This window comes from Pinus tabuliformis, chromosome 9 (assembly GCF_031772625.1).
Source record: "Pinus tabuliformis cultivar Carrire ecotype Pingquan chromosome 9, CPIR1, whole genome shotgun sequence".
Taxonomy (NCBI): domain Eukaryota; kingdom Viridiplantae; phylum Streptophyta; class Pinopsida; order Pinales; family Pinaceae; genus Pinus; species Pinus tabuliformis.
Window position 1 is genome coordinate 1,257,826,342 of NC_142307.1, and position 144,179 is coordinate 1,257,970,520.

Below are 144,179 nucleotides of genomic sequence, written 5' to 3' on the forward strand. Positions count from 1 at the left end.
CTGGAAGCATAAAGATACTTTCTTGCAATCTCAAACCTCACATCAATAGTATCTCCTTACAAATTCTCAAAGTCCAACCCGTGATCACTTAGATAAGTGCTCAATTTATAGGAAAATGGAGGAGGTTTGGTCATAAATGAGGGTATTGAATGGCCTTCCAAAGTTAGAGTTAGTTTCCATGGAGGAAGGGATGAGAGGATAGGAGGTTACTAAACTCATTCCCTATCCAATTTTGAGCTCATAGGAGATGATAAGTGTGGGAATCTTCTAGACGCCTCCAGAAGATAAGAATATTCCTAGAACCCTATGAGGATTTCGCTCAATCGCGCCCAACACAAGTCAAAGTGGGCCTAAGCACTCTGAAATGCACCCTGTCATGGGCCTACCTACAATGAAGTGCACTTACCCCTGACCAAGGCTACGCTGGTCACTCAAGGAGGCATTTCTAAACCAATTCAGGCCAGGAAACTTTCAGGGAACGAGGCATCCAAAGTGATGACTTGTCTAGGGCAAGTATCAAGTGAATTAGGGTTTGATGAGCCCTAATAGTATTGATTTGAATGTTGGGAGTGATGTTCCCAAATGGATCTTTACAGCTACCCCCTAAAGCATGAAGTTGAGAATGTTAATGTTGAGTGATATGCTTTACAATGTGATGAGGAGGTTCCGAAGCAGATGGTGACCTGCATCATTTACAATACATAATATCATGATATTTTGAATTTTTTCATGAATCGCTTAGGGAAGTTATACCCATGCTCAGCATATAAACTTTCATTACAAGTACATAGATAGTCATCTACAGATATAGACCCATGATGAGATGACCATCAGTGTAAAGCCAATGTACAGATGATTTGGTACTTTCCTGAAATCGTAGCCTGGATGGATGAAACTAGATCCAGGGTCTTCTATCTCAATCAATTGTCCACTCAAGTACAAGTCTAACCATGTGAATATGTGATCTGAAGTTGAACATGGGAATAAACCGTCTGATTACGAGCCAATGATGTAAGTTGTTAATAGACGCGAGAGAAACCACTAATAATGATAATGATCCTCAAGCTACTGCAGTACATTTTTTGTGGTGTGAATGGATGTTTTGATGTCAAACACCATACAAAGTCTTTCAGTTGAAGGCCAATGATGTCAACCTATTGCCAGAAGTGAGAAACTTGCCATTGATGCATGCAAGCCCCAAGGTACTGAAAGGGTGTTTCTAAGTCAACTTCTTGGCTAACATGTTGATGTCAACAAGAAGTGACTCATCACAGGAGGGCCTTGATGTATCCCACATCAATGACATAAAACGAGTGTAATGATTTTGGAGACGGAATGTGACTGAAGATACAAGGTTTAGGAATGGCAGTCATGAAAATGAAGGTTTATGAGTATTGCAAAGGACGAATTTAACTGAGTGACTTCTCTTGAACATGTCGGTGACACTGAATGAATTGGTAGCATTGACCCAAAACCAAAGTAATCGATGGTATGATAGACCAAGTTATGATGACCATCAAGCAGATAACCCAACCCAAATAGTCACAGTGTTGAAGTGAAAGTGTCATGTTCAAGAGCAACATGTTGCCATAAAGTGGTTTACCCCTTTTCCCATTTTCCCCAGTCATTGTTGCCCAGTACCTCTTTATTTTTTATCAAGCTTGAGGGGGATAACATATGCTTGTTGTATAATTTCACCCTTTGGGTGAATCCATCGCTATGTGATGTTTTAACGAATCAAAGGAAGGTGAAACTCAGTCTTGTCATGATGCACAAGTTTGTCACTATTTGGTGTTTTAACGAGTTTACTGACAATGATAACTTCGTTCATTTCATGTTTAGAGAGTTTTAAAATGGACAAAAAGCAAACTCCACAAGTTATTTTTCGTAAGTTTGTCTCTCAAGTCCAAAAAAGTATAAATAATACGAGAGAGAACCTATTGATCATGTTCGATCAACGTATTCCTTTTTTGTAAATAATCTATCTCAGTTCGGACAAGGGTTAAACTTATACTGAGTAGATGTCATTTCCAATTCATTAACAAGCTGAAAAGGACAAGTGCTCAGCAATATTTTCATATTTCAAGAATCTAAAAGGAGATTAAAGACGACTCCAAGGGGGTTCCTTTTTCAATGTTTAACAGAGCTCTAAAAAGAGATAAAAATATGCTTCATGGTCAAAGTACAATTCACAATCGTGCAAGTCAAATTATGTAAATCAGCTGCAAATCTATCCAAAGCAACACCAAATGGATCAAACATCCTTATTTCATTGGTAAAAATAGGTAAATACTAAAGTTTTCTCATTTAATAATCATGAAATAAACATAAAACAAGAATTTACGATGTCATTTTCACCATTTGATATTTACCATTCAGTTTGTGCTCTGACCTGTTTTTTACCTCGACCTTCAACAACTGATTGCGAGAGATTATATGGATCATTTCTTGTGCTGTCCAGACCAAGTAGGATATCTACCCCTCCTCTTTATTTTCATGTCATTCTTTTACAGTTTCATGCAAGTTTTTAGGGTTTTTAGCGTCCCTGGGGTTAGAATATTTTTCCCTAGGATCACCGCAGCCTTCCATGTCGAAAATTGCACTACAGAGCACCCAAACATAACGGTAGCTTCTTTGCAGCACACTGTCTCCTTGCCTGGGTTGTGCTAGGCGAGTCTCACAAACATGTTTCACCTATTTGGCCCAAAATTTCTCCAGATTTTTTCATGAAAAGGATCCTAACTAAGCTTATGGTTTGATTTCAAGCCTTCATCGGATCAGAATATCTATTACTTGGCAAGAAAGAGAGAATGAAGAACAAGACATGGTTTCCCTAAATGATCTGGGTACTGTTGAGGCCCTCAAAAACTGTGGGTTGCTCAAATACTTCAGGTTGTTCGGGATGAGGCAACAATAAAAAATATTGTAGTTCCTAGTTCATGCATGGGATCTAATGGATCAGGCTTTTCACATAAGGGAAAAAGTGGTCCCTATTATGATCGATGATTTTTACTTTCTTACAGGGTTGTCTAGACGTGGTGCCCGCATTTCTCTTTCAAGTTCTTCTCGTGGGGGTGAATCAGTGAGGGACTATGTTTAACAATTTTTTCAGCCAGGTACATAGCCTAGCAAAAACGAAAAGATAATCATCAAAGATATTCGTGATTTTCCTTTGGGAAAAATCCTATTCACTATCGCAAAGTTGGTAGGCAATGTGACACTTCATTTGGTGAACAGATCATACATGCAATATGCACTTGAGTGTCTTGATCCAACTAAATTCAACTGGTGTAAGGCTATACTTTCTTCACTGAAAGAGCAGCTGAAAAAGGTAAAGAGTGGTAAGACAAAGAATTTTATCTATGGATCACTCTTAATCACTTTTACCTTATAGAGAATTCCATTGATGCAACCTCAGCATGTAACACTGGGTGTATCTAGTCCTAGAGATCCACGGATGCAGAGGTGGGTCGAATTGATGGCTAGACATGCTGGTCAATCATCAATCACATTTTCTATTGCATTCTTCAATTGTCTTGATTGACAACACATTGTCATTAAGGAGCATCCATATGCAGGGATGGATTTTTATGGAGATCCAGAGTTGAGTTTACTAGTGGGCGCTAGATGGGGTGCTATAGTTACATTGTTTTTGACCAAATGTTTTTTATTTTTAAGTTTCTACATGTTTTTTGTGTTTTTGATGTTTCCAAGACTAAACTAAAATCATTCTCATGCATATAGATGTTGGTACTATTCGGCCTATGAGACATCAACAAGAGGGAGGTGGACCAGCGCGGAGAAATGTTTGGAGGGCAGTTCTCCAGGATTTGGATTTGACCGAGACACTCGCAGAGTTGTAGGACCATGTAGAGGGGTGAACCCTCAGTATTCCAGATATTCAGATTGAGGAGTTACCTATGAGGCTGCAACGCCATACTATTGGTGTTCCTGTCCGTTGGATGCATCTATTTCGCATGATGGCTCAAGGTGTGACCCGTTATCATGAGCATCACTAGGTCTACTTAGCATAATTTTTGTATGCATTTTGAGTTTTTAGGTCAGATGACCAAACATGTCTTGGACACAAATTTTGTAAAAAAATTTAAAACATCTATCTATTTTTACTTTCAGAGTTTTTATATATGGTTATGTGCAATCCTATTCAACTAATAGTGTGAATTGAAAATTTACTTTTACACGTGTCACAAATGTCTGTTTGACACATAGTTCGCTAATGAATTAGTTAATGTGTTAAAGTTTCTGGAAATATGTTGATATTGAATGTACTCAAAATGTATTTCCAAAAGACGCTCTAAGGAACATATGAAGAGTTTTTGGGTTTCGGATGGTATAAATGTTTCTTAGTTTCAGTATGACAAGTTGTGAGTCCAACCTAACGATGATTCAGTGAATGCCAAGTGAAATGGCATCAGAGCGAAGTTCGATCAATGCGCTATACTCAGCGATATTTTTGTAGAACAACCAATACAAATCCCTTGAAAACTCACTAACTCGCCACTTGGAGAGAAAATGGCCCATGCTACAAAAGATAGGTTCTGTGTACTACGACTAGCACCATCGGCGTAACCAACAAATGGTTCCAAAGATTCCGACATCTGCAACAAATGCAAAGCAGAGTACTTAACCACATAAAAAATTCTAAAAGACACACTGACACACACATGCAATTAAAGCATATATACAGTGATTTTATTATGCTCAATTAAGCATAGTAACATTTGAGGTACATCCCATTTCGAGGCTGCAACAATGGAATTCCATCATAATCCACCAACTCGTAGGCACCTTTTGCCAAAACACACTTGACAATGTAAAGGCCCATCCATAGTGGTTCAAATTTCCCTGCTCCTATTTTATCAGCTTATTGTGCTATACAACAACCCCCCCCCCCCCCCTCCCCCATTTCAAATATATCTTAATCTTATTCTAAGGTGATAAATAGGAAATATGGTCCCTTTAGTTTGTTAAAAGCAATAAAACCTTTACATAGAAATCAATTTCTTTGTTTCTTGATTTTTAAATAAAAAGTACTTCAAAAAACCCTCTAAAAAATCAATCATCGCAAATTGTATTTTCTTAAGGCTAAGGTACATTCAATCCGAATAATCATGTTGCAATGCGATAGTCTTAGTCGTAGAGTTTCTTATAACAATCCATTGATAAACATGTGATGCGATAAAACTATCGCATATCGCATATCACGAATTCCAAAGAATATGTTTTAACAGTCCATTGAAACTTTGTGATGTGATATGATTCTCGCATTTTGCATACCCTGAAAACCAAAGGAATCTAGCCCCGAAAACTTGCGATGTGATATACATTGATCGCGTATTTCGATCCCAGCGGAAACAAGTGATACTTACCTCGGGGACATGCAATTTGATGTTAAAATAAAATAAAGTGGTTCAATAATAATAAAGGGAAAACACGATTCGGGTGAGTTAAATGAGGAATTATCCAACTCTATACGCCAATTCATCACTTATCACAATCGTAGAAATTCAAAATACTCTTGGAACATGGAACCTATAACTCCTGACTTGCGATATGTGATCACTCTTTACATATCAAAATAATATATTGAAATCTCTCATCGCAAAACCGGAAAGTTTATGGCACACATTCTAATAAGACCTTTGGAAATTTGCAATGCGATCTATTCATTGAGCATTAAAGTTTCACGTCGTTGGTTACGGAAAAACATTAAAAAACAGTTATGACTGCGGTCCTTCAAGATTTCATCCTTCGTGTTAATATCAAGTTATAATACGAAATCTTTCGCATCAAACGCTCCTGCTCTAATTTTCGTCTGTACTTCTTTCAACACTATCTTTACAAGCATTAGCTTCTCTGAAAGTTTTAGCCTATTACTGTCCTCTGTTTCATTTTTGCAGTTTGAATCTGGAAGTATGCAACCAGCTAAAATGTCAAATAAAGCTCGAAAGATGAAAGTTCCCCCTGCAGTGCCGGAAGGACCGAAAAAAATTGTGTTAATCTCGAATATGACATGTCAAGATTGTGGGAAAATTTCAAGGGAAGGAATATATGATATGTTAGAAATGGAAAAGCCAAAGGTAACTGAAGGACATGTAACAGCTGATGGACCTGCAGAGTAAGAAAACACCCTTGGTGATTTAGCCAACTCTTTTCTTCATCGAATAGCGGCCTGCCCAAAGATTTTTCCATATAATGACATGGTAAAATGGGTAATTGATAGCATCAATATAACGGACATGATGCTCTTCATAGCTGACGGAAGAATGTTTGGATCCTTCAAGCCTAAAGACTTGAAGAAAATGCATCATTTGCTAGTGCCTCAGAAGTACTATAGTAAGGCATTCCTTGAATCTTTCTCGAAGGAGAATCAAATAGAGTCTGACCCCATCAAGAAATGGAGGCACTTCCCTAACAAACACAAGCACGAATCATCCAGCATATATTATGTGGACTCCCTAGCGTCTTCATATTATTATGTTGCCGCAATGATGTGTAGACTATTTGGAAGCTCCAATTCTGCTAAGTTTTCCATTGAGATGGTTCCATTAATAGAAGTAGCATTGAACTCTTTTATAATGTTTTAGGCTAATATCCTATCAGACAAAATGACCATTCAAATACTTGATTATAGGAAAAATAGGTTTGTTACCACCTAAGTTGTTCCCCCATTCTATATGAGTGCCTACATAGTCAATACCATTTGTTTCAATTCTGATTTTCCCATAATGGGATGGAAGTGGACTATCCAGGACCCAACCCCTATCCATGTTTACCATAAATACCTATGGAAGACCCAATATAAGAAGCATTTCTACAAAATTTGTCATGGCTTCATCCTACCCATTCATCAGGCCATTTTTAATAGACCAGCTCCTTGGCTGTCCGAGGAGGCTAGTATTGATTTAACTTCAATTGGTAGTTGGTTTGGGGAAGAATTGTTCACATACATTAGGGTTTTTGGTGGCATCACTACTCACATGTCCTTCCTCTATATGTCCCAGATAAACTATTGGCTAGGGAAATACCCTGTCAGACAGTTGAAAAAGGGCTTACGAAAAATCTCAAAGAAGCCAAGAAACAGTTATGGCCTGCCTTTCCTGTTCGCTACGGCATCTATTCATTGCATGACTATAAACACGCCCAAATTGAAGCCGAGAAAATAAGGGGTTTGAACCTAACTATTATTCCCGAAAGGCAGTATGACCTGAATAAAGTTGCTTATAATTTTATTACTCATGTAAAGGTTAAACAATTCGTCCATGAGAAAGATGAATTCGATGACTTATTTACATCAACAGAGACATTCTCACAAGTGAGACACCTGTCAAAAATCAAGCTGGAACCAGAAAAAATGGACCAATTCATCCAATATAGGATGCAAAGGCTTCAGACAGTACAACTGGACCTATTGATTATTGCACCAGTCATTCAGTAAATAGAGCAAAGCACAGAGTAGGATATAGAGAAAGCTTATGGTGCAGTTGAGACAGGCGACAAGGCAAGTGAATAGTTGGACACAGATGCTCACATTGATCCGATATTGATCAAAGAATCAGAGCAGTTTGATCAACAGATCAAAGGTCAAAGTGATACCCAAAATGTTATCACACCGGGATCCCCATTAAGACAATGAACCATGATTCATGATCCTATGATTGAAAAACCATCCAGCAAGGACTCAGCTCTAAAAGAAATCGAGATAATCCCTAAGTATCCTTCATCAGAGATTGCACTGAGCATTGAATAAATTCCACCTTTGGATGTGTTTTATAGCCCTAAGCACATAGTTGTAGTCAAGAGGCAAAGGAAAAAGAGAAAGATAGACCAAGCATCAGCAACAGTTCCTCAAAATTAATCCATGAATGTCATCTGGAGAGACTCAAAAGTTAATCCCTCTAAGGACTTGACCAAATTATCTCAATTTGCAGGAGCATATACAGCTGCCACGATTGATAAAGCAACTGAAGTTAATAAATTGATTAAGCAAAAAGATCAAAATATTAAACAGCTTGAAGAATAGTTAAGGGTAGAAAAACAAAGGATTGATTAGCAGGCTATCGAAAAAAGTTATCTCAGGAGTTCGAACAGCTAAAACTGGCACATCATGAAGAAATCAAATCTAAGTACGAGAAAATAAAGCAGCTGATGAGCCCCAAATTTGGTAACATTTTGGGCTCATTTGGCCTAACTACCCTTGCTCAATCCTTCATTTTTCATAACTTATGCATCATTTTTTAGTATGTTTATGTCATTTGTACGAATAAGGGTAGTCATTATTCCTAGCTGGCTAACACGTGCTCATTTCAGGTTTTTTGACACATGATGGAGCAAAACCGAGCAGACAAGGGCTAGGAGATAGCCAAGATGGGGTTGAGGATTCGTAGGGGGGTTGTCCACGGCATTAAATAGCCTTCCTCGGGATCTTCACCCCCAACTCCGAGCTCCAAAAGCCACCAAAACCGGATCTAGAAGGTAGCCAAACAGATTTTGTGGAAGCAGCTGTTCACTCCCAGTTTGGTCAGCCAAGTCCCATAGATTTAGGAGGCCAAATTGGGGCCTTGTGATGTATAAATGATAAGGCTTCAGCCTTCAAAAATGACTTTTTGAAAAACTGTTCCACGTTTTGCACTACGAGCTGCCAGCTCTGTTTTTGCTCTTTGTATCCATCATTGGCATACCTTTTGACTTATGATTATTATTTTTTAATGAGAAGTAGTCAGATTTAATCTCAGCTCTGAGTTTCTAGAGGAGCCATAGCTCTCGGGGTTGGGCCCAACCTGAGAGCCTAGGGCCTCCTTCTTTGTATTGATATCTTTCCTTTCAGCATTATGATTTTCTTTACATGCATTTGAAACATAGTTTGTTGAGTTAGATTTCGTTGCATGGTTAAGTAGGTCATTGTTGAAAGATAGAGTTGCTTCAGATGTCTAGAATAGAGTAGTGAGATAAGAATTGATAAGAGTTCCAGAAAAGGGTTGCCTGCACTCTCATTTTCACCTCTTTCTAGGGGCTGGAATTGCAGACAGTGCTACCCAACAAAAACACTAGTTTGCTTACTCATGCAATATTTGGTGCAATGTTTTCATTTGTAAGAGTTATTCATGCGTTCAGACCTCTTGGAATGTTTCTTTGCTTCAGTATTGTACATGGTTCTCTTTAGAAATAACGTTGTTGCTCATTGGTTTCATTAACAGTTAGGATAGATTAGTTAATATTTTGATTATGTGCAGGACGTGGATGATTTGGTTAAGTTTACACTATGCGATGCATCTTCATCACTCTCTCGTCCATCTAAGCTTTGTCCAGGCCAACTGCTCATCCCCAAATTAGATCCCTCATCTCACAACTACTCTTTTGGCCACGTCACCCTACCTTCTTGGCCTTCCATTTCCTCTGCCCTCTTTAAGACAAGCTAGCTTTCCACACCCTCTCATCACCTCATCTCTCTGTCACTAAGTCATTACGAACCCCTATCCTACCTCCCTATCCATCCATGCATCCTCTTCCACTCACCCATCATCCAAAATCCAATCGTAGAACATCCTGTAGGAATTGCTGAACATCCTGTAGAAATTCTGAAACATCCTGTAGAACCCCTGCAAAATTCTTGTAGAAGCTCACAAATGAGGTTTCTTGATATCCAAACTTTTTGAAACTCTCTGGAAGGGTGTCAGGGACTCTTTAGACCCCCTCTGAACCTTCCCAACCTTTTCCAAGCCTTTTTCCTCCTTGATCCACCTCTGCACAGACAAAAATAGTTAAAAGCACATGCATGATAATCCCAACAACTTAATCAAAAATACAAAAAGACATTTTCTTCAGATAGAGGTAGCCTAGACATATGTATCTTACCTTCATAGAAGTAATGACATCTCTTTCTATAGTTTGCATGCTCTCCTTTGCGTCAAGTAGGACTAGCTGGTAGAATTAGGGTTTGCTAGGGTTTGCGTTTCCTTTTGACTTTCAGTTTCCTTTTTGCAATTAGATTAGCTTCCTTCGAGTTAGCTTTCATCCATCAATTAAAAAGCTTCTTCTAGAGCTCATAGAAGTTGGCTTAAGCTCCTAGCGGACTTGTGCCAGCTGACCAAGTGACAGCTGCGGCAAGAGCTAGTACTTGTGCATACAGCACCGTCGCTTCCAAGTTTGTTACGAACTACCGGGTTGATAAGATTAAAGAAGGGAGTCCCAGGAGTTGTAGCATTATTGCTACAATACTGGAGCCCACCAGCAGCTACAACTCTCAATGGAGCAATTCAAAGACAATCCCAAAGTTGAAGAGTTTATAAAGGAAGCCTTAGAAATAAATAATTTCTTATCTCAATAGCTAACCCAACTCTGCCAAAAGATATCTCTCATTCATCCACTATGTATCAAAACCAATGCACTGATAGATCAAGCGGTCAATTCCAGGTTGGAATTCGAAGATGCAGATGACAAAATTACAGGTTACATCTCTTGGCAAAACACAGAAAAGGGAAGGGCTACTAAATTGCCGGTAATTGAAGAATCACATAAGGAGATATTATTTTTAGAATGGGAGACACAGCTGATCAAAGTAGAAAGAGAAACTTCAAGGGTTAGGGAAGTGAGGAATAATATCATTGAGTTGATTAAAGATAACTTACACAACACTAATTTAAATTTTGGTTGTTCCCCAGAAAACCTTCCAAAAGAAAAAGTGTTGGAAAAACAATGGAAGCAAGCTTTGAATACCAGAGAGGAGCAACTCAAAAAATTAAAAAGCCTCAATTGGGATACACATTGGTTCTATTTAGTCAAACCGCATAGCCAACAAATGATAATCAATGTCTTGCTGATGCTGCTGATCACATGATGCCAGAACTCTTGGATGTAGTATATATAGGTCAGTTGCATGCTAGGATGATTCATCCACCAGAGATCCAAAGTATGCTCGAGATTTGTCAGTTAAAGCCGCAGGAGGAATGATAGATGTGATGAACCTTTTCAAGAGCTATCGCAATTCTATTTTTAACATGAAATCCCATATTTTGGGAAAGGTTGTTCCAACCACTTTGGGCACTTTTTACGAATAGTTTGTTTTTATTTTTTCTATAAAGACCCTTTCATGTCATTTTAGGAAGGGTCCCAAAATTGTATTAAATTATATTTAAGAAGATAGCATTTCTGCACTTCTTAATTTACTTTTGTAGAAGACAAGGATCAAGGTTCAAACTTGTTGTAAAGGGGATTTGAAGAGGACTTGCATTTCTGTATCTTTTTAAATTTTTCAGAATAAGGAGAGCGAACCAGACTGTTACTTTTGTAAGAGGATTCAAATACATATGGTACTTTTATCAATGTCTTTTTGTTTCATGTTATGCAATTAAACAATCTTTTGATTTGATATTGTTGTTATATGTGATTTTTCATACAATTCTACATTATATCACTTTCGAGTAAGTTGGAATTGATATTCTTAAACACATATGCTGACAATTGATGTTATTATAATATGCGATATGTTTTATATCACTTTGTTTAAAGTGATCATCATTCATGCTTAACTTTTTGTAGCCAAGTGATTGATCTTCATTAGCATTTGATTACCAGAAATCATTATAAATCTCATTGATATTGGACTACCCGAGTTAGATATATATAGATCTATTTGTATACTTTCATAAGCTTATTTTCCAAACCATCTATCATTTCGTTATATATATTAAACACCAATACATCAAAACACATTTTATTGGGAAACTGGTCCCATACTATCCAGTCAGAGCCACCATAAAAAATGGAAAGGGAACTGCATTAAGGGTCGGACTGGGTGGTTATCCCCAATGTTGGTGCAACGATTTTTGAGGCATCAACATTTTTGGCGCTAGAAGGAGGGCATGACTATGAATGGCAAGTAAATATAAATCTACAGGCCATTCTAAGAGTAAAACTCCCTCACCATCACCTACAACTTCTCATTCGCATTCCAAATCTCCTATGCCCAAGCGAGAAATTGAAAAGAAAAATCCAGAACCCACTGCTGAAATCCTAAACAAACCAGAAAATTATTCTTCTGAACCCCCTGAAGTACAACCTTTGATCCACAAATTTCAGGGGATTTCAATATCTCAAGAAGATTCTGAGTTATCCCAAGGCAGTTTCACTTCTCAATATATCCCTTCGTAACTACTAACTAGAGCAAAGAGTGAAAAACTTGGAACTCCACCAGTTGAATTCCCTCTACCAATTTGTAAAAGGGATAAGAAGACACCATCAGAATCTAACAGTGAGGTTCTTTCATCATCATCATCCATCCCATCCATATCATTGCAAGGTCACACACCCACTTCCCAACTCTAGATCATGATTCACACAAGTATAGGAGCTACACCATCCTCTACCCAATCACCATCGACCACTGATTCACTCTCTTCTACTAATATCCCAACAATGGCACAGAATCAACCTCAGCCAAGGCCATGGACCAACCCAAGGGCTGTTAGAATGGCTGGACCTTTGTCCCAATTGCCAGCACATCCAGAAAAATGGTTACCTAAATTTAACCCTGATAATGGCCTATTAGTTAAAGAACATATAAATAATTTCATGTTGTACATTAATTTGAATGGAGTAATGGAGGAAGACGCAATTGTAAGATTATTCCCATATACTCTACAAGGAGCAGCTGGATCATGGTACTTTTCGTTACCATCAGGCTCAATTAATAGTTGGGATGCTTTTCAAGAGCAATTTTTAACTAAATTTGCAGATGATATGTCTACAACAACTTTGATAAATGACCTCTCCAATTTGAAAGCTAAACCAAAAGAACCCATTAAGGACTTCAACTCACGTTTCAATAAGTTATTGAGTAAAATACCTGCGGCATCCAAGCCTAGCGAGGAGGTCTGAAATGAACGGTACATTTCTTCTCTACCTTCAAACATAGCCATATTCGTTGATAGAGCTGCTAAACCGATGTTAGCAAAAAATATGAAAGAAGCAATAGCTGTTGAAAAACGTATCTTGGCCTTAGAAAAGAAAAATGCATTAGAGGAAAGAAAATCCAAGAAAGTAATCTCTAGAGATGAATCAAAGAATAAAGTAACCAAAGATCCATATGACATGGAAGGCTTGAAGAAGGTTCTCAAAACTATGTCCAATGAAATGATAGAGAATAAAAAGCAGGTAGCTGAAACTTCATCAAAAAACCATTTAGGAATTTTAAAAGAAAACAGCCAACCGATCCTAAACCTCCAAATTCTATATCAAATGTAGAATCTGATTTAGATGATGATGAAGAAGAAGATACAGATTTATCAAATGAAGAAATAGAGGAAGAAGAAACAATTGAATGTCATGGAATGTGGGACTTTATTCTACCCAACTCTGATAATGAAAGTGAACAAAAATCCCTACCAGTAAACACCAGAAGTAAAAGTATCATAGATCTTAATCAGTCAAATCAAAAGAAGAAAAACTCAAATCTTGTTACTAAAGAGAAAATTCCCGTGAAGAAGACTCCAATTTCATCTCCCCAATGAAAACCATCTTCATCCAATCCTCCATCATCATCAAAATCTCTAGTAGTTTCAGATTCCATGGATTATAACATTGTTGAAGATATGAAGAAGACTCGAGAAAACTTTTCTCTACATGAACTTAGGAAGCTCAAACATCAACAAAAGTTGTTGCTTAAGGAATTAAATGCAATACCTTCTTCTCCTCTTCCAACTAGTGTATTATCCAAGGCTGCCAGAGGATCGGGTAGGCCACCAGCTGATAAGGTGCATTCTATCGATGTTGTTTTAATTAGAGATAGATCAAATTCTCATACCCCTCATTTTCTTTTGACTTATGAGATCTACAATAGAAACTTGCATAACTGCTTGATTGATTCAAGGGCTTCATCAAATATAATGACAGCATGAGTTTGCTCCAAATTAAATATTGAACCTCAAAAGTCTGCAGTTCATATTGTCCAATTAGATCAAACTAAGGTTCAAGTTTTAGGAGAAATAAATTCAGTTACTATTAGACTATTTGCTAAGCCAAGGGTTGTTCAAATAATTGATATATTCATTGCTAACATCCCTGAGTTTTATGGTTTAATTTTTACCAAAGACTAATCAGAAAAACTTCATGTATTTCAACTGACTAGTCTCACATGTTGCTTCCTTATAATGGAAAGCCAAATCAAATTAGAACCGACCGCGAAAAATACCTGACTCACACAGTAACTGAATTTGAAGAAGAAAATGAACCAATAGCCTTCAATAATAATATTCTTGTAAACTATTCAGTTGAATCATTTTTCGGGAACTTCAATGCTCAGCAATCACCTTTTTCAGTTAGTAATGTCACATCACAAGTTGAGAATTTTTCACAGACCGATACTTCTAAGTGTGTTAATGTTGTAGATAAGCCTTTATTTTTGTCCTTGTATTTTGATGGATCTAAATTTAATGACGGTGCAGGAGTAGGATGTATTTTAGTCAGTCCTGAAGGAGAAAAGACAATGTTATCATGTAGATTAGAATTTGAGTGTACCAATAATACTGCATAATATGAAGCATTGATTCAAGGTCTATATAAAGCAATAGGCCTGAATGTCAAATATCTGAAAGTATTTGGTGATTCCGAAATTGTCGTTAAACAAGTGAGAATTACTATTCACTATCTTTCAAGACATCTGAAACATTATGAATCACTTCTTCAAGATCTTATATCTCATTTTCTGGCATTTGATATCTCTCCTATTCCCAAATCATAGAATGCAGCAGTAGATCTCATGGCTAATGTAGCTTCTAAGCTCCTTCCATCTGAGGATTATAGTCCAAATAGATTTTCTATTGAATTAATTTTTAGACCATTCATCCCAGATAATGTCACCAATTGGCATGTGTTCAATCATGATAAGGATATCTTAAATTTCTTGACATCTGAAGGATCTTATGACGACCAAATCATCGATGAAAGTGATCATGATATTCAATTAAAGCAGAAGCTCAATGAAAATCCTATTCCTAAATCTGTGGTTAAACTGGAAGATATTTATGATAGTAAGGATAGATTCAAAAAGGTCACTAATTCAAAGCTTCAAAGTTCAACTTTAAGGTTTAAATTAGTAAATCTTGGTATCGATGCCAAACCACAAAATGTCAATCTAAGACTTGGACTTTCACCTGATGAAAGATTTTCTTTCATCTGATTCTTAAGAAAATATAAAAAAGTTTTTCTTAGAATTATGAGGATCTGAAGACTTATGATACCTCTATTATTCAACATACAATTACAATGATTTCTTATGAGAAACCTGTACAGCAGAAATTAATGAAGATTCACCCTAATCTTGAGAGTCAAATCAAAGTAGAGTTGAATAAACTCCTTAAATCCAAAATAATTTTTCCTGTCAGACATTCGAAATGGGTCTCAAATTTGGTACCTGTCAGGAAAAAGAATGGTGATATTAGGATTTGCATAGATTTTAGAAATCTCAACAAAGCATGTCAAAAACATAATTTCCCATTACCAACAATGGAGCAGATACTACTTCAATTAGTAGCTGGCTTAGAATTAATGGCTTTTCTTGATGGTTTTTCAGGATATAATCAGATCCTGGTACATCCAGATGATAGATTAAAAACTACATTTAGAACCAAATGGGGAACATACACTTATCAGAAAATGCCTTTTGGTTTGATAAATGCTGGAGCTACTTTTCAACGAGCCATGGACATAGCTTTCAAAGGTTTGATCGATAAAATGGTCGTTGCTTATTTGGATGACATAACTATCTATTCTAAGAAAAAGAGCAACCATTTGCATGATTTAAAGCAAATCTTTGAATGTTGCAAAAAGTATGGGATCTCCCTAAATCCTAAAAAATCATTCTTTTCTCTTAATGAAGGTAAACTCTTAGGGTTTCTTGTATCCAAAAATGGCATATACATTGATCCTGATAGGATAAAGGATATTTCTGATATCCCTTTGCTACATAATAAGAAATCTATGCAATCATTCTTGGGAAAAATAAATTTTGTAAAAATATTCGTTCCTGATTTTTCTCATATTGTTCTACCCTTGCAATCCATGATTAAGAAAAATTCAGTCTTCAAATGGGGACATAACAAAAAAGAAGCTTTTGACTCAATCAAACAAGCAATCATTAATGCTCCTGCATTGAATACTCCGAATTTTTCTAGTCATTTTATTTTGTATACTTTGGCCACTCAATCATCTTATGTTGTTGTTTTAACACAAATCAATGATCAGCAGGTGGAAGCACCCATATCTTTCTTTAGTTCCAATTTGCAGGGTGCTGAGCTTAATTATTCAGAAGTCGAGAAACAAGCCTTCGCTGTATTTAAGTCTATTAAACATTTTAGACCTTTCCTCCTGAAAACACATACAAAAGTGATAGTCCCATTCTCTGCAATGAGGCAATTTCTAATTCAAAGAGAAGTAGGAGAGAAAAGAGCTAACTGGGTAACAACTTTACAAGAATATGACATTGATATTAAACCAGTGAAAATTGTTAGAGGACAAGGTTTTTACAGGTTGCTAGCAGGAGCTTCCAATATACTAGATCATGAAGATTTAGGTAGTACTGCACAAGTAAATGAGATAAGTATAATTGATTCTGAATCCCAATATGCTGATCTAATTTTTTACTTGAAAAATGGATATGCCCCCCCTGAATTTAGCTACAAAAACAAACGTGACCTAAGGTTAAAATCCGAACGCTATGAAATCATTGATGATGTGTTATTCAGAAGAAACTATGATTCTGTTATGTTAAGATGCCTTGAAAAATCTGAAGTGAAAACGGTTTTACAGGAGCTCCATGATGGCCCAGTTGGTGGAAACTTTGGAGGAGACACTACAACACACAAAATACTACATGTTGGGTATTATTGGCCAACTTTGTTTAAAGATACCGATGACTATGTGAGGAAATGTAAGATATGCCAAACTGCTAGTGGGAGACAAAGGAAACTAGCCTTTCCTTTACAACCAGTTAATATTGAGCAACGATTTGAGCAGTGGGGGCTTGATATTAGGAGAGATTGTTCCTCATTCTTCCAAGTAGCACAAATACATCCTTACAACCACAGACTACTTCACTAAGTGGGTAGAAGCAATTCCACTAAAGATAGCAAATTTTGATGCGATTATTGAATTTATTGATCGTTTCATCATCACCAAGTTTGGTTTACCTAATGTGCTTATCTTTGAAAATGCATCTTATTTTTCTAGAAATAGTATAGTCGAATTTTCTCTTAAGAGAGGTTTTAAGTTAAAATACTCTGCAAATTACTATCCCCAAGGAAATGGCTTAGCAGAGTCAACTAACAAAAATCTCATAAGGATTATTAAAAGAACTGTTGATCAAAGCCAAAAGAATTGGCATAAATCTTTAATATTCGCACTATGGGCAGATTGTATAACTCAGAAGGCCTCAATAGGTACTTCTCCTTTTAACTTAGTGTATGGGAAAGAAGTTGTTATTCCACCAAATTTAGCCCTCCCATCACTAGCCCTAGTACAACTCACTGAAGAAACTCCTTCTTCCTCTATTCAATTAAGGTTTGATCAAATTCTTAAATTAGCTGAGGAAAGAGAAAAAGTGAATATTACTCATGCTAAACATTAGCAAGTCATTAAATCCTCATTAGATGCAAGTTCAGCTGCCCCAAAAACATTACAGATTGGTGATCTCATTTTGAAATGGGACAAAGCACATGAAGAAAAAGGTAAGCATACCAAATTTTAGAAGATGTGGCTTGGACCATTCCAAATTGTCGAAAAGATAGGCTCATCAACATTTCCACTGCAAGACTTAATAGGAAAGAGAGATTCTCTTCCTGTGAATGGGCTTATCTTAAAGAAATTCTTTCCCTAAGGAGGTAACCCCTTCTTATCTGTACATATTTTTTATGCAAATTTTGATTTCTTTCAGAAATAATATTGTAAATACTATACTATTGGTTTTTTACTATTGAAATCTCTTGGAAAATATATTGTGAATATTCGCTTTTAAAAATTATAAACTTTCAAGGAAATGATTATAGTTTTGGAAATTAGATAAACATCATAAAACTTTGAGATGTTCTTTGAAATTGTGAAATCTTTCAAACCTGGAAAACATAGTAAATCATTTTGAGTTTTATCAGTTGAGAAAGGTTGTTTTTAGAAAACTAAAGACTTTCTACAACTAAGCATCTACATCTCTATAATTTTCATCCAATAACTCTTAAGGAGTCAAAAATTCACCCCATCCACTAGGTTTATGATTTTTTAGAGTCTAATTCTAAAATATATCTTATTTAAAAGATAAGAGGTCTCATTACGAGCCTACTTACCATTATCATAGGGAACTAATTAAACTGACATTACCATACTGCATACCAAAATAAGGTAATGGCCTATAATCATAAGACAATGGGTCTCATTACGAGCCATCTTGTTCAGTTCAATTACAACCAGTGAATGGCATTGTCATCTTTTGGCTCCCAAACCAGGGCAATGGCTTTTATCTGTAATAGAAAAAATAAAAAATAAAAATTGAAAATATATATAGATATATCTTTCTGAAATTATCTTTAAAATATTATACTCTTAGATGGATGGGATAATGAATAATTGATGGTTAAAAGGAAACCCTGTCGAGACTATAGACGTTTGCTAACAACAGTGGCACTACTTGTGACAAAAGAGTAAGTTCAAAAGCTAAGTTGGAGGAGCCCCCTACTTTATCTTTAACAAACCAATCAAGGCTTGAAGAAACCATAAATATTTTCATTTATAATAAGGGCTTGTAAAAGAAATTGCAAAATTTATCAATTTTTCTTATTCAGAGTAATTTTGTACATCTAACTAATTTCAAGATAGTTTCTTTTTCCTCAATTGTTTGTATTTGAGAAAGTGTCAAAAATTTCATCATTTTATTCAGATATAATTGGTTCTTTCAGTGAATCGCCAATTGTTGTGCTATACAACAACCCCCCCCCCATTTCAAACATATCTTAATCTTATTCTAAGATGCTAAATAGGAAATAGGGTCCCTTTAGTTTATGAAAAGCAATAAAACCTTTACATAGAAATAAATTTCTTTGTTTCTTACTTTTTAAATAAAAAGTGCTTCAAAAAACCCTTTAAAAAATCGAGCATCGTAAATTGCATTCGCTTAAGGATAAGGTACATTCAGTCCGAATAATCATGCTGTGATGCGATAGTCTCAGTCATAGAGTTTCTTATAACAATCCATTGATAAACATGTGATGCAATAAAACTATGGCATATCGCATATCGCATATCACAGATTCCAAAGAATATGTTTTAACGATCCATTGAAACTTTGCAATGTGATATGATTCTCACATTTCGCATACCCTGAAAACCAAAGGAAGCTAGCCCCGAAAACTTGTGATGCGATATACATTGATCGCATATCGCGATCCCAGCGGAAACAAGTGATACTTACCTCGGGGATGCGCGATGCGATGTTAAAATATAATAAAGTGGTTCAATAATAATAAAGGGAAAACACATGCATCAAAAGTCTCATTATCCAAGGGAGCTTCTCAGACCATAAGCCTGTAGCACTCAAATTGGATAAAGGAGAAAATCTGGGTCCGCTACCATTCAGATACAACAAAGCGTGGGAGGATCAGGAAGATTTCCGAACTCTGATTAAAGAACATTGGTCAACAGAGATCAGAGGGTCCCCGCACTATGTCTGGGAATCCAAAATAAAGATTCTGCGTTGGGCCATCAAACAGTGGGTCAAAACCAAGGTAATAGAAGAAAATCGAAACAAATCTGCACTCCAAGCCAAACTCATGCAGTGGGATCAAGGGAAAGACAGCAGACAAGACACGGAAGAGGAGCAGATCCAAGAGATGGAACTCCAAAAGGAACTGTACAAGCTTAACAGAAAAGAGGAAGAGGAACAAAGACAAAAGTCAAGATGTCTATGGCTCAAGTCGGGAGATAGGAACACCTCCTTTTTCCACAACAACTTGAAAATCAGGAGAGCAGGTAATAATATAGATAAAATTTCTGTTGACGGAGTAGAAATAAAAGAGCAAAAGGAAATCATGGAGGCTGCGTCTGCTCATTTCCAAGATCTCCTCACCGCGGGCCAGCAAAGCAGTGATGGCATGGAAATTCTTGACACGATGGAATGTAAAACCTCTGAAGATCAAAATTCTGAGCTGGACAAGGAAATTACTGAGGAAGAGATCGAGCAAACAATGCGCAATATGGCCTCAGACAAGGCCCCGGGACCCGACGGTTTCACTGTGGACTTCTACAAGACACACTGGGACACCATCAAAAAGGATTACATCAGAGTTGTTAGAAATTTCTTCCAAAGATGCAAGATGGGCAGTGGAATAAAATCCTCCTTCCTTGCCTTAATTCCTAAAGATCCCAACCCTCTCTCCTTTAATCGTTTCCGTCCTATCTCCCTCTGCAACGTCTCCTACAAAATAGTAACTAAGATCCTTGCTAACAGGCTCAAATCCATCCTTCCTACCCTTATCTCTGAGAACCAAGGGGGCTTTGTCCCGAAGAGACAAATTGCTGACAATGTAATTCTCATCCAGGAGGCAATTCAAAGTAGCATCACTAGGAATGAAAAGGGTATGATAATGAAGTTGGACATGGCCAATGCTTTTGACCGAGTAAATCACTCTTTCCTCCAGGCAGTCCTTAAAAAGATGGGAATATCAGAGCTCTTTATAAGCAGGGTCCGGGAGTGCATTTCGGGCAATTGGACCGCCCCCCTCATAAATGGAAGGCCCAGCAAAGATTTTAAAAGCTCTAGGGGCCTGAGGCAAGGGTGCCCGCTCTCTCCTTTCCTCTACATTCTTATGGCGGAAGCTCTTAGTTCGAAGCTGGAAAATCTGAGGAAGAAAAGAGAAATAACAGGGATTGAAATTGTCAGAGGATCGAAAGGTATCAATCATTCTCTGTTTGCGGATGACACCCTTCTCATAGGAGGTGCATCTAGCATAATGGCGAGGAGATTTAAAAAAGTCTTGGATCTCTTTCTTCTTGCCTCAGGAGGCAAACTCAACAATAACAAATGCATGTTGTATGCCTGGAACATCCCTAACCATATCTTACAGCGCATATCCCTCATCATGGAAATTCCAGCGCAGCTGAATTGGAACCATTTCATGTATCTGGGGCTCCCACTGGCTAAAGAGAAAATCAATTCAGGGATTTGGGTCAAGATTATTGAAAAGCTCAGAGGCAAATTGCAAAGTTGGGGAGTGCACTGGTTGAATTTAGCAGGCAGATCGATTTTGATCAAGTCAGTCCTCGCCTCTCTTCCCATATATCAGTTCGCTATCGCTCTTGCCCCGGCAAGCATTCACAATCATATGGAGTTGATAATTCGGAGTTTTCTATGGCAAGGTGGTAAGCAGAATACCAAGAAGTTCAGTTTGGTAAAGTGGGATAAGGTGATCCTTCCGGTGGAAAAGGGTGGGCTAGGAATAAGGGTTCCTAGGTTAGCAAATCTAGCATTGGGCTTCAAGTTGATCTGGAGGATTTTAAATGAAAAAGGGGCTTGGTGGACTTCCATAATGAAGAAAAAATACCTAAATGGCCCAAACAGCAATATCCTAACAGAAAACATCATAGAAAGGCAAGGCACTCCAACTTGGAACCTTATCAAGAAAACGATCCCCCTTTGCAAGCCGTTCATCTCTAGAGCTCCGGGGAATGGCAAAGAAATAAGCATCTGGAAAGATAGAATAATGGGGTCTCAGGCCAGAGAAATCCTCCATCACATGGTCCCCCTTCAAAGATGGATGGCTGATTCGAATTTCAACTCTCTCTCTGATATCTCTCTATGGGATCATGATAGCTGGGCTGGCTGGTTCCTCCCCAATCTCCCTCTAAATTTAGTCAAGCTCTGGGATGAGCTCAAAAGCTCCCTCAGTGGTTCAGCACCCACCAGCAGAAGGGATGAAGACAAGTTCGTTTGGGACCCAAATGGGGGCAATTACTCAGTTAAAGAAGGATACAAAGCTCTCCAAGACATCTCTGTGGTAAACAATTGGCCCCTGTACAAAGCTGCATGGCACCCTGAATGCCCCCCAAAGGTCAAATTATTCAATTGGACCCTTCTCCACGGCAAAATTCTAACTGCTGAGAACCTCAGGAAGCGAGGTATCCAGGGGCCATCTATGTGTTGTCTTTGCAGGTCAGCAGAAGAATCCATAACTCATCTCTTTGTTGAGTGCCCGACATCTAAAGCTTGTTGGTACCTTCTCTCTGGCGCTATCTCTTCAGAAGCCCTCCCTCCTCAGATCTCGACCCTCCACAAAAACTGGGACAAAAGACTCTATCAACCCAAAAAAGGTAACCACATAGTGCATAGGATCTGGAACAGCATCCCTGCAAATCTGAGTTGGCAAATATGGATTGCACGTAACAAATGCATCTTCAACAACCAAAAGCCTTCCATTACAGGTATCGTGGCTAAATCCATTGCCCTCATTGCTGAGTCTTTCGAAGCACCAGGGGTTTCTGAGAAAGACCTGGAGGTCGAGGATGAAAGGCTCAAGGACTGGCTGGGAAAATTCAACCTTACTCCAAGACCTTTTGTAGGCAACAGAGAGAGGAATGGCAATCAGAATTGGAAGCTCCGCGGCACCGAAGAAGAAATTAGTACCTGGATCAGGAAACAAAAAAGGCCTACCCTGTATTTTGATGGAGCCTCAAAAAAGAACCCAGGCCAAGCTGGGGCTGGTGGGATCATTAAGGATGAGCAGGGGAACACTATGGTCTCCTTTGAATGGGGCTTAGGCCAAATGTCTAACAACAAAGCCGAGGCCTATAGCCTCCTTCTGGGCTCTCTCATTGCAAAGAGCAAAGGCCTTCAGAATCTGCTCATCTTAGGAGATTCAGCTATTATAATAGCTGCCATGAATTCAGGTAGAGACTTCAAACAATTGGCCCTTAACAACATTAAGAATCGAATCATGGAGAACGTCAGAGTGTTAGGAGAAGTCAATTTTAAACATATCCTCAGGAATTTCAACAAGGAGGCTGACCAGCAAGCTAACCAAGCGGTCAGAAGGAGGATCGGCCAGGTCAGAGAAAACAATTCATTCTATGCCAAGGAAATCCCGTGAGCACAAGCCAGCCGTCGTTCCATACCAAGGGAGTAGTCAACTCAGACATCAGAGCCACCTTGTCGCATCCCTCTGCATTTTCCGGCGCAATGATGGAGCATCTCAACCTCGGGCATCTAAACCCCTCAGCGTCCGAACTGCCCGCGTGACTCCTTGTCCTTCCAAGGCCGGCTCTCTGGGCGTATACAGCAAAGTCCATACCTCTTGCAATCAGTATGTCAAAATGGTAATCATGGAAACTGATCGTTTTCACTCTATTTTTGAGCACTCTCAGATCCGATCCATCAGCGCGCAGAACCTTCCGTCACCTATAAACAGTGGGCAGCTCCATAACATTTCCTCTGTCAGCGATCGATCTTCTACAGCAAGTTCGTGGTGCACTTGGGTAGCACACTTCTCCTCAAGGATCCTCACCGGTCCTGAGCCTGTGGTAAGAAACTTTCAGTTATATGTGAATTCGTTTTTTTCTAACAGTCGCTCTTGCTCCCCAAGCAGAGATTGCCAGAAGACCGAAAGGCCCCTTCGCCTCCTCTCAAATTCGCAGCTCCTCTGCGGTCCCGCGCTCTTCAAGGCGGACTCTGATTCCCTCTTCAAAAGCACGCTCTCCCTTCTCTTCCCTCAGGTTACTCCAATGGCGGGTCAGCAAGGCCAGACCTCCAACCAGGCCCAGACCAAAGACCCAATGAGGAACATCTTCAACAACAAAGAATGTAATATGTGTAAGGCACATACTGTGATGATTAACAACCTTATAGCTCAGGTTAAAGAACTAACAGAAGACTATCATGCTGATAGAAACTCCAAAAGAAAGAAATTGGAAAAAAGAAAAAGGGAAATTGAAGATCTTAAAGACCGCTGCATCCACATGGAGGCAGTTATTGATCATCTGCGCACTCTCACTGAGAGCCAACATGCAGAAAACTCGACTAGAGCCAGCGTTCGAAAGGAAGACTCGGTCACTGCTCATTATCCTTGATCTTATGCATTACAAATTTGCCTGGTTAGGTGGTTCTTATGTAAGGCAGTATTGCCGTTTGTCTACCGTTTTGTGTTCAATCAAAAGAAACTTTGAGGACTATGGGTCTGCGTACCCGGTTTTGTACCTCAGTTCTTACTCTTTTCCTCGCCATGTACTAGATCTTTCTTCAGAAAGTTTTTCTAATATATGAGTAGCTGACATTGTAAAAAAAAAAAATAAAGGGAAAACACGATTCGGGCGAGTTAAATGAGGAATTATCCAACTCTATATTCCAAGTCATCACTTATCGCAATCGTAGAAATTCGAAAGACTCTTGGAACATGGTACCTATAACTCCCAACTTGCGATATGTGGTCGCTCTTTACATATTAAAATAATATATTGAAATCTCTCATCGCAAAACTGGAAACTTTATGGCACACATTCTAATAAGACCTTTGGAAATCTACGATGCGATATATTCATTGATCATTAAAGTTTCACGTCATTGGTTATGGCAAAACATTAAGAAACAGTTATGATTGCCTCCTTCAAGATTTCATCCTTTGTGTTAATATCAAGTTATAATACAAAATCTTTCGCATCAAACACTCCAGCTCTGATTTTCATATGTACTTCTTTCAACACTATCTTTACAAGCATTAGTTGCTCTGAAAGTTTTAGCCTATTACTATCCTCTGTTTCATTTTTACAGTTTGAACCTAAAAGTATGCAGCCAGCTAATATGTCAAAGAAATCTCGAAAGACGAAAGTTCCCCCTACAGTGGCAGAACGACCAGAAAAAATTGTGTTAATCTTGGATACGACATGTCAAGATTGTGAGAAAATTTCATGGGAAGGCATATATGATATGTTAGAAATGGAAAAGCCAAAGGTAACTGAAGGACATGCAAAAGCTGATGGACCTGCAAAGTTAGAAAACACCCTTGGTGATTTATCCAACTCTTTTCTTCATCGAATAGCGGCCCGCCCAAAGATTTTGCCATATAATGACATGGTAAAATGGGTAATTGAAAGCATCAATATAATGGACAAGATGCTCTCCACAACTAATGGAAGAATGTTTGGATCTTTCAAGCCTGAAGACTTGAAGAAAATGTATCATTTGCCAGAGCCTCCGAATTACTATAATAAGGCATTCCTTGAAGATTTCTTGAAGGAGAATCAAATAGAGTCTGACCCCATCAGGAAATGGAGGAACTTCCCTTACAAACACAAGCACGAATCATCCGGTATGTATTCTGTGGACTCCCTAGCGTCTCCATATCATAGAAAATTTTAGGGGCGAATGTTCGCCCTTTGGCGAAATTAAGGGGTTTTAAATTTTTAGTGGGCGAATATTTTGTATCATAGTACATTTTTACAAATCACCTCAAATAGCCCACCTTATTTTAAGGGAGAGGGTAAAAAAGGTAAATTTAGCCCTTGAAATTAGGAGTTACAACCTTCCATTCACCCATTTTCAAGAATAGATTTTATTTAAGTGAATCCATTCCCCCATTTTCAAGAATAGGTTTTATTTAAGTGAATCCTATGGGCCAAATACCATATTTATAAAAGAGATGTGGTAAATTAATAAAAATATAAATAAATGAGAGGTATGGTAAATAAATAAAACATTTTTTATATTTACTCCATAAGTCACGTTATATACATGCAAGGGTGTAAACAAATAAAAATATAAGTAAAGTGGAGGTATGGTAAATAAATAAAACGTTACTCAAAAGGTATGGTAAATAAATAAAAATATAAATAAACTAGACGCTCAAGAAAGAGGTTTTATTTAAGTGAATCCTATGGGCCAAATACCATATTTGTAAAAGAGGTATGGTAAATTAATAAAAATATAAATAAACGAGAGGTATGGTAAACAAATAAAACATTTAATTATATTTACTCCATAAGTCACCTTATGTTTAGGAACACCAAAAAATGCGTTATATTTAGGTGAAACCTATGGGCAAAATACTATGGGACAAATACCATGGACTAGATTGTCATTAATACCATGCAAAAAAACATTATTAACCCTAATATTAGTATTAATAAAAATAAAAATGGCACATGGTATTGACCCATGGTATTCACCAAAATGGCACATGGTATTGTCCCATGGTATTCACCAAAATGGCACATGGTATTGACCCATGGTATTCACCTGGAATGTAGCCTATTTAAATGGGGGAATTAAACCAGCAGAGATCCATCTTTACTCTGGATCTACTAACCCCAGAGAGGTATGAAATATCGTGATATGCAAACTAGCATAGAGTGAAAAAATATTTGATCCCTCTCGGGGGTGGATCAAGAGTAAAAATGGATGTTGTAATTTAATGTATGTTAAACATTTTAGATTGGTTAAAATGAAAAATAAAATAAAAAACAACTTTTAATTTTATTAATTTTTATAAATTACTAATAATAATTTTTAAGCTCCAGATTTATGATAACCCATGGTATTGACCCATGGTAATACCAAGATCTTACAAGATTTTATAATTGAGTAAAACATTCACCATGCCTCGTGAGAGATTCGCCAAAAAATTATATATACATATTATATTATTGATAAAATCGCCTTCCATTTTCCTATATATCATGGAGATTCGCCCATTTATTATACATATAAATTTAGGGGGGGTTCTTAAAATTTTCCCTGCTCCATATTTTTATGCTACCGCAATGATGTGTAGACTATTTGGAAGCTCCAATTCTACTAATTTTTCCATTGAAATGGTTCCATTAATAGAAGCAGCATTGAACTCTTTTAGAATGGATTGGGCTAATATCCTATCAGACAAAATGGCCATTCAAATACTTGATTATAGGAAAAATAGGTTTGTTACCACCCGAGTTGTTCCCCAATTCTATATGAGTGCCTACATAGTCAATACCATTTGTTTCTATTCTGATTTTCCCATAATGGGATGGAAGTGGACTATCTAGGACCCAACCCCTATCCATGTTTACCATAAATACCTATGGAAGACCCAATATAAGCATCATTTCAACAAAATTTGTCATGGCTTCATCCTACCCATTCATTAGGCCATTTTTAATAGACCAGCTCCTAGGCTATCCAAGGAAGCTAGTATTGATTTAACTTCAATTGGAAGTTGGTTTGGGGAAGAACTATTCACATACATTAAGGTTTTTGGTAGCATCACCAACCCACATGTCCTTCCTCTATATGTCCCAGATAAACTATTGGCTAGGGAAATAACCTGTCAGACAGTTAAAAAAGAGCTTACGAGAAATCTCAAAGAAGCCAAGAAATAGTTATGGCCTGCCTTTCCTGTTCACTGCGGCATCTATTCATTGCATGACTATAAACACACCCAAATTGAAGCCGAGAAAATAAGGGGTTTAAACCTAGCTATTATTCGCAAAAGGCAGTATAACCGGAATAAAGTTGCTTATACTTTTACTACTCAGGTAAAGGTAAAACAATTTGTCCATGAGAAAGATGAATTCGATGACTTATTTAGATTAGCAGAGACATTCTGACAAGTGAGACACCTAGCAAAAATCATGCTAGAACCATAAAAATGGACCAATTCATCCAATACAGGATGCAAAAGCTTCAAACAATACCACTAGACCTATTGAATATTGCATCGGTCATCCAAAAAACAGAGCAAAGCATAGAGCAGGATATAGAGAAAACTTCTGGTGCAGCCGAGACAAGCAACAAGGCAAGTGAACAGTTGGACACAGATGTTCACATTGATCTGATATTGATCAAAGAATGGGAACAGTTTGATCAACAGATCAAATGTCAAATTGATACCCAAAATGTTATCACACTAAGATCCCCCTTAAGACAATAGCTCATGATTCATGATCTTGTGATTGAAAAACCATCCAGCAAGGAATCAACTGTAAAAGAAATCGAGATAATCCCTAAGTATCCTTCATCAGATATTACACTAAGCATTGAGGAAATTCCACCTTTGGATGTTTTTATAACCCTAAACATAGATTTGTAGTCAAAAGGCAAAGGAAAAAGAGAAAGATAGACCAAGCATCAGCAACAGTTCCTCAAAATGAATCCATGAATGTCATCTAGAAAGACTCAAAAGTTAATCCCTCTGAGGACTTTACCAAATTATCTTAGTTTGCAGGAGCATATACAACTTCCACGATTGATAAAGAAACCAAAGTTAATCAATTGATTAAGGAAAAAGATCAAAAGATTAAACAACTTGAAGAACAGTTAAGGGTAGAAAAACAAAGGATTGATCAGCAGGCTATTGAAAGACAACAAAAGCTATCTTAGGAGTTCAAACAGCTAAAACTGGCACATCATGAAGAAATCAAATCTAAGGACGAGAAAATAAAATAGCTACAACTCTCAATGGAGCAATTCAAAGACAATCCCAAAGTTGAAGAGTTTATAAAGGAAGCCTTAGAAATAAATAATTTCTTATCTCAACAGCTAACCCAACTCTGCCAAAAGATATCTCTCATTCATCCACTATGTATCAAAACCAACACACTGATAGATCAAGTGGTCAATTCTAGGTTGGAATTCGAAGATGCAGATGACAAAATTATAGGTTACATCTCTTGGAAAAACACAGAAAAGGGAAGGGCTGCTAAATTACCGGTAATTGAAGAATCTCATAAGGAGATATTATTTTCAGAATGGGAGACATAGCTGATCAAAGCAGAAAGAGCAACTTCAAGGGCCAGGGCAGTGAGGAATAATATCATTGAGCTGATAAATGATAACTTACACAGTGCCAATTTAATTTTTGAGTGTTCCCTAGAAAACCTTCCAAAAGAAAAAGTGTTGGAAAAACAATGGAAGCAAGATTTGAATACCAGAGAGGAGCAACTCAAAAAATTAAAAAGCCTCAATTGGGATACACATTGGTTCTATTTAGTCAAACAGCATAGCCAACAAATGACAATCAAATGTCTTGTTGATACAATAGATCGAATGATACCAAAACTCTCGGATGTAGTATATACAAGTCAGTTGCATGCTAGTATGAGTCATCTGCCAGAGATCCAAACTATGCTCCAGATTTGTTAGTTAAAGCCACATGAGGAATGATAGATGTGATGCATATTTTCAAGAGCTATCACAATTCTATTTCTAACATGAAATCCCATATTTTGGGAAAGGTTGTTCCAACCACATTAGGCACTTTTTACAAACAGTTTGTTTTTATTTTTGCTATAAAGACCCTTTCATGTCATTTTAGAAAGGGTCCTGAAATTGTATTAAATTAGATTTAAGAAGATAACATTTCTACACTTCTTAATTTACTTGTGTAGAAGACAAAGATCAAGGTTCAAACTTGTTGTAAAGGGGATTTCAAGAGGACTTGCAATTCTGTATCTTTTTGAAGTTTTAAGAATAAAGAGAGTGAACCATACTGTTACTTCGTAAGAGGATTCAAATACATATGGTACTTTTATCAATGTATTTTTGTTTCATGTTATGCAATTAAAGAGTCTTTTGATTTGATATTGTTGTTATATGTGAATTTTCATACAATTCTGCATTATATCACTTTTGAGTAAGTTGGAATTGATATTCTTAAACACATATGCTGAAAATTGATGTTATTATAGTATGTGATATGTTTTATATCACTTTTTTTAAAGTGATCATCATTCATGCTTAACTTTCTGTATCCAAGTGATTGATCTTCATTAGCATTTGATTACCATAAATCATTATAAATCACATTGATATTGCATTACCCGGGTTAGATATATAGATCTATTTGTATACTTTCATAAGCTTATTGTCCAAACCATCTATCATTTTGTTATATATATTAAACATCAATCCATCAAAACACATTTTTTGACGTAGGTGTTGCCGCGGTGTTTGGAGAACCTGTCAGATGTGGTGGAGGTGCTCTTCCCAACTTTGGATGAAGATCAAGATGTCATCCAAGTATACCACTAAAAATGAGTTGGTGAATGGTCACAAGATGTCATCCATTAGCCTCATGAAGGTTGTAGAAGCATTTGTCAACCCGAAAGGCATAACCAACCATTCGAAAATGCCCTCTTTAGCATTATAGGCAATCTTCCACACACCGAAGGGTTCGATTGGTACTTGGTTATTTCCTGATTTCAAGTCGATCTTGCTAAAATATTTTTCCCCGTTCAGCTGGTCCAAAAGGTCATCAATCTGTGGGATCGGGTACCTATTCTAAACAGTGATCTTGTTTAGCGCCTGATAGTCAATATAGAGTTTCCAAGTCCCATCCTTCTTCTGTACCAACACGATCGAGCTCCCATAGGGCGATGAACTCGGACGGACGTGACCTTTTTGCAGCAACTCCTAAATCTACCTCTTGATTTCGTCGTTCTCTAGAACAGAGCACTAATATATTGGTTCATTGGGTGGTGGTGCACCTGGCCTAATAGTGTAGAGGCACCCCTGCGGGGGAGGTGAAGATGTCCTTGTACTCCTCCATGACCTTGTCCATCTATTGTTGTCATCGGCAGGGCCCCTGTCTGGAGGTCGTGGCCACCATATTCTTCATTCCCTAAGGGCGTATCATCAAGAAAACAAATTTCCCAATTTTGGAAATGAGCTTACTGCATTGTTTTGCAGTAACCAAAGAGATGGTGGTAGGCGGTGCTACTTTTGGTATCCTGTACAATGTATTTCCCAAAATAACAATAATAGCATGAGGCCTTGACTCATACACAACATGTCACTTCCATAAGTATGTTTGGCCTAATAATAAATCACAAACATCAAGGGGAGCAACGTCACATAATACCTCATCCGTGAAGGGCTTGATGTTATATGGAAGGTGGCACTGCTGGCTCACACGAAGATCTCATAGTTGGTGAAGCCACCCAATGGTGTAGGTTTGTGGATGTGTTGTGGTCAGTAAACCTAGCTACTTAATAAACTATGCTGAAATGAGGTTCTTTTGGCTCCCACTATCGACAATAAACTGTAGCGGGGACCCCTTTACCCACGTTTGGGAGTGGAAGAGGCGCTCCTCCTCCTATGGATCTTCAAGTTCCTCCTTCTATATCTTCGTGGCGGCAATGGTGGCATTGGGCTCTGCATCAATAATCTGCTTCCCTTTGTCATTCCCCTTGTCGAGTTCTGACTGAGAGTCAGAACATGCATTTGATTCCAAAGCTTTTAGATTGGCCACTAGTGACTGCTTGGCCCGACACTCACTTTTGTTGTGAGTGTAGCTCTTATGGAACTCACACCACTTTCTGTGTCCTTCTTTAGCTTCACGACGTTGTTCTTTGCTTGCATCTTTGGCGAGTTGTCCTAGGCTGCCCCGCCTTGGCTTTGTCCTTTGTTCAGCAGTTTGGGGGCACCTTTCCCTTGCTTCAGATTCGTAGATCCAAAGTCTCACTTCTTCTGTTTAAACTTTTGCTCAATCTTGACAGAGTATCGATATGTCGTGCCAAGCGAGGAGATGTCCAAGAATTCCATCTCATCCTGGATGTACTTGCATAGGTAGTCGTGGTACTTGAGAACCAAATGCTTCTCAGAATCCTTGATACCCAACTTCGTTTCGAAGGGTATGAAAAACATTGGTAAACTCTTGTTGGAAATAATACTGAGAGGGGGGTGAATCAGTATTATCATATCAATGATTTAATTTCCCAAATAGATTTATATACGCTACTTCAACTAAGTGAACTAACGTGTACACATGACTGTACTTAAAGCAACCAGCATATATGCAAAGAACTTTTGATTTAGACAGTTTATCATGTATTGAACTTTAACAGTATATCAAAGATTTATTAGACAATGCAGTAAAAAAAAATAAAGCATCACACATAAGCAACACACATGAACACAAAGATATAAGGTGGAAACCCAATGTGGGTAAAAACCACCTTCTGTTGTCGTCTCTGTCTTCTTTTAATAATAAGAAAATCTGTTTACAATCTTGTACTAGTGCAGACTCATACCAATACGTAGGCACCCACCTACAGAAGGCTACAACCTTCTCTCATCTCCAGCTACTACTGGAAAGGAGCCACAACCCCCTAGTTCTTGTACTAGCCAATATGTTTACTAGTATGTAGGTTCCGGCCTATAGAAAACTCCACTCTTCTACGAGGGACCACGTTTCATGAATTTTCAGACTAGATACTCCTGGAACATAACATCACAATCTAAAGGCTACATTTCATTCAATTTTCATACTGGACTCATCAACAACATCATAACTACAATACAATCATCAAGTACATCTGCATCAACCAATCACTAAAACGCAATCACCATAACCTGAATCTGATCATTCAGAACACTGTCACCAGAATACAATCACCAGAACCTAAAATAGAACCCAGAACTCTGCAACAGCAAATAGAAACTACTGAAACATACTTCATAAGGTATACACTACTTCCATGTGTCAAACCAGCGTGTATACGCGCTTTTATCAAAGCCAACCAACGGACACATCTGTAATTATTAATTCGTAATTTTGCAGCTATTCCAGACTTCAGTTATACCCAGATCATAACATTTACAGAATAACACATGCGCTAGTATTCAAATCTAGACTATACATGATCAAACCACATAATGATAATTAATTTCCAAGTCTTAAGATCCCGATCCATCATTAGATCTTATCCCTCATCAACTGCTAAGGTTCATCCTTGGTTCAGATCAAGCAAAGCACCATAAGCCAATAACTTGCATAATAGATCTCACACTTCATCAAATATTCGATACTTGCACACCTTGGCCTAATGATCTTCTCCTCCTTATATAGTTTTAGGCCTTTCTCAATACCATGGATCAAAACCACTTAGGACCAATACCTTGGACCAAATACCTAGGGTCAATACCTCAGACCAAATACCTAGGGTCAATACCTCAGACCAAATACCTTGGACCAATACCATGGATCAAAATACCTTGGACCAAATACCTTAGACCAAAAACTTAGTTTCCCAACATATACACGCTTTTCCTTCTGTGAAAGTGCGTGTGTACATATACGCTACTTGTGTTCAGTGAACCTGCATGTATACGCAGTTTGGTCAAGGTGAACCTACATATACCTCTCTTTCTTTATTCTTTATAGTCTTATTTGTAATTGTTTGTTGTTGACATGCTGCAGCGTGATCTTTCATCTGAGTGAGTTTCCATCAAGGAAAACACCTGTATCAGAATGCCAACAATCTTCCCCTGTGGACATGATGGCAACAACAACACCAAGTCCCTCTCCCCCTTTGACATCAAGGGCAAAGGGTGGAACAAGATAAGTTCTCCCTTTGACATACATTATGCTGGTCATGCTCCCCCTGAGTACATGCTGAAATCTCTGATTGAGCTTCCGTTTGTGTACATGCTGAGATGTACTGAAACCATCCATGCTCTTCCTGAGTACAAGCAGAGTCTACAAAAAAATATTTTATAAAAGAATAACATCACTCTATAACTCAACTATGTGAGGATGACCTTCCTATCACCAATGGCTCATACATTCATCCATCTCCCAACCGAGTGGGGATATACAAAATTTGACTCATCCACCCAACCAAGTGCGGATATACCAATTGTTTATACATGACATAAACAAGGAATATTACATCATCCATCCCATGTAAAGTGGGGATACAAATTAGATCATTTGTCCAAGAGGACTCATATCACTTCCTAGAATTTTACATGACTTGAGTAACAAATGGTATAAATATCTGAAGCCATAGCTGGACTCAGCAACCATAATGCCAACAATGTTGAATGTACGTGAAGGCTAATGCTCCCCCTGAACATGTGCTACATGTGCATTGTTAACAGGTCAATGATCAAGGCATCTTTGTCAGTCACATAAAATTAATGAACAGAGCTGTTGGCTTATTGGGCCCTGACCCAGGTTCAGAAGAGTTTTAGCCAAACAAATCCCATACTACCGGCCCTTTTGGCAACAATCCATGGAGCGTGGACTGAAGTCTCACCCGAGGTAGTATGGGAGGGTGTTGGAACTAGGTTTCCGCAACCTAGGGATGTCTTGATGAGGTCTATATGGCTTGCAACCCAATCTACGCACTTCTGATATTCCGCGCAGTAGTCTGGCCTTCGCAAAGATTTACGAAGGGGTGTTTCTTAGATCCTTAGTCTTATTGCAGTTATTATAGATACGATTTATTCTTTACGGTCTTTAATTGAGCATTTAACAGTGAAACCTAGTGCACACAATCATATACTTCATAAAACCATAAAATAAGCATAAACATTCAGATCTGCAATCAGATACACAGTAGTTCAGGAACACTTATCTTTATTAATCTTCCACTTAGTACAATACAATTCCACCCTACGCACATAGCTACAGATCTCCTTGCACTCAGTTGTAGACTCTACCAGGCCTCTGCGCACACAGTTGCAGAGCCTACTCTACCCTCTACTACCCACAACTTAGACTTAGAGACTCAGATTACTCTTGCTTTCACAAACCCATACATCAAAGCTATTATCCAAAAAATGCCTTCTAAGCCTAGAGCCTTGCTCTATTTATACATTCCCATGGTCCACGGACCATGGGTAAGCCGACACCTTCTAGATTAACCTATAAAATTTTAGGGCAGACTACCCTTGGACTTAACCCATTACATTTCGCACTCTGTGCACTTCGCGGAACCTTTACCATACTTTTACCCAAAATTGCGGGCTTTGAGCCCCAAAACTGTTACGCGAGGGGTTCACTACCCAACAGGCCCCCAACACAATCATCATGACTTGTCCTGAGTCACTCAGCTGGTATGGTGATCTTTGCGTGGAGGTTATTCACTAGCTTCTGCGCTTCGCTTACTCCCACAACACATTTTTCTGCCATCTTCTGTACTCGTTGCACATGAGCCTCTGACACATCATTAGCAGCTTCACTTGGTTCTCGGAGTTCATATACTGCCTGCATGTGAGCTAACTTTCCCTCGATGTTGGCAGTGACCGCAAATGCCTCATCAAGCCATGGTTGGATGCGTTCTTTAAGGACTGCCTCTTTCTGGCGAGTGACATCAACTTGTGCCTTCAAAGCCTGGGCCTCCCTCATCTTGGCCAATCACTGAGTAAGGGCAATCATCTGCGCGATCCCCTGGACATTATCGTAGGCATGCTGTAGGTCTCGTGCTTCAGTCTCTAACCGTTGTAATGTTGGATCTTCCTGGAGTGAAGTGACTGTGCTAAATGACTGATCTAGCAAACCAGTGCACTCCTGTATGGAACGTGCTATTGCTTCCTACCCGGATTGGATGGCGCATTGCCGCTGCTCTCTGACTTTTGGTGGTGTAGAAGGCTGCACCTTGAGTCTCATTTTGGCGATCTGCAAGCTAAGGTCCAACTGTACTTTTGTTGCTTCTTCCTTTGCTTTTCGAAACCCACTGGCCAACTTGTGGATGTGTATGCCTATAGGTAAATCTATCGTAATCTCGAGCTCAGGGGCACAACAACATGCTTCCTGCACAATTTGCTCCAACTGCTGATTCTGTGCTACTGCTTCATCTTGTTGGAGGCTCAACTACTCGATGTTAATTCGTTGCTCACTGAGTAGTTGTACCACGCATCCTTCCCTAGTGCGGAGCTACATCGTTGTGCCATCCTGTTTTCGGTATAAAACTTCTCGTGGAAGGGCAGCCAAGTTTAATCCAAGTCCTGACAGTTGGCCTGCCACGGCTCTGTCCTCCGCGTTGTCTACTATTAATGCTTCGACCAAAAGTGCAATGGTATTAGCCATTTTGGCTTGCAGCAGCTGCTCAATTGTTGTTGTACCCATAGCTCCATGGGCAGCGATCACGCCCAGCTATGGGGGTCATGCTTGAAGTTCCTGCAGTTGCATCTTGAGTGCCTCCAACACAATCTATTGCTCTATCATGGCCTCGTTGAGCACCTCCCTAGTAGCTTCACGCACTGTATCCCCGATGTCACATAGGTCACCCTCAGTTAATGTGATAGGTTCCGCATCCAGCTTGGATGCCTTGGTCTTCTTCCTTGACCTTGACCACTCTGTCGTGCACGGTCGTTTTAAGGGTGAACAGGTGGTGCTTGGCTCTGCACCTTCCGTCATAGTATCCATTTCCAGCTCTGTAGTTACATTTGGGCCTCTTTCGTCTTTTTTTGTAGTAGCCCCTCCTGTTGTCGCCTTGTTTGTGGCAGCTTGCGCTGCCTCCCAGAACACCCGTACTTCCTCAACAAGCTGTTCATTTTTCTTCTACTATGCTAGGGATTTGGCGGCAGCCTTCTGCTTTTGGATTATAGCCTCATCACGCCCTACCGCATCTGGTCCACACCACTCTGGTGGCCAAGTATCAAGTACCGCAAAAACAACATCATCAATGGCGATGAAGGGAAGCATGGTCCATGTCTGCTCTGGATCCTTGCGCACCCTGATATACACATGGTGCATATCCACCTTAAAGTCAGCAACGCTTTTCACATTGTCATATACTTCGGTAGTTAAGCGGGGTTGCTGGTTGATCCACTGTCATATGCTTGCGTCCATTAGTATCCAGAAAATCTTGACTTCACAGATTCTTGCGACATCCTTCGTTGCCCATAGTGATGCATATCTGGCTGCTTCTGGCCAATCTTGGTCTAGGGGAGGAAACTGACTATCCTCAGGCAATTCACTTGTAACCAATAGGATGGATAAGAGTAACCATGCATAGTGGAAGGTCTTACCCTCCTCCTGGGCTTCCCTGCAGTTTGTTAGGAATTCATTGCAGAGGAACTGTGCCCAATTAAACCGTACCCCTTCTACACATTGCTCAGCTAACGTGATGACCGTTGCTGGTACCTCACTGCCTCGGCATTTTCTCATTACCTTCCCTGCCAGCAATTGGGTAGCAATGCAGACCCCTTTGTCCTGAATGCTAGTGATAACATACCCTCTCTGCTTTTTCTCCAAGTTGTATTTCTTTTTCATGGTTTCCGCAATCATCAAGTCACCACCTGTGCCCACTATTTCCGTGGGATCCCTTCCCTCGCAGAGAAACTGAGAGATCCTATGAATGAGTTCCACCATGATGGGGATGGGTTTTCCTAGCCATAAGTACCCATCGTGCAGTAGGCAGAGCAGTTTCCTGATGACCAATATTGTGATTGGAGCCTCATGAAAATGTGGAATTGACAAGAGGTGGAGTAACCTAGCCTCCTCCACCCTTTGCAGCCATTCCTTCAGCTGTAGTGTTGTAACGGCCCCCTTCGTGCTTTGTTCCATCAGTTCGCTAGTTTCCAAATGAGGAAACTTCTCAGTATCCGCGAGGTCCCAGTCTTCAAATTTCATAGTAGGAATGCGGCCAAACTTCGTTCCTTCGAGCAGAACCCCTTTGGGGAGGGACGGGGTTATAAGCTTGCTCTGAACAACATCCAAATCTTTAGGTACCTTGACCCTCCCTTTCCGTGGAGGGACATACTTGGGTCATTTTGCAGGAACCCGCACTAGTTGGATATCCTCTTCTATCTCTTCCTTTGGTTCCATCTCTTCGACATATGTCAGAGGATCCTCTTCCTCATCATCGCTCTCAATAGTAACAGTTTTTCCCTTTTCTTCCATCGACAGCTTGCTGAATCGCAGATTCCATGGAGACATCCATACTGGTCCTGCTACCTGGGGGTCCTTCTTGGTCTACGGTGTCCTGGGTGATTTAGGGATTTCGGCTGTCCCTCCCACCTGCAGCGCAGAGTTCTGCGTAACGTTCTTGGTTGTGGATATCGACCTTAGTAGGGACTCTTGCAGTTCCTTCGACAATTCTTGAAACCATGTGCTTTCTTTCACGATCGCCTCATTCATCTTGCTCCTGTCATCTTGAACCCAGAATGACCTAATATGCAAAGGGCCAAATGTTGTTCAGTGACAAGCTACCTGTGCTTTATATACCTTTTAAAACTCAAATTCAGTCATGCCCCCGTTCGTGGCTCATTAATTCAATTTTGGCGATAGATCCATTCAACCTTGTGTCTTAATTTCCCGCCGTCCGCTCCTCAGTGTCTTAAATGGGACATCTTGTCATGAACGGTGTCTGCAATGGTCACCTTCCATCCTTCCCACATGGCAACGCAGTCCTTCGTACGCGGACACGTTCTATACTTCATATTGATCCTGCGTGCTACGTCCGAGCTGCGTAACCTCCCTACAAACTTCTTTATAGTCCTGCGCCCTCTTCCAACTACGTGGAGCACTGAGACTAGGCCTCCTATGGATAGTCAGGTGGTCGCACCCCCCATGCAAGGCTTCCACTTCCCTGCTAGCTTGAGCTGCAGGAACCCTTCACGTACCTTTGTACCTAGTAGCGCTTCACGTTCTGTGCTCACCTATTCAGTAGGGTGCAGTTGCACCATGATAGCACAGTCGCAACTCATTCTAGTATCATAGGAGGGCCAGCCAGGTCTGGTCTCCTTATTCTCATATTCTTGTGGCCCGTTTATGTGATTCCAATTTTTATTTTTCTAATTTCCTCATCCAACCTCGCACTTTTCCTTCTTAGCCTTGCCCATTCTTCATCAAGTTCGCGAAGTCTCAAGCTACCGCGCCGAATGGCTTCCTGCAACCACCGAATTCCTTTGCCTAGGTCCTGGTGTCTAGTACGAACTGCAGGGGTGGTGGTCATGGAGCTTCCCTCTTCCTTCCTAGTTTCATCCTATCTGAACATGGATAAGGCCATCTTCACACACCCTGTTTTTTTTGTGGTCCTATAGGTCCATCGAACCCTTGGTACGCGTAGATTTAGTTTATACGGCTGCATCCCTCGTCATAGGTGGTTGTTCAATTCACTTCGTCCAGGCTGTCTAGGCCACTTTCGATGCTGAGAGCCTCCGATTTATACATGCAGCTGCCTTCTACGCTCATGCCTATTCCACCTAATCTCCCTAGGTGTACTCCACCCTTGTGTATTTGTTTCACGTAGCACCTCTTCTTGCGCACCGGGCCGCTTCTACTCCATAACTGTAGTTTCCCAGTGGTTTATGAATTCCTCCCCATTTGTTGTGTCATCACTTGCCGGTAGTGTCCTTACTTCGATTATCATGCGCCGCAGTGATCTGATCATCATATTACAATTTAGTGTCGTTACCTCATGCAATCGGTTTTGCCAGTGCTCTACCTCTTCATCTGAATCCGACATGCAGGAACTATCGCGTTCCCACGAGAGTCTTCCGTCCATTGTTGGATTCACCCGATACTAGTCTTGGGTTGTTAATTGGTAAATGGAATCTAGTTCTTCGTCACTGTCCTCCTCGCGCACAGGTTCAGTGTAACGCGCTCCTTCGGCCGGATCCAGTGGAACTATTACACGGAGCGACTTTTTCTCGAATATCATCTTCCATCTTTTTAAGTTAATAACCCCATTCATGTCTGTGGCCCAGTCTATTCCTAGCAACGCGGGGTATGGATTACTATCATCAACAATTTCTATTACCTCAAAGTCTGTCTGCATACTTACACCTTCAATGTCCACTATCACCCCTTGCAACCTTCCCATTGGTAAGATCTTCTGTTGGTTGGCCATCCGCAGTTGGATGGGAGACCACTGTAGCACAGGCCTTCCCATGCATTCCCACGTTTGCTTAGGCAACACATTCACATCCAACCCTAAATCCAAAATGACCTAATCCATCTCATACTCACCTATTTGCACCGTCAATCACATTTCTCGTCCAGTGCACAAAGCATGCTTCCCAAGCTTTTGGATCATACGTGGCTCTCCTAATCCTGTGCATCTAGTGATCAGTTCTTGTAATCCTTTAACTGCCTTATTGTCATGTAGCAGCTTCATACATGTTTCTAAGAAGGTAGTAAGCATAGAAGGATCCACTCCTGGCTCAGGTTGATCCTTACTATCTGAATTGGAGTCTTCCATGATGCCCTTCTTGGCTTGCTTGAATGTTTCGTTCGCACGTTCAGACACAAGTTCCCTTGTAGGAGCCTCGTGAACCTTCGAGTCTTCTTCAGGCAGTTTCCTCTTATCTTCCCTCATAGTTGCACTACTTCTGAGTACCATATTTATGTTGGGGTCCTCTTCGCGTGGTTCGGACCTCATCATTTGGATATTTTGAGTTGGGGTAGGCTGTAGTACCCCATTCTTTGGGCATTTGGGTGATCAGAGTCAGGCAATCTACCATTTCATGATCAAACTGTGCACAATACAGACAAGATATTCTCATTGGGTTGGTACAATTGCAATCGTAGTGCCTCGGCCTACCACAGTTATAACAGATCAGTTATCCGCACCCTCGTCCAGGTCCCATTCCTTCTCTCCCTCATCCACATCCTTGGAATCCTCTGCGTGCCCCTACGACTGGATCAAAACCTTACATTTCAGTTTGCATTCAATACGTCGGGGTTCTATCCATCATTAGTTCATAACTTCGACATGTTCGCTCATTTTGGCTCACTGATCTACAGAAGTTACAGTACAATTGTTGCGGAGCCTAGGTATACTTTTGCAATAGGTGGCAGTTGTTTGTTGCGTGCTTTCCTCCTACTTGACAAATCACGCACCAAAGTGCAGGGGCCACACTTGGCCCTGCTTGTACCTCTAGCCTCACTGGCATTGGTCCCCCTCCTGCCAAATAGTTTGCAAATACAGGACAGTGATCCTTATCGTGACCCTGGCCCTTACATTTTATACACCACACTTCTTCGCACGCCTCTGACTGGGGCACCCTATCCTTCTTCAAACTCTGCATCTCTAGGCATAGGTTTTGTAATTGTGTGTGGATTTGTTGGACTCCCAACCCAGTATCTCGTATTAGCATTTCATGCAACCTCATCGCTATCTCTAAAGCTTCAACCTGGGTCGAGATCTTTTGTTGTGACAATGTTGTTCTTAGGTGCAGTGTCAGGGATGCCACAAACCAAGCATGGTGTTGCGCATCTGACAGCGTCATATTAGCTTCACGGATCATACTTTTCAGGTGTTGATCCAGATCCCATGGTGTCTCACCTGGAAGCATCGCAATTTCCTTAAATCCGATGATTGACTGAGTTTCTAATTTTGGTCGAATAAACTCTCTGTTCAATGCATCCTAGATCTCTGTTATTCCAGCATTCGAATGATCACTAGAGTGCTTAATATACCACGTCAACGCGCGATCCTGCAGTGCACTCACCAAGGTATCCTTTTTAATGTTATCGTCTGTAACACCTTGGGCTTCCCATACTACCTTTACCACAAACCAGAATTGATTTGGTTCATCATTTCCTATGCCTCTAAAAACAAGCAACTTGATCGCACTCACGATTCCAACCCTTGCAGGTGGTGTGTGTGGGATAGGTGGAGATGGGGTGGATGGAGGTGAAGAAGGCGATGGTGTGGATGGGGGTGATAGTTGTGGAATAAGCTGGTTTATCAACCGAACTGCACTTCTTGGAGAAAACCCAGCAAGCTCCTCCTCCCTTTCCAGTGAAAGTGAAATCAAGGGATTGTTCTCTAATCCTTTGATCCCTTGGTAGCCTCTTCCACTCCGCGTTACCCCAGACATCAATGGATTTGCATAGCCCATTTTTCACATAACAACATTTTAATCCAGGTATTCTATGATTTCATGTACTTACCTCATGGTCCTTTGAGAAAACACCTTTCAGCTTCGTTGTAGTTGACAATTGTGTCTATCGCGAATTCAATGATAAACCCTCCTATTATTCGATCCAACCAATGATCTACAGCCTGTGCGATCTTATCTTCAAATGCCTCTAGCCTACGTACTAACTCCGGAGTCCACACTATCGACTGATCAAGCTTACACCTTCATGTGTTGTCTGCTAGCCTCACGATCCACTCATATAGTTCTAACACGAAGGACGCGAAGAAGATCTCATGGATTTCTATGTATATGTAGCGATCCAGCCACCTCTTCTCAGATATCTGTGGGGTTTTGTTCTCCTACACCACGAACTCGTGAAGCTTCTAATCCAACCACTCTTCAATCTCTTTTTTCATAGGGTTCCAGTGTTCCTACATCAGACATCCCTTTAGGCAGATCCCGATCCCAGCAACAGAACCATTTGTTGGCTTATTGGGCCCTGACCTAGGTTTGGAAGAGTTTTAGCCAAACAAATCCTGTACTACCGACCCTTTTGGCAACAATCCGCGGAGTGCGGACTGAATTCTCACCCGAGGTAGTATGGGAGGGTGCTGGAACTAGGTTTCTACACCCTAGGGATGTCTTGATGAGGTCTGGATGTCTCGCAACCTGATCTACGCACTTCTACTATTCCATGCAGCAGTCTAGCCTTCGCGAAGATCCACGAAGGGGTGTTTCTTAGATCCTTAGTCTTATTGCAGTTATTATAGATCTAATTTATTCTTTATGGTCTTTAATTGAGCATTTAATAGTTAAACCCATTGTGCGCAATCATATACTTCATAAAACCATAAAATAAGCATAAACATTCAGATTTGCAATCAGATACACAGTAGTTCAAGAACACTTATCTTTATTAATCTTCTGCTTAGTACAATACAATTCCACCCTGCGCACACAGCTGCAAAGGTCCGCGCACTCAGCTGCAGACTCTACCAGGCCTCTGGGCACACAGCTGCAGAGCCTACTCTACCCTCTACTACCCATGACTTGGACTTACAGACTCAGATTACTCTTGCTTTCGTAAACCCATACATCAAAGTTATTATCCAAAAACTGCCTTCTAAGCCTAGAGCCTTGCTCTATTTATACATTCCCATGGTCTGCAGACCATGGCTAAGCCGATGACTTCTAGATTAACCTACAACATTTTAGGGCGGACTACCCTTGGACTTAACCCATTACATTTCATGCTCCGCGCACTTTGTGGAACCTTTACCATACTTTTACCCAAAATTGTGGGCTTTGAGCCCCAAAATCGTTATGCGGGGGGTCCGCTACCCAACAAGGGCATATAGACATTAATCATGAATATCAGTCAGAGCACCCATATCAGATATTGCCCCACTAATTTCTTGTCTAAAACACATATACGCTTCTTTACCCATAGAAATCCAGGTGTGTACGCGATTATACTTCATTAAACACATGTATAATAGCCTCTCTTTTTTAAGTTGGATTTAACAGCAGGATGTTGCAGCAACTACTCCCAACTTTTGTCTGAGATATTCAAATGTCTCTCTGGGCAGTGGTTTAGTGAATATATCAGCAACCTGTTCTTTGGAGGGAACATACTCCAATTTGACCTTTTGTTTAAGCACTTGTTCATGTAGAAAATGGTATTTGATGGGTATGTGCTTGGTCTTGGAATGCATGACTGGATTCTTTGAAATACTGATGGCACTTGTATTATCACATAGAATGGATATGGGTGGAGTGCATGTGATCTGAATGTATTGCAAGGTTTTCATCATCCAAAGAAGTTGTGTGCAGCAAGATGCAACGACCACATATTCTGCTTCAGCTATAGATAGCACAATTGAACTTTGTTTCTCGCTGAACCAAGACACTAACCTGGAACCCATATAGAATGCACCACCACTAGTGCTTTTCCTGTCATCAACACTTCCTACCTAATCTGCATCTATATATACTTGAAGATTGAGATTTGTATCTCTAGGATACCATAAACCAAAGTTCTATGTTCCTTGAAGATATTTGAAAATTATTTTGACTGCCTGAAGGTGTGATTCCTTTGGATTTGCTTGGAATCTTCCAATTATTCCTACTGCATGCATGATGTCAGGTCAGGTACCTGTTAGATAAAGCAGATTGCCAATCATGGATCTATAAGTTGGTTGATGTACTACTGTTGATTCATCATTTGAGCTGAGACTGCATCCTGTTACCATTGGGGTACATACAGGTTTAGAATCTTCCATGCTGCACCTTTTCAATATCTATTTGAGATATTTCTTTTGTGAAAGAAAAATACCATCTTTATTTTGTTGAACTTGTAGACCAAGAAAATAGATAAGTTCACCAAACAAGGACATTTCAAATTCTTACTGCATTACTAAAGTAAAATTCTAACTCATGGATTCTTCATTGCTACCAAAAATGATATCATCAACATAAACAACAATAATTATTAATTTATCAATGTCAATCTTTGTGTATAGATTGCTATCTGCTGAACCTTTTGAAAAACCTTGTTGGTGTAGATATTTGTCAAGATGGTAATACCAGGCCCTTGGAGCCTGTTTCAGACCATAGAGAGCCTTTTTGAGTCTGCATACAAGTTTTGCATCATTTCCAAGAATGAATCCTTTTGGTTGTTCAATATAAACTTCTTCTTCTAAATATCCATTAAGGAAGGCGGATTTTACATCCATTTGGTATACTTTGAATTTCTAAAAGCTAGAAAGAGAAATAAACATCCTTATGGCTTCAAGTCTAGCAACAGGTGCAAAAGTTTCTTCAAAATCTATACCTTCTTGTTGAGCATACCCTTTACAAACAAGTATGGCCTTGTTTCTAATGACTTCTCCATTTTCATTCAACTTGTTTTTGAATATCCATTTAGTTCCTATAATATTTTTATCATGAGGTCTAGGAACTAATTCCCAAGTATTCTTCTTTTCAATTTGCTTAAGTTCTTCATTCATGGCCTTGACCCAACATTCATCTTTGCATGCTTCATTTACCTTTTGAGGTTCGATGGAGGATAGTAATGCTAGATAGCTTGAGGTTTCGGTAATAGTTCTTCTTGTCTATGCACCTACCACTTTTTTCCCCTAAAATTTGAGTTTCTAGATGATTTTTCTGAACATACTTGGATGGAGTCTTTTCTTCTACCATTATCTCTTCTTCTGGTGCTTCATTGGTTTCTTCTTCAATATCATCTTTATTTGATGTGGGAAAATACTCCCCATCTTATTCATTGTCATAATCTTCTGTTTTTGTTTGTTTTGGATTTTTGCATGCTTCATCAACTACAACATCAATACTTTCAACAATTTTCCCAAGTCTTTTATTATAACATTTATATCCTTTACTTCGGGAAGAGTAACCAAGAAGAATACCTTTATCCACTCTGGGCTGAAACTTACCAAGTTTTTCATCAGTCCTTTTGATATAACATTTTCTTCCAAAAAATTTAAAGTATGTTACAGTAGGAGACTTACCATACCAAAGTTCATGTGGAGTTTGAGTGCTATTTACCCGAACATTTGCTTGGTTGAGAATAGTTATAGCGGTGAATGCAGCTTCACCCTAGAAGGTTGCAGGAGTTCTAGATTCATCTAACATAGATCGAGCCATTTGTTGAACAGTTCTGTTCATTCTTTCTACCACTCCATTTTGCTTGGGAGTCCTTGCGGTGGAGAATTGCCCTTTTATTCCATGTTTTTTACAAAAGTCAAAGAATTCATCCGAGGTAAATTCCCCTCCTCAATCAGATCTAAGGCATTTGATTTTTAAATCTGATTCATTTTCAACCAAAGTTTTGAAGGCTTGGAACTTTTCAAATGCTTCATCTTTATGCTATAGCAGACCTATCCAACACATTCTAGAAAAATCATCAATGAACAAAATAAATTATTCTTCTCTGCGACGTGACTTTTTCCTTGATGGTCCACATAAATCAGTATGAACAAGTTCAAGAGGCTTATTAGCTGACCCTTCTTTTTCTATGAAGTGAGCTCTGGTTTGCTTACCGAATTGACATGGTTTGCATATTGTGTTTTCAGGGATGCTGATATCTGGAAGATCACGAACAGCCTTGAATCTGCATGCTTTTCTTATTTGAGAAAAGCTTAGATGTCCCAATCTTCTATGCCACAGCCAATTTTCATCATTTTTTCTTAGATAACACTGTTGTTGTCCTCCCTTGAGTATTTATAAGTTGTTAGGAGTTCTTGTACCTTCAACCACGGTCTCCTCTATATCAAGTTCACGAAAAACACATCTGTTTGATCGAAACACCACTTCATTTCCTTGATCACACATTTGACTGACACTCAACAGGTTATGCTATAAACCATCTATATACATAACATTTCTAGCATTAACCTTTTCTTTCAAGAAAACAAATCCTTTACCTTTTATGACAGCAGGAGTGTCATTTCCAAATGAGACATTCTTTTCCTTTTCTAAGGCATTATATGAGTGAAGATTTTCTTTGTCACCTGTCATGTGCTTTGAGCATCTTCTGTTTGAGATTCTTTCCTTCTCCATATCTTGGGATTTAATGGAGTTTGCGCCTTTTGAGATGATTGCCAAAATTTGCTCCTGCATTTAGATTCTTCATGACCAAAGTTGTTATAGATTGAGCATTCTATTTCATTTTCAAGAAGAGAAAAGTTATTATAGGAACTTTTCTTGACCCCTGTTACATTCCTTTGCTTTCGTGCTTCTCTAGTCATGATGGTTTTGTAAGCAACACATTGAGCAGCTTTGTGTCCAAAATTATGACAGGAAAAACATTGCCCATTAAAGAAGTTCATGCGACTATCAAATCTATTGACCTGGTGATTGTAGTTTCTATTGATATTCATCTTTGGAGCAAATTGAGTATGTTTTACTTGAGATTGGTTGTGGCTTCTATTCATCCTTGGAATAAATTGAGTTTGATTTACCTAGTGATCTACTTTATGCCTTTGCTGACGATTGTCATATTGTTCATTGGTCTTTGCTACATCAAGATAGATTTTAGTGGAAGTTGACGGCTTTTGTGATTGAGATGCTTCTTCAGTATATCTAAGACCTGTCTTTATCAGAGGAGAATGTTGTACTTTGATAATTTCATCTAAGCTTTCTGATCCTTTAGAAAATCTAAGATTGAGAGATTTCATTTTCTCAAGATCCTTTCTTATACCCACAATTTCACATTCTAGTTTTCATTGTGTTTTTCTTTTTCAGCAAGTTGGTATGTTAAGGTATCTATAATCATATTCTTTTCTTCTAAATAGATTTTGAGTTTAGAAATTTCTTCATGAAGGTCATCTTCTTCTAAAGCATCCCAAAAATTATCAGCGTCATAAGTCATTAGAAGTCTATAGTCATTACTATTTTCATCTTCATCACTATTTGATAAACCATCGCTATCTTCATGAGTACAGTAATTTCTTTTATTTACAACTTGTTTTCTATTTCATTTTGCATGTTCCTTCCCTTTTCCATGTTTATATTTATGAGTACATTTGGCAGCATAACGACCGACCCTACCACAGGCAAAGCATTTGAAGGGTAGCTTACCTCTAAATCGTTCGAAACCCCGTTGAAGATTCTTGACAAATTTTACCTCATCTTCTTCTTAAATATGTCCTGATTCATTGTGTTCTTCCTTTCCTTTTGTTGAAGCTTTAAATGCGACTTCTCTCATATCTGATGGACCTCCTTTTCTCATCTCAAAGGCAGTTAAGATTCCGTGAAGTTGTGTCATACTGATAGTCTGTAGATCCTATTTTTCTTCTATGGCAGACACTTTTGATTCAAATTTAGCAGATAAGGATCTCAAAAATTTCTCAACTAAGGTAACTTCCTTTATCTCTTCACCCAGATTCTTCATACAATTAACAACCTCATATATACGTAAGAAGTAACTAGCTATACTTTCATCACTATGCATCTTAAGAGTTTCATACTAAATTCTGAGAGTTTGAAGTTTAGCACATTTTACCTGAGAGTCTCCTTCATATCTCTGAATGATTTTGTCCCATATTTCTTTGGCTGATTTGAGCTGCATGACTTTGACAAACTCTAATTGTGACAAACTTCCCAATAAGGTATTGACAGCTCTGGCATTGGTTTCATATTGCTTTTTACTTGCCATATCTGTAGGAATTGTTTTTGGAAATGTATATCCTCCTTCCACAATTTCCCAGAAATCCATTCCAAGTGGTTATAGATATGTAGTGGTTCTTATTTTCCAATAAACGAAGTTGCTCCCATCAAATATTGGTGGTCTGATGGATCCCACACTTTCTTGATTACTCATGATGATGGATCTCCCTTCAATAGATCAAGCTTCTTCTGAAGGACTTTCTCTGATACCAATTGTTGGAAATAATACTGAGAGGGGGGTGAATCAGTATTATCATATCAATAATTTAATATCCCAAACAGATTTATATACGCTACTTCAACTAAGTGAACTAGCGTGTACATGTGACTGTACTTTATGCAACCAGCATATATGCAGAGAAATTTTGATTTAGACAGTTTATCATGTATTGAACTTTAACCGATATATCAGAGATTTATTAGACAGTGCAGTAAAAGAAGAATAAAGCATCACACATAAGCAACACACATGAAAACCAAGATATAAGGTGGAAACCCATTGTGGGTAAAAACCACCTGTTGTTGTCGTCTCTGCCTTCTTTTAATAATAAGAAAATTTGTTTACAATATTGTACTAGTGTAGACTCATACTAGTACGCAGGCACCCACCTATAGAAGGCTACAACCTTCTCTCATTCTCCAGCTACTACTGGAAGGGAGATACAACCCCCTAGCTCTTGTACCAGCCAATATGTTTACTAGTACGTAGGTGCCAGCCTACAGAAAACTCCACTCTTCTACCAGGGACCACGTTTCATGAATTTTTAGACTGGATACTCCTGGAACACAACACCATAATCTCAAGGCCACGTTTCATTCAATTTTCATATTGGACCCATCAAAAACATCATAACTGCAATAAAATCATCAAGTACATTTGCATCAACCAATCATTGAAACTCAATCACCATAACCTGAATCTGATCATTCAGAACAATGTCACCAGAATACAATCACCAGAACCTAAAACAGAACCCAGAACTTTGCAATAGCAAACAGAAACAATTGAAGCATACTTCATAAGGTATATGCTACTTCGATGTGTTGAACTAGCGTGTATACGCACTTTTATCAAAGCCAACCGGCATACACATCTGTAAATATTAATTCATAATTTTGCAGCTATTTACAGAATAACACATGCGTCAATATTCAGATCTAGACTATACATGATCAAACCACATAATGATAATTCATTTCAAGTCTTAAGAGCCTGATCCATCATTAGATATTATCCCTCATCAACTGCTAACGTTCATCCTTGGTTCAGATCAAGCAAAGCACCATAAGCCAATAACCTCCATACTAGATCTCACACTTCATCAGATATTCGATACTTGCACACCTTGGCCTAATGATCTTCCCCTCCTTATATAGTTTTAGGCCTTTATCAATACCATGGATCAAAACCACTTAGGACCAATACCTTGGACCAAATACCTAGGGTCAATACCTCAGACCAAATACCTTGGACCAATACCATGGATCAAAATATCTTGGACCAAATAACTCGGACCAAAAACTTATTTTTCCAACATATACGTGCTTTTCCTTCTGTGAAAGTGCGTGTGTACGTATACGCTACTTGTGTTCAGTGAGCCTGCATGTATACGCAGCTTGGTCAAGGTGAACCTGCATATACCTCTCTTTCTTAATTCTCTATAGTCTGATATGTAATTCTTTGATGTTAACATGCTGCATCGTGCTCTTTCATCTAAGTGAGTTGCCATCCAGCACAACACTTGTATCAGAATTCCAACAACTCTGACACATCTTGGTCCCTTCCCTATCACAACGTTGTCCACTTTATGTATTTATCCTCATAACTCCCAACATGGTAGTACTTCTCCTTGATGGCATCCCGAAATGAGTTCCAAGTGGGTGCGGCTAAAACAGTGAGTTCGTACTTTCATCCTTCTACTCACAGTAGGTTTCCCACCAGTCTTTGATGTGGGGTGCCGCTTTGAGAAGTGCAAAAGTGATCTTTTTCTAGTTGGAAAAATCATGAACGGAAAAATATCCTTCTAGAAAATTTAACCATTTATCTACAGCGTCTGCATCTATCTGACCCTCTAATATGGGAATGTCAAAGTTAACTTGTGCCTTAAAGCGTGTGGAACTTCCACAGTAGCTACCAGATGTAGATGCATTGCCCTTGAGTGGTCGCTGAAGGATCTAGGAAAAGTTGTCCATCATCGCGTTCCTTTGTTGCTCAAGGGCTTCTTCAAGCAGGATTTTGATAGGATCTCCTTCTCCCTCATCTTTCTTTTCATCTTCCATGAGAGGCCATCAAGATTTGTGGGGCTGGTCTTGCAAAGTTTCGACCAGTTCAAGCCCTAACTCCTTATATCCCGACCTCGTTGGGGACATGCAAAGAAAAACAGAGAAAGAGAAGACCGATCTGATACCACTGTTCTGGATTTAAGCAGGAATGCAACAAATTACAAATATAACCATAAATATAAAGATGCAGTATAAATAACACTTCATGTCATTAATATCAAATACTGAAATATGCTTACAAACAAAATGGAAATAATACTAGCTCGGGCGATGGTAGCTTATCTCTGAGAAGAGATGTGGCGGCTACATGCCTCTAAATTGCATTACAATGAGGTTGAAGGGCCTTTTTATTATTGAACAATAATATCAAACCCTAAACAACCAAAATCCTAACCCGAGGAGATGTAACACCAAGAGTTTATGGGCCCCGTTGGAGTTAGTTAGACAGCCAACTTCCCGGGGTCGTGACTTGGTCATATTATCTTCGTTTGATGTGCATGATACCCCTTTGGAAAGATCACTCTGAGGACTAAAATGAAAAATATGATTTTAGATACAAAATTATCGGTACAAGGTTGCCAAGAAAATATCGTTTAGGGCCTCAAAATGGCTCTGGAAGTTTAGGACCCGAAAAACTGCTAAAAATAGTAAATTGTGCTACAATTAAGGAAACAGAAAAACTAAAAGAAATAATGGCTGGGATCCAAATGGAATTGGTGGGTGGCCACAACTATCCACCTAGATCATAGCTTGTACTATGCATTGCGTAGTTCCAGAGGCCAAGCTCGTGGCTTGAGCCTTAGGATTGTGCAGTGCCCAGCTGGGAAAGGAAATATCTGGCCAAAGCAAGTGTAGATTTGCCTAATGGATGCGTGAAAAATGAGAAGAAGTGAGTGATGATGTGAATTTGAGTGAAAAACTGACTAATTATGAGTAAATTCATGTAGATCAATTGAAAGAAGTAATCAAACAGAAGGAAAATAAAGTTTGTGAGGAGACTCACCAGAACGACGACCATCAGTGCAAAGACAGGAAAACTAATCTGACACTTTTGAAAGGCAAATGAAAACTTAAAAAAAAAAGCTTCTACAAGTTAAAACAAGTTGAAATTCCAGCAAATATGAAGAGAAATAAGTAACACAACACTCACACAAACAAAACAACAAAAAGCGACAAAAAAGCAGCAAAATACGACAAAAGCATAACTCACCGGAAAAGTGATGACAATTGCACCGAAGATTCCTTCATCTCCTCGGGAATGCTAGAGATCCAAGATAAAATGTGAAAATGAGCTTTAGAGGCATCGATTAAATAGATATAGTGAATTAGGGTTTATGACGTGCATGCCTAAAATCAAGGAAAAAGAAACACTTGGCAAAAGCTTCCAAAAATAACAAAACTTCCTCCTTCGAGATATGGAAAATAGATCCCAATTTTTGAAGGATGCTTTTTTTCTTTTTTAGCCTTTGGTTTTTTTTTTCTTTTTTCTAGGGAAACTTATTATGCACACTGCCAGGAAAGACTGCACAATTCCTAGGAGCTGGGTAACTTTCTAGCTTAGTGCACTTCGCAGTTTCTGAGCTTAGTGAGGGATTGATAGTTTCTAGACTCAGTGCTAGGATGCCTTCCATGAATATGTAGTTCTGAGCTCAAGGATGACTTCCAATCAGAACTACATAACTCCCATCATCAAGGCTACTTACCTCAAGTATTTTTCAGTTTCTGGAGGCAAGCCCATAACTGTTGTGAGACCAAGTTGGGAGATCATATTTTGAGTTAGTGTTGACTTGTAGGGGCATGACCCAGGTTCAAAGTTGATTATGCCAACCAAAAACCCCTAACTGCTGGCCCTTTTGGCAAAAACCAACATAGCATAAGCTACAGTCTCACCTGAAGCAGTATTGGGGGATGACAGAACTAGGTTTCTACATCTAGAGGCCTGTGTGATAGGTTCCTGAGGCTCCTAGGGCTTAGTTCTGTCTTCGCCAGCCCTAAACCTTCTGAAACAGATAATTAGCATAATTCACTTAAACAGGATCTAGATCTACGAAGGTTTCTAATTATTCATGACATGTATAAATTGTACTAATATACCACTTGCGTGCACAAGATAGGCATGTATTCATATCAATTGCAATACAGAGTGAAAAAATAGAAAACTGTAGAAGTAAGAATAGTTACACAGATGTACAAATATTGGATCAAAACAGTCTTTATTAGATGTAATCATTCAAGTACAAATTCATTTTCCCTGCGCACTCAGCTACAGGAGTGCACACACTCAGCCTGCAAACTTACCAAGGTCTCCACGCACGCAGCTGTAGGAGCCTTCCCCTTTTCCTAAGTACAGGAAATGGACCCTTCCTGCCTTAGCTTACTTGCTCTTACAAATATTTATATCATCCCATTTTCTTCTAGACTCACTATGACTCTTCTATTTATAGCCCTTTCTTTTACAATACCATGGTCCGCGGAACATGGGTGGGTCTCAAAACCTTTCTATCACCTACCCACCTAAGGGGCTAAAGCCCCTTTGAATATTATTATATTCGCGCTCCACTTCCACAAATCGTAGAGACTTTACATCTTTAAAAAAAGGACTTACAAAATTTAACAAAATTTAGCCCAAGGAACCCCATCCCAATAGGCGCCCAACACAATTTGGTGACAAGTCCTCGAGTCACTCAGCTAGCGCTTCAATATTGGCTTGGAGTTCGCAGAATTCCAACTTTAAAACCTATAGATCAATTGTTCCCTACATAGTTACCTGCTACAGTTCCTCGACTAATTTCTTTGTAATGGGGACTTCCACCGTGAGGCCCGTTGTCTTGTGCGTCTGTTGTATGCCCTTTAACTTTTTTTTCACTGAAAAAGTGAGTTGGCTAGCTTCCTCTATCCAAGGCTGGGTTCTGGCCCTAAGAATGGCCTCTTTCTGGTGCAACTCTTCAATTTTAGACTATAGCTTCTTTCCTTCCTATAACCGCGCAAACTGTTGTACTGGCGCCAAACTGCACATAGTCAACCTTATCTCATCAAATTGTTGTTGTTTTTCTCTAAGGTGAGCATCGATATTTTGCAGAGTGTGGTCACCCTACAGAGATGTCCATATCTCCATGGCATGTTCAAATAATTATGTGTAGTCCTTGACTGTTGCATCTAGTGTCGACATTCCCTCCTTGATAGCTACTATGCACTACTCCTGAACATCTCGCAGATTTGTCAGTTGTAGCTTAAATTGCAGCTCCGAAATCTATAGTTGTAGCTCAAATTAGACTCGTTCAATTTCATCCTTAGACTCTTTGACCTCCGTAACCAGCTGTATATTTTCTGTTGATTCTGCATCTGTTGCAATGTTGATTTTAGGCAACGCATTACACGCCTGTGTAATCACTGCTTATAAGATCTGGCTGCGTGTGGAAAATTATTCCTTCTCTTTTAGCGCCTGCACCTTTTCTTGAAATATCTGTTGGTTATTGGTCTTAACTTCATTAATGAATAGCAGTGTTCATTGCTCCCTAACCCTTTGTTCAACTGAAATGATCTGGATTTAAATAGGAATGCAACAAATTACAGAGATAACCATAAACATAGAGATGCAGCAGAAATAATACTTCATTTCATTAATGTAAAATACTGACATATGCTCACAAACATAAATGGAAATAAACTAGCTAGGGCGATGGTAGCTTATCTCTGAGAAGAGATGTGGCGGCTACATGCCTCTAAACTCTGTTACAATGAGGCTCGAAGGCCTATTTATTGTTGAGAAACAATGGAAAACCCTTAACATCCAAAAACCTAACCCTAGAAGATGAAACGCCAAACTGTGGGCCCCATTTGGGTAAATTGGTACATCAACTTCCTGGGGTCGTAACTTTGGCATACGATCTCCGTTTGACACGTACAATAGCTCGTTAGAAAGATCTATCTGAGCACTACAAATTTGGGAAGAGAAACATTGCTCCATGGACCCATGTTGCTCTCGGATTTCCCAAAAAAGTCATTTAGGGCCTCAAAACGGCTCCGAAAGTTCAGGACCAGAAAAACTGCTAAAAATAATAAATTGTGCTACAATTACGGAAACTGAAAAACTGAAAGAGATAGTTGCGGGGGTCCAAATGGGATAGGTGGGTGGCCACCAACATCTGCCTGGATCATTCCTCCCCCTTAGGAAGCAATGGTCCCCATTGTGTTGAGTTCCTCCATCTACTGAACTTGGTCCCTGGTGAGTTGTTCTACAATCTCAGATGTGTCCAGTAATGGTGGGAAGCATGGTCGAGGGTGGTACACATTGAACACTTGGTGCAGGTGAAGGAATGGAGGAATTTTGTGCTCCAAAGCATTATTTCCCACAGCCTTGGTAATGGTGTAAGGACCATGTCGGCGTGGTCGGAGCTTCTGATGGGCTCTTGTAAGGCATTCTTTCTGCAGATGCAACCAGAGTTTGTTGCCCACCTAAAGCTTGTGTGGTACCCCTATGGGTGAGGAGAAGTTGTTCCTGTGTTCTTTCATGACCGTATCCCTCTATTGTTGCTGCTGTATGGAGAAACCCTTCGCAGGGGTCATGGATGTGGTGATGATCTCCCCCTTACTTTGGGAGTGAACCAGACAGAAAATGAATTTCCTAGTCTGGGAGATGAGCTTGCTGCCTTTCTTAGCCGTGATCAAAGAGGTGGCAGTAGGTGGGGCTACCTCCAATATCCTGTATAATGAATTACACAAATAAATAATGACAACACGAGGCCTTGACTCATACACATCATGTCACCTCCACAAGTATGGTTGGCCTAACAGTACATCACAAACATCCAAAGGTGTAACATCACACAATACCTCGTATGTGAAGGGTTTGATGCTATAGGGAAGACGGCACTATTGGCGAACTCAAAGATCTCGTCCTTGGTGAAGCCACCCGATGTTGTACGGCTATGGGTGTGATGTAGTCAATAGGCCCAACTACTTCATGACCTTTGCTGAAATGAGGTTCTTTTGGCTCCCACTGTCAACAATTAATTGCAGCGGCGAACCCTTCACCCACATCTGTGAGTGGAAAAGACGCTCCCCCTCCTCTAGATCTTCGAGCTCATTCTTCTGGATCTTGGCGGTGGCTACAGTGGTGCTAGGATCTGCGTCAATTCTGCTTCCCTTTACCATTCGCCTTGTCAGGTTCTGACTCACGGTTGGAACATGCATCTGATTCTGAAGCTTTCAACTCGGCCACCAGCGACTGCTTGGTCCGACACTCACTTGAGTTATGAGTGGGGCTCTTGTGGAACTCACACCACTTTCCTGTGTCCTTCTTTGACTTCGTGGTGTTGTTCTTTTCTTGCAGCTTCGGCGGGTTGCCTTGGGTCACCCCGCCTTGGCTTTGTCCTTTGGTCTTCAGATTCACAGATCCAAAGTCTTGCTTCTTCTGTTTGAACTTTTGCTCAATTTTGACAGCGTATCGGTACGTTGTGCCGAGCAAGGAGATGTTCAGGAACTCCATCTCTTCCTGGATGTATCTGTGTAGACAACCATGGTATTTGAGTACCAGATGTAGCTCAGAATTTTTGATACCCAATTGTGTGCAAAGGGTATGAAAAATGTTTGTGAACTCCGACACATATTGGTCTTGTCCCTGCCGCAGCGTGGTCCACTTTATGTATTTGTCCTCATAGATTTTGATAGGGTAGTACTGCTCCTTGATGGCATCCCGAAAGGAATTCCAAGTGGGTGCGGCTAAGAACAGTGAGTCCATACTTTCATCCTTCTGCTTGCAGTAGGTTTCCCACTAGTCCTTGATGTGGGGAGCTGCTTTGAGAAGAGCGAAAACAATATTTTCCCAACTCGAAAATACATGAACAGAAAAATAACCCTCTAGCATATTTAACCATTTATCTATGGAATCTACATCTATCTGACCCTTGAATATGGGGATTTCAAAATTAACTTGTACCTTAAAGTGCGTGTTTCCAGAGTAGCTGCTGGAAGTCGATGCGTTGCCTCTGGGTAGCCGCTAAAGGATCTGGGCAAAGTTGTCCATCATCGCGTTCCTTTGTCACTCGAGGGATTCTTTGAGCAAGATTTTGATAGGATCTCCTACCCCCTCGTCTTTCTTTTCATCCGCCATGGGAGGCCGTTGGGATTTGCGAGGCTGGTCTTGCAAAGGTTTGACTAGTTCAAGCCCTAACTCCTTATATCCCGACCTCGTTGGGGGCATGCAAAGAAAAACAGAGAAAAAACATATCACTCTCATACCACTAATCTAGATTTAAATAGGAATGCAACAAATTACATAGATAACCATAAACACATAGATGCAGTGGAAATAATACTTCATTTCATTAATGTAAAATACTGAAATATGCTTACAAACAGAAATGGAAATAAACTAGCTAGGGCGATGGTAGCTTATCTATGAGAAGAGACGTGGCGGCTACATGCCTCTGAACTCTGTTACAATGAGGCTCAAAGGCCTATTTATTGTTGAGAAACTATGGAAAACCCTTAACATCCAAAAACCTAACCCTAGAAGATGAAATGCCAAACTGTGGGCCCCGTTTGGGTAAATTGGTACATCAACTTCTCGGGGTCGTAACTTTGGAATACGATTTCTGTTTGTTGTGTACAATAGCTCGTTAGAAAGATCTATTTGAGCACTACAACATTGGGAAGAGCAACATCAGTCCGTGGAGCCATGTTACTCCCAAATTTCCCAAAAAACGTTGTTTAGGGCCTCAAAACAGCTCCGGAAGTTCAGGATTGGAAAAACTGCTAAAAATACTAAATTGTGCTACAATTACGGAAACTAAAAGAGATAGTTGTGGGGGTCCAAATGGGATAGGTGGGTGGCCACCAACATCCACCTAGATCATGAAATTCCTTGGTGTAGCTCATGTAGAGTCTGGATAGGGAGTGCCATGAGGTTGATGTTTATATCCTTGATCTATTAAAGTTGGGTGTTGGCTCCTTCTGATTTGGCGCGTAGGGCCCCATTTGGCAACTGAATCACGTGGAGGTACAAAGCCTGATCCAAAGTAATTCTCGCTTGCTACAGGGTCACCTGAATCCCACCTGCTTGTCCAATGCTTGCTTGAAGTCGCCCTATCTGGATCTGTAGAGCGTGCAGATCCTTCTGCACATTTCCTAGCGCCATGTGGTGGCGCTTGGTCATGGGAGACCAAAAGGACCAAGGGCACAGAGCGAGGTTAGCACCTAAGTGTTATGAATAATTTCAAATCTTGGAGTTTCGTAACTCTTGTGCAAATGCTTTATGAAAAAGTTTCGATGAAAGGGGATCTAATGTATGTTTTTGTCTATACATAGAAACCCAAAAGAACCAAGGGCGAGAACAATCAACAAAGGAAGATAGGCCCCCAATAGGATTTGAAAACATTATCACCTTAGCACCTTAGCACCAAGCCGGTAGTCGTAATGCCCAGTCCCATGCAGGAAATATAGGAAGAGGTAAAGTGAAAGGAGCTCAAAACCCTGCGACCTCGTAACATCACTTTAATAAAAGTTACAAGATATGAGAGCTATGATATTGTTGTACATAGGTCTATGAAGTTTTATGAGGATGATTGGGTCAACAGATAAGTAAATTCATGCAGAAGATTGGTGTCGTGGGAGTAATGGCAGCTACAGAAATCGTTGGGTCAAGACAAAGAGGACCATGATTTGCAAAAGTAGTATTTGACTCCAGAATGGCCATACTTGACCTTCCTTACATGTTAATGAATAATTAAATGTAAAATATGACTAAATGCAGAAATGTTGATCACAATACAAGAGAACCATGCAGAAGTACACCCTAATCTCACTAAGTAGTTAAGAAGGAAGGAGATCCATGTTATGCATGCAAAAATAATTCATGATTGGTCTCATTGGAGTGTGCAAATGGACTAAAGATTTAATTCTCAAGTATGGATAATTCTCAAGAGCCCATTCTCAAGATTTAATGCAGTCGCCTAGTCAGACGCAACAACAAGATGGAGAGCCATGGAAATCTACACTCGAGGTAGAAACAGGCAGTAGAGGCAACATCAAGTTTAGTGCAGCAAAGGAACAAAATTTAGGATTTCCATTGAGAAACTGAGGGGGGAGCAACATTATGTAGATTTAAGCCATGTGGTGAGCTTTGTTTTGAGAATAAGTTGGTGTGTGTAAGGCTAAGTGATTATGTTCTATTGTGAAATGTTGAGAGTGCCTAAGCAGAAGATAGAGACCTCGAGAGAGATCTGCTGTTGTAGTGCAAAAGGTTGAAGGTGCATGTGCAGAGGAAGAAGGCCGAGAAGAGTTTGATTTTGCTTGCAGTGGATAGAACGCCGACAGTAGTATGATTTTGTGATGGTGATAGTAGGCTATTGTAGAGTAAGCAGAGACAAAATGTTTCTTGGGCTAAGGGTTGAAGAGAATAAAGTTGATATCAGGTAGAGTGGATGCTAATGACAATGAACATTGAGTTCCTATTTGAGTGTGGGTTGGAGCTTTCATACTGGAAGTTGGTGCTTCCATCTCTAGTGGGTGCTTGAGAAGGCCTAGGGGTTGGTGCCTCCTGCAGGTTGGTTCTTTCATAAATCCAAGGAGTTGCAAGTTGGTGCTTTCAACAAATCCATGAAGTTGGTGCTTCACATGGTTCTTCTAGTAATTTTGATTAGTGTCTAAAAAAAGAGGGAGTTGGTGCTTCTTGGTAATGGGTGCTAGAACACAATAAAAGGGAGTTGGTGCTCCCTGTGAGAGGTGGCTCACAAAACAGATTGATCTAATAGAGTAGGTGCTCTTATTTTACATCATTAACAACAATAAGATTTGGTGGTTTTTTACCAAAAGGATTTCTACATAAAACCTTTGTGTTCATGTGTTTTATTCTCATGACATGTATGCTTGTGTGATGATATGGCTATTGTTGTGGTTGTTAATTGTTAATGGCTTCTTTTATATAATCGCTGCCAAGTTTGAATGAGGAAAAATAAATTGGCTTAAAAGTAAAAATTAGCCTTAATACTGATTCACCCCCCCCCCCTCTTAGAATTAACTTTATTTCCAACAATTGGTATCATAGCCAAGTTCCTTCAGGAATAACTTAACCGCTAGAAGATAGATCAAACGAAAATAATGGCTAATCAAACTTGGCTTACATCAGAAGGAGTTTCATTCTTAAATAGACCAAAGTATGCATTCTGGAAGATTAGAATGGAAGCATATTTCATGGCCTTGGATGTTGATGTATGGCGCTTTGTTTTGAATGGAGAAAATATTGAGGAGAATGAAGAAGCCAAGGTGGTCACCATGAAGGGGATGTATAAGCTAGATGCCAAGAAAGTAAGGAATTGCAAGATAACAAGGGAAAATTTGGACAGACTGCAATGTTTGTATGAAGGATATAGCCATATGGCTCAAGAAGAGGCCAAGGAACATTGTTGCTCAAGTAGTGAAACAAAACATGTAGTTTTTGGTGATAAAAAGAGAAGGAAGAAAAAGTAGAAGGCATATAAAAGGAAATATACTCAAAATATTGAAGATATTTATTCCTATGAGCATATTTATTTATCTTCACTCCAACGATGGTGAAGAAGGAGACCTGGATGAGAGGCCAGCAACTCCAAAGGTACACTATTGCTATGTGATAATCGTAAAGAGATAGGTAATTTAGCTACTAGATGTGCATATTCTTCTTTTGAAGATAAATATAGTCATACATCTAGTTGTTGTGAAGAGAGACCTACATTTGTAGTAGTATCAAATGAGAGTACTGCAGAGGAAGAAGAGAGATATTGGGTGTTCTCATCCATAGGAGAAAATATGACTACTCCTATCAATGATGAAAAAGGGATACCCCTTAGACCTTTGGAAGACTCCATGGACACAAAGATGGGTTTAGATATCTGTGGTGACTCAGCTAGAACCTCTGATAGTGAAGAGAAGGATCTGAATGAAAGGCTACTTTAGAAAGAAGTTTATCTCTGCTCTAAAGGAGATCAAGGACCTATCAAAGGAAAATCTCAAGAAAGAGGAGAAACTGAAAATTTATGAGCTTGAGAATGAAAAGTTGAGAAAAATAATAGTAAATCTCAATGCTCAACATGAAGAGGCTAGCAGGATGAGTGTCATGTTGACCAATCAGCTGAGTGAGAAGGAAGCTTACTGTAAAAGACTACAAGTTGAAGTAGTCTCATTGATACATGACTTAGAAAATTCAAATAAAGTGTTGTCTCAATATCAGAAGCTTGAGGAGAGAAAGAAAGTCTTGGATGAGTTGCTTAGCAAGAAAATATCTTGTCTCAGCAAGATTGTTTTGGGTTTCAAAGGAAAAAGCTCCAAGATTATGAAGGCTGGAGGGTCAACTTCCCAGGTAAAGGTAACTCAAGGTTCTAACAACAACATAGGAAAAGAAGTTGTTGAACTCCAACCGCAAGGAATGTAGTAGTAGCAAAAGAGGAAAAGGCAGCTGAAAGAAAGAGTGTGAGGTAGCAATGCAAACTATCATGAAAGGCACATGAAGAACTAGTAGAGGTCCTTTCATCCTCAAGGTCAAATCCCTCAAAGAAAAGGTATCTTCAGTCCTCAAAAGCCTTTTCATGGTTATTGTTTTTCTTGCAACAACTTTGGACATAAAGCCATAGACTGTAGATGGCATGCAAGAAAACAAGATGCATTGGGTAGAAGCAACCCCATAATGCGTAAAGAGGTTAAGATATGGCATGTTGGGAACAATAGAATTCATGACAAGATTGCTGACCGATATGGTAATTCCTCTGCCCCATTTTTAAGCCATATTGAATGCCACAGTTGTGGCAATCTTGGGCACAATAGAGAAATTTGCATATATGAGAAGAAATGGCATGCTTCTCATCATACACATGTTAGCACCTAAATCTGCCTTAGGCTGAAGAAGGAAAAAATTAGGGTAACCACAAACCACGCTCAGTCTGGTAGCTAGCCCTACCAGAGCAGGAGAGGGCTCTCTCCGAGTCACGCTCAACGAATGGATAGGAAAAATGGTCTGAGATGACTTGCAATGCGATATTTACCTTAGGCTAGTAAGTGAAAAATGATTTTGGAAAAGATTTTCGAAGTGACTGAACTTCTGAGATGTATATGGGACTGGCACTTAGCAAAGAACAGAGAATTGAGGATGAAGGCACAGATTATTCCGTGAGGCAAGGTAGGCAGGAAGCACAGCAATTTTAACTTAAGGTGACACAGAATGGAAAGATTGCCGAAGATAGTGAAAAGGGCATGGTCGCATGAATCCTTTTCAACAGAAGAATAACACTGCACATGAAATTTTCCCACAGGCAGAGCAATATAAATTGAATTCTACCTAATCTCACTTAGAAAATTTCACTGAAATGAAACATGAAATGAATTATGAAACATAAAAATATACATATGGAACATAAGAACACATTTTCTACACTCACTACCACATGAATCTCATGAAACAGAGCCGCTGCCTTTCATTAACTCTCTGTCAAAAATACACAGTGCAGAAATAGAGTTTCTTTCCCACAGTCTCTCAGAAGTTACAAGCCAGCCAACCCTTTCAAAATAAAATGTATACAATATATACAATGTGTGGAGAAGAGATGGAATGCCCAGGGGTTGGGAAGTTACTCAAATCATTTCGAAATGGAGATGGAGAGCCAACCATCAGCTACAAGTGCAGCGCTCTCAAGCATGACATTTGGCTGTGGTGGACCCTTGCATTATTTGCCACTTAGATAGATGCCCACCTAGAGAGAAAACTCTTTAAAAGCCGCCTTTGGTGCCAAAAAACAAAATAGTGGATGACCGGGCCCACTTGGAGAAGTCACGACCCGAAATTTCGTGAAACGGGAGCAAACTGGGCAAAATTTCCTCTGTGCGCCGCACGCTTTTCTTTGTGTGTCGCGCTACTTTGGGGCCTGTTTTAGGGCACTTGTAGGTGTCCAAAATGTGCCCAAGTGGGCTTGTTGGAAATCTTGGCCTGTCTACTTTCTAACCCCACTAGAATTTCTGAATTTGGTGCTCATTTGCCCCTCCAAATCTTCATTCTCCCAAGACTGCTTTCTGTGTGTCCAAAAAGTGGCAGAGAGGGCATGTTTGGGTGTTTTTTGACCTTTAGGAGACCCAAAACTTATCAAAATTTCTTGCCCGAACACCAATAGACTTATTTTTCAATTCTAAATCCAAATATGCAAGCCATTCCTCATTTGGAGCTATATAATTTTAGCGTCGCGCGAGGTGCGCAACGCACAGGGAGAAAAACCTTATTCTTTGACCAAAAAATTTCCAAAAACACAAAATTGCCCCAAATTTTTTGAAATTTGGGCTGGGGGCTCTCTATGGAGTGCCACACTGAGCCAAGGAAGCCTTAGCTAAGATTCTAAGCCTGTCTTGCTCTTTTTCCCATTTTTACCTTCTTGTGGCTTTCCTCAATTTTGCTTTCAAACTCCTTATTCGAGCTCTCAAACTCAAGTTCTATGCCCTGTAATGACGAGCCATGTGTCTCAGCAATGTGTTGTCTTCATCGGCCTTGTTCAAAATGTTTTCCAGGTGCATGTTAACTCTCTCGAGAACAGACTCACGATCATCAATAACCTGTTGCTGCAATGAAGTGAATTCAATCTTCCTCTGCTGGGCAGTTAGGCGATCCTCACGGATGTTCTGCAGCTCCATGATGACATGTTGGTCTTCCAGTAGTTTGTTCCTCTACTCCAAATACCTGATGTTCCATTTGGCCATCTCCAACTTGACTGAAAAGGAATGAATCTCTGTCTCTTGCTCCTAGAAGATCTCTTTCAGTTGTGCACTTTGCGGACGTGTATCTGTATCATCATCATCATGAAGGAGAATGAATTCGGTCTCTCGTTCACCTGGTGGCACACCTGAAGGCCCCTCCTCATGCTTGGGCTTCTTTCCCTTGTCCTGTACCTGTATTTCTGATGTAGGAAGCGAGGCCCCTTCCACCTCGGGTGGAGATAACACTCGCTTTGCTGCTGCAAACAAAGGCCTGGTGCCTTTCAGATAGCCTCTCTGATATGTGATGGAAAATGGCACCACAGTGGTCTCATGGTGCTCATGCTGATGAGAAGGACCACCTATCTCATGCTTTGCCTCTGATACTACCTGTGGAGCGTTGAAGAAGTCATGGGAGATGAAGTCCTCCCAAGCAATTCCCTGCAATCCCAACTAATGATCCACCAAAATCTGGATAAGAGCGAAGTGATATACACTGTTGAGCTGCTGCCGAGGGGTCTTGTGCTACATGAACTTTTTCATTTTCTCTATGTTCCCGTAGATGAAAAATGGGAGTTTCATCATATGCACCCTGGTAAAGTGCATGAGCAACCTAATGTGATAGGCATAAAGGCGAGAAAACCTCCCCTCAAAACTGAAGTATTTCATGATCAATTTCATGAGCGGAGCATACTCATCTCTCAAAAATCTGAATGGGAAAACTCTAGTGAGCTGACTCAAACAACTGGCCTTAATGTAAGGCTCATAATGTTCCCTCTCCACCTTCATCTTCTTGTGCCACTATTCTCCAACATTTGGTATGCCTGTTGCCACTGATATGGTTTCGGGTGTCAATGTGAAAGTGACCCCTGCCAAGATAGACTAACCTCCATGTAGGTGAAGTGCAAAAAGACGAGCCAACTCATGATGAATTCTGACATTTCCCACCCTCTAACAAAATTCAAAACATGCTAAGTGCTGGAAACAAGACATAGTGAGAGGGCATGCCTGCAACTCAGTGAGGGTGTTTGGTTCATCCCTGACATGTCTACCACTCCTAGGTCTCCGGGGAGCATGTTCTCCTGAAGCTGTGTCACTATGTGTATCCCCCTCATAATTTGATGAATTTTTTGATGCCATCACTGCTGCTTGTACCCTGAGTTTAGTGCTGCGCTTTGAATTCAATGACACTGATGAATGCTCTGAAAATTTGTTACCAAGGGGACAATAAAACAGGGGAGTGTTAGGAGGGGAATGATAAAAAGGGGAATAGGGGTTTAAAGGGGAAATTTATCAAGGATTTGGGAGTGTTTGGGGTGTGTTTTTGATGGGGTAGGGTTAAGGAACTCTTGAGCTATATGAGTAAAGGGGACAAAGGGCTATGATTGCAATGTAGCTAGGGTAACTATTAGGGGAAAATGCTCCAAGGGAATTTAGCAGATAGAGGTAGGGTAGGAGCATATTTAACCATCAAGTTACTGTAGCAAAACCCCAGCTTTTTTACCCTTTTTATGTCATTTTTGTGTTTGCTTAATAAAAGTTTGCTTTTAATTTCATGGCCACCAACATCATATTTTTCTTTGAGCTTAGGATCAGTGGTGAAGGTATCTAGGGCCACCTTTGCAATTTTAAGAGCCAATTCCAAAATTTTTTGGGCGATTCGGTGCTTTCTTAGGCTCACAGGCCTATGAGCCGCGCGCTTTGCCTAGTGCACCGCACGCCGGGTATGCGCCATGCCAATGCAATGTTAACACTGTGTCCGGGCTCCCAGTGCGCTGTGCGCCCTAAGTGTGCCGCGCCACCATGTGTGTGCGCCGCACATAGCAAAGGTCGCCCAAATTCGCTTGAAAAACAAGGGAGAGGGTTTGAGGGTGGTTTCTTTAGGAGACAAGGTGGAATGGGGGTGGAAATGATTAGGAGTGAGGGGACAAGGGGAAGGGAGCAAAACCTTGGTGGCATCATCGCAAACTTACAACCCCATCCATTGTTTTTCATGGTGAATTTTTCATGGTTGGCCATTGTTCTTTGGATATCATTCAACCTCTTCACAAATACCATATTCTTGAAAAAACTTGATGAGCAGGTGATGTTACAAGGCTTACCTTTCAATTTGATCGCTTTTTCCAAGTTTTGAAGTGTTTTGGCACCGTTTTGGACTGTTGGACTGTGTGCGCCGCATGCCTTGTATGCATCGCTCCCGTGTAATCTTTCAACGGCGGGTGGCTGCATGTGCGTCGCGCCCGGTGAGTGCGCCGCACTCCTGCCTGTGTGCGTCGTGCTTCCCAAATCGCCTCCCAACTCACTCAAACGCTCACCATATCAACTTCACACCTTTGCAAATGTCTTCTCCAAGTCATTTAGCAGCACAATACCTCTGCTTTGGGTAAAAACATGTATATATAGGCTTGAGAGAAACTGGTTTTATTTTTTCTTCCTTGAAAACCCCCTTTCTAATGTTTTTGTTTTGCAATTTTTTTTTTTTATTGACCTTTTAAAAACTCTGGCTTTTCATTTTTCTTTGAAATTTGGGCTCAAATAATGAAATTTTCGGCACTTCTTTGTAGGGACTATATGACAGGCCTCTGGCTTTGAAATCCATGACTGCATCTGAAAATGTCAACTGTCGATTTTTGGAAAATTTTGTCATAGTTGACCTTGTTTGACTTTTATTCAAAACAGAGTTTTGAAGAAGAGTCGATGTCTTTTCAGGTGACGATGAAGCTTTCTGAACCGTAGCTGTATAAGGTCTCCCTCTGGCCTGCATGGCTTGTTCTGGACATGTTTTCAGAGACCAAACTAATGAATTTCTAGATCCAAACCATAAAAAATGACTCTATCCTGTAATAGGACCAAACCTTGACTATCATGAATTTGATTGATTTTGGGCCAAGACCTGAACCAGCAGAGGCCAAACATGAGGGAAAATGAGTAGCATGACTTTCTCCATCAGATCATGACATGTCCCTAGTGAAATGCAGCTGAGTGGATGAAGCGGGACACATAAAATTGAAATGCACAAAGAGCTTTGATCTCTGACGGAGGGCTGACTAGACCGACTCTAACATTGGCTCCAATGGGGGATGGTAGCTCCTTGGAGGTGCCAAGAACAGCAGATCTCTGGAGGAGCTAGACAGTGCCTCTTTTTCCATTGGGCTATGGAGTCATCATTTTGATAAACAGCACAAGACTCTGACTTATTTACAAAACTGAAGTAACCATGAAATTGACTCAAACTTGACAATTGGAATAACTCAAAAACTGATTGTACATACTGAAACCAAATTGAAGTAAAAATGGTATTTACAATGATAGTGGAAGCAGTGTTAATAGATCAACAATGATACCACTTGAGCAGCCGACCATTGATCGGCCCTCCAAGACAGTCTTCCCCATTCATTTCTTTAAGAAGAAAGGCATTTTGACCCCTGTATGCTGCGATCTTGAAAGGACCTTTCCACAGATTTTCAAACTTTTCGTGCTTGCCTTTCTCCTCATTTCTTGCATCCCATTTCAGCACCACATCATCCAACTGAAATTTGTCCGCTTTTGCTTTTTTGTCATAGATTTTCTTTATCTTCTCCTGCAACTTGGATGTGTTTTTGAAAACTTCTTCTCTTGTTTGCTGCAAGTGGATCATTTGATTCAGTCTTCTCTGCATGGGATCTTCCTCACTGCCGGCCTCCTGAAGAAGTTTTACCACCAGGGCAGCAAGAGAAGCGGGAAATACTGTGTCCACTCCATAAACCAGCTCAAACGGTGACATACCAATAGACTTTTTCTGACTGATTCGATCTGCCCAAAGTGCATGAACCAGCCTCTTGTTCCAGCTCTTCTTATTAATTTCCAGCAGCTTCTTGATGATGTTGACCAAAGATTTATTCGAAGATTCCACCAATCCATTGCCTTGTGGATGATAGGCAGTTGAATGACCCAAAATTATGTGATATTTGTGACAAAATTCTACCATCCTTTTCGATTTAAAGGCTGTTGCATTATCAGTGATTATTTTGTTTGGACAACCAAAGTGAGAAAAGATGTTATTTTCGAGAAATGAGATGATTACCATGTCCGTCGCTTGTCTAGTGGGTGCTGCCTCAATCCATTTTGTGTAGTCCGTCGTTGTAAGGATCCACCTATGCCGTCCTGAAGAGGCGAGATGAATTTCCCTAATGAAATCCAACCCCCACTGCTGGAATGGAGCGCTCACTTCGATAGGCTTGAGTGGCAAAGGGTGTAGTTTATGTTTTCCTTCGAAAATTTAACACTTATGATAGTGCTTTACCATCTTATGCACATCAGCAAACAAAGTAGGCCAGTAGTAACCTGCTCTCAAAATTTTGTTAGCTGTTGATTTCCAAAAAAGATGACCACCACACTCTCCTCCGTGGAAATCTTCCATGGCTTTCTTTGCCTCCTGTTCCACCAGAAAATTTAACAAAATGCCACCAGGATCTTTCCAATACAGTGTAGAATTCAAAATACAAAACTTGGCAGCCTTCAATTTGAGTGTTCTCGCTTTGTTTCCAGTCATGCCAGGCGGTGGTGATAGATTTTTCAGCGCATATATTATATCAGAATACCATGGGGACAAAGCAAACATTTCGGATACCTGAACTGAAGTTCCTTCATCATTCTCATCGGACATGGCAGCGATCAGATTTATGTCCAATGCATGCAAATTTGACTCAGCCATTAGCTTCGCCAATCCCTATCCTTTGATCAGCTTTGTAGGCTTTATCTCCACATCGTACTCTAGCAAGGCTGTGATCAGTTTGCCTCTTCTCCCTTCCGGATTGGTCTGCACTAAAACATCTTTCACAGCAGTATTAGGAACATAGGCCAGAATCTGAGAATGTAAGATATACACCCGGAAATCCTTCAGTGCCTTCACCAATACCAGGGCTTGCTTCTCAATGATGTTGTACTTCAAAGTTGCATCCCTTATAGCCCTGCTGAAGAATGCAATGGGTCTTTCATGATCATCCCTTTTCTGCAACAATACCGCTGCCATAGTGTGCTCAGAAGCAAATGAAAACAATATGAAATCTTGAGTGTAATCCGGGTTGACTAGAACTGGAGCTGAAGAGAGGGCCAATTTGACCAAGTTGAATAATTTTATAGCCTCATCCATCCATTTCACCTGGCTGTCCTTCTTAAGCATGTTGGTCATTTCTTTCAAGTGTTCCACAAGATTAGGCACAAAGCGACGCAGAAAATTCATCTTACCATTAAATGACTGTATCTCCTTTTTGTTCCTAGGCAGATCGATTTGCTGAATTTCTTGGACACGTGCTGGGTCCATGTGGATGCCATCTTTTGAAATGATATTCCCAAGTAATTTTCCTTCCTCCATGGCGAACAAGCTCTTCTTAGGATTCAGCGATAAACCATATTTCCTGCATTTTTGAAAGACAATTTTTAGATATGCATGTGTTCTTCATCAAATTTTGAAAACACCGTCAAGTCATCCAAGTACACCACCAAAAACACATCCTTCTCATTTGCAAACACCAAGTCCATTGCATGCTGAAATGTGGCACCTGCATTCTTCAAACCTAATGGCATTTTGGCATAGTGAAATGTTCCCCATGGAGTTGTGAATGCTATCTTATCTCTATCATCTTCGTGGACAGAAATTTGGTTATATCCGGAATAACCATCAAGCAGCGACATACGAGTTGCCCCCACTACTCTCTGAAGTATATGGTCCATCTTGGGCAGCGGATAGTTGTCCTTCAGTGAGACCTTGTTTAGATTTCTAAAATCAATGCGTAGGCGGATCTCACTGGTCTTCTTTCGTACAAGCACTAAGTTAGATATCCAATCTGAAAATCTGATAGGCACAATGATACCTAACTTGTACAACCTATTTACCTCTTTCTCGATGGATGGCAGCAACTTTGGATTGATCCTTCTTAGCTTTTGTCTAAATGGTTTCTGATTGGGCTTGATAGGTATGGTGTGCTGAATGATGTTCGTATCATAGGTCTTTAAATCTGAATAATCCCAAGCAAATACATCTGAAAATGAAGCCATCAAACTGATATATTTGTCCTTGATCTTTGGCGGTAGTGTCTTGGACAATTTTACCAATTTTGGATTTGTTGTTGTAACGATGTTGACTTCTTCTACACCTTTCTCCGTGGGCTGCAAAGTTGGCTTGCGGGCTACATCATCATGATCGAAAAGTTCTTCTAGGGGTATCAAGCCTTTAGGAATGATGTTGTTATTTGGCTGCAATACGTCCATTTGATTGATTTGAACTTCTTCTGTACCATTCCCTTTGTTCTCATCGTTTTCCACATCGATTAAGGTTTCTTTGAACTTGCCTTTGTTGAGCAGAAAATCCTTAATCTCCTCATCATCTTGGAACACTTTCCAATGTCGCTGATTGTCTGGAATGGTTGGACGGTGCTTTACATGGATTTCAAATTTATTGTTGGATTTCATGGGGATCTTCAAGCTGCTCGCTGCCTTGGCAAGAGCATCAGAAATATTGTTTTGTATTCGTGGCACACATGTCAAGGTGTATTCGGAAAATAGCTTCAAGATGTCCAAAACTGCATTACGATAGGCCCGCATCCTAGGATGTTTTGCTTGATATTCACCTCTGACCTGTTTTATTACCAACTCGGAGTCGCCATATATTGAAATCCTCTTTGCATTCAGCTTTCTAAGAATCTTCAGGCCAGCAATCAGAGCTTCATATTCAGCTTCATTATTTGAACATTCAAAGGTCAGCTTGTAAGAGCAAACTCTCACACTGCTAGGTACTTTGTTTGGGGCGGAGAAAGGACTACGTACCCAAATACCAATACCAGCTCCATCATTCCCTACTGCTCCATCAAAATCCATGGTCCATAAGCCTTCTTCTTCTTCTTGCAAGTGCTAAAAATCTTTTTGTTGTCCATTGTTAGTTTGTTGTCCATCATTTGTTTGTTGTCCATCATTTCCAACTGATTGCCCAATCTTTTGTTGCTTTTCTTGTCTTTATTTCTTCAAAATCTCTCTAAAAATTTTTGTAATCTCTGGAATGTTGTCTACTTCTACCATCTGACTATCTATTTCATTTAAACTATCTGAAAATAAAACAAAAAACTCTAAATCTGTATGCACATAGTTTATAGGATGATTTATCGGTTTCTCCTTGCTTGTGATCATATACTTCATCTTTTGTTCCCAATATAATTTCCTCATCTGTCCAAACACCAGGTTTTTCGCATAGGAGAAATCCAGTTGTAGTGTCCCCTTCAATTTTTCCACCTAAGACCTAGAAAGAAGCATAGAAAACCTTGGAGAAATGTCTGCTACCACTACGTCCATCAGAACATTTTTCATAGGAAGCTGATCCAAACTCACGACTAAGTCTTTGATAAGCCCTATGCACCTTATTCTGCTGGAGTCGAATGAATAGATATCATGATATTGGCGGGTGATGTCCAGACTAAGCTTATCCATGATAGCCTTGGGCATGAGATTGTGAGAGGCTCCGGAATCGAACATGGCATTGTGTAGCACAAAGTCATGCAAGCGTAAACTGATATAAAAGGAAGGCACCTCGCTCTCAGGAGACTCACCATTCGTCGCTGGCCCAAAAATCATTTCAGGCTGATCATCTTCCACATTTACCATGTCGGACATTGGGTCCAAATTCAACATTTTAGAAATCTGTCCTCTATAGTTGTTGTTCTTCATGATTTTAGTCAAAGGGATGGATACCTTTAGCTTAGAAATCTCATTCTCTAGGCTGAAGGTGGGAGTTCTTTCTACCTCTTTGACTGGGATCTCCTTCCTTTCCTTGTCTTTTGAGGTGGCCGGTTGCTGTGATTGTTCTGCTAATTTTGATTTGCTGCTTTCCGGAACAACCGCCTCCTTTCCCTTTCTTTGTGTAGCTGATAGATCTTTCTTTGTTGTTTCATCCTCCTTCTTTTTCTGAATTTGTTTAGCCAGTACAACTCTGTTTCGAAGGGAATATCGTTGTTGTTGTGTGGACAAAGCATTCATATACCCCCTCTGATATTCTTCTGACTCTTCTTCCAACACGGTTTTGTTCGCTAGGATAAAATCGGTGTCTTGGTGTGTAGCTGAATTCACTGCACATTCTTCTTCTTCGGTGATGTAAGTAGGCAGCTCATCTAGAGTAAAAAGATGGTTTTCTTCACCTATTACATTCCCTTCCTCATCTAATTCTGGTCCATGTACAAAATTCTGCTGCAAAGGTGTTTGTATCGACTGTTGTGTTGTCTGCTCTTGAGTCCACTGATCTCTTTGTCTTATCCTATATTGTGGCTTTTGTTGGCCACGAAAGTTAGGATTCCTAACTTGTGGCTCTCGCTTGTCAAGTTTTACCCTTTCGAGCATCTGTTCTACCTTCTTGAGCAGTTGATCCATTGAAGAAGATTCTTCTTTCACTGTGGTTTTCTTCTCTGCTTTCGCTCTTGCTCTTTTGGACAGCAGGTTAGCCTCAACGCTAACTGCAATTTTCTGCATATCTTCCATTGTAGCCGGTTCTCTCTCTCTCAATTGGTACACCATGTCAGCATCAAAACCATCTGAAAACTTCATCATTGCTAGTCCCACAGGTGCCTTTAGATGATCTGGGATATCATTGTAGACTGCATTAAATCTAACACAATAATCTTGGACCGACTCACCGGCATTTCGCTTGATTTGTTCATACTCGGCCAGAATTTGAAGGGGATTCTTTTTTACTTCCCACCTATTCAAAAATTGTCTTTGTAGCTCCGCCAAGGTGGTGATACTTGCAGCCGTCAAACCTCTGAACCATTTCCTCACATCACCTGCAAATGTTTGTACAAAGAGCCTCATTGCCACGTTCTCCGCATCGATCTCATGAAGTTCATAGAAATCTGCCATTTTATCCACATGTTGTTGAGCTGTAATGTTGTTAGGAGTGCCATCAAAAAATGGGATTTTACTTTGATAGTCATTTGGCATGTCATCTAGGACTTGGGGCAGAACAAGAGGAGCAAAACGGGCAGCCATCATTCTCGGTGGATTTGGCCTTGGAGGTGTTGGAGGAGTGTGCACAGTTTGCAAGGGGCTTGCACTTGGAGTTTGGGGTTGTGTGGCAATGTAGTTATTGATTAATCTATTAGCTCTTTCCGTCTCAAGGTCTACAAGAAATTGCGGATCGGGGACAGTGTAATCAACAGCCTTTTCGGATTTAGATTCAAACAGTGATACCTCAAATCATTCATCAAACTCAAGCTCCTCAAGATACTCAAAAATGTCGGGACATGAAGGGGATTTGAACACGGGGGTTATGGTGCTTTCTTGACGAAGGAGTCTTGGGATCAAATTTGGATTTTCGTAAATGTGAGGAGGGTCCAGGTCCAGATTCGCTCTGGTGTATCGTCTTGAAGCCAGCGTGCTATTGAGAGGAATTACGGGACACAACCAACTTACTCAGCCTTTCCAATCCTAAGCTCATCATCCGGGAGCCTAGAATTCTTATGAAACAAGGGGATTTGATTTTCAACTTGAGTCCCCAGTGGAGTCGCCACTATGTTAGCACCTAAATCTACCTTAGGCTAAAGAAGGAAAAAAATTAGGGTAACCACAAACCACGCTCAGTCTGGTAGCTAGCCCTACCAGAGCAGGAGAGGGCTCTCTCCGAGTCACGCTCATCGAATGGATAGGAAAAATGGTCTAAGATGACTTGCAATGCGATATTTGCCTTAGGCTAGTAAGTGAAAAATGATTTTGGAAAAGATTTTCGAAGTGACTGAACTTCTGAGATGTATATGGGACTGGCGCTTAGCAAATAACAGAGAATTGAGGATGAAGGCATAGATTATTCCGTGAGGCAAGGTAGGCGGGAAGCACAACAACTTTAACTTAAGGTGACGCGGAATGGAAAGATTGTCGAAGATAGTGAAAAGTGCATGGTCGCATGAATCCTTTTCAACAGAAGAATAACACTGCACATGAAATTTTCCCATGGGCAGAGCAATATAAATTGAATTCTACCTAATATCACTTAGAAAATTTCACTGAAATGAAACATGAAATGAATTATGAAACATAAAAAGATACATATGGAACATAAGAACACATTTTCTACACTCACTACCATAAGAATCTCATGAAACAGAGCCGCTTCCTTTCATTAACTCTCTGTCAAAAATACACAGTGCAGAAACAAAGTTTCTTTCCCACAGTCTCTCAGAAGTTACAAGCCAGCCAACCCTTTGCAAATAGAATGTATACAATATATAGAATGTGTGGAGAAGAGATGGAATGCCCAGGGGTTGGGAAGTTACTCAAATCATTTCAAAATGGAGATGGAGAGCCAACCATCAGCTACAGGTGCAGCGCTCTCAAGCATGACATTTGGCTGTGGTGACCCTTTACATTCTTTGCCACTTGGATAAATGCCCACCTGGAGAGAAAACTCTTTAAAAGCCATATTTGGTGCCAAAAAACCGAAGAGTGGATGACTGGGCCCACTTGGAGAAGTTGCGACCCGAAATTTCGTGAAACGGGAGCAAACTGGACAAAATTTCCTCTGTGCACCGCGCGCTTTTCTCTGTGCGTCGCGCTACTTTGGGGCCTGTTTTGGGGTACTTGTAGGTGTCAAAAATGTGCCCAAGTGGGCTTGTTGGAAACCTTGGCCTGTTTACTTTCTAATCCCACTGGAATTTCTAAATTTGGTGCTCAGTTTACCCTCTAAATATTCATTCTCCCAAGACTGCTTTCTGTGTGTCCAAAAAGTGGCAGAGAGGCCATTTTTGGGTGTTTTTTGACCTTTAGGAGACCCAAAACTTATCAAAATTTCTTGCCCGGACACCAATCGACATATTTTTCAATTCTGAATCCAAATATGCAAACCATTCCTCATTTGGAGCTCTAGAATTTTAGCGCCGCGCGGGGTGTGCGACGCACAGGGAGAAAAACCCTGTTTTTTGACCAAAAAATTTCCAAAAACACAAAATTGCCCCAAATTTTTTGAAATTTGGGCTGGGGGCTCTCTATGGAGTGCCATGCTGAGCTAAGGAAGCCTCAGCCAAGATTCTGAGCCTGTCTTGCTCTTTTTCCCGTTTTGCCCTTCTTGTGGATTTCCTCAATTTTGCTTTCAAACTCCTTATTCGGGCTCTCAAACTCAAGTTCCGTGCCCTGTAATGACGAACCATGTGTCTCAGCAGTGTGTTTTCTTCGTCGGCCTTGTTCAACATGTTGTCCAGGTGTTATAGACATTTTTGGGCACTGCAATCCCAAGCATGAAATGTCCATAAACCAAGGGCTCCTAGGTCCCTAAAAGTGTTGTTCTAACCCCTAAAGGGACAAGGTCAACTGATTACATCTTCTCCCAGAAGTTCTCCTTGAAAAACTGCTCATAATTGGTCAAAACAAGATCATTTCAGCTGCTCCACTGGCCAAGTGCATTGCATCTCACCTAAATACACTGTGTGGGTGTGTTGCATTTCAAAATGCCCTTCTGTGGGGTGCGATGGGCGAGAAATGACAAATGGCAGTGTCATTCCGCGAGGTGGAGAGGCAATGGAAGCTTCCAGAAACTTCTCCTGTGACACTTGCCTCTCTGAATTCGACCAAGGATGAGTAAGAGATCATCAATCTCCAAGTGGAAGTAATAACTATCAGAGGGAAGACACTAATCAAATCACAAGCTGACTCATTCCCCTTACAGATATATATATATATATATGGATCCCTCATCCTAGAGATCCGGAGGCTGGAATTTTGCATATTGTAAGGAATTGTTGTTGGTTTCTTGAGACAAACATCATATTGTTGGTGATCTAAGCTTTGTATGAGGTGAAGAGGGGCTTCCTTGCTAAGAGGTTGATGCTGGGTCAGAACAACTGGTTGTAACTCCTCTTGGCTCTTTCTTGTTTATCAATAAAAGCTATTCAAGTTTTCCTCCATACTCTTGTGTCATTGATGTTTGCTGCATTTGTATGGTCAATTTACATCTGATCCTAGATTTTTTATGATTATAGATCCATGTCTTTGTATAGTGCTATGCTACTGTGATCTTACAAGTACTTTGTGAAGTTGGGCGTGCAAGGGAGCAAGAAGCGAAAGACTATCAAGGAAGAGAGGAATCAAATCAGGAGATTAGCGCAAGACAGAGGTTGGTCTTTTTGTTCCTCTCTATCTATAATTCATAAAGGAAAAACGAAAGTAGATTTACTCTGTTTGTTTCTAAGGAAGCTGTCACACCTTAGTGGGATAAGCAGTTCTGAGTAGACACTTTTCCCTGTAACAAAATGGTGACTCCGCTGGGGACGAATTAGTTTGTTTGTTTATCTTCCTTGTTATCTATTTCATAAACTTATAGACGGAGTCTGAAGTTGTGCCAGGTAGCATTCGAACTACATTTGCTATGAAAATGCAAAGTAGATAAATGCCACTTCAGTCCATCTCTGGGATATGTTTATGATTTAAACAACTGATTCACAAACTCTCTGATTTCCCTTGTGATAGCTCTTAGATCCTCCTTAGATCTACCCCTGATTGTTGCATTACTAATTACCTTTTGCTCGGCCAAAACCCATGAACTGAACTGCAAACTGTGACCCGGAACCCAAGCAAAGTCTCGTTTCTGGCCCAGCGTAGGTACTGTTCTGAGAATCTGAACTTCAGCGCACTTCCCGAGTGGAGAAGGTGTGCTGCATTTCAAATTCCCTGTGTTACAGGTGCGCTGATCAGACTAGGCTTTGAGCAGTGTTGGTTTCTGTGATTCATTATTTCCAGTTCTATTCCTGAATTTTGCTGCCTGTGATCAGTATATGTCTGTTTGAAACCCCTTTTCCTTGTTGTTATTCCGCCTCCTTTGTACAAAAGAACTGTAAATGTTTTTGTGTGTTTGTTGAGTCATTTTCAGTTCTCCTTTGCAAAAAGTAGCGTAATCGTACCGTCATCCTTTGATTTGAAACTGTCGCAAGTGTCGATTTCAATCATAGGAAAGAGTTTGATTGTTGTTGATGGTTGATTATCTTGTTATTATTTTTTTTGGTCTGAATTTGTAATTTTTCTAGTGTCAAAAACAAGTATTCATTTCAAAATCGTAAGCTGTTGTGATCGTCTCCATTTTTTATTTCGAAAAGAAACTTGTTGATATTTGTCACTTGAAAAGAAATTCAGATTTGTGCATCAACTTTCTTTTTGTCATTCATATACTAAGAAAGTCGAAAACAAATACATGCATGTGCATTTGCATTTAGACAGTCTGATTGGTTTGATTTAGGAAAGTGCATTTAGAGTGTGCTCTTTGCTCTTTGTGAAAGGATTATGTCTTTCTTTCCTTAGTAGCTAGGATTTTCATTGCACAAAGAAGATAAAAAGATTGTTTATCATCTTAGATTGCATTTTAGGAATTACATCTACATCTCGCGGTGAACCTGAAAGGAAAACTTCATAAACAAGATCAACTATAAAATAAATTCAATGAATCTAACAATGCTTTGGAACCTAATGCACAACATTTAGAAGTCTAGGCTAGAGACGTATTCCGGCGTCGTAAAGCCTGGTAACTGTTGTTCTCACTGATGGTTGGGTGATTTCTCCACTTTGAGACGATAAGTGACAGTACGGACTTGTGCTCCCACGTACCGTCGAGTATATTTTGGGAGACCACAATAGGCTTAATCCTTTATCCATAGGAAGCCGTGTCTGCCGCCCTATCAATCGCAATGCACTGAACACAACATTCGGGAAGATTGACTGCCGTACCATAAAAAGTATTATGCAGTTTTGCGATTGGTTTGGTAATCCCTCTACCTAGATTTCCAGAGCAGTCCCTTTCATTCCTTTTCAGACTCTTTAACAGAAAAGGTCCATCTGAGCACTTGTCACTTCAGGCTCATTAAAAATCGAAGGCGATTAGAGTCATCTTTTGTTTTTTCTCGACTCTTAAAAACTGAAAAAACAAGTTGTGTCAAAGCGTCTAAAATTCATTTAATTCAGAAACATACTTCCCCTTTATTTTTAGTTGATCGAGTAATCCGCAATCGTGGAAGAAAGTCAATTGAAACCTCGTCGTTCGTGGAGGCTTACGAGTCAACCGTCTTTGTCTTCGGAATCGAAGCTAGTACGGACAAAGCGAACTCGTTTAACCAGTTCCAAATCTCTTGTTAAAGTTAGAACAAGTGTTCCAACAACATCAGAGACTCCGGTTACTCCAAACATTTCTGGTATCCCTGCCTCTACAAAAGAATTTCAGCAGCCATAGAAGGACAGTAGTACTGATCCTAGTCTGAGGATAAACACTTGTGTTACCGAACCAGTTCCATTTACAACCGGTTCGGAGAGTCTTGCTCCTCAAACATCTGTCGCTGTCGATTCCATACATTCTTCAGCACCAGAAATATTTTACGGACCTGACGGTCTACCCCTTCCACCTGGTCTGATTGCCATAGAAGAGATTGTGGAAGATCCTCCATCTAGTACTCCATCGCAATTTCGAGTCAGGATCACTCTATATCCTTCTTCATCAGAAGTTAGTCTACCACCAACGGAAGCTCCTGTAGAATCGCTAGGTAATCTTTTGGATAGACTAGAAATGTCTGAACAACCGCCAACATCTAGGACTGTGTCGTCTGACACAGCAACGGTAGAACTCCCTGCTATCACTCCAACAATGTTCACCAGTATACCATCTGTCCCAACTAGCTCTCAATCGCTAGAAGGATCCCACTCAGGCGCCATTTCGACGGTATGGTCTATTCCTGTTTGTTCATCCGGAATAATATCCAGGAACTCTTATGTTGAGTCTCAACAAATTGATCCATTTGGAGGCCAATTTGGGCAGTCTAGCCCTCAAGGGCAAGCCATTCCCTTGAGTTCTGGATTACCACCGTATGGGGGGCAGTATGCCCTTTCATTATCCCCTCCGAGAGGACAACCATACGGGAGTTCACAACAAAATTCGGGTTATGCTATGTCAAATATACCAACTACGCCAGCTATTGTGACAGTGTCGCAAGTTCAAGCACTGCCTGTTGTATGCCAACCTCAGGTTTCTCAAGTTGTAATGCAACAGCCCCTTGACCCTGCAACTCAACCACAATCGCCAACTGGTGGAATGACACAGGTTCAGACGGGTACAATTACCCCTCATCTTGGTCAAACAGTTAGTATTGTGCAACAACACATGGCTTCACAACCATGGCTAGTACAATACCAACAACCGCAATTCCAACAAGTATACCAAGGTTCTGAGCAACAAATCTTTGCAAATAGTGGGCAGCCATATATTCAAAACAGTCAAAATCAACCATTTTACAATGGTCATGCCCACCAACCCTACCAAAGTTACCAGCATCAAATGCATTATGCCGGTATGCAAAGACCAACTGCTCAGGCAATCCCATCTTATCCTGGGTATGCTTCACCTAACCTAAATCAACAGTTACCCTTCGTGGCAACTTTAGAGTTACCTGATTTAAATCGGTTAACAAACAATCCAATCGCTTACGCCCCTTGGTGGCCAGTGATTCCGCATAAACTTCCATCAGATATTCCTAAATTTAATGGAAATCCGGGTGAAGATCCATCGAATCATGTGATGACCTTTCATCTGTGGTGTTCATCAAACACCCTAAATGATGATTCCATTAGGCTTCGCCTTTTTCAAAGGACGTTAACTGGTCCGGCAGAAAAATGGTATATCGAATTGCCTAGAGCTTCATTCGATAACTTTAGTACCCTAGCCACAACCTTTTTAACCCATTTTCAATTACCGATAAGGTACGAAACGGGAACGGAACTCCTTACCAACTTCAAACAAATGACGGCCACTCACATATCCGATCATATACATGAGTGGCGACGTCATCGTAGAATGGTAAAAACGTATGTTCCCGATCAACTTTTAGCTGAATGGTTTATCAAGTCATTACTACCTTCCATCATGAAAGATGTGGCAAAAGGGGGAGTCGTCACGGAAGAGAAAGTTATCGCTCGTGTGCAATATTTGGACTTGATTTACACTCAGTGCGGCATGCTCTATGATAAAATACCTGACGCCCCTAGATCGGAATTCTCAGTTCCTCCTCCTCCTAAATCAAACAATGACTCTCATGCCGGCGATGGCATGATTGGTGCAACAGACACGAAATCGACAAAGGCTACATCCAAAAAGGCCCGTAAGATTTCAGGTCAAAATGCAAAAGATGAACTTCTTGCCTCGGAAGTAAATGCCGTATCGACAGATAAAGGCAAAGAAACCAAGCAACCAGGGGGCAAGAAGAAAGGCAAAGGGAAGAAGAAGAAACAGGAAGAATCATCTCCTGAAAAATCTTCTGCAAACCCTCCTAGAAATAGGAAACAAAAATTTCCATGCATGATATGCGATGAGGATCATCGGACACTAGATTGTCCACACAGAGCTGAGCTTAAAAAATTCTTCAAGAATTCAAAAACCTCTGCAATGTTAACTGATCCGTTTCTAAATCCAGGAACAAATCTGGTTGACAGTGGAAATGCTTCCCCGTCTCAAGTGCTAATGTTGTCGGTTTCAAAACAGCAAAATGATGCTTTGATATCGACAAGGAACAAAGATTATGGGAATCCACAGCTGTCGAACAACAAGGATAAATATCAACCTAGTAGTTCGACAACAACTTCGACAGAAGTTGCGCCGCCGATCATTCCTGAATTGACAATAAAACCGCCAAAGGGAGTAGTACACAAGTCGACGTTTAATCCCCGTGCTAGAGCAGCACAGCATTATAATATAGTGGAAGATTTGGCCCAATCGCCATCCGCTATGTTGACTCTTGAAGTACTACAAAATTTTCCATCCCAAAAGCAGGCTTTATTATCAGCCATTGGTGGGATAGACCCAAAGGATTCCAATCTTGTATCCTTCGATCATAAAGGATACGATCCTCAATTACCAGCTCAACTAGCTTTGCTTGTTCAAGTGAAAGCCCTCAACAAAATTGTTCATCAAACAATTATTGATGAGGGGGCATCTACATGTATTATGTCGATGAGTTGCTGGAAAACTTTAGGATCTCCAACCTTGTCGCGATCTTCGACGACATTAAAAGCATTTGATGGACGAATATATACCCCATATGGTATTCTAATTAACTTGAAGGTTGAACTAGGAGGAAAAACAGTAGAAATAGATGTTGAGGTAATCGACGGAAATCTCGATTACAAAATCCTACTGGGAAGACCATGGATATATGCCATGGTTGCTGTTGTGTCGACCTATTTTAGGAAGATTGCATTTCCCTTTCAAGGAGGGATTACAATCGTCGATCAACAAAACTTCCTCCCCAATGGTTCTCAACTTACGGGAAGCATTCCTATGATCCATGGAAGCCCCCATTCGCTTCAAAATATTGGAGTAGGCCTACTAAAAGACCCTGTATTAATGGGAACTTTTTCCCTTCCACCTCCAATCAATTTGGCGGAAGTAGCATCAGTAGGAACCTGCAACATGATATCTTCTAAAAAGATCTCAGAAAATGATATCAACATGGATCATGCGATGGTTTTGCCTCCAAGCCCAACAGAAATATTGTAGCAATCAATGTTCCTGGCCTGGGAGGCAAACCCAAATCAACACTCATCGAGTGTTTGGATAGATAGGTCTAAGGAATATGGCACCCCTTCAGATCCTTGGTCGAGAGTGCATGACACCGACGAAGGAATTGTTCAATCAATGATAATTGAAGGGGCACCATGGGATGATTACCACCATCGTTCCCTTCTTCTGGATTGTGGAGAAGATACTCCTGATGACCTTTATCATCCTTCAGTTTTTTATTTTCTATCAAATACTGTAAACACGGTGGATTCCGAGCGAAACTTGTCCAACATTGAAGAGACTATCGCCATAAATATCTCGACCAAAAAAGATGTTGTAGAGAATATTTATGTTGGCAAATGTTGTTCTCCTTCAGAACTGGAAATATATAACGCTCTTTTTTGCGAATTCAGAGATGTCTTTGCTTGGTCATATAATGAAATGCCAGGCATTGACTCGAGTATCATTGAACACGAAATTAAGATGTATCCAGATGTCAAACCACTACGACAACGGCTATGGCAGGTGCACCCCAAGAACGCCGCTGCCATTAAAGCAGAAGTTGAGAAACTTCTCCATGCTAGTTTCATTTACCCGGTTCCTCTGACCGATTGGGTATCGAATATTGTCCCTGTTATGAAAAAACAAGGAACAATTAGAGTGTGCATCGATTATAGGGATGTAAATCAAGCTTGTCCAAAAGACAACTACCCTACACCCTTCATCGACCAGATAATTGATGAATGCGCCGGATGCGAAATATTTTCATTTATGGATGGATTCTCTGGGTATAATCAAATAAATATCCGCCCACAGAACCAGTCAAAGACTGCATTTATTTGTTCGTGGGGCACATTCGCATATCGAAAATTACCCTTTGGTTTAAAGAACACAGGGGCAAAATTTCAGAGGGCAATGAATTATGCCTTCCATGACATCAAAAACATCATTCAACCATACCTCGACGACCTTCCGGCTCATTCGCGAAAGCGGACTGATCATCCACAGCATTTAAGAGCGATATTTCTACGTTGCCGACACTAGAAGATACGACTCAATCCACACAAATGTGTATTTTGCGTCAGTTCCGGTCGTTTACTTGGCTTTGTAGTCTCAAAGGATGGGATTCGTCTTGACCCATGTAAGGTTCAGGCAATCATAAATTTGCCTCCACCTTCAAATTTGCTTCAGATTCAGAAACTCCAAGGGAAAGCAAACTTTCTGAGGAGGTTCATTCCAAATTACACCAAACTTGCTAAAGGTTATACGCGTCTTTTGAAAAAGGAAGTACCTTTTGTCTGGGACCAGGTTGCGCAAGCTTCCTTTGATGCTTTAAAAGAATCCCTAATGAAAGTATCATTAATGTACGCCCCTGATTATCAAAAATATTTTAACTTGTATCTGGCTACAGCAGATACGACCATCGCAATGGTTTTAGTTCAAGAAGACGACGGAAAAGAACATCCTATATATTATTTAAGCAAGAACTTAAATGATACAGAAAGAAAATATTCTTATGTTGAAAAGCTAGCGCTCGCAGCTGTTCAAGCGATACAGAGATTTCGACACTATGTCCTCTTTCGAAAAACTACCATTCTGTCAGATTGCAACCCCATGACTTATATATTGTCGCGACAGTTGCTGGGGGGCAAATATTCAAAATGGATAGCAATCCTACAAGAGTTTGATCTGGAATTTGTAAAATCCAAGTCAAAGAAAGCTCTGGTTTTCGCAGAATTATTATGCGATCTCCCATTGTCGTCCAACAATGAAACATCCGAAGAAACGATCATGGATGAAAGTTTGTTTCTGATATCTTCAAGCAATCAGTGGTATGGGGATATAATCATTTATCTCCAAACCCAAAATTATAGGCCAAATACCTCTCGGTCCGAACAAAAACGTATTCTATACCAAGCAAAAGACTACATGATCATCGGTGATACACTTTACCATCGCGGTATCGATACAGTTCTGAGAAGGTGCCTCACGCATGAGGAGATCGAAAAAGTCCTGAATGATTTCCATTCAGGCGCGTGTGGGGGGCATCAATCCGGTTATGCTACAACGCAAAAAATCTTACGAGCAGGATACTTCTGGCCAACAATGTTTAAAGATTGCATAAACGCAGTCAGAAGTTGCCATGCTTGTCAAATTTTCGATAGCAAAACCAGAAGACCACTCGCACCTCTACAGCCAATAGTTGTTGTCGGGCCATTCGCCAAATGGGGCATCAATTTCATGACATGTAACCCCACCTCGACTGGGGGCCATGGGTATATCATAGTCGTAGTTGACTATTTTACCAAATGGGCCGAGGCGATGCCTACATTAGATAATACTGGTGAAACAGTTGCCCTCTTCTTTTTCAATCATGTAGTCGCCAGATTTGGCATCCCACAAGCTATAGTCATAGATCATGGATCGCATTTTCGCAATCACATGATGGTCGAATTAGCTGCTAAACTAGGGTTGTCTCACGACAGCTCTACTCCATATTACCCGCAAGCCAACGGACAAGTTGAAGCAATAAATAAGGTCCTGAAGCGCATGCTGCAAAGGATGATTGGAGTTCACAAAAGAAGGTGGCACCTAATCCTGTACTCAGCCTTGTGGGCTTAACGAACATCGGTAAGGAATGCAACCGGGTTTACACCTTTTCAACTGGTGTATGGCTTGGAAGCAGTCTTACCAATCCAGTGTGAAATCTCGTCCCTCAAACTCGCAATTGATCTCCTCCCCGGAACTTCAGAAGAAGAAGCTCGTTTCTTGGAGCTAATCCAATTGGATGAAACCCGTTGTGACGTCGCTTTGGCTAACGAAGCCCATAAGAAATGAGTCAAAGCGCAGTTCGACAAAAATTTCAAACCCCGTGTCAGAAGGTGACTTGGTCTTGCTTTACGACCAAGAATCCGATAAATTGGGAGCAGGTAAATTTAAGTCCTTATGGATGGGCCCCTATATTGTTAAGCGAGTGTTAGCAAAAGGAGCCTACGAGTTAATGGATTATGACGGAATTCCACTGGCGCAACCTCGTAATGGGTTGTACCTCAAGCATTACTATGCATAATTCAGTATGGTAACCTGTATGCTTTTGTTATGTTTTTGTTTTCGCTAAAGTGTTTATTTTGGTCAAGTAATCCACTTTTTACATTTATTGCAGATGTCAAACCTATTGGAGTCATGTGTTGGATATGCCAACGGAGAGAGTCATAGTTTGCGGAACCTATCTTCCGCGGCCTGGGCCATTTTTGATCCAAGCAGCGAGTTAGTAAGTTTCAGAGGGGTATGTATTGGTCGATCAACGAATAACATCACTGAATATAGCGCGTTGATAGAACTTCTCTCTGATGCCATCACACATGGTATACACCAACTGATTGTCAGGCTAGACTCACAACTCGTCATACTACAACTCACTGGTATCTACTCTCTCCGAAATCCAGCTATTTATCGCATGTTCCTAAGGGTTAAGATTTTGGAAAGACAATTTGATTTTATTCAATATCAACATATTTCCAGAAACTTAAACACATTAACTGACTCATTGGAAAATTATGTGTTAGATAGACATTTGCAACATTTATAAAAAGAAGCATGCCATCAATGTTTGCATTTGGATCATGTAACTTAACCAAAATAAAACTCAGAAAATCAAAAATATATATAACTATTTATGGTTTACACATAATGTTCTGTAACCAAGACAAAATTGGTCAAATGACCAAAAAAAATCAAAATGCTAGGGGGCACCCTAGTCTAATGATGCTCGTGATAGCAAGCCACAGCCTGTGCGATCATGCGTAGGAGCCGAGTCCATCGTCTTGGCACACCAGTAATATGCCGCTGCAACCTCAAGGGCAGCTCATCAGTCCTCACATCTGGAATGCCAAGGGTGAGGCCCTCAACCCGTTCCTGTAATGCCGCAAGAGTCTCGGCCACATCGAGGTCGTGAAGGATAGCCCTTCCAACAGCCTCTCCTGCTGGGGCAGCGGCTGGCACTCTCAGGCATACTACTGGCCGAATGGGACCAACATCTACATAAACACATGAGTTTGATTAAGTCTTGACAGAATAAAGCACAAGGACATTATAAATGAAAAACGATAAACAAGAATATGGTCAAAGAATTTACCAATGGCACCCCACTATTCTCCATCTGGAAGTACTAAATCTGGATCACCCCAGAAGTCCATGCTAGCATATGGATACTCAGAATAAACCATCTCCTAATGATCAAACCACCTGAAGAAGGTATCAGAAAATGAAATCTGAGACTGACCAGCATGCCTAGACATATGGTCAACCCATCTCTGCATACGCGGTTCAGTAGGTGAAGGTAAATCGAGTGCAATATACTGCGGCTGCATCAGTGGTATCTTTTCCAAGGCAAAAGTGGTCAAAATAGAACCATACCCAAAGTTCTTCAACCTCCCGCTCTTTACTTGGTCAAATGTTCTTTCATCACAAGAAGTACTACGTCGCACCAGTTGAACACCTTCGGTTGGAGGCATTCCAAGGCATACTGCATATAAGATCGATTGGCTACATGAAGAGCCGCACCACCAGCCATCCTACCAAAAGTAAACAGAATAGTCCTGAGGGACCTGTCAGTGACATCACGGATGATGATCTTTCTGTCTTTACTCGACTGAGATCCCTCTCTACAATACCGACAAATATAATCTCTCACAGATTCACCTCCTCGGTCCGAACCTGATAAAGAGATGGGGGCACCCCGCCTCGACAAGCCAGTCAAGAAATAGATGTCCACTACAGTCAAGGGGATGGATTTGCCCCTGATCTGGAACACCTGGTTGGTAGGATCCCAAGCATCGAGCAAATACTGCAGTAAGTTGATCTGTTGTCTCATGCTAGAAATGCGGAAAAACTTCAGCAAGCCACAGTTCCGCAGTGCGTTTACTGTAACCGGATCATGTAGGGCAAGCATGTCCTCTTCTTCATGCTCACGTTCTCGCCATGTAATAGTCATCTTACTCCAAAGATCTCTAAAAAACAAACAAGAGAAGAGTTAGATCCTGATTTTGGTAAGAAACAGGCAAAATTTCCATCAAAAACTGTGCATAAAATTCCTTCTTTGCGCCCATCGCACCTACAGTAGTGCTCTGGGTGCGTTGCATGTCAGATGGCCAGTAGACAGGCCAACATCCAACGCACCTTTCGATACACAGAGGGTGCGCTGAAGGCAGAACAAGTTTTTCAAACCCCAGAGGCTCAGAAAAACCAGGAATCAAGCTCAGAATGCAAAATGGAAAGCATGAAATGAAAGAGCTCAAGTTTAGCTCCTACCTGGTCCAGACAGCGCTGAGAATCGTCCACAGAATCTCCCGAAATCAACTAATGAAAATCAAAGGGGAAAGCACCTCCAAAGCTCCAACAAGCTAAAGTTCAAATGAAATAGTAAAATGAGAGGTAAAAGCACTTTTTCATTACGTTTTACGCAGTTCAAAGTAAAATATTAGTGTTCTCACTCATTTTTCAAGCATATATTGTTCATTTCTAACTAGTTTGATGAAGCAATTGAAAATACAGTACAATCTTTGAAAGAGCAAAGCCATTTATGGTAAAATCAAAACGAGACCATTTAATCAAGCAGTTTTAGCGTGGAATTCATGCTCATTAAAAAATAAACATAAGCAATGAGCACATGTTCCTCCAGAGTTTAAGCTCATTAAAAAATGAACCAATTTCCGGTAAATAACCATCGTGAATGTAATACTTCAGCCTTTAAAGCCTTGGTCGTGTTTGCACCGTCACCTCCATTTTTGCATTGGCCAATCATTCACCTCCATTTGATTGTTTACCCATTTTGAGGAACAGCTGCAAAGAGTGATCTCACTAGCCATCCTTGTAACACTGCCGTGGTTGGAAAATTCCAAGCCTTACCTGGAATTAGTAGCTACCCATTTTATCACTCGTTCCTCAAAAGACGAGTCTCCTTTAAGCTCTTTTCAATTGACTCGTAAAATATGAAAATATTGCCGAGCCATTGGCCTCTCCAGCTCGTTAAAGAGACCAGAAGTGCTATCCCTCCTCTAAATTTTAATCTTTTTGGACCTGAGGGATTATTACACAAAAATATCGAGCGCTTGTTTTGTTCGGCTCGTTAAAAGTATCAAAAATTCATCCCTTCTGTATTGTTTTATACTTTTTCGGACTTAAGGGATTAGATGACGAAAAAGGAATTTTGGAGTTTCCTTTATGTTCATTTTCAGACTCTCTAAAATTGAACAGGACCGAGTTATCTTTGTCATTAAACTCGTTAAAATTTTAATAGCGACAAACTTGTCTATAGACGAGAACAAGTTTCACTATCGCTAGGCTCGTTAAAACATAGCGATGGGTTTGCCCGAAGGGAAAATTATAGAACAAGCATATGTTATCCTCCTCAAGCTTGACAAAAATAAAGAGGTACTGGTCAGCAATGACTGGGGAAAGATTGGGAATAAAACTTGAAAAAACTTTGTTGGTAGCAAGTCGCTCTTGAACATGACACTTTCACTCTACATACAAGTCGGGTTGGGTTGTTTCATTCACCGGTCACATCACCATGGTCCCATCATACCATCCACATTTGGGGTTAATTCTACCAATCCATCACGTCAGTGTCGCGGATATGTTCAAGAGAATTCATTTAGAGAATTCACCTGTGTCTCACCCACTACAATACATTTATACTCCATTCCTTCATGACCGCCACCCTGAACCTTATATCACCAAATCGTTTTCACCTCCATTAAAATCATTTGCTCTGTTCCGTGTCATTGATGTGGGATTCATTAAGGCCCTCTTGTGACAGATCACTTCTTGTCGACATCAGCCCATTATCCGAGAAGTTGGTCTAGGAACACCCCATTCAGTACTTTGAAGCTTGCATGCCTCAATGGCAAGTTTCTCACTTCCGGTGACAGGTTTACATCAATGGCCTTCGACCGAAAGATTTTGCGTGGTGTTCGATGCCAAGTCCTTTATTCACACCATTTGAATTGTACTACAGTACCTTGAGGGTCATTATCATTATCGGTGATTCCTCTCGCGCCTGTTAACAGCTTACATCATTGGCTAGTAATCAGGCGATGTCTCTCCATGTTCGACTCCAGAACATCTCTCACATGGATAGACTTGTACTTTTGAGTGAAGATCGAACGAGATTGAAGACCCCGGATCTAGTTTCATCCATCCGGGCTGTGATATATATTTGGGAAAATAAAGACATCAAATGTACATCATTGTTGCACAGATAATCATCCAATCAAAGGGATGATGGCTCTATCAGAATCATCAGTCTACATTCAGACGATTGTTTGTCCTATGTAAATGAAAATGAATTTATAAAGTTGAGCATGGGAATGCCCGCCTCAGCTAGATCATGAAAATATTATGAAGATAATGTATTGTATTGTATCTTATTACAGGTCTCCTCCCAGCTTGAAAGAACTTTGGATCCTCATAATAAAGCATTTCACCGACATCAAAGGATTAATGACCTCATGCTTTAGGGGGCAACTGTTATAGGCATTTTTGGGCACTGCAATCCCAAGCATGAAATGTCCATAAACCAAGGGCTCCTAAGTCCCTAAAAGTGTTGTTCTGACCCCTAAAGGAACAAGGTCAACTGATTACAGCTTCTCCCAGAAGTTCTCCATGAAAAACTGCTCAGAATTGGTCAAAACAGGATCATTTCAGCTGCTCCACTGGCCAAGTGCGTTGCATCTCACCTAAATACACTATGTGGGTGTGTTGCATTTCAAAAATCCCTTCTGTAGGGTGCGATGGGCGAGAAATGACAAATGGCAGTGTCATTCTGCGAGGTGGAGAGGCTATGGAAGCTTCCAGAAACTTCTCCTGTGACACTTGCCTCTCTGAATTCGACCAAGGATGAGTAAGAGATAATCAATCTCCAAGTGGAAGCAAGAACTATCAGAGGGAAGACACTAATCAAATCACAAGCTGACTCATTCCCCTTACAGATATCTATATATGGATCCCTCATCCCAGAGATCCGGAGGCTGGAATTTTGCATAATGTAAGGAATTGTTGTTGATTTCTTGAGACAAACATCAGATTGTTGGGTGATCTAAGTTTTGTATGAGGTGAAGAGGGGCTTCCTTGCTGAGAGGTTGATGCTGGGTCAAAACAACTAGTTGTAACTCCTCTTGGCTCTTTCTTGTTTATCAATAAAAGCTATTCAAGTTTTCCTCCATACTCTTGTGTCATTGATGTTTGCTGCATTTGTATGGTCAATTTACATCTGATCCTAGATTGTTTATGATTATAGATCCATGTCTTTGTATAGTGCTATGCTACTGTGATCTTACAGGTACTTTGTGAAGCTGGGCATGCAAGGGAGCAAGTAGCGAAAGACTATCAAGGAAGAGACGAATCAAATCAGGAGATTAGCGCAAGACAGAGGTTGGTCCTTTTGTTCCTCTCTATCTATAATTCATAAAGGAAAAATGAAAGTAGCTTTACTCTGTTTGTTTCTAAGGCAGCTGTCACACATTAGTGGGATAAGCAGTTCTGAGTAGACACTTTTCCTTGTAACACTAGGTGCATGTTAACTCTCTCAAGAACAGACTCACGATCATCAATAACCTGTTGCTCCAATGAAGTGAATTCAATCCTCCTCTGCTGGGTAGTTAGGCGATCCTCATGGATGTTCTGCAGCTCCATGATGACATGCTAGTCTTCCAGCTATTTTTTCCTCTACTCCAAATACTTGATGTTCCATTTGGCCATCTCCAACTTGACTAACAAGGAGTGAATCTCTGTCTCTTGCTCCTGGAAGATCTCTTTCAGTTGTGAACTTTGCGGACGTGTATCTGTATCATCATCATCATGAAGGAGAATGAATTCGGTCTCTCATTCACCTGGTGGCACACTTGAAGGCCCCTCCTCATGCTTGGGCTTCTTGCCCTTGTCCTGTACCTGTATTTCCGATGTAGGAAGCGAGGCCCCTTCCACCCCGGGTGGAGATAACACTCGCTTTGTTGCTGCAAACAAAGGCCTGGTGCCTTTCCGATAGCCTCTCTGATATGTGATGGAAAATGGCACCACAGTGGTCTCATGGCGCTCATTCTGATGAGAAGGACCACCTATCTCATGCTTTGCCTCTGATACTACCTGTGGAGCGCTGAAGAAGTCATGGGAGATGAAGTCCTCCCAAGCAATGCCCTGCAATCCCAACTGATGATCCACCAAAATCTAGATAAGAGTGAAGTGATATACACTGTTGAGCTGCTGCCGAGGGGTCTTGTGCTGCATGAACTTTTTCATTTTCTCTATGTTCCTGCAGATGAAAAATGGGAGGTTCATCATACACACCCTGGTAAAGTGCATGAGCAACCTGATGTGATAGGAATAAAGGTGAGAAAACCTCCCCTCACAACTGAAGTATTTCATGAGCGGAGCATACTCATCTCTCAGAAATCTGAATGGGAACACTCTAGTGAGCTGACTCAAACAACTGGCCTTAATGTAAGGCTCATAAAGTTCCCTCTCCACCTTCATCTTCTTGTGCCACTGTTCTCCAACATTTGGTATGCATGTTGCCACTGATATGGTTTCGGGTGTCAATGTGAAAGTGACCCCTGCCAAGACAGATTGACCTCCATGTAGGTGAATTGTAAAAAGACGGGCCAACTCATGATGAATTCTGACATTTGCCACCCTCTGACAAAATTCGAAACATGCTAAGTGCTGGAAACAAAACATAGCGAGAGGGCACGCCTGCAACTCAGTGAGGGTGTTTGGTTCATCCCTGACATGTCTGCCACTCCTAGGTCTCCAGGGAGCTTGTTCTCCTGAAGCTGTGTCACTGTGTGTATCCCCCTCATAATTTGATGAATTTTCTGATGCCATCACTTCTGCTTGTACCCTGAGTTTAGTGCTGCCCTTTGAATTCAATGACACTGATGAATGCTCTGAAAATCTGTTACCAAGGGGACAATAAAACATGGGAGTGTTAGGAGGGGAATGATGAAAAGGGGAATAGGGGTTTAAAGGGAAAATGTATCAGGGATTTGGGAGTGTTTGGGGTGTGTTTTTGATGGGGTAGGGTTAAGGAACTCTTGAGCTATATGAGTAAAGGGGACAAAGGGATATGATTGCAATGTAGCTAGGGTAACTATTATTGGAAAATTCTCCAGGGGAATTTAGCAGATAGAGGTAGGGTAGGAGCATATTTAACCATCAAGTTACTGTAGCAAAACCCTAGCTTTTTTACCCTTTTTGTGTCATTTTTGTGTTTGCTTAATAAAAGTTTTCTTTTGATTTCATGGTCACTAACATCATATTTTTCTTTGAGCTTAGGATCAGTGGTGAAGGTATCTAGGGCCACCTTTGCAATTTTAAGAGCCAATTCCAAAAAAATTTAGGCGATTCGGTGCTTTCTTAGGCTCACAGGCCTGTGCGCCGCACGCTTTGCCTAGTGCGCCGTGCGTCGGGTATGCGCCGTGCCAATGTAATGTTAACACTGTGGCCGGGATCCCAGTGCGTCACGTGCCCTGAGTGCGCTGCACCACCATGTGTGTGCGCCGCGCACTGTAAAGGTCGCCCAAATTCGCTTGAAAAACAGGGGAGAGGGTTTGAGGGCGGTTTCTTTAGGAGACAAGGTGGAATGGGGGTGGAAATGATGAGGAGTGAGGGGACAAGGGGAAGGGAGCAAAACCTTGGTGGCATCATCGCAAACTTGCAACCCCATCCATTGTTTTTCATGGTGAATTTTTCATGGTTGGCCATTGTGCTTTGGATATCATTCAACCTCTTCACAAATACCATATTCTTGACAAAACTTGATGAGCAGGTGATGTTACAAGGCTTACCTTTCAATTTGATCGCTTTTTCCAAGTTTTGAAGTGGTTTGGCACCGTTTTGGGCTGCTAGACTGTGTGTGCTGCGCGCAATTCCCAGTGCGCCACGTGCCTTGTATGCGTCGTGCCCGTGTAATCTTTCAACGGCGGGCTGGCTACGTGTGCGTCGCACCCGGTGAGTGCACCGCGCTCCTGCCTGTGTGCGTCGCGCTTCCCAAATCGCCTCCCAACTCACTCAAACGCTCACCATATCAACTTCACACCTTTGCAAATGTCTTCTCCAAGTCATTTAGCAGCACAATACCTCTGCTTTGGGTCAAAACATGTATATATAGGCTTGAGAGAAACTGGTTTGATTTTTTCTTCCTTGAAAACCCCCTTTCTAATGTTTTTGTTTTGCACTTTTTTTTTTATTGACCTTTTAAAAACTCTGGCTTTTCATTTTTCTTCGAAATTTGGGCTCAAATAATGAAATTTTCGGCACTTCTTTGCAAGGACTGTATGACGGGCCTCTGGCTTTGAAATCCATGACTGCATCTAAAAATGTCAACTGTCAATTTTTGGAAAATTTTGTCATAGTTGACCTTGTTTGACTTTTATTCAAAACAGAGTTTTGAAGAAGAGTCGATGTCTATTCAGGTGACGATGAAGCTTTCTGAACCGTAGCTGTATAAGGTCTCCCTCTGGCCTGCATGGCTTGTTCTGGACATGTTTTTAGAGACCAAACTGATGAATTTCTAGATCCAAACCATAAAAAATGACTCTGTCCTGTAATAGGACCAGACCTTGAATATCATGAATTTGATTAATTTTTGGCCAAGACCTGAACTAGTAGAGGCCAAACATGAGGGAAAATGAGTAGCATGACTTTCTCCATCAGATCATGACATGTCCCTAGCGAAATGCAGTTGAGTGGATGAAGCGGGACACCTAAAATTGAAATGCACAAAGAGCTTTGATCTCTGACGGAGGGCTGACTAGACTGACTCTAACAACGCATACAAATGTAACAACTTAGGATTTGAAGACAAGAATAAATAATGGAGATAAGGAATACAAGTTTGTCTTCAGTTCTCTGTGTCAAAAGAGAAAGATGAAAAGAGGAGGAAGAAATTAGAAGAATGATCCTCTTACCCTTGTGGTGGACCCCTTTGTGAGGCAGAAAGGTAGAAGGAAAATTTGGGTGAAGAAAGAGGAACGAAAGGAGAAGATTCCTGTAGCCATGCACAACCAAGAAAAGACCCAAATCTAGGAAAAGACGAAGCTATTAGGAAAAGCATCTATGAGGACTCAGATTTTTAAATTTTCGAAGAAGAAGGAGGATGATCTGCTCAGGGGGAGTAGATCCTCTATTTCTCTTCAGTAAAAGAAGAGAATGGCCTTAAGGGAGGACAAATGAGTCAGATGCTAGAAGCTGAATGCAAATATAAAGAGGTGCATCTGATTGTTATAGGTATGGTTGAGTCCCCTTGTTTATTACAATGATAAAAAAAATTATTTTGAATATATCACCATTGAAAGAGAAGAAGAGAGTGTATCCAGTTTGGTTTATAGGGACTACACAACAATATCTTATCTTATGGAAAGAAGAAGGTAAGTTGCAGCAGAAGTGTGGAATGATAGGAAGCCCACGGTCAAATCAAGTCCATAGGATCAGTCCCCACATAGAAGAAAGGAAGCGGATGTAGGAGATCAAATAGCATTGGCTTAGGGGGAGATGCTTTAGTAAGCAATAGTATACAATGATCATCATCTTCAAGAAGAAATATTACTCAAGAAATGGAAGCAATCCATATTTGGACTAGTATGATCTCACGAGGAGAAGAAGTGTTTAAAATTCTCAAGAGAAGTGATCATAAAGCATGGAGTAGTGGTATCAGCAAGACAAAATGCATTATCATTATTTTGTATTTTCATCAGCAACAATACCATGAGTATTTTAATTGGTATCAGTTTTCCTTTCAACTGATACAAAAGATGCATTAGCAATAGAAGTATTCAGCCAGCAACCTGAGGGATTCAGAACTTGAGGCATTCAAATCAAAGGCAGTATATTTTCAGGGGGAGCATATCACATATGTCCAGTTTATGGAGCAGCAAACCTTGAAGAGAAGTCTACAAAGCATAATGCACATCAGCAACTAGACCCCCGTCATTGATTGTTGATGATTGCATGGGGGAGAAGAGGCAATTTGTATCCATTTTCCATTAACGTCAAAGGGGGATAGAATTATTGGAGAAGTTGTGATGGTCCATGCAGAGGAGAGAAAGCCATTGGTGGATCATGCAATAGAAGTGTGGAAGCAGCATGAGGATTGGCCATGAAAGTAAAGAAGTAATGAGGTAGCAGGTGTTGCCATCAATGCCAAAGGGGGGTATTGTTGGAAAGTTGGCATTGCCTGGATGGCTAGTGGCTACAAGTGCATTGGAATTGATGTCAGCGATCATGCTGGGAGATTTGTTGGGAAGTTAGAATTGTCCAACTATTGGTAAGAATGTTGGCATCGATGTCAACCAGACAACATGGATGTTTGTGGCAGCAGAGGTTGGCTTTGATGTTCCCTAGCCTAATTGTGATGGTAATTAGGCTAGTTTGATGTGCTTGAGTTTTCAAGCTCAGGGGCGGTCCTATAGTTGCTGCGATACTCTATAGAGAATCACCATAGTAGCAGGCTTATTAGAGAATCCATAAAAAGTTGACTATGGTGGTTAGGATTCCCATGGTTGTTGCAGTACTATGTAGAAAATCACCATAGTAGCAGGCTTATTTGAGAAGCCATAAAAATATGACTATGATGATTGGGAGTCCAAGAATTTGGAGGGGTTTATGCCTTAGGTGATTGGCTTAGATATTCTTGGATTTGGCACAGTTGGTTAGTTCTATGAAAGATCTCTCCAATAGTATGTGGAACCTTGCAAAATGCCTCTAAAGAGCAGGTTCTAGGCAAACGAAGAAGAGCCAAGGTGAAAATAATGGCAGAGCATTTACAACTATCATTTAGGTATCATATGGGCTAAAAGACTACGTTGGGCCTTCTCCCCTTGAAATTTCTCTAAAAAATCTTTCCAACTGTATGTGGAAGTCCAGGAATGGTCATCGAGATCAAAAGTTATTGACTACTGAACTTAGGGTCCTGAAGTCCTCAATAGGCCGAATTTCAGAAGGATGGTGTTGACACCTAATCCTCTGCGATTGGGTGAATTTGGAATGTGAACAGTCATCAGAAGATGAACTGAGCAGTCACATTCTTTGTATATAACAATAGCTACCTAATGAAATAAATCGAATCAGTTTTCTGCCAAACTGGAGTTACACCTGGCCTGACATGGTATCAGAGCCAGCTCTTTTTAGCTTTTGTGTCCCTTGTAACTCCCTGCTCTCCAAATAGCTGAGCAGGTTCTTCATAAATTAGCTGCCCCACTGCCTGACTGATTCAGAAACAAAAAAAGAGGAGCGTTATTGCACCTGCGCCTCCATTGCATGAATTGCATTCACCTGATTACTCTGTCCTGTCTGACTGTTCAGCTCTCTCACTGATTCATAAACGTCTCTGACTGTTCAGCTCTCTCACTGATTCATAAACGTCTCTGACATAAACGTCTCTGACCTGGTAACTGCGCCTGTTGCATACTATGTCAGTGCGGATTCCCAGCATCTCCCGCTCGCTGTAGGTTCCTTCGAGCAGAACCAACGACTCCCACCTCACTTTCACGCGGAAGTATGTCCACAAACTATTGTTGATGGTCTCATGTTGTCTGCAGAATGCATACACTGTAATACGCAAATACCTTCTGTGGCAAAGCAGAAGCGTGGTGCTAGCTGTGGCGTAGCGGAAGCGCTCTCTGGCGAATCGAGACCCGTTCTATTCCAAAGTTTTGTAGCTGTTGTGGCGCAGTGGAAGCGCTCTCTGGCGAATCAAGACCCGTTCTATTCCAAAGATATGGAATCCGTCCACTGCGTGAAGTATATGGAATCCGTCCATTGCGTGGAAGATATGGAATCCGTTTGAGAAGGAAAGGGTTGTCAAACTGTCGTCGCCATGGGTGAACGTGGCTACGGGCTCGTGGGTCAGCTTTATAAATTCACGATGCTACCAATGATATTGGTAAAACAACTGCCTGAAGGCAGCCATGTGTATTTTTAACGCAGCCACATGTGTTTTGTTGAAGGCAACGATATGTGTTTTTTCTTAAAACATTGTATTATTTGGTACATTATGTGGTATCATCTCCACCATATGAGAATCGGTAATATCTTTGTTCTATAAGAGTGCAATCTTTGTTTACAATTTTTACACCAGAGCTCCATTTTTTTCTTCCACGAAAAGTACAATTTTATACATTAACAGCAGAAGTATTTTTCAATCAGCAGAAGTATTTTTTACAGAATGCATTCAATCATCTCCATGGTAGGAATAGTTCTCACTGGCAAGGAGAACTATCCTGAATGGTCCTGAATGATAAAACACACCCTCATCTTCAATGAGTTGTGGAAAGGAGTGTGTGTCGGAGAAGGAGACAAAGACCCAGTACAGCCCACCTCAGACAAAGAGCTCGTCATTTGGGAAAACAAGAATAGAAAAGCCTATGCATTAATCGCAGCATCTATAAATGAAGAGGTGAGTCACCATATTTCGTCATATTCAACTGCCTTTGAAGCCTTACAAAAGCTGAAAGAACTCTATGACTCACATTCTGCACTTGAAGTTGTTTAGCTTATGATTAAACTCTTCACTCTTGAACTAAAAAATAATGATCCTCTTGCTCTTGCATCTGAAGTAAAGTCTATAATGCATGATATCAATTCCACTAAGTTTGAGTTGGATATCCCTCTTATTGCTTTTCTCAAGGCACTCTATCCTACTTACTCCAATTATCTTGAGTCTTTGCAAGCAAATGGAAATCTTAAAGATATAACCTTTGACTCTCTTGTGAAAAAGTTTGCTGAAAGAGAGAAAGCCTTTGGAAAGAAGACAGCCCTGAATCTTCTGAAGAGACTGTGTGCCTTGCTCATAAAGAAAAGCATCCTACTCAAGATTCTACAAGAGGAAGAGGTGGACGAAGAGGAAGAGGAAGATATTTCAGAGGCAGGGGGGTAGACATTCTCAAGGAGAAAAGGCAAACTTACACGGCATTCGCTGCAAAAGAAATGGATCACATGATGCTTCTACATGCAAGCTACCATGGGACAAAATTGAGCAAAAAAGAAACCAGCAAAAAGGTAAAACTGATGATATAGACAAAGGTAAAGCACCTGAATCCGCTCAATATATTGAGGCACAATGCAACAGTGGAGTAAATGAAGATTTGTTTAATGCTTCACTTGCTTCTTCGAAAAATGATTGGTTGCTTGATTCAGGAGAAACCTGTCACATGACTCATAGAAAAGATTTTTTTGAAGATTTCACTGACAATGTTGATGGAGCAGTATACTTTGCAGATCAGTCAAAAATCAAGCCATCAGGGCTTGGCACAATCAGGCTTAAACTGCCTGGTCTTCCAGACTTTCTTCTGGATCATGTTCTATATTTCCCATAGCTCAAAAGAAACTTGTTGTCCTTGGTCCACATCCGCCAGCAAGGTCACTCCATTCATATGTTTGATGGCAAGCTTGAGGTAAGAAAAGCATCTGACCACTCACTTGTCATGAGGGGAATAGAAGAAGAAAGGCTTCTCAAATTGCAAGGAACCTCTACTCATGCACAACATTTCTCATATATTTCTCATCATGAAGAAGGTACACTTCCATCAAGTTTATTATGGCATGCTAGATTTGGACATTTAAACTATGAAAGTCTCTGCTTATTGAAGAAAAATGGTGTTTCTGGTTTGCCTACAATTCCTAGGAAACATAAGCAATGTGATGCTTGCATTCTAGGAAAGCATAGCAAACAGTCTTTTCATGTTTCACATTCAAGAGCACATAGGAAGCTTGAACTCATTCATTCAGATTTATGTGGTCCAATGCCTGTTCCTTCTGCAAATGGAAATAAATATATCATGACATTTATTGATGATTACACCAGAATGTGTTGGGTTTATTTATTGAAGAACAAATCTGATGCCTTTCAAACATTCAAGAATTTTCATAAATGGATTGAAAATGATGCACAATCTCATATTGGGTCTATTCGCACTGATAATGGAAAAGAATATACATCAAATGAATTTGAAAACTATCTTCACCAACATGGGAACAAACATCAAACAACTGTGCCTTATAATCCCCAACAGAATGGTGTAGTTGAAAGAATGAATAGAACAATCTTGAATATGGTATGATCCATGCTTTTCTTCAAAAATGTAAAGATAATGTTTTGGGTTGATGTTGTTCTATGTGCTGCATATATAAAGAATAGATGTCCATCTAATGCTATAAGAAACAAGACTTCTTATGAATTGTGGTATGGACATGTTCCTTCGGTAAAACATCTCAGGGTCTTTGGTTCCACCTGTTATGCTTTGATACCAAAGGTACATAGAAACAAACTTGGTGCTAGAAGTCGTAAGTGTATCTTCCTGGGGTATTCAAACACCTCCAAAGCATACCACCTCTATGATGAAGTAAATAAAAAGTTTGTTGTTTCTAGAGATGTAATTTTTCTTGAATCATCCAAATCTGACAATGTTGTTGAGCGGCAACTTGATTGCTTGGATAGATTCGCAAAAACAAAATCATTTCAAGAATTTGATAATCAGATTCCACATCTTGAAGGGGGGATTCCTATTCTAGATCAACATGTGGAATCTTCTTCTAAAGAACACTCTCCCCCGAATGAAACTCCAACAACGGATGATGCTTTAAGTGATGTAATTGATAGAATTGGGAGACTCAATCTTGATTCAGTCCCAACTCAATCAACAGAGCAGCCTGGACCATCTCAGAAAGGTCCCCCAAAGTGGCTAACAAAGACACTTGAAAGTGTTCATCCTGATGAAATTGGAAAAACAGGAACCAGAAATTCAAACCGACAAAATGGAGGTGATGTAGATGACTCTAATTCACCTATTGATATGGATGTTTCTTATGATTGTGAATTGAACTTGTCTATAGATTTTGAACCAACTTCCTTCAAAGAAGCTGCTTCTCTTGATAAATGGAAAGAAGCGATGCAAAAGGAGTATGATGCCCTCATAAAGAACAACACTTGGAAGCTGGTTGATCCTCCATTTGGAACCAAACCAATTGGATACAAGTGGGTCTACAAGAACAAGTAAAAAGCTGATGGCTCACTTGACAAGCACAAAGCTAGGCTTGTGGCAAAAGGTTTTGCACAGAAGGAAGGGGTCGATTATGAGGAAACTTTTGCCCCCACAGCAAAATGGGCCACCATCCGGACACTCTTTGCACTAGTAGCTCAGAACGGTTGGAAAGTCCATCAAATGGATGTAAAAACTGCCTTCTTGAATGGAGATCTAAAAGAGAATGTTTTTATGTCCCAACCTGAAGGATTTGCTGTGAAAGGACATGAACATAAAGTATGCAAACTTGTGAAGTCCTTGTATGGCCTCAAACAAGCACCGCGAGCCTGGTATGAAAAACTAATTGAGCATTTGTCTGAAACTCAACTTCAATCATTTTGATCTTGATGATGCAACTTTATTTGTCAAGAAAGTTGGCAAAACAATTGTATATCTTGTGGTATATGTAGATGATATTTTAATTATAGGGAACAATGAAAGCTACATTGCATCCATAAAGAAGGAATTGGGGAAAAGTTTTGAAATGACTGATTTGGGCTATGTTCATTACTATCTTGGCATTGAAGTAACCCAACATCCAAAATCCATATTTCTTTCTCAAAAGAAATACATTGGAGATTTGTTAAACAGATTTGGCATGACAGAGTGCAATTCTCTTTCTACTCCAATGGAACAAAACTTAAAGCTCACATCTATTGAAGGAAAGGAATTTGAGGATGCAACAAAGTATAGACAGCTTGTAGGAAGTCTCATCTATCTCACTACTACTAGACCAGACATTTCATTTGCTGTTGGAATCCTCTCTAGGTTTATGCAAAAGCCTTGTGAGGGACATTGGTCTACTGCAAAAAGGGTTCTAAGGTACTTGAAGGGAACTCAAGACCTTGGAATCAAGTATACACAGGTGGACGACTTCAGCTTGATTGGATACTTTGATTCAGACTTCGATGGAGACAAAGAAACTGGGGTATCTACTTCAGGATATGCTATGAGTCTTGGATCAGGAGCTGTCTCCTAGAGATCATGCAAACAATCAGTTCCAGCAGATTCCACAACAGAAGCAGAATACGTGGCAGCAGCTGAAGCAACGAAAGAAATTGTGTGGCTCAAGAAAATTCTTGAAGATTTGCAGGTAAAACAAGTACAATCAACTCCACTCATGATTGACAACACCTCTACAATAAAGTTGGCCAAGAACCCAAAGTTCCATGATCGTACAAAGCACATCAATACTAAATATCATCTGATCCGACATCGTGTTGAGGCCAAAACAATCCATCTCCGTCATTGTTCCACAAATGAGCAAATTGCAGACATCTTCACCAAAGCGCTTGGAAGAGAAAAGCTTGAAAGATTCAGAACGATTCTTGGACTCACCAACATCCCTTCATATTAAGGGGGGGAATGTTGACACCTAATCCTCTGCGATTGGGTGAATTTGGAATGTGAACAGTCATCAGAAGATGAATTGAGCAGTAACATTCTTTGTATATAACAATAGCTACCTAATGAAATAAATCGAATCAGTTTTCTGCCAAACTGGAGTTACACCTGGCCTGACAGATGGTCATATCGAAACCTTGGAGCTTTGGGAGGTCGAAATATCAGTGGTCATAATTTCGACAGGTCAAAGAAGAATGGAACCTCGTAAGGATAGAACATCAAGTTGAACATCAAAGCCAATTTTCGATAGGTTGGGCACGTCGGAACCTTGGCAAGACAGGACACATGGAAACATTTCGGAACCTCGAAGCCTTAGGAACTCGACAATTTATATTAAAATAAGGGACGTGAAATGGCATGAGGGAAGCAGAACCTCAAAGATTCAGAACTTCAGTTCTTGGAACCTCGTAAGTTCTTATGAATGAAATTCTTTAAAAAGCGTTGAGGATGCGGAGAATAAGAATTACAAAGGAAATTGTTACAAAACCAAAGGTTTGAGGGACCCTTTCTATCTCCTCAAGACGGGACACATGGCAGAAGTTGATTGATCCTCATAAGTTGACGAGGCAGATCAGTATGATGTGGCTATACTATAGACACGTGGTAGTCAGATTCAAAAAAATTGGGTGGCCTAATAGGGAAAATCTAGGTGACACATGTCACCACTAAGGAGGCTCCACGTGGAGTTGATGACATCCACATGATGTCATCTAAGAGGTTGGAACTTCAAAGGTTTGAGGTTTTGTAACTCCCTCATAATTGCATTTGAATAAAAGTTCTAATACAAGGGGCTCTGATGTCATGTTGGCACTTGGTCGTGGAGTTCAATGAATCGAGGGAGCGGAGCAAGTCCAACACCCAAGTGCTATGAAGTACTTCGGAGGTCATAATTTCATAACTCTTCTGAAATTAAAATATGAAGGAATTCATGATACAGGGAGCTCCGATGTGGTGGCTCTTGGGCGTGGGAGACCCAAAGGACCAAGGGAACAGAGCGGGACTAGCATCTAAGTGTTATGAAGAATTTCAAAGCTCGGAGTTTCGTAACTCCTGTGCAAATTCTCTATGAAAATGTTTCAATGAAAGGGGCTTTGATTTATATTGGCATCTAGATGTAGAAACCCAAAAGAACCAAGAGCAAGAGTAGTCAACAAAGGAAGATAGCCCCCCAGCAAGATCTGAAGGCCTTATCACCTTAGTTCCAAGCCATTGGTCACAGTGCCCATTCCCATGCAAGAAAGATAAGAAAGGGCCAAGTGAAAGGAGATCGGAACTTTGTAACCTCGTAACAACACTTGAATAAAAGTTACGAGATATGAGAGCTTTGTGATTGTTGTGCAGAGGTATATGAAGGCATATGAGGATGAATGGGTCGACAGCTAAGTAAATGTCTATAGAAGGTTTGTGTCTCATGAATAATGGTGGTTGTAGAAATTGTTGGGTCAAGACAGAGAGGACCATGATTTGTAGAGGTAGCAATCGACTCCAGAATGGCCATGGTTGAGCTTCCTTACACATTAATTAAGAATTAAATGTAAAATATGGCTAAGTGCAGAAGTGTTGATCACAGTACAAGAGAACCATGTTATAAGTACACCCTTATCTCTGTGAGAAGTTAACAAGGATGGAGAGCCATGTTATGCGTGCAGACATAAATCCTGATTGGTCTCATTGGAGTGTGCGAATGGACTAAAGATTTAATTCTCATGTATGGAGAATGCTCAGGAGCCCATTCTCATGATTTAATGTAGTGGCCTAGTCAGATACAACAATAGGATAGAGAGCCATGCAAAACTACAATCGGGCAGTGTGGAAACAAGCAACAGAGGCAACATCGAGTTTACTACAAGAGAGGAAAAAAATTTAGGATTTCCATTGAGAAACTAAGGGGGAAGTAGCATTGTGTAGATTTGAGCTATGTGGAGAGCTCTATGTTGAGAATGTGTAGTTGTGTGTAAGGCTAAGTGAGCATGTTCTATTGTGAAAGGCTGAGAGTGCCTAAGCAGAAGATAGATACCCCGAGAGAGAGCCAGTGTTGTTTTGCAAAAGGTCGAAGGTGCTTGTGTAGAGGAAGAAGATCAAGAAGAGTGTGATGATGTGTGTAGTGGACAAAGGGCTAATTGCAATATGATGTTGTGGTGGTGACAGTAAGTTGTTGTAGAGTGAGCAGAGTGAGCAGAGACAGAGTGTTACATGGGACAAGGGCTGAAGAGAACAAAACTGATATAAAGCAGATTGGTTTCCAATGACAGTGAATATTGAGTTCCTATTTGAGTGTGGGTTGGAGCCCTTATACAGGAAGTTCGTGATTCCATCTCAAGTGGGTGATTTAGAAGGCTTGGGGATTGGTGACTCCTACAAGTTGGTGCTTGCATAAATCCAAGGCGCTGCAAGTTGGTGCTTGCAAAAAATCTGTGAAGTTGGTGCTTCACATGGTGCTTCTAGTAAGTTGTACAAGTGACTACAAAAGGAGGGAGTTGATGTTTCCTGCTAGTGGGTGCTAGCAAACAATCAAATGGAGTTGGTGCTTCCTGTGAGTGGTGTCTCACAAAACAGATTGATGTAATATAGTAGGTGCTCTTATTTTACATCAATAACACCAACAAGCTTTGGTGGGTTTTTCCCAAAAGGGTTTCCACGTAAAAACTTTGTGTTCATGTGTTTGTTGCTCATGATATGCTTGTGTGATATTATGGTTGTTGTTGTGGTTGTTAATGGTTTCTCTCATATAATGGATTCCAAGTTTCAATGAGGAAAAATAAATTGGCTTAAAAGTAAAAATTAGCCATAATACTAATTCACCCCCCCTAGTATTAACTTTGTTTCCAACGCAAGATTAAAAAATTACAATTTCAACCATTCTTTTATAAACACATTTCCAAAAGTATCCAAATTACAAAACATTTAAACTTATCCATTTCATGTAAATAACAACAATAACCATCTTAACTAATTTAGAACAAAATCAATATTTTCCTTTTAAGGTCGAGGTTGTAGGTTGAATCCACCAAAATTCATGACTCACAATTTAAAATCATCATTACTCAGTAAATTTTTAGAGTAATGTGGTTAAGGCTTAGGATAAAACCTTACAACTTTTACTATAACACTAACACCATAAACCTCGCTCGAACGGATTCTATCATAGAGGTCGCCTACTCTTCGAATCATATAACAATGTTTCAAACATGTCCTTTGAAATTATACTTAGCTAAACAAGAGAACAAACTGTACATCCTATTTTTCTTTGTAGACAATTCCTATTAAAGAATTATATCAAAGTATCTCAGTAAATGACATGTTTTAAAGATGGTTGCTTGACGAATAAAAAGAACCTTTGATTTAATGTAAATAAACTCTTCCTTTCTAAAGTATAACCAAAGTTTTGAGATTCAACAATAACAGTATAAAAATCTTGAATATGTTGATATAAGACTTAAGATAATGTTTAAACACAACACATACTTATTCTGAATAATGATGTTATCTAACAAGAACAAAAAGTGTGTAGAAGAATCTTCAACAACTCAAACTCTAGTACAGATAGGAATTATCTAGAAGGCAACAATCTATAAATGCAGAGAAACTAATACAAACAAATTATTCATTTAGTTTATTGAGTATTGAAAATAACTTTACTAAGGGATTTAAGGGTTGTTAATCCATAACCAAAACTCTATCCATTATCCATGCAATCTTAGATATATGAAAAAAAGACTACACAACACAAGAACTAACTCACATATGAAACAATATTGTTATAAGTTGAAACTAATAATCGTTACTTAACCTTTGAAATATTGAGGTATACGAAAAGTATCACTATCTTTGATCCAAGAATGAGCCCTTTCCATATCAAAATTTACAAAATTTATAATCTTTACAATGTCAATCTACGTAGGTTAAGGAAATAAATCTTATAAAAAATAGGAGCTGCTCACTAATGACTTAAAACTCGGATCTACTTCAAAATCTTCGAAGTGGTAATCTGGAACAATGTTAACTGTTGAATTCACCCAAAAACCTAGATTTTCCTTGATTATGTGCTTGAATTTATCTTTCCCACGAGGATATTATTTCTATAGTTGAGAAATTATGATAGAAGACCAATGATCTTATCCCAATCTTGACCCATAGGATAAGTAAAATAACTAATCTTTCAATATGTTTCATCCAACTCGGTATACTTCTGAAAATTCACTTTGGCTATGAAAATATATTTGATTTTGTAACATAAAAATAAATTATCAAGAAGAGTTTGACCACTTAAAGCCCCTTTCAAACTAGTAAATTTTGAGTTATCATTTGCACATTCGTTGATTAATTATGTTACTCCTTCCTAAATACTATTTTACCCTGTGAATTTCTCAATAATGGAAATCCCCTTTGTTACAAAAGATTGAATTTCCTGTTGAATTTATCAATCTGACCCTGCATGAGTTTATTTGTTTCTTTCATCTTCCTTGTAAAATTATTTTTGGTCAAAACGTTTTGGTTTGCATCATGAAATGAGTTCTATCTAAAATATCAATTTCTTCTAGCTCCACCTTTGTTTTTTAATTCAAAAATCTGATAATATTACCAACTAGAACTAGTTTATTACCCAGTTCATTTTCAATCTCATCAATCGACCCTTTAGCAATCTCTAACAATTCTTCATGCTCAACAATAATCTCAATTGATGTCCAAACTTCGGACAGTGAAGACATAATATACATCCATATTCTAGCTTTAGCTTCAATTAAACATTAAGTGCTATTAGCTTGACTATTATGCCATTCAATTTGTTTTTTCAAAGTAGCATTTTCCTACACTTGGGTAATGAAGAAATTATCTTTTTTCAATGTATCTTGTTGAGCCTTGCCGAGTTCTTTTTTTAATTCATCAATTTCTTGATTTTTCAAAGAGAGAAATGAAAGTGCTTGTACTAATTTCTGTGAAGAATCTTCCTTTATTATACTTGATTGAGATAAAGAAGCAATTAGGCCTTTTTGTTGATTTCTTTCTTTAAGCAATTGTTATACTTGGGATTCCAACTTGTCCATTAATTTGTTTTTCTCAATCATCACTCAAAGTAACAATTCCTTCTGTTTTTGTATGTCTTTAATCTAATGTGTTTGTGGATGCTCAGTTACTGCCATTTTAAGCTTTTTTCAAAGTGACTCTATATCTGCATTCCTACTTTTAATTAGTTCATGAACAACATTAGGATCATTGGGATCATTTCCCAATCTAATAACTGTCTTCTAAGGATTTTATTATGGTATCCTTGGCTAGAGAAGACATTATTTCTCTCTTTAAATCGGAAATTTTTTTGCTCAATGACTCTAGAGATTAGAAACACTGATGACTGAACTGGTTGAAGTAGAATATATCATCTCTCTTATCTTCATGTGAATATCTATTTGATCTATAGGATAGATTTGTTTTATGTTGAATGAAAACACATAAGTCTTGTAATATTAGTTGATTTTGCACCTTGAGCTTTAGGTTCTAAGAATGCTAGTTGGAATAGATCTTTTTCAACATCCAAATCACAAAGCAATATATTCTTTGTCAAAGACTTATGCTTCCAAAATTCACTATAAATCACAATTTTCAAAAATTCATTTTTCTTTTTATTTCCAAAAACCTAGAAAAGATGTTGTGATTAGTAGAAGGAGATGAAGAATATGGTTTTGTGACTATTGGTTCTAACTTCTTAGGAGTATATACATGATCGATTGACATAATGACTTTGCAAGGTGTAGAAGATGACACTGCATCTGAAATTGATTCCTTTGTTTCTCTCATATTTCATCTCTTATCAAATCTAAATCCTCCTCCCTCTCAATCTGACACTGATAGTTGAACATCTTCTAAAGGGTTTTTAATTTCCTTTTCTTTCTGTTGGGGAGTAGATAAAACATTAGGCCTAATGTGATGCTCTATTTATTGTTCCTCTAGTACATCTATTACAGTACCTTCTTCCCACATTTTTGTGCTCGCAAACTATTCAATTTCTTTTTTTGATAAAAGTCCACAAGGAGAATAACTTTGTTGAACTCTTAAAGAAGAGATTTTGTAAGTAGGATCATAGTTCCAACTATATCCCTTTGTTAGTTCCATCTCCTACAAAAATGCTTCTATCTCACTATTAGTTTCTCCAGTATAATAAAAGGTCCAATTTGTACCTTAAGCTTGAAAAGAGTTGGATGCTTTCTTGGTAGGAAATGAATATGATCAACATTGAAGCTTTTCCTCATAAAATCAAGGGAAAAAGTCCTTATAGAAAGAAAAACAAGAAACCTATAAGAAGGAAGCCCACACCCATATAATCTTATCTGTGTGAAATTTGATATAAAAACCAATGTCCTACTTTAATTGTTTGTTCACTCAATTGCACAATGTGTTTTACCTCTTGAAAAATTCTTTGGGATTTAGTATCATTCAAAAGATTATAGCAAGCTCATAATAATTGATTCACAAAGGTTTAAAAAGAGAACCCTTTATAATGTTTTCTCACCAATGATGTCCAATGAATTACTCACCATAAGTTTCTTTCTCGATTTTGTTTATGGAACTATATCTCAAGAAACTTGTCTCATTGATAAAACATGAACATATATACTAATACTAATTGATATTTAAATGACCTCATGGTACTGAAACTCATGAACTACTCATGGAGCTGAAATTAAAACAAACAGAAGGTTTTTTGCCTCTAAAAAGGGTAGATAAAAACCCTAATATTACTTCATCAACAATTTCATTGTTATCATACCCTACCAAACAATAAATTATAGATATAATATGTCTAGAGATCTCACGAAAATTCTTGAGGAATAAGGAGGATTACTCTTAGGAATTTTGGCATTCTTTGGCAAAAGCGACTCAAAAAGAGTGCTCTTTTCTTGGGGGTTAATTTCTGAAATCTCTAGTGCAAGAGTTCATTGAAAAGAGATTGAACTTGATTAGACATAGAAATATGTAGAATTTCTAGAATTCAACAAAGTTTCCCCTTTTGAAATGAGGAGTCTCTTACTTGGAAAATATAGATCTCAACACCAAACCACAAATTTAAGGAAATAGAAGGTCTTGGGAAAATACACTTAGGAAGGAGAGAGTCTCAAACTAAAAATTCATCACTTTGATCTTGAAATCTCTTAAAAGCCCAATTCTTAATTTTATATAAATCAAATTCACATTACATTTCAATAATTCTATCATCCTTGCCCAATTCTTAATTTTATATAAATCAAATTCACATTACATTTCAATAATTCTATCATCCTTGCCTACTAATGGCATTTCATCTATTTTCACAAAGGTATCAAATTGAGGGATTTGAGGGATTTTGGACTAAATTCTAATTGTCTTACTCTTTTGGCTACTCATCTTTAAACAAGGGAATGAGATGAAAATGATGGTAAAAATTACCGGGAAATATTGTGCTATTTTACTCGCTCACTCCTAGCGCTATATTTGTTGTCTCCTTTGCTTCTTGAAAATGGCAAGAAATAATCCTTGAAAACCTAGGTTTAAACTTTGAAATCAAACTATTGAACTAGTGGCAAATGGAAACATGATATGGCAAATAAACACATTGACATCCGTCTGTGTAGGATGTTGTATCCATTCTAGTAAGGGGGTGAACTTGTCACTCGAGTTGCCACATACCCATTGTTCGTGATTTAGAAATTTAAGAAGTAGGCACGTGGCATCGAGCTTTTCATCATGAAAATGGCATGTAAAATCATGCACAGGGTCGTCATTGCTTTTACTGTTTATCACTGTAATTATTGGATGAAGGATCCAGTCCCAACATGTATGATAAGGAGCACCCAGGGCTTTCTGGAAACCAAAAATTAACCCATGAATGCATTGGTCTTCTAAAACCCAGATTCCATTGTATTGATTGGTCTTCTAAAACAATGAGAAGGCAACCTTCCATTCAGGGTTGGAATTTTAAAACAGAGTTATTTGTCAAATTGGAAAGTTTTTACACTTTTCCGGTTTATTTCTTAATATCAAATAAAAATATTTACAGATTTAAAAACTAACCCATGAATGCATTGGTCTTCTAAAACCCAAATTCTGTTGTATTGATTGGTCTTCTAGGGCAACCCTTCCATCCAGGATTGGAATTTTAAAACAGAGTGATTTGTCAAATTGGAAAGTTTTTACACTTTCCCTGTTTATTTCTTAATATCAAATAAAAATATTTTTGGAACTGTATTTGACTAACAAATCACCCCATAACAAATAAAATTCTATATCTGCTTCCATCCCACTGGTGTAGGATGTTCTTGAAGAAAAGCATAAAATGATGACCAGAAAACTCTTATCTGATAATGATGACCAGAATACAACATAAAATATTTAATTATTAGCTGATAATGATAGTACTGGCTAGGGAAGGATCTCTGTACTTTCGTTGGAGTATAATTAAACTCTGGACAGACATGAAACCCTGAAAATGTACGTAAGAGCTCACAACAGTCGACCTCGAGTGAAAAGTTTTTGTCTTTTTCTCCTCATTAGTCAGGTAGAATATATTCTATTCTCAAGTACCTAGGCCACTTTCACCCACGGTACCCTAATTAATCGTAACCAGCGTTACCTCCTGCAAAACAGCCAGTGACTATGTAAAATGTGTGACAGCAGTGTAAAACCAGTGACTATGTAAAATGTGTGACAGCAGTGTAAAATCTATTACCGTAAAATGTATGACAGCACTGTAAAATCTAGTACAGTAACAGAATAATATCAACAATTATAAAGTAATCACAAAATGCAAAAGAACAAATAATATAAAAATCATAACATCAACAATCACAAAGCAATTACAGAGTGCACAAAACATTTTAACATTCCAAATCCCTAGTGGGAAAACCAGCTTTGAAAGACATATTTTTATTCACCTTAATTGATATGGTCAAGCTGGCCAAAGACCAAGCTGTTCTAGGCATTTTACACTTGTGTTTTTCAAAGAGTTTTCATAAATATATTTTCATTCATCTTTGTAAATATGATACTTAAGGTATTGTACTGATCTCTAGGATCTTGCCCCTCGGCCATCACAGACCTGACCCCAAAGGTTTCACTAAATTCTAAAAAAAAATCATTTTATTTATTAATTAAATTGTATCATTAATATTTTACTTTATTAAAAAACATGCCAATAGTTACCTGGAACAAGTTTTCAGGTACAAACAACCACATTTTGAATTTCGAATTTTAGTGTTGTCACTGTTATTTTGCAACCAGATTAGGACAGTCCTTTTGAACCGTGAAATATATTCCTGGCTTATAATTAAATTTTGCTACTGTAAATGTTGCCTTATATCCGTGAGTGTACATCAATTTTTGTGGTACAAACAAGCACATGTTGGAATTTTGAATTTTAGTGTTGTCACTCTTATTTTGCAACAAGATTTGGACAGTCCTTTTGAACCGTGAATTTTATTCCGGGCTTATAATTAAAGTTTGCTGCTGCAAATGTTCCCTTATATCCGTTAGTGTACATCATTTAAATATTTTTATCAGATTGCATTCGATCCTTTATGTTGTAAGCATATTATGATAATCCTTTCACACTTATTTCCAAGTTCCTATATGTGGATTTTTATGAATTTGGTTAATCTTCTGACACCTCCATAATCTGGTATTGCCTTGCAGAGTGATTGACAATTTAAGTACATTTTTTATAAGCCTTAAGAAATCTAGATTTCATTGCAAGATCTCAGCAGCTCACAGTGGAGTCTCACTTCTCTGAAACTTACAATAATTAATATCTCACCAGCTCTCACAGGAATTCAGTTGGTGAAAGAAAGAGTATGACCATATTATAATAATTGGAAGAAAGAATCCGTAATAAATGCCATTAATTATGGAGAGTACTTATAGTTAGTTTTTTCTTTCCATAAGGAAAAATTGGTACTTTGCTCTTTTAAAGAGAAATCAAATGGTATATAATTGCTACATCATAGACAAATATTCTTGAGTATCACTGGCTCACAGAAGAAACAGAAAAATACAGTCTAGTACCTTTGAAAAGGCAGTAGTATAATATTAAAATATTAAAAAAAGGAACTGTCCAAGCTAAATAACAATATAGCAATATTAGGAATACATAAGCATATCCAGCAAAAGTTGTGGTTATACAAAAATTGTTTTCTGATATGAAGTTAACTTGTCTTCGAGAAAGTAAACAAAAACCTGCCTAAACACTGTCCAAGATATTCAAAAACTGATAGAGTCCAGTCTTCAAAAAGACTATGCCTGATTGAAATAACTAGTGAAAAGGTAGAGTGCATCTTTCAATCAGGTTTGAGGAAGCTGAGGTGAGGACTCTTTTGGATAAAGAGTTTATCATTATATTCCAGTTCCTGGCTAGATGGAAAGTGAATGGAACCTTTCCTTCATGGTCAATATCTTGTCCTATCAGTGACACAAATTGAGTACATGTAAAGAACATCTCAAACAACCACTGAATAATACACATTGAGTCCCCATATACTTGTAAATGGAATATGTTTTTGTTTATAGCTAAAGCTAGCAGGGTCCAACAGGCAATTCTCAGCTCTGGTATTTGTGTCATGTTCAAGGTTAATCCAAATATTATAAAATTCACTACTGGGAGTCTGATGTGGGCACCTCCACCACACATGCCTCCTTGAGAGGAACCATCAAAAAAGCTTACTAGATAGTTCTCAACTCTGGTAAGGGAAAACAAAATTGATTGACATGTGAGGGTGGACTCAATCTATGAAATTCTTCAAAGAAACTTAAAATTTTGGGTGCTTTCATTTCCAAATTTGTATTAAGATTTCCGAAAATGCATTTGTTCCTCATTCCCCATAATCTCCAAGATGGGAAGTGTCTTATGACTCCCCATACAAGAGACCCAGTAATGCAAATAATTTTCAAAGGAACTGAAAAGTACAGAAACCTGTATTCCAAGAATCTGAAGAGAGTTTTTCTCAACCTCCTTTGAGGCTAAGCAAGGTACAAAGAGGTGGTCAATGGTTTCAACATCAGATTTACATAGACAACATATATTAGGACCATTGAAACCTCTTTTCAGCTGATTATCCCAAGTATTCTATTCTTCAACAAGATCCAACCAAAACATTTTAACTTTTGTGGCAGATTCCAGTTCCATAATTTTTTATGCAACCAATTGTTATGCTTCCATAGAGAAGTAACTAAAGAGTCATATGCTTCTCTAGAAGTATCTTGCCCATTAGTAGTATTCCAACTCCAAACAAGGGATTCCTCACCCTTGCTTAGGAAAATACCGTTTTGATAAAGACCTCTGATATAATTTTTCCATTCCATCATAAGATTTCCATAGACTCCAAGGTCATCAACATTCACCCAATATCCTAGATAATGATCATAATGATCAAGATTTTTGATGTGATTCAACCTATCTGTTCCTTTAAAATTAAGTAAATTAATTAGCTCACTAGATAGGAGATAAATTAATTAGCTCACTAGATAGGAGATAATAATCTGCACCACCAACAAATGGATCATGTCAAATTAAAATATGATACCCATTACCAATCTTCCAGGCAACCCAAGAGGATAGTCCTAGGAAAGAATCCATGAGGCCTTTCCAAATGATTGAGCCATTCTTGGATTGTGTAGAATAGGTATGTCTAAGCCAGATTGTGATAGATTTATTATTTAAATACTTTGCCTTAATAGTTGCTACTTTTCCTTAATAATTTTCCACCACAATGTGGAACTCGTAATAGCTCTCCACAAACTCTTCATTGAGAGGGTGGTTCCAAACAAATGCAAAGAGAGACAAATTCTTGAATCCCAACCCCTAAGGATTTTGGCAAAGATAAGGACTCCCACCTAACAATATGGATTCCTTTTTTTCCTTTTTTTAATCCACAGAAAACTAAACATTTTATGTCTTACTTTATTAATGATATATTTAGGAATTTTTGAGAGTGACATCCAATAGAGTGGAATACGTTGTAGGACAAACTTTACAAGGATAATCCTACTGAGATGGAGAGCCACATGAAGCAGCAGTTAGAAATTATATGATCAGCTTTATTTAGGAGCTTAAGTTCAATCCTCATTTAATAGTTGTTCACTTCCGAGAGAAAACCCAGATATGTCAAGGGCTTTGAAAGAACTTCCACTTTAAAAGGTAAAGTGGAATTAATATAATCCATAATGACATCTTGGATTATGTTCTAAAAAAATGGATTTTTGTACGTTAACCTCCATACCCAAGGCTAGACAAAAGAGAGATATTCTGGCATAACACTCTCATTCAATTGAAGTACTATTATAAGAGAAAATTTTAAGGATAGAAATTTATCTTAAAGAAACCTCAGGTCTAATATAAAAACTATTAAATATTTGGTGATATATTTGTAAAAGCATTCAAATTTATAATTTTTTAATATATACTCTCTATATAATTATGGCAATCTAAAATTTTCCATAACCATTACTGAAAATTAAAATATTATCCAAAAAAAAAAGATATTTTAAACACAGTGATAATTACTTTGACTTTTTTTAAAATTCCATTCACCTTTTACTTGATTAGTCATGTTGCTCAGCCCTACAATTATTAGCCCCAAAAAAAAGTAAAAGAGAAAAGGGGCATCCTTATCTCAACGCCTAGAGCTTAAAAAACATTTGGAAGAGAACCATTAACCATGACTACTAAATTTGTTGGGGTGATACACCCATGATCTAATTAGTCACTGCTAAGTTAAGGTTGATTTCGAGCAGAATAATAGTAAAAAAGTCGAATTGACTTATCATACACTTTGACCAGATCCATTTTCAAAATCAGTGCATCGAGTTTTCTTTGTTTAATTGAGTGACAACAACATCAATAGCCTCGTGAATTTGTCTATTCAGAAGGAAGCCAAATTGTCCTAATGATATCTTTTTTGTATGCTTTTCTCTTAACCCAATGGTTAAAATCTTGGCAATGACCTTATATATTAGATTGCATAAAGAAATTGGTTTGAGGTCTTTAATTTTATCAGGTTTAGAATGCTTAGGTATAAGGGTAATAAAGGTGGCATTAATAGCTCCCTTAATCAACCATTTTCGTCAGGCCTCCTCCACCACCTATAAAATCAAATTCCCCAATAGATTGAAGAAGGGGAGGAATAATTTTACAGTCTACCCATCTGGTATGGGAATTTTATCCTTGGCTAACTGTTTTAATACCCTCTTGAGTCAAGGTAACTAGCCTGCCAACTCTAATGGACTCCTCCTTCGAAAAGAACCTTGGGAAATTTTGAAGAAGCGGTCAAACTAGTCTGAAATAGTATTTTTACCACAATCCTTAAAACACCTATTCCTTAGCTAGTTTTTCTAGGGCTTTATGGGAACTTTTAAAGTGGCCCTCATTGTCTTTAATTTCTGAGATTGAGTTATGATTTCTTCTAAAATTGTGGAAAAATTTGGTATTCCCATCACCCATCTTTATCTAAATAGCTTTGTTTTTCATTCTCCATTCCTTTCTTCCCCATTTAAAATATTGGTTTTTTTCTCTTCTAAATAGTAGAGGGGCCATTTTACTTCTTCCATAAAATTTGAATTCACAAAATCCTGAAAAATGATAACCAAATCTGCTTTTTATCCTATTTTTTAATCTTATCCCATTCCTTCACCTTAAATTTTAAATACTTCATCTTATACACTCAACTATCCATGGCTAAGACGAAAGATTTAGTTGATAGCTCTTGCCAACACCTTTTAATGAGGCCAACAAACAACTCATCTTCTAGCCATGAGGGGTTGAATTTGAAAGGATAATGAATCATAGGAGAATCAAAGGTTAGTTGAATTAATACACGAGAGTGATCAAAAATGTTAGTTGGACATATCCAAGATTGAATCTTTCTCAATCTTCCCAATAGAGGCTCAGCTACAAGGAATCTATCTAGCCTTTTTGTAAACCCACACGTACCCATTCTGCGATTTATCGAGGTAGTATCATAAGGGCAGGATTGGCATCAATGAGGCTTGAGTCCTCTATCAAATTTGAAAAAAAGGGAGATAAGGGATCAACTCCAGACCTAACAGTGCAAATTTCTTAACCCGAGGTGATGAAATTGAGGTCCCCAACAAGAAAGAGAGAGTCATCAAGTAAGCTTCCACTTTCTTGTAATATGATTAGAAAAATTTGCCTATAGTTTGTAAGGACCATAACAGTTAAGCATTTTAATGGAAAAGTTAAAACCTTATGAGGGAACTTTCCACAATGATACCATACCAACCCAAGAAAGGGAAGGATTTAGATCAACATCAATAGGATTCCACATATTCAACAACCCCTTGATAAGCCCACAACATCAACCACACATGCCTTTCAACATGGAGATAGTTTAAGAAAAAAATACAAGCCTTAACCCCTTCCGCCATTATTTCCTAAATAAGGAGGATAGATGACCCATGGGTCTCTAGGATTCTTTTGACGAAAATTTTCTTATGGGAGCTTCCCACTCCCCTAATATTGTGTGACAACACAATTATAGGTAATCTTAGTGATAATGTTTCTCAAATCTAAGCACCCTATGGTCATGAGTGAAAGACACATTACTTGAAAACATGCTTCCTTTTACTACAAGGAAAATACCTTATAGCGGAGGTGTTTAGAGAAGCTCTATAAAAATAGCCAAAAAAATTGTTTGTAACGGAGGTGGGCACGCGAATGCTTTAGTAGATATTTTTTGGATGGTTCATCTACAATAAACAAACGCATCGGTGGTTTAATATCCATACAAGCACCGACGCTGCATATGACATGGTGCACCATGGAAAATTTATTTTTATAAAATAAAAAAACACAGTGTGCTAATTAAGACAATGCATTGGTGCTTGAATAATCGATAGCACCAATGTCCTTCATGTAGTAAAACGTCCCATTGCATACCATTAAGCAACACCACTATAGTTTTTAAATTTCAGAAAAATGCATTGGTGCGATAAATGTACTAAAATGCCTTCGGGAGTCTTTGAAAGAGCACCACTAGGCCGTTTTTAATTTTTAAAAATAGAGTGGTGCTATAGTCAAACAAAGCACTAGTGTTGTACCTATATCAGAACGCCCTAGGGCATCTTAAGAAAAGCATCCCAATATATTTTTTAATAAAAAAAGAAACTATGCTCTTGGATCTTTCCACACCGGTGCAATTAGAGTAACACACCGTAGGAGGGTTAAATAAAAAAAATCCCCCCGACTCTAAATTTCATTTTTACCATCTACAATATTTGAGAGCTATGAAGCACGAGTGCCGCTCTTTCCTCACGCAAATTCCCTCACGTCGGTGCTTCTCTTACTCACCATCCTTTCTACTGTGCACTGCCTAACTTTCCAATTTTTTCAAACTATGCTAATTTTTTTTTCCTCCATTACGTGTCCACAATGTCTCCGCGATGACCAAATGTCAAGGTAATGTGTATGTTTCTCTCTAATTTAATTTTTTATCAAATTAGAATTACAAATTAGGTTAAATTTTCCATTGTTTTTGAAAATAAAAAGTTCTCCTTGTGAAGTGCACTCGATAAATTCGGCTTGCACCGATAGTTGTGCAGCCTATAAATTTACAGGGTTCACAACATTTCAGTGCATGAACATAATGCATTGTGATTGTTGCGGTGCATTTTGTAAATAAAAACTCACTAGGAAAGTGATAAATTGTACATTAGTGTGTTACTCCCATTGCATTTATATTTACCAAACACACTGCAAAAATAATATTTAAATGTAGCTATAGCTCGGTGCATTCAATAACCTAAACGTTCTATACTAGTGTGTGCGCAAGGGTGCACAAGTGTGACACACTGCTATGAAAATTTAAATTGTGAACCAACAGTGTTGCATTATACTCGTGTGCACATCAAGATCGACACGATTATGTTTGGCAGCGCACCAGAGTCGGTGCATGACTCCATTTTGAGCGCACCGATGATTTTTTTTTGCTTTTAATTGAAAGTTATGTTTCCATATTTATAAATACATATTTCATTTAATAAAGAAAAAATGTATTTTATGTAAGAGGTTGATGTATTTTATATGTCAACCATATAGCAGAGATGTCACCAGAGGGAGCAATAACAGGAGTAGGAGTAATAGGCGGACCCATACAATATGGTTTGAACATGAGAGACGAGAGAGAGGGAGAGGGATTTATACCCTCGCCCTATTACTGCAGTGACCCAAGCGCTCTTAAGAAATGTAGGAATCCTCAAGTACTATGAGGAGGCTACATCCCTGAAGGTGTGGTGTGTCTTATTGATGCATTTGATCTGCCGATGGAGTGCCTAGGAGTAGGCTTTCTATGTAAGTCCTAGGGTGTGGTATAGGTCCACTGAGGAGGACATATACTTTATCACCAACCTATCGAGGAGAGGGGAGGATTTTTGCGAGTTCCGTGATGTCCCCCATGGTGTTGCAACTCAAAGTCAACTTGCCTACATTAAGAGATATGTTGGGCCTCATGCGGTCTGTCTAGTATATTTTCAGATCCATGGTGGACAACTATGGATTTCTTCTTCTGTTGCAGAGGAGGCTAGGTGCCTCTAGTTATTAGTCACAACCATTGCACACTTTAGTAGTGATGGGAAACACATTAGTTTAACTGTTTTGTATTATGTTGATTCTTTGATTGAAGTGCCATGTTGTATCAAATGGTGTGCCATTTTTTTGAGGCAGTTTTGCATGCCTTTAGATAGATGTCGTGCTTTAAGGCATGGGAAAGAAACCTTCCCTTTCACTTCAGAGATTTTTTGTTTATTTTTTGAGAGATTTATAGAGACAAGTCCTCTTAGGACTATCAATGAGGTTGGGATGCTCATGTGGGGGTAGATGATGCCCAAGAGGGACCTACCGGAGTATTCGGCTAGGATTTCCACCAAGGCACTCGCACTACTGGCTAGTGAGGATGACCATGTGTTTGTCGTGTTGGTGTTTCCGTAAGTGGGGTTGATTGGAGAGAATGTCCCAACATCATGACACATCCTCTTCACAACAGTTGAGCCCCCATATGATAGAGGTAATATTAGTGCTTTCTTTAAATTAATCTAGTTTCATTTTATTGCTTTAATGAATTAGAATAAAATTTATTCTAGCAGGTTATTTAACTTGTTTTAATAAATTGTTTGATGAAATTGTCTAATTATTTTTGTGTACTATATATTTTGTAGACATCGACACATTCGATTGAGACATGTCTCCTCCCCCATTGGATGGAGGAGATGAGTACATGGGTGAGGTCCAAGAGGGTAAGGCACATGGGGGTGGGTACCAGAGGTCTCCTCTCCGATTTTAGATGGACTAAGGCAAGTGAGTTGTTGGTTGTTGAGTTTCATTATCCTCAATGTCTTCTTATTTGTTAATCTAATTTATATTTATTCTCATCATCTTCTTATTCATTAGTTAAATGTATTTACCACCTTATATGTAAACATATTTTCCACTTATTTATTTAATAATTACAATTATTTTATTTTCCTAAATATCTTTGATAATTATATACAATTAATTTCGTTTCAAAACTTATTAAATTTTTTATTTTAAAACTAATAAATCTTATTAATTAACTTTTTTTTTTTTTAACAAAAATTCACCTTAATTAATATAATCAAGCTAGCAGAAAACCAAGTTAGCCAAAGACCAAGTTAGCCGAGGCATTTAAGCTTGCTTTAAAGATATATCTTTATTCACCTTTGCAAATATAACATTCAAGGTATTTTACAAACCGTCAAAGAACAAGCCACTCAAGGTATTTTACAATATATTTTTTCAAGCAACTTCTAAAGATATATCTTCATTAACCTTCACCAATCTAGTAAAAAAAATCATTTTAAAGATTTTGTTTTTGTTTTCTAATAAGGATCTCAGGATCTCTCTGTAATATGGACAGACCTCTTTAGAGTTTGGGAGAACATGCAGACCTGATGGTGTACAGATATGATTTTTGATTTCTGAATTTTTTTTTGTAAACTGTTATTTTTAGTTTTTTTTATATGTTTAGACATTTTTGAATGTTATATGTACTAATTTTTTTTTCTTTTAATAAAATTTACATTTTTTTCCTCTTGGAAAAAACGTAAGTATATAAATCCATTATTAATTATATCAAAATTATCTCAAATTAAAAAATTCAAAATTAACCATCCATTATAACTAATAAACTTAAAAAATGATATAAAAAACCCAGTAATTACAGGAGTTCTGTGAGGTTCTGTCAAGACATGGTAATCCTTGAACCACTAATTCTGTGAGGTAATCCTTGAACCACTAATCACTTTTTCACTCTTATCAACCCCATCGAGAACCGAAGGATTGATTAAACTTCACAGTAGAACGCTGTGAATTAAGATGATAAGTAGTCCCATTGGACGAGTGCCAACAAATCTCTTGATGACAAAGCTCCTTGATCAATTTAATTGGTAGAGTTTAAATGTTTTAATATCTTTTGAGTGTTAAATATATGTGTGTATTTAAAAATATATTTTAAATTAAGATAATGAGTGTGAAATAGCCAAATCTCTTGATAATATTAATTTCTTATAATATTATTGATTATATTTAGATTATTTAATTAGTTTAAGTTATTTAATTTAAATGTTTTAAAATTTAGTTAAGTGATGAATATATTTGTGCATTTAAAAATATATTTTAAATTATAAAAAATCTCAATCTAGTTAAAAACTGTGATATATATCTATTAATTAAATTTTATCTACTTTATTAAAAAATTATGCCACTAATTACCTAAAACAAGTTTTCTTGTACAAACAACCACATTTTGAATGTTAGTTTTCTGGTACAAACAACCACATTTTGAATGTTAGTGTTGTCACTGTTATCTTGCAACAAGATTTGGACAGTCCTTTTGACCCGTGAATTTTATTCCGGGCTTATAATTAAATTTTGCTACTATAAACGTTGCCTTATATCCGTAAGTGTACATCATTTAAATTTTTTTATCACATTGCATTCGATCCTTTATGTTGTAAGCATATTATAATAATTCTTTCACACTTATTTCCAAGTTCCTATATGTGGAATTTTGTGAATTTGGTTAATCTTGTGACACCTCCATAATCTGGTACTGCCTTGCAGAGTGATTGACAATTTAAATACCGTTTTTATAAAAATAGGAAATCTAGATTTCATTGCAAGATCTCAGCAACTAAGAGTGGAGTTTCATTTTTTTTAAATTTATAATAATTAATATCTCATTAGCTCCCATAGGAATTCAGTTGGTGAAAGAAAAGAGTATGACCATATTATAATAATTTTGAAGAAAGAATCTCTAATAAATGCCATGAATTATGGAGAGTACTTATATTTGGTTTTTTCTTTCCCCAAGAAAAAAATTGTACCTTCTTATTCCAAAGAGAAATAATACAGTCTAGTACCTCTGAAAAGGCAGTGGTATAACAATAAAAAAAGGAATTGTCCAAGCTAAACAAAAATATAGCAATATTAGGAATAAACAAATGTATCTAGCAAAAGTTGTGGCCATACAAATCTTTTTTTCTGATATGAAGATAACCTATCTCTGAGAGAGAGAACACAAAAGCCTGCCTAAACACTATCCAAGATATTCAAAAAATGATAGAGTCCAGTCTGCAAAAAGACTATGCCTGATTAAAATAACTTGTGAAGGGGTAGATTGCCTCTTTCAATCAGGTTTGAGGATTGTCATTCTTCAAAGAAGATAACACCATAAGCTGAGGTGAGGACTCTTTTGGATAAAGAGTCTATTATTGTATGCCAGTTCCTCCCTAGAAGAAAAGTGAATGGAACCTTTCCTTCACAGCCAATATCTTGTCGTGCCAGTAACACAAATTGAGTACCTATAAAGAGCATCTCAAACAACCACTGAATAATACACATTGAGTCTCCACATACTTGTAAATGGAATATGTTTTTGTTTATAGCTAAAGCTAGCAGGGTCCAACATGCCAACATGCAATTAACTCAGTTTGGTATTTGTGGCATGTTCAAGGTTAATCCAAATATTATAAAATTCACTACTGAGAAGTCTGATGTGGGCACCTCCACCACACATGCCTCCTTGAGAGGCACCATAAAAAACACCTACTAGACAACTCTCAACTCTGGTAAGGGAAACAAATTGATTGACATCTGAGGAAGGACTCAGTGTATGAAATTCCTTGAAGAAACTTATAATTTGGGCACTGTCATCTCCAAGTTTGTATTAAGATTTCAGAAAATGCATTTGTTCCTCATTCCTCATAATCTCCAAGCTATGAAGATGGGAAGTGTCTTATGACTCCCCATACAAGAGACCCAGTAATGCAAATAATTTTCAAAGTAATTGAAAAGTGGAGAAACTTGTAGTACAAGAATCTGAAGAGAGTTTTTATGGACATCCTTTGAGGCTAAGCAATGTACAAAAAGGTGGTCAATGGTTTCAACATCAAATTTACATAGACAACATTTATTAGGACCATTGAAACCTCTTTTCACCTCATTATCCCAAGTATTCTATTCTCCAACAAGATCCAACCAAAACATTTTATCTTTTGTGCCATATTCGAGTTCCATAATTTTTTATGCAACCAATTGTTATGCTTGGATGGAGAAGTAACTAAAGAGTCATATGCGTCTCTAAAAGTCATATGTTGATTGGTAGCATTCCCACTTGAAACAAGGGAGTCCTCATCCTTGCTTAGGAAAATACCATTTTGATAAAGGCCTCTGATTATAATTTTTCCATTCCATCATAAGATTTCCAAAGACTCCAATGTCATCAACATTCACCCAATCTCCTAGAGAATGATCATAATGATCAAGATTTTTGATGTGACTCAACCTATATATTCCTTTAAGATTAAGTCAATTAATTAGCTCATTGGATAGGAGATAATAATTTGCACCACCAACAAATGGATCCTCTCCAATTAAAATATGATACCCATTACCGATCTTCCACGTAACCCAAGAGGATAGTCCCAGGAAAGAATCCATGAGGCCTTTCCAAATGAATGATTGAGCCATTCTTCGATTGTGTAGAATAGGTATGTCTAAGCTAGGTTGTGATAGATTTATTATTTAAATAATTGCCTTAATAATTTGCTATTTTTCCTTAATAATTTTTTAAGAGAGTGTGGAACTCGCAATAGCTCTCCACAAATTCTTCATTGAGAAGGTAGTTCTAAATAGAGACAAACAGAGACAAATTCTTGAATCCCCAACCCCCTAAGGATTTTTGCAAAGATAGGGACTCCCACCTAACAATATGGATTCCTTCTTTTTCCTTTTTCCATTCCACGGAAAGCTAAACATTTGATGTCTTACTTTATTAATGATATATTTTGGAATTGTTGACATTCACATCCAATAGAGTGGAATACTTTGTAAGGCAAACTTTACAAGGATAATCATACACCATGGAGAGCCATCTGAAGCAACAATTAGAAATTATATGATCAACTTTTTTGAGGAGCCTAAGTCCAATCCTCATTTAATAGTTGTTGAGTTTCAAGAGAAAACTTAGATATTTTAAGCCCTTTGAAAGAAATTCCATTTTAAAAGGTAAAGTGGAATTAATATAATCCATAATGACATCTTGGTTTATGTTCTAAAAAACTTGGATTTTTGTAGGTTAATCTCCATACCCCACCCTAGACAAAAGAGAAATATTTTGGCATAACACTCTCATTTAGTTGAATTACCATTATAAGGGAAAATTTTAAGGATAGAAATTTATCTTAAAGTTTAGAAACCTTAGAGAATCTTGCTAGTCTCTAATATGAAAACTATTAAATATTTGGTTATATATTTGTAAAAACATTCAAATTTATCATTTTTTAATATATAATATCCATATAATTCTAGGGATATTTAAGTTAAAATCATTTTATATTATTAAACTTCAGAGAATTATTTTTAGAAAAAAATGAAAATGGCCATTTTTTTTTGGAAAAACTATGAAACATTAGCCCACTTACTAGCCCCTAAAATTTTCTGTGACCATTACTGAAAATGAAAATATTATCCACAAAGAAGAGGTATTTTAAACACAGTTATAGTCACTTTGACCCCTTTTAAATTCCATTCACCTTTTGCTTGATTGGTCATCATGCTAAGCCATTGAATTATTAGCAAAAAAGAAGTGTAGCAAAAAAGGGCATCCTTCTGTGAGCCCCCTAGAGCTACAAAAAAAATTGGAAGGGAACCATTAACCATAACTACGAAATTTGTTGAGATGACACACCCCGTGATCCAATTAGTCACTTCGAAGTTAAGGTTGATTTCGAGCATATTCAATAGTAAAAAATGGAATTGACTTATCATACACTTTGACTAGATCCATTTTCAAAATGAGTGCATTAAGTTTTCTTTGTTTAATTAAGTAAAGGGTTTCTTGAGCAACTTCAATAACATCTTGAATTTGTCTATTTGGAAGGAAACCAAATTGTTCCAATGATATCTTCTTGGTATGCTTTTCTCTTAGTGGAATGGCTAAAATCTTGGCAATGACCTTATATATCAAATTGCATAAATAAATTGGTTTGAAGTCTTTAAATTTATCACGTTTATAATGCTTAGGTATATGGTTCATAAAGGTGTCATTAATAACTCCCTTAATCAATCATTTGGTCTAGCCTCCTACACCACCTACAAAATCTCATTCCCTAATAGATTGAAGAAGGCGAGGAATAACTTTACAGTCTACCCATCTGGTATGGGGATTTTATCCTTGGCTAATTGTTTTAATTCCCTCTTGACTTCATTCAAGGTAACTAGTTTTCCAACTCTAATGAACTCCTCCTTCGAGAAGAAACTTGGGAAATTTTGAAGAAAGTGTAACTATTCAGAAATAGAATTTTTACCATGATCCTTAAAACACCCCAGAAATGTTCCTTAGCTACTTTATCGAGGTCTTTATGGGAACTTTTGGAGTGCCCCTCATTGTCTTTAATTCCCCGGATTGAGTTATGTTTTCTTCTAAAATTTGCAAACTTGTGGAAAAACTTGGTATTCCCATCACCCATCTTTATCCAAATATCTCTGCTTTTCATCCTCTATTCCTTTTTTCCCCAATTTAAAATATGGTTTTTTTTCTCTTTTCAATCCCAGCGGGACCATTTTACCTCTTCCATAAAATTTGAATTCACAAAAGCCTAAGAAATTCTATCATAATGAGATTCAATATGAACCAAATCTTATTTTTTATCATATTTTTTAATCTTATCCCATTCCTTCACTTTAATTTTTAAATAATTCATCTTATACACCTAACTATCCATGGCTGAGTCGAAATATTTAGTTGATAGCTCTTGCCAACACCTTTTAATCATGGAAAAAAAACGACTCATCTTTGAGCCATGAGGGGTTGAATTTGAAAGGATAATGAATCTTAGGAGAATCAAAGGTCAGTTGAAGAACAACATGAGAGTGATGACAAATGTTAATTGGACATATCCAAGATCAAATCCTTCCCCATCTTCTAGATAGAGGCTACAAGGAATCTATCTAGGCTTTTTGTAAACCCACATGTACCCAACGTGCCATTTATCGAGGTAAGTATCATAAGGGAAGGATTGACATCAATGAGGTTTGAGTCTTGTATCAAATTGGAAAAAAACGGGGCTAAGGGGTCAATTCGAGCCCTGACATTGCAAATTCTGAAGTCAAGGTGATGAAATTGAGGTCCCCAACAAGAAAGAGGGAGTGATCAAGTAAGATTCCACTTTCTTGTAATATGATCCAAAAATTTTGCCTATCATTTGTGAGGACAATAATAGTTAAGCATCTTATTGGGAAATTTAAAACCTTTGAGGGAACCTTATAGAATGATACCAACCCAAGAAAGGTAAGGATTTAGATCAACATCAATAGGATTCCACATAGTCAACAACCCCCATGATAATCCCACAACATCAAGGACACATGCCTTCTAGCATGGACATAGTTTAATAAAAAAATACAAGCCTTAACCCCTTCCACCATTATTTCCTGAATAAGGAGGATAGATGACCTATGGGTCTCTAGGATTCTTTTGACAGAATTTTTCTTATGGGAGCTTCCCACTTCCCTAATATTCTGTGAAAACAAAATCATAGGTGATCTTAGTGACATGGCTTCTTAGCTCTAAGCACCTTTTGATCATCACTCAAACACACATTACTCAAAAACATGCTTCTTTTCACTACAAGGAAAAGACCTTCTAGCGGCGGTTTTTATGGAAGCCCTATAAAAATAGCCAACAAAAAATGTTTGTAGTGGAGGTGGGAAGGCGAATGTTTTAGCATGGATGGTGCATCTACAATAAACAAACCCAACGATGCTTTAGTATCCATACAACATCCTATGCTTCATATGACATGGTACAACATGGAAAATTTATTTTCATAAAATAGAAAAACACGGTGTGCTAATTAAGACAAGTCATTGGTGCTTGAATAATCAATAGCACCAATGTCCTTCATGTAGTAAAACATCCTGTTGCATACCATTAAGAAACATCGCTATAGTTTTTAAATTTCAAAAAAATGCAGTGTTATTTTCCAATGATGCATCGGTGTGATAAAGGTTACTAAAATGCCCTAGGGCGTCTTTGAAAGAGCACCACTAGGCGGTTTTTAATTTTTAGAAGTAAAGTGGTGCTATAGTCAAACAAAGCACCGGTGCAGTACCTATATTAGAATGCCCTAGAGAATCTTAAGAAAAGAACTGCGATATATTTTTTAATTAAAAAAATTGGTTTTCTTAGATCTATTCCACACCAGTGCAGTTATAGTAAGGCACTCAAGGAGGATTAAAAAAAAAACCTCCCCACTATAAATTTCATTTTTACCATCTACAATGTTGGAGAGCTCTGAAGAACTGGTGGCACTCTTTCCTCATGTGAGTTCCCTAAGGTCGATGCTTCTCTTACTCAACATCCTTCCGTACCGTGCTCACTCCTTGACTTTCCAATTTTTTTAAACCGTGCTAAAAAAAATAATTCTCCATTATGTGTCCACAATGCCTCCCCGATGACCAAATGTCAAGGTAATGTCTATGTTTCTCTCTAATTTAATTTTTTAGCGGATTAGAATTACAAATTATGTTAAATTTCCCATTGTTTCTTAAAAAGTAAATTCTCCTTGCACAGTGCGCTCGATAAATTTGGCTTGTAACGATAGTTGTGCACCCTATAAATTTATAGGGTTCACAACATTTTAGTGTGTGAACATAATGCATTGTGATTGTTGAGGTGCATTTTGTAAATGAAAATGTTAAGAAATTTACCCGAGAACACAAATTAATTACGTAGAATTACTAAGAGAAACAAATATAAAAATAACTAGCAACAACCATAAACACATAAACACAAATGTTTATCCAGGAAAACCCCAAATCTGGGGGAAAACCCAACCTAATAAGATCTCATTAGCATTTGCCAAAACCCTGGCCAATCCGACCAAGTGAGCCTTCACCGCTCATCTCCAGGGCTTGCATTACAATGAAGTCCTTCCAGTCTTTTATAAGCTCCATTACATATAATACCACAGGCAAAATACTATGGGTGCACAATACCATGTGCCCCAAAACCATCACTGTTTAACCTGGTCAACTTTGACTCTATCCTGAGTCAAGTTTACCTAACAATTCCCCCCTTAAACTTGACTTGCGGTTCCTTGACTAACTCCAGCCAAACCTGCTAAGTGAGACAATCCCGCTCACTCTAGCTCTTACCCCCCTCAAAGTTTTTACCTGGGGTTTTTTTAATCCGACATCCCCCCTATCACCTAGGTCTAACCCAGACTTTACCAGTGATCACCGAGGGGTACACATGCCTTACCAGGTCTTACAGTAGTATGCCCATTTACATGCAATAATTTTGACTACATTATTTTTTTTTTGTTTATTGCTGTTTCCATTCTGATCCATCCTCTCTCAATTTGATTTGCTCAAAAACTTCTATCAAACCGCTCCAATTGCGAGCCCGAGAACCTCGTAGATTCCAGCACCGGTGGCCTCACATAGCAAAAAACGAACGATTTTCGAAGCCGCATGAAAAATTTTCTTCTACTGACCAAAGGTATCTCTCAACCTTCTTTAAATAGCTGCATGAATCCTGAACAATTCGTCAGCATGTTCCAAACCGGTAAATATCGCAAATGCACTGCGGTCCTTGGCAGTTACGGCACTATCTTCCGCACATTCGCCTCGAGGTTCTTCCGCGTACAATTATTCCACCATTATTTTCTAGACCCAGATATGTAAAGAATACTGCGTTGATCTCATTAGGCACTATAAACCCCTGACATCAAAGAATCCCTTTGAAACCAATATCTGGCTCTGATACCAGATATTGGTTTCAAAGAAATAAATATCACTGAGAGGAATAAATATAAAAATAACCAGCAACAACCATAAACACATAAACAAAAATGTTTATCTAGGAAAACCCCAAATCTGGGGAAAAGCCAAACCTAATAAGATCTCATTAGCATTGGCCAAAACCCTGGCCAATCCGACCAAGTGAGCCTTCACCGCTCACCTCCAGGGCTTGCATTACAATGAAGTCCTTCCAGTCTTTTATAAAGTCCATTACATATAATACTACGGGCAAAATACTATGGGTGCACAATACCATGTGCCCCAAAACCATCACTGTTTAACCTGGTCAACTTTGACTCTATCCTGAGTCAAGTTTACCTAACAGAAAACACACTCAGAAAGCGATAAATTGTACATCAATGCGTTACTCCTAGTGCATTTATATTTACCAAATGCACTACAAAAATAATATTTAAAAATATAGCTATAGCTCGGTGCATTCAATAACTTAAATGTTCTATACCAGTGTGCGCGCACCGGTGCACAAGTGTGACACACTGCTATGAAAATTTAAATTTTTGAACCAACAATGTTGCGTTATACTCATGTGCACATCGATATCGATGCGATTATGTTTGGTAGTGCACTGGAGCCGGTGCATGACTGTGTTTTGAGTGCACTAATGATTTTTTTATTTATTTTTAATTGAAATTTATGTTTCCATATTTATAAATACATGTTTCATTTAATAAAAAAAATTGTATTTTATGTAGGTGGTTTATGTATTTTATATGCCAATCATGTAGTAGAGAAGTCAACAAAGGGAGCAACAACAGGAGCAGGAGTAACAGGCAGACCCATACAATATGGTCTAAACATGAGAGACCAGAGAGAGGGAGAGGGATTTATACCCTTGCCCTATTACTGCAGTGACCCAAGCACTCTTAAGAAATGTAGGACTCCTCAAGTACTATGAGGAGGCTACATCCCTGAAGGCGTGCTCTGCCTTATTGATGCATCTGATCCGTCGATCGAGTACCTAGGAGAAGGCTTTCTATTTCGGTCCTAAGGCGTGGTATAGGTTCACTGAGGAGGACATATACTTTATCACTAGCCTATCCAAGAGAGGGGAGGATTTTCGCAAGTTCCCTGATGTCCCCCATGGTGTTGCAGCTCAGAGTGAGCTTGCCTACATTAAGAGATATGTTGGGCCTCATGTGGTCCGTCTAGAAAAATTTTAGGTCTGTGGTGGACAACTATGGATTTCTTCTTTTGTTGCAGAGGAAGATAGGTACCTCTCATTATTAGTCACCACCATTGCACACTCTAGTAGTGATGGGAAACACATTAGTTTAACTCTTTTATATTATGTTGATTCTTTGATTAAGGTGCCATGTTGTATGAAATGGTCTGCCATTTTTTTGAGGCAGTTTTGCATGGATTTAGATATATGTCGTGCTTTGAGACATGGGAGAGAAACCTTCCCTTTCACTTCAGATATTTTTTGTTTATTTTTTGAGAGATTTACAGAGACTAGTCCTCCTAGGACGATCAATGATGTACAGATGCACATGTGGGGGTAGATGATGCCCAAGATGGACCTACCAGAGTATCCATCTATGATTTCCACTGAGGCACTGACACTACTAGCTGGTGAGGATGACCATGCCTTTGTCGTGTTGGTGTTTCCATACGTAGGGATTGATTGGAGACAGTGTCCCAACATCCTCTTCACAACGGTTGAGCCTCCATATGATAAAGGTAATATTGTTGTTTTCTTTAAATTAATATAGTTTCATTTTATTGCTTTAACGAATTAGAATAAGATTTATTCTAGCACGTTATTTAACTTGTTTGATGAAATTTTCTAATTATTTTTGTATACTATATATTTTGTAGACATCGACACATTCGATGGGGACATGTCTCCTCCCCCATCGGATGGAGGAGACGAGGACATGAGTGAGGGCCAAGAGGGTAAGTCACATCGTCAGGGGGGCATGGGTGTTTGGGGCCATAGGGTTGGTCTACAATTTTGGATGGACTACCTCGACTGATTGGCTAGTGTTTTGGTTGATGAGGAAGTCTAGCCTATGAGGGCTCGAGATATCAACACAGATCCTAGGTTCATGGATCTTTATAGAGATTGTCCATGTGAGATGATGTCTCTTATGTGGCATATCATCAAAGCTAGTAAGGTACTGGAAACGATGAGGGATGCATGGAAGGTAGTGGTAGATACATCATATGAGGGAGGTGATGATGATGACAAGGGTGGTGATCATGATCATGATCATGAGGGTGGTGATCATGATGCTTCTGGTAGTAACAACCCATCGGATCATGGTCATCAAGGTGTCGGTGATCCTTCTCGTATTACACCTCCTTGTTAGTCACCTAATGATGAGATGCCAAAACTAGAGAATGTGCCTTATGTTTCTCCTGACAGAGTGGACCAACTACCTCCTCCTCCACCTCAGAGTTTAACAAACCATGTCGTGGTAGTTGTTTACCATCCATCGTCTTCTACTGCAGACCAGGCTGGCACTGCTACGTGTGTTGTATCAAATATTTGATTGCTCTTATTTGGCTTGATTTAATTATTTCACTTGTTTATATATATATATATATATATATATATATATATATATATATATATATATATATATTTAAGGTGCATTTTTTTGTTCATGTTTATGTACTTAATTTATATGTTGGTGTTGATGTGTATCTTGTTAAGCCATGTTAGATATGTTCATTTATCATGCTTGTAGTTAGATGTGTATGCGATAGTAGTTATTTGAAATGATATTTATATTAATTTGAAGATTTGTGTGGTAATGAGGTTAGATTACAATGTTTGTGTTTTGTTATATGTGATCATGATACTGATGCCGTGTTAGGATATTAGATTTGTGTGCTAGTTAATGACGTTTATATGTGTTAGATGTGTATATAATTAGATGGTGGTAGTGAATTCGGATGTGTATCTTAGATTATGTTTATGTTTGTTAGATGGTTATCATCATGATGTTTATTTTGATGAAATAATATTTATTATGAATTATGTATTGGTGAACTTATATCAAACTTTTATATATGAAATTGCATGCAAAACAACTTACTTTTAAAAAATGTAAAAATACTTTAATAATTTACAAAGTTTAGTATGGTTGAAACTATGACTATAAAATTACGATAAATATCTTTCTATTGCATAGATAATTCATTGATATTCAATCTAACTTAATTAGTAAAATATTTCAATACTCACAAGGAAAAAATAATTAAAGGTAATTTAATAATTTAGTTAGTTCTTAATAAGATGAAAATGTGTAACTCATTCAATTTTTCATATAAATATTATTAATAATAAATTATTCAAAAAAACAATTCAACTAATTCAATATTGGTTTATAAAATTCAATCTATTGTTAAATTTAAAAATATTAAGTCATAATTTTTTATAACTAGCCTAGATCCATCTTAACTCTAGATCTACCAAACGCCGAGAGGGATCACATCTCTTGAGATGCAAACATCTTTTAGAGTGAAAAGAGATTTTATCCCTCTAGGCACTTAGTAGATCTGGAGTTAAGATGGATCTAGGCTCATATAATATATATGTAGTTGACATTGAAATATTTTATTTATAATTCACGTTCTCCACATTAAAATGTTAAAATATGCCCCCTCGTATTTTTTATGTATGTATACATTTAATTATTCTATTATTAATATTTTATAAAATATTACATATCAGATCCATATTAAATATTGAGAAAATTACAAATATCCCTCATACATTGAATTAGAAAGCAACTATTGGAATAAGAATTCTTTCAATCTTTCTCACTAAAGTGAAAATATAAAATAACTTGAACATCCTGTAGTTGGTGGGGAATATAATTGTACAATGTCAATATTTAACATTCATAAAATTGACCAATTTCAATTTTGATTGTGTGACAAAATATAAGGAACTTGATCGACCATGTAGGTTAATTACCGCAATATTGGCGAGAAACATGCATTCGACATGCCAAACTTTACTTTCAAGTTGTACAACAACATCGTTGTCCCCAGCTAAGTATACTTTGACTTGCCTCCAGGTCCAAAGAGAGGGGTGGAAGTAGATTTCAGGCTTTTGAATAAGGTATCATAGATATGAGCATCCTCCCCTAGCTTATCATTCTGGAATGCATCTAACAAAATTGCCTCCATGGCAGTCATATCCCATAAGTAATCATTCATACCAACCTCTATTTGATTTCTTCCATTGCAAACTTGTGATGAAGAGCTACTATTGTTGTAGTCATTCCTATTTGGTGAATCTAGATGTAGTGGGAAATAAATAGGTGGTTGATTCAACCATTCTTTGTATGCTTCAACTTTGAGTCTTGCTCTTAATGCAACCTTCACTCGAGTTGACATTGTAGTGGAGTGCACAAGAAGAAGGTAGGTAGGTCACTCATCATCACTAGATTCCTATTTTCAAAAAATATTGAACGTCATTAGTACTATATCAATGATATTAGTAAGCACGTCAATGAAATTGGTTTGTTGAAATTACATTATACCAAACAATTATTACCATCATTGATCCAGGATTGCGACTAGAAGATGCCATGTTCCAATTGATAGGGTGAAGAGGTTGTCCATTTTCATCTACCAACTGCTTGTGATATGCGGCTCTTCATAAGAGCTTCTAGCATTTTTGAAATGGAGGAATATTTTTTCATTTGAACTCGATTCTCAATTAGGATTCTGCAAATTTGGATACATTTTTATTAAAATTGACATGGATTAAAAAAAATCAATTAAATAATCGAAATATAAATAAATCTCAACTTACTGGAGATGGAAAGGGAGAACTCTATGAAGGACTTTGATCAGCAATATGGAACGAGCTGGAATTTGAATAATGGGCCATTTGATATTATTGAGATTTTTTCCATGCATTTGAGAAAAATGAGAAATAAAATTTTGTGTGCATATATAAAATTATTCTCGAGAACCATATAACCACAATCTAAATTTTAATATAGGTTTCAAAACATTTTTCAAGAATAAGACAACTTTAAGCGGAAAATATCTACTATAAAATATTGTAATTCATGTGGATGCATCCTAAAGGATAATTTGAGAATAATGTCATTTTATGTGAAATTAATATTTCAAATAGCTTTTAAACCCAACCGGTGTGCTTATTAGAACAAAATGCACCAATGAGTTTAAAAAAATACTAGCACTAGGGACTTCAAATAATACCCCCACCAGTTTCTAACATTATGAAAAACTATGTTATCGTATCAATGCTCTTCTACAAAAACGCATCGATGCATTTAAAAAAAAAACAACATTTCTACGCACATGTTTCCGGATTTTAAGAAATAAAAACAAATCCAACCAAATCGATGCATTTATAACAATTATAGCACAAATGTTTTTAAATAGAAACTGCATCATTGCGTTAAAAATAATAATCGCACCATTTCGGGATTTTAAAAAAATGTATCATGTAGGTGCATTGAAAAAATTTGGCACCCTCACAATGTTGGTGCATTGCTTTGTTTATAAACACACCTGTGCACTTGACTATTGAACGCACCTATGTGCAGAGAAATTGAAAAAAAAGATGCAATTTTTTTTATATAATTAAAAAACTAATGACAATTGATTTTTCGAAATCTAATTTCATAAAGTCTTTTAAATAGTAAAAATTTATTCACTATTTCATTATTTTACCCAAAATTTCAAGGGATTGATTTGTAAGAGAGACATACAAGGAGCACTATGTAGCAATAGAATACTTTGTAGCAATAGAACTATTCAAAAGATCAGAAGATGAAATGTATGGTGATTCACTCAAAACCTTGCATTGTAAATTATTTTACTAATAAATTTTTTTACAATTTATGTTGGGGTTTAATTAAAAAATAAATCATTTGCAAGAGAGACATACTAGGAGTATTGTCAGGTTACAAAATATTTTGGATCTGTCGAAAGGTTGAAATTTGAAATGTATGGTGATTCACTCAAAACTCTCGATAGCAAAAACTTTAAATTTTACTATTAATCTTTTTACAATTTCTGTTAGGTTTATTCACAATTCAAAAAAACAATTTAAAAACTCTGTATAATAAAAAGTTTATTATAGATTTTACTAGTAATTTCTTTTACAATCTATGTTCCTATTTAAATTTAATTAAAATTCAGAAAATAAATAAATTCAATACTTACCTTAAACCTTTGCTTCTTCCTATAAAATTTTACCTTGGGGTTTAACTTCCTCTACCACTTCACAATTTAGGCATTTGAGAGCTAATGGGTTTGTGTACTTACTATATAGGGTATTTTACATGTAAAATAGGGGAATCACATATTGAATTAGATCCAAACCTTGTCGACCCTCTCTGTTTTTTCTTAAACGACTATATGTTTCACGGTGCAACCTCTATAATATAACGCACTGGTGTTCCCTATGTAATAAAAGACATCAGTATATTATAATATTGTCTATTCTATCTAATCTATTCATTGTTGCTCCTAGTGTAATATAACGCACCGACACACCTCTTCCAAATAGCACCGTTAAATCATTGTGGTGCCTTTAGCCTTACAAACCGCACTGTCATAATTTAAAATTATTTAAAATAAATAAATTTCCATCATGGTGTTGAACAATTAAACACCCACTACGTTTAATGGGATAAACACAATGGTGCGTTGATTCAGATAAATGCACTAGTTACCATATTTTTTTGTCTTAATTTTTTTTGATTTATTTGTAAAATATATTTAATGGTTTCTGTATTGAATGGTACATGTTATATATTGATAAAAACATGTCTCAAAAGGTGTCAAATAAAAAAATACTGATCGACACAATGATAACACATCAAGAAAAGTAGAGAAGACAAGTTCTTTGTAAACTCTTTACAAAATCAATATGTCTGAATTACATGTAAGTTTAACTAATATGCATTGGTTGATGTGTGTCATGTAGAGCCATAAAATGGAAAAGGTCGATAAGATTATTTCTAATCTAAGTGCAAAAGAGAGTAAAGGATGATAGAAAAATTGTAGAAGGATGAATCGAGTGAATCAAAAAATACTATTCAATATAAGTTTTTTTTTTGAATTTTCATTAATAATATACTTAAGAATATTAGATAACATGTTTCAAACAATCTATTAATTCATATATGTTTAATGTTCTACAACGAGTGTTGGGTGCAACCCAACTTGGTCTAAGTTTTGGGTCAAAGACTCTGCATTTTGAGGAGCAGAGCTGGCGAAGTTTTATTCATTGCGTTGTGTTTTAAGGGCTGTAGGGTTGGTCAAATCTCCTTATTTTGTAATAGGTATTGGGTTTTAGTCATTGTTTTGTTAGATCCATGGTATGTGGATCGTGGCATTATATTAAGGAGGTATAATTAAAGGAGATGTAATACTTTGTAATCGAGTCATATCATGATAGAGGCATAGACCGTTCATATTATCTGTTTTTGAGTTTGTGTTTTTTGGGAAGGCTCTGCAACTGAGTGCGCAGAGGCTTGGAAGAGTTTGCAGATGAGTGCGCAGACCCCCTGTAGCTGGGTGTGCAAGTCGAAAAAATATATGCATTGAAGATCTATATTAATAAAGAAGAAGTTTAGCAAAATACTATGTATCTTTATGTGTTCATTTTCTATTGTTGCCACTATCATTATACATGCTTTGCACTGAATTGCGCGAAAGAATACATGTTATATTGTTTTTTGTTATTTGATGCGATGAGAGTAATTTTGTAAGATTAATCACTAGCACGAGGTTATTCATGTATGAGAAGTTTTAGGAAGGTAGAAAAATAAGTAAATACAAAGACGCAAGAGTGCACATATCCCTCTGGTTGCAGAAACCTAGTTGTGTAGCCTCCCATAATTGCTTCTGGTGAGATTGCGATATGCTTGTAGGTCATTACCAAAAGGGCTAGTGGTTGAGGGTTTTCTTGGTGTGTATCACATTCTGGACCTCGGTCAAGCCCCCTTAAACCAACAAATGGTTCCATTATCGGGAATGGGATCTGCTTAAGGGATATGTTTATGCGCCCATCGAAGAACAAAATCCAGGAGTGGGTTGAACAGAAAGAAAGAAAATTTGTGGAAAAAGAAAATAGATTCCCTCGATTATCAATAGAAGACTAGTTGTAGAAGTATATCTTCGAAGAGCAATACAAAATCTTCTTTGGTTCGTTCCACATTGAATTACACAAGTGGGTATCGAAGTTGACCGATCATAAGACTTGTTTCAAGAATGACAAACCTAAGGAGTTAAATCCTAAATTTATATGACGACTCAAGAACGTCAGTAACAGTATCTCTAGGGATGTTGATTTTTGGATTGATAGCATTTTGGGAGGATTTATCACTGAGGTCACAATAGACGCGATCGTGTCCTATAGTGATGCTCAACAAAGATTTTTCAAAGGACCACGAGGTAAGTTATTAAGAATTTTAATCTCTAGATTAAGATGTTATTGTGAGAAAAATGGATTTTGTGAATGCAATCAGATTAATGTTTGGGAAAAAAGGAAATAATCCTAAACCAGAGTCTACGCAAAGTGGAAAACGATACAGAACAAATCTAAAGAATTTTATTGAAACGGGCTATAGCCCCCTGTTAGGAGGATCTGAGAGTGAAGAAGAAAGAAGTAACCCTACAACCCCATGACACTCCCCTGCCCATCCTAAAGGCATGCCGAAGTCATGAGCTAAGAAGAATCAAGGCGTCTTTGGGATTCCTCATCCATCCACCCCCAGTACACCCCATCCCCCTCTCTATAATTCCTCTCCACCCCCACCGTCACCCCCACTTCCTCCCTCTCCACCTAGCCCCCCGAGAAGAAACATGGCTGACGACACTAAGCTACCCATTTTCAAAGGACTCAAATCAAAGGAACCTGATCAGTTTTGGTTTGTAGTGATGCAATATGGACAAAAATAAATATCACTAATGATGGAGTAAATAAGGCGTAGCTCGTCATGTCGCTGTGATAAAGAGATATGACCTGGTATATGAAGTACTCTGTGTCTAACCCGACTACTTCGTTGGATGAAAATACGAAAACATTGGTGTCAGAATTCAAGAAGCTGAAATCAGAATCACAGTGCATCATAGAGCTAAAAGAAATCAAACAGATAAATCTGTGTGGGAGTCGGATCACCAATTCAAGGTGTTGATGGGTCAATTGAGCTTTGATATACCCCCACAATAGCATAAATAATGGTTCATAGTCACGCTACTACCACATATTAGGTTACCATTGACACAACAGAAGATTGTGACTCAAACTAAAGCATTGTAGATTGCAATGAAGTGGAAGCTTCACCGATTGGGGATACTCACAGAGGAGTATAGTAGTGTTGAAGCCCCAAAAATCGGGTCTACAACAAGGGGGATACCCACCTAGTCCGGACCTTGAAAGCAACTCCTTTTCCATTTGGGATGGTGGGTCTGATTGGGGATAATGGGACCAGTTTCCCAATTTGTGTGTGTGTGATGAGAATTGATATTTCCTTTCTAATAATTACAAAGTAAAATGATTTTATTCTAAATCTAATTTAACAATATACGATTGTATTCTAATGAATAGAAATATCTAATTCTAAAACTAACCCGGGATTTAACCTTTCAGTTATGCGATCTAAAATAATTTCTAACAACAATTGGTAATAAATATCATTCAATTGCTATGAGAAAAGAATTCAATAAAAATGAACCGTTTCGTATAAAAAGTTAGCCGAAACAATTGTGAGAAACATATTGCATAATAAGTCATTCATACATTAAGCATAAATAGAATAGTCATCATTGTACAGAAGTACCCAATGATAACTCAAACATTCAAGCATTCATATATAAATAACTGAACATAAATATCACCTTAACACATAAACATAAATCATTAAGAGATAAAAGTACCATTGATAACAAGTTCTACTCATGAGCTTTAGCAATAATGATTTATCTCTTCCTAATTCAACATCTACTAAGAGTACAAAAGTGCATTTCAGTAGTAGACATTAAACATAGATATCAATAAATCTTGTTCCATTCATTCATCAAAACCTCCTCCGAGGGTGCAGAAGTGCATGTTCTGAGGAAACGTTTTTGACAAATTTCAGGACCCTTCTCTAAATGCATGAGAGGGGTTGAAATACTACTAGCTAAATCCTAAAAATAGTCTATTACAAAAATATAGGAGGAGGTTTAAATGACCGTCCTCATCTAAGGCAAAAATAAATCAAAACTAAAACTAAAACTGAATCTGGAAATTAACTATCTATGTATCTGTTCTCTGTGGTCGCAAGCATTCAACATCAGCTTGAGGAGAGTTGGTTGACTAACCTCTGATTTTAGTTGCCCTGCGAAAACAGAATCGGCAAGTTCTGGCGTTATCTTCTCACCAGAGTTAGTAAGTCATTTGAGAGTCATGTATTGACTGTGTGGTTTAACCAAGTACTGCCAGTAAGAATCCCAATTCAACTTGGTTAACTTCTTGATAGACTCTATTCTTTCCTCAGCCTTTTGTCTCCAGCTTGTCTGTAGATGCTAAATCAAATGATCAGAAATTTACATACCACTTAAGGATATCCCTGATAAATACCACTGGTTTTTAGAGCTCGGGTTTTGCCTTTAGCCTTTAGCACTTTTTCCTACAATTTTCCGGGCTTATAGGCGAATGAGTGATCAGAGGCTTTCCTTCTCAAGGGGTTTTTCCCAACGATGCGCTAATCGTGGATCAGAAACTACCTTCGTTTCTCGATTCGGGCTTCCCTGGTGATAGTTTTCGCCTCTTGCACATTTTTGTTAGAGGATATATAAACCTTAAATTTTGTGGAGTGAATGACCCAATGAGTTCTTGGCTTTGAGTCTTAAATTGTCTGTCTGTTATGTCAGCACTATCCAGTACCCATTTGACCATGTCCGTGTATGGAAGAATCTTGGGTCTCGCCACTATCTGGTGCAAGAATGAACATGCAAGTTTTGTAATTGACACCTCAGATGACCCGCGTGAGTCTGCAGTTGCTTTAACCTCCATTACTTTGGGATTTTCTTCTTCGAGTAGACTGTACATGCCTTCCCAAGTAGTTATGCCAACGTCTCTGTTACAGGTGGTGTTTGTGTATAAGGGATCATTTCTTTGTCTTAAGAAATTGGAGCTTTTCCCTTCTTTCCCATTATACTCTGAACACTAATACGTATACCTTTCTACTTTCCGCTCCTGCAATTTACAAATAAGGAAAGAGTAATGATAAGAAATAAGGTGACGGGAAATATTTTAATGTCGAAATCATATAAAATATACCACCCTACGTGAAATGACATTTCAATCAAATCTAAATCTTATCTCATTAATGATCATCCACTAACTCATTAAATTAACATTAATGCACATAACTTAGCATCGGATTACGAAAAAAACTTTTTGAACGATGAGCCCTGCAGATCTACGATAAAGTGATTTTGCGATTTGCTTCACAATATCATAGATCATAATATCGCTAATCCGTTGTGTTTAATAATCATTTATCACCACATGTTTCTATGAGATGCGATTTGCGAGATGCATTATCGCATACCGCCGGGTTGAGGTATTTTATCTTAAGTGATACTTGAGGCATATGAAAACTGCGACGCGCGATGAGCTTCTTCAGTGTGCGATCTCGTATCGCAATTTCACAATCTTAGTAGTTTGATTATATGGTGTCATCCATTACCTTTTTGCGATGCGACACTTTACTATTGATAAAATGATTTTGTTCGAACTTATCATAAAAACTTAAGTCCTTTTGGATTTTTTGCGGGTGTTCTCTTAAGTTTATGATAGTAAGATTTATTCAAAAAGGGAATATAAGTGCTAATTTATTTTTTTATTTTTTTAGAGAAGGGTCCCCACTTATTTAGTATTAGTAATAAAACTAAATAAGAAGGGGGGTTGTTGTTGGCCACAACAATTGGCGATTCACTTGGAAGAACCAATTATCTCTGATTTTCTTTTGAATTTTCTAAACTTCCAAAACATAAGGGTTTTTTGGAAAATCAAACTTTATTATAGAAAGATAAAGTACATCATGCTTTCAGCTGTTAATGATAGTTTGTTTCTTCTATGTTAACTCTGATTATTTACTTCCTAAAGCTAGTCATTGTATTTACATCAGCCACTACTTGGTTTATAAAGATAAAAACAAAGTCTCCTCTGTAAATCAATTTTAAATATGCTCATTTGTCATAGGTAGAGCCTCTACTGCCAGCAGGCATTTATAGCCTCGACAGGGTTACCTGTTACCCAGCAATGATCCTGTATCCTACTTGGAGAAATATACGATTTTCAAAGGGAAATCCATATCCACACTTATTGCTTTTATTTTCTTTTAATTCTTAAAGAACAATGTCTTGGTTTGGTAGCCAAATTATGATAGTGCCACTCACTTGATTTATAACTTTGCTGAACAAGCTGGCTCGTGATGAGACCCCTTGTCTTTTGATTGCAACAATCTTGAGTCATTGCCCTGTTGTGGTATGCAGTTTTGGCAAAGTCAGCAAGCTATAATATCTATGATCATGATAAGTCGGCTCGTGATGAGACCTCTTATTCTTTAAGTTTACAGTGTATCACTAGATTATTCCTTGAAGCTCGTAATTCTCTAGGTGGGGAGGAAGTCATTGGTTCCTTAAGAATAGCTCTGGACGACAATGGTAGAGTTTTTGGAAAGAGCTTTTCTACAGAGAATCTTCGTTTTTTGTTATTGATGCTTTTCATTGACTGATATAAAACAAATTCCCACTAAAGGTTGCTTTTTATCAAAATTCGCAAGGTTGAAACTAGTATCATTTCTAGGCTTATAGACTTTGACTGTATCTTTTAATAATAATGACCAGTTTTCCAAATCAATTCTATTTATACAAGCGAAAAACAAAATCTAAAAGAAATACTAGTCTTTTTCGTGAATTCCAAACGTAACCATTTACAACTGGTTTTATTATCAAGATAAAAGAAAAATTAATTTACAAAAAATAGAAGAAGTGATCTTCTATGGAAAGTATTTTTTAAGGATCTACTCGTTAACAGGTAAAGATTCTCTTTTCCCTGCTAAATCCTGCAACATAAAAGTGGATGGACCTATGATTTCTGCAATTTGGAATGGGCCAAGCCACATTCGTTGGAATTTCGTATGTTTACTTTTTTCTTCATGAGCCTTATCCCATTTTAAAACTAAATCTCTAATTTGAAAGTCCTTTCTGGATACCATGTTTGAATCAAAAGAAGCCTTTACTAATGCTTGATTATGAGCGTGTGTTATTTTAGCCTATTCTCGTTGCTCTTCTAGCTTAAGGATTTGCAGTTGTCTTAGCTGTAAGGATGAAGTTGGTGTTTCGTCAATAAATTGAACTAAGGCCAAAGAGGGAATTGCTAGGTGAGTTGGGAGAACCACTTCTTTCCCATAAACTAAATTAAAGGGAGAAGTGCCAATGGAGGCTTTCTGCGTTATTCGGTCTGCCCACAGAGCATACATCAAAGATTTGTGCCAATTCTTATGATTTTGATCAATGGTTTGCTTAATGATTCTGATTAAGTTTTTATTCGTTGATTTGGCCAACTCGTTCCCCTGTGGGTAATAATTGGCAGAGTATTTAAGCTTAAAACCTCTTTTGAGTGCAAATTCAGTCATAGCATTGCCAGAAAAATACGATGCATTATCAAACATTAAAGCAGAGGGTAAACCAAACCTGGTGATTATGAACTGATCTATGAAATCAATGATGTGTTCAGCATTAGCTGTCTTGAGAGGAACTGCTTCTACCCATTTAGTAAAATAATCTGTAGCTGTAAGGATATACTTATGCTATTTAGAAGAGTGAGGAATGATCTCACCTATTATATCCAATCCCCATTGATCAAAGGGTTGATCAATATTGACTGGTTGCAAAGGCAATGATGGTTTCTTTTGTCTTCCAGCAGCAGTTTGACAAACTTGACATTTCCTTACATAGCTATGCGCATCTTTAAATAGTGTAGGCCAATAGTACCCTGTGCGCAAGATTTTATGTGCTGTAGCATCTCCAGCATAATGTCCACCTGCTGGTCCATCATGGAGTTCCTGCAACACTTTTCCAGCTTCAGATTTCTCAAGACATCGAAGGAGAACATAATCATAATTCATCCTAAAAAGTACATCGTTTACGAGTTGATATTGCTTAGCCTTCAATCTTAGGGCTCTTTTCTTTGTATAATCCAGGTTTGAAGGAGCATATCTGTTCTTTAGATAAAATATGATATCAGCATATAATGATTCAATATCATTTAGGCTTACCTCATACATTTGTACTTCTTGATTTGAAGATGGTATTTTGGAAATAAGTGATGCTCCAGCCAACATTTTGCAAAAGCCTTGACCTTTTACAATATTTGCTGGTTTAATTTCAGCGTCGTATTCTTGTAAGGCAGTAACCCAATTTTCTCTTTTCTCACCCACGTCTTTCTGTACTAAGAGATTTCTTACCGCTGGAAATGGTACTATGATTTTTGTATGGGTTTTAAGAAGGAAGGGTCTGAAGTGCTTGATCGCTTTGAAAACAGCATAAGCTTGTTTCTCAACATCAGAATAATTTAATTCGGCCCCTTGTAGATTTGAACTGAAAAAGGAAATTGGGGCTTCCACCTTGTCTTGATTTGCTTGAGTGAGTATCGCAGCATATGATCTATCAAAGGCAAATGTATACAAAATGAAAGGATCAGAAAAATTTGGAGTTGCTAAGGATGGGGCGTTTACAATCACTTGCTTAATCAGATTGAATGCTTCATATTCCTCTTGGCCCCATTTGAAGAGTGAATTCTTTTTAATCATTGCTTGTAAGGGAGATACAATCCTTGAGAAGTCTGGAACAAATCTCTTAACAAAATTAATCTGGCCAAGGAAGGATTGCATGGCTTTCTTGTTGTGAGGCAAGGGTATTTCAGAAATCTCCTTAATTCTATCGGGATCAATATGGATTCTAGATTTTGACACTATAAATCCAATAAGTTTTCCTTCACTTAATGCAAAAAAAGACTTTTTTGGATTAAGTGAAATCCCATACCTTTGGCAACATTGGAAGATCTGCTTTAAGTCTCTAAGATGATTACCACATTTTTTAGAATATACAGTTATATCATCCAAGTAAATTACTATTGATTTGTTTACTAATCCCTTAAATGCGATGTCCATGGCCCTTTGAAATGTGGTGCCAGCGTTGATCAGACCAAAAGGCATCTTTTGATATGCGTAAGTACCCCATTTGGTTCTGAACGTGGTCTTTAGTTGATCGTCAGGATGGACCAAAACTTGGTTGTAGCCAGAGAAACCATCTAAAAAGGACATTAATTCTGATCCTGCAACTGCTTGCAATATCTGCTCCATGGGAGGCAGGGGAAAATTATCCTTTTGGAAGGCTTTGTTAAGGTTTCTAAAGTCAATACAAATTCTAATGTCTCTGTTTTTCTTTCTGATGGGAACCAAGTTGAAAACCCATCTAGAATGTCGAAGGGGAAAAATAATTTTGGCTTTCAATAATTTGTTCAGCTCAGACTTAATCTGGCTTTCCAGATTAGGATGGATCTTCCTTAGCTTTTGCTGGACAGGTTTTTCATCAATTATCATTGGGATAATATGCTGAATGATAGAAGTGTCGTTAGTCTTAAGGTCATCATAGTTCCAGGCAAAGACACTTTTGTATTGTTTCAGGAGATGAACATAAGCTAATCTTTCTTCAGGGGCTAGCCCAAGGCTTAGGTTGATATTCTACAGCTTGGTATCAGTTCCTAGATTTACTAATTCATAGTTCAGAGTTGAACTCTGAAGTTTTGAATTGGTAGATCTCTTGAATCAGTCTTTCAAATCATATAGGTCTTCCAACTTGACTACTGATTTTGGAAAAGCATTATTAGCGCTTTCTTGTTGCAACTGTTTGTCATGTTGGTTGTTATGAAACCAGCTCATGAAAAAAATAGAAAATATAGATCAACGCCTTAGAATTCAGCCTCTTCGAGGGGGCAACCTCCTTCACATTACATAAATGAAAAATTCTTGGATGATACAAATGAAAATACCTCCTTTCTATATATAAGAGTCTAAGGGGTCATAACATAATCAGAGCCGACATAACAATAATAATATAAGGGCACAATAATAACAATAGTGGGATTCTATGGGGCACAATAGTAACAATATGGGCACTACATGGGTACATAAATATAATAAGTGGGTTGTAATAATAACAATAAGGGGTCACACTAGTAGTGTAGGGGCCTAACATGCCCCTCTCCTTCAAAAAGACCCCCTTAGACTCCTATATATAGAAATACCTCCTTTCTATATATAGGAGTCTAAGGGGTCATAACATAATCAGAGCCGACATAATAATAATAATGTAAGGGCACAATAATAACAATAGTGGGCTTCTATGTGGCACAATAGTAACAATATGGGCACTACATGGGTACATCAATATAATAAGTGGGTTGTACTAATAACAATAAGGGGTTAGACTAGTAGTATATGGGCCTAACATGCCCCTCTCCTTCAAAAAGCGTTGTCCTCAACGCTTGAGTAGTTCTTGATGCTTCTGTATAAAATTCTTGTCCTCCCATGTGGAATCTTCAATGGGTAAGTTCTTCCACTTGATGAGATACTCTGAAATTGATCGATTTCGTAGCTGTTGGGTTCTTGTTTCTGTGACTGCTACAAGTTCCAATATGATTTTTCCTTCCTCTTCAATTTCTGGCAATATTGTTTGAATTGGGATCTTTTGAAACTTTTTAACGAGTGGCTATACTTCTTCGTCCTTCTTCCATTCATCCCTTGCTTTGTTTATCCAATCTGGTTGGATAATAGAAATAGCTCAAAACAATGCTTCCACATCCTCATCCTTGAAGAGTCTTCCCATTCGGTAAGGTCGCCATTTTTTAAGTGCATGTAGTATTGACAACATTTCCTTCTCATAAATAGCTTGCTTGAGATGTAGCAGTAAAAATACCCAATCACCTACATCAAAACATTTTTCACTACAATGTTGATCTACTTGTTGTTTTGTTTGATTTTGCACCCAAGTGGCATTATCCTTTAAAAGTTGGAGAACTTGTTGTTGATGCTCGATGTGATCTTTCACTGCTTGAACCTTTTTCTTCTTGATATGTCCTTCTATCTATAGAGTTTGAGGAGTGGTAATTTCTTCTAATCCTTTACAAGATATGGGCGGATTCATTTCTTGATGCTCGATGTGATCTTTCACTTCTTGAACATTTTTTTTCTTGATATGTCCTTCTACCTTGATAGTTTGAGGAGTGGTAATTTCAACCAATGAATTACAAGATATGGTTGGATTCATTTCTTCTTTCTCGATGTGATCTTTCACTTCTTGCACCTTTTTCTTCTTGATATGTCCTTCTATCTTGAGAGTTTGAGGAGCGGTAATTCTTGCCAATGCTTTACAAGATATTGTTTGATTCATTTCTTCTTTCTCTAGGGTGGGGTCCTGGAGTATATCCTCTTCATTTGATGTTTCTTGATCCTTTTCTTCCTCCTCTTCATATTCTATGTAAAATAATTTCTTCTTAGCACACTTATGACCTTTAGTGCATTTGCTATCACAATTGTAACAAATCCCTTTTTCTCTTTTTTCTTCCAATTGTTGTGGTGTAACCCTTGTAGGTTGTGGAAGGCTAGGAGAAACAACACTTCCATCTTTATAGTTGTGAGGGGTATGCTTCCTAGTTTCCATAATTTTGCTTTCCACTATGTCACAAAGCCCTTTTACTCTTTCCAATTGTTGTGGTGTTGCTCTAAAGAAGGTGTTGCTCTTTGTATCCTCATAATGTGCTATCATTTCCTCCGTGAAAATTGACCACGTAACAAGTTGTTTACGAGAACAAAGCCCTTCATACCATAAAAATTGATCCAATTCTAAATATGAAGATGCAATACATACCTTTTGTAACAGTGGTACACCATGTAGATCAAAATATTGCTCCATCTGAAGTATCCAATTTACCGGATC

The 144,179-nt window shown here is 38.6% G+C and overlaps 1 protein-coding gene across 1 annotated transcript; it reads left to right on the forward strand.

Moving 5' to 3' along the window:
* Positions 1 to 19,829: 19,829 nt before the first annotated feature.
* LOC149153115 (uncharacterized) lies at positions 19,830 to 95,166 on the forward strand. The gene is made up of 3 exons (XM_089443706.1): positions 19,830 to 23,099; positions 24,815 to 25,352; positions 94,919 to 95,166. The coding sequence occupies exons 1-3, from the start codon at positions 19,830 to 19,832 to the stop codon at positions 95,164 to 95,166; spliced, it is 4,056 nt and encodes a 1,351-aa protein (XP_089299832.1).
* Positions 95,167 to 144,179: the final 49,013 nt, after the last annotated feature.

Bases quoted from the DNA above. Each gene is read 5' to 3' on its own strand.
- LOC149153115 (XM_089443706.1), top strand. From the start codon at position 19,830: ATGCAGTGGGATCAAGGGAAAGACAGCAGACAAGACACGGAAGAGGAG. The intron at 23,100-24,814 runs GTCAGAGAAAAC...TCATTTTTACAG, and splicing joins TCAGAAGGAGGATCGGCCAG to TTTGAACCTAAAAGTATGCA. The intron at 25,353-94,918 runs GTATGTATTCTG...TGTTGTCTGCAG, and splicing joins ACACAAGCACGAATCATCCG to AATGCATACACTGTAATACG.